This window comes from Mytilus californianus, unplaced genomic scaffold (genome assembly GCF_021869535.1).
Source record: "Mytilus californianus isolate M0D057914Y unplaced genomic scaffold, xbMytCali1.0.p SCAF_7, whole genome shotgun sequence".
Classification (NCBI taxonomy): Eukaryota; Metazoa; Mollusca; class Bivalvia; order Mytilida; family Mytilidae; genus Mytilus; species Mytilus californianus.
This window is the reverse complement of record NW_026262723.1, coordinates 22,574,820-22,718,998: the sequence shown is the minus strand read 5'-3', so window position 1 is coordinate 22,718,998 and position 144,179 is coordinate 22,574,820. Positions and strand designations below refer to the sequence as shown.

The following is a 144,179-nucleotide window of genomic DNA, read 5'->3' as shown; positions in this document are numbered from 1 at the left end:
TTAAACTGTGGCAGATAGTTGTCTCATTTGCAATCATACCACATCTCCTTATTTTCATATTATATTAACAAAACTGCAATTCATTTGCATTATATACAGGAACAAGTTATATAAAAAAATCCGATCTGTTTTTCTTTGCTAAAATTCATATGTGGGTTCTTCTTTTGACCTTATTACAGCCATAAAAATTCTCAAGATAATATGCAGATGCAGTTTTCTTATTTTTTGGGAGTCGTGCATGTGGATATTCAACAAATAATGGTACAAGAAATTATTTCGTTTTTTACTTAAAATCTCTTTGTCGTGTAGTTAAAGAAAGGGAAAGCGATCGAGACAGGAAATTTTTAAAATAAAATTGCAGAGTTGTGTCACATTCATGTGTGTGAACCTGACAAATAAAATGGGTTTTGTGCGCAAGAACTTGAATAGTGCCGGAAATGGTGAGGATGAAAAGCTGCAGCAAATTATATTCACTTTTTATTATGCCCCCTCCGTAGCGGTGGGGGCATTAAGTTTTACCTTTGTCCGTCTGTACGTACATACGTACGTACGTCTGTCCGTACGTCCCAAAATTGGTTTCCGTTCTCTAACTTGAGTTTGCCTCACCCAAATGTTATGAAACTTGTACACAATGCTTATTACCACAAAACACAGATCAAGTTTGAATTTTGGTGGCGTCACTTTAACCGTTCTAGAGTTATGCCCCTTTATAAATGGAAAAATTGCAAAATTTTTAGTTTCCGTTCTCTAACTTAAGTTTGTCTCAACCAAATGTTATGAAACTTATACACAAGGCTTATTACCACAAAACACAGATCAAGTTTGAATTTTGGTGGCGTCACTTTAACCTTTCTAGAGTTATGCCCCTTTATAAATGGAAAAATTGCAAAATTTTTAGTTTCCGTTCTCTAACTTAAGTTTGTCTCAACCAAATGTTATGAAACTTATACACAAGGCTTATTACCACAAAACACAGATCAAGTTTGAATTTTGGTGGCGTCACTTTAACCTTTCTAGAGTTATGCCCCTTTATAAATGGAAAAATTGCAAAATTTTTAGTTTCTGTCCTCTAACTTAAGTTTGCCTCAACCAAATGTTATGAAACTTATATACAATGCTTATTATCACAAAACACAGATCAAGTTTGAATTTTGGTGGCGTCACTTTAACCGTTTAAGAGTTATGCCCTTTAAAAATGGAAAAAATTGCAAAATTTTTATTTTCTTCTTATTTAATATCAAGTTATTTTTAAAATTGGAGTTATCTTCCTTTGTCCATGATTATAGTTGAATCAACTACAATCAATGCTTTATACAATGCAATGTTTAATTTTGACTTCCACTGATAAAACACAGATCAAGTTGAATTTGGGTAGTGTCACTTTAACCATTATTGAGTTATGCCCCTTTATAAATAGAAAAATTGCTGAATTTTTAGTTTCTGTTCTCTACTTAAGTTAGCCTCAACCAAATGTTATGAGACTTACACACACAAAACTCAGATCAAGTTCAAATTTGGGTAGCGTCACTTTTACTGTTCTTCAGTTATATCCCTTTATAACTATATGATATGCAAGCGGGGGCATCATCTGTGTCCACATGTGGACACTATCCACATTTATTTAAAATACAAACATGCAGAAATAAGATTTTAAAAAAGACGTGTATACGCGATCCCAATATTATAACCGATTATTTAAATACGCATAGAATCATTCTGTCAATGCTGTGTTAAGCGGGACAATTTCAAACTTGATATTTGATTCATAATTATTAGAACAATACAATATAAAAATAAGAAGATGTGGTATGATTGCCAATGAGACAACTCTCCACAAGAGTCTGCAAATGACACAGAAATTAACAACTATAGGTCACCGTACGGCCTTCAACAATGATCAAAGCCCATAGTCAGCTATAAATACAAGCATTTCAAAAAAGATGTGGAACCCTGTCCAATTAAGAAAAGATGGAGTTAAAGTCTATACAGTAACTTTCTTTCACTTGCAGTATATTTATTTGCCAATTTGCTTTTTTTTTGGCAGCAGAAATATCCTTAAAAAATACTCAGTTTATTTCCTTATCAATTGATTACGCTTGAGCATTTGCAATAATTAGGAAAATGGGTTATAAATCATTCGTAAATATAAATCAACATGTAGACATCTTATACGTTCAGGTATTTCACATCCAATATTTTATGGTAATATTCTTTACAAAGCACAAAAATGTCGGTATTCACCCCAAAAGCTAACCAAACCTTTAAACAGACTTATTCGGAAAGGATATAGTTACGATACTGTTGTCAGGTCATTAAGGATTACATATTTTGGTATTAATATTGATTCACTCATAGGGTCTTTGCATCGGAAATAAACACTATTATTCTAAAACCAGTTGTTGGCATGATACGGGTTATGTTCTTCTCATATATTTTATGATTGTATGATACTAAACCCCTAACGGGAGGGATTGTACTTGATTTTCATATGATGAAGACATAATCTTTCAATCAGTTTAATTGAGGTCTGGAGCTGGCATGTCAGTAACTGCTAGTAGTCCTTTGTTAATTTATGTATCATTGTCTTTTTGTTTAGTTTCTTTTGTCACCTATTCTGACATTGGACTCTGACTTCTTTTAAACTGAGTTTTACTGTGCGTATTACTATGTGTTTCTTTATTTTACATTGGCTAGAGGTATAGGTGGAGGGTTGAGATCTCACAAAACATGTTTAACCCCGCCGCATTTTTGCGCCTGTCCCAAGTCATGAGCCTCTGGCCTTTGTTAGTCTTGTATGTTTTTTATGCCCCCACCGTACCGGAGGGGGCATTAAGTTTTACCCTTGTCCGTCTGTACGTACGTACGTACGTACGTACGTCCCGAAATTGGTTTCCGTTCTCTAACTTGAGTTTGCCTCAACCAAATGTTATGAAACTTATACACAATGCTTATTACCACAAAACACAGATCAAGTTTGAATTTTGGTGGCGTCACTTTAACCGATCTAGAGTTATGCCCCTTTATAAAAGGAAATATTGCAAAATTTTTAGTTTCCGTTCTCTAACTTAAGTTTGCCTCAACCAAATGTTATGAAACTTATACACAATGCTTACTACCACAAAACACAGATCAAGTTTGAATTTTGGTGGCGTCACTTTAACAGATCTAGAGTTATGCCCCTTTATAAAAGGAAAAATTGCAAAATTTTTATTTTCTTCTAAATATCAAGTTTATATAATGTATTTTTAAAATTGGAGTTATCTTCCTTTGACCATGATTATAGTTGAATCAACTACAATCAATGCTTTATACAATGCAATGTTTAATTTTGACTACCACTGATAAAACACAGATCAAGTTGAATTTGGGTAGTGTCACTTTAACCATTATTGAGTTATGCTTTATAAATAGAAAGATTGCAAAATTTTTTAGTTTCCATTCTGTAACTGAAGTTTTCCCCAGCCAAACATTGTGAAACCTATACACAATATTCATTCCAACAAAACTCAGTAAAGATCAAGTACATTTTTTTTGTTTCAGTTCTCTAACTTGAGTTTGCCTCAACCAAATGTTATGAAACTTATACACAATGCTAATTACTACATAATACAGATTAAGTACGAAATTAGGTGGCAACACTTTTACCATTCTAGAGTTATGTCCCTTTATAACTATATGATATGCAAGTGGGGGCATCATCTGTGTCCACATGTGGACACTATCCACATTTATTTTAATTTTAGTTCATTTATATGTTTTGGAGTTTAGTGTGACGTCCATTTTCACTGAACTAGTACACAATTTTATTTAGGGGCCAGCTGAGGACCACCTCCGGGTGCGGGATTTTCTCGCTGCGTTGAAGACCCATTGGTGGCCTTCGGCTGTTGTCTGCTCTGTGGTCGGGTTGTTGTCTCTTTGACATATTCCCCATTTCCATTCTCAATTTTATACACACTCAGGATTTTGTTACGACACTGTACGGTATAATAGCGTTATATAGAGTAGAAATTGTGATGACGTTACAGTAGACATCAATAACGTCGCCGAATGTTTTTTTATTCTTTCCGCTAAAAGTCAAACTTCCACAGGATATAGCTTGAAAACTAGCTTGGTTGCTAAGGACTTTCTTTGCACCAATGGGTTCGTCGTTCATTTTTGAATGGCATATCGATTTTTAAAAAAATTCTGTGGACCAACGAATTAGAAAATCTGGATAAAGTAAAAATATCTGCCGATTTTTATGATTTTCCCTATATATCCTTTGTATTTTTGGCGTATCATGCTGTTAATTTCAACAGCTTGTATCTGAAAAACGAAAACGGTTACCCCCTTTTTTTATTTTATTGTCTGATGTATTTTTACAAGCAGAATCCACATGTAAAATTAAAAAAAATTCCGTGGAGTAGTTAATTACGTACACTTCGCCTTAAGTCAGATATGTAAAATGTTATAACAAACATTATATAATTTTAAAAAAAAACATTATATTAAAAGATTTTTTTTGTTGACGCATGCGCTCTATGGTTCCTGTTTAAAAAATCAATGGAAATTTGCCCGTTTTCACTGAATTTTCATGGAAAATCAAAATGAGTGCTGTTTGCATATTATTTCCTGCTTTTTTCTGGGGACCAGTATACCACTAGTTAAAGTGCTCCCAAATAGGATCCTTTTTGGTTTAAAGGAATACAGGAGAAGAAACCAAAAAGACTGAAAAATTATTTACAAATCAGGGGTTAAGAAATTTTGTTATAGCTCACTAGTGCAGGGCTAATTGGAAGCAGGATTTTACTAGCCCTGTTGGAAGAACTACTAACCCAACAAAAATGACCTACTAGCCCGAGTTTGCCTTACAAATTCAGTTTGCTGCAATATACAATGAATTCTATAAAAAAATATCCAATTAGCAGATATATTCAATAAATCGATAATTGAATATTCATTGAATATACTGTTATAATGAGTTGACCAAATTCCGAGATGGTACAAGTCTTGACCAGTGCTACATGTATACATGGTTATATAAAAGGATTGGAGTAATTTTTATCAGATATATCATCACATTTAATTTGTGTAAAAGAAATATCAGCTGGTTATATGTAATGCTTATATTTGTTTTCAGTTTTAAAATTCTATTTATTAAAATAAATCAAATGACCTCAAATATTTATGTGAATAAATATCACCATCCATAGTTTGTGTCTTTTATAACTGTTTTATAAACGAAGTACAGTAATATCCATATTTACATGATTTACATTTATCACAGGTAAGCTAATTGTGGGCTATAAATAGATTACAAACTGAGCACAGTCTCTAAATTGAAATTGTATTTGTTATTTATTTTATTTCTTTAAAAATCGAATTTATTTGAGTATCAATGAAGATAATCATGATTGATGAAATATTATTGCATCAAATTCTGGGAATCCCTGATGACGTAGTCGAATCTGATTGGCTAAGAGCCTAAGATAGAATAGTGATGAGGGGATTTTCAACTTTCTATTTTGGAAACGCCAAGAATTTTTTGTTACTTGTCCGTTGGGCATATTGGGTTACAAGTTTTGGTTGCCCAAGGTCTAAATGCTGTAGTCCCGGGCGTCAGGCTAGTGGATTTTTTAATCCCTGCAAATATAAGAATAAAAAGATGTTGTATGATTGCCAATGAGACATGTCCATTGAGAAAAGAAAAGTTTTAAATCACAAATTAATTTTTTTCACCTAAAGATACAAGGTTGGATGAATGGAATCTGGGTCTGTTCGCTCCCATTGGCTTTCATGTTTGCCCCCTTTCACGTTCACACCCTTTTAATTGGTTTTGTGTTGGAATACATTTGTAATCATGTTTAAGGTGGTATGGGAGTATCAATAAAAAATTTGTAAGGGTTCTGCGGAACCCAGTGTCTCGCCTACTTTTGCTGTTAATCGAAGGCTCAACAAAATGAGGAAAAAAATCAATAAAAATATTCCTTTAGATAAGTACTATCTTTTGATTGTAAGAAGCTTCTGTCAAAGTTTGGTATAAATCCAGGATAGTTTATGAATCTAATAAATGTTTTAAAAACTTTAACTGCAGACTGTATTTATATAATTAATGTTAACTGGAAGAAAAACTAAGTCATTTATAAGTTAAATACGGATAAACAGGTACAAAATTTTAACAAAATTTTCTTCTAGATACTAGCTTTTGATCATAAACAAGCTTCTGTCCAAGTTTGGTACAAATCCAGGATAGTTTGAGAAAGTTATTAAAATTTTAAAAACTTTAACCACAGAGTGAATGTAATGTTTCCCAGCAGAAAAACTAAGTCCATTTACAAGTAAAATACGGAAAAACAGGAATTTTATTTTTACAAAATTTACTTCTGGATACTATCTTATGATCATAAACAAGCTTCTGTCCAAGTTTGGTAGAAATCCAGGATAGTTTAAGAAAGTTATTAAAATTTCAAAAACTTTAACCACAGAGTGAATATTTGTGGACGACGACGACGCCGACAGAATGTAGGATCGCTATGTCTCGCTTTTTCAACTAAAGTCGAAAGGCTCGACAAAAAAGATAGAATATGTTTATACTTTGCCAAAATGTAGTATATATTGTGATATGTTCAAAAATATAATAAAAATGATAGGTCACCAAGCATTTTTTCAAGCTACAGGGTTGTGACAAAATGACACATTTTGTAATAATTATACAGGAAAAAAACATCATTATGTGATTAGAAGCTAAACTAAATGATAGAATTGTAAAATAAAATACGAGAAGATAGCTTTTAGAAAATGCTTTGAGAATATCAAAAGAAAAGATAGGGTCACCGAATGCTTTTTTCGGCTAAAATATAAAATAGCAAAATTTCATGTAGATTCCTTCAGAAAATACACTATATCAGAGTTACCTCCCCTTAAAATGCCAATTTAAAAACATTAAAGATCAAGCAAAAATAATCTTTAACTTGGGAAAATATTAATATTTATAAGTTAAAATCTTACAATATTGTTCTTTTAAATGAAAATTCACCTTAGTTATCTGCATTCCTCTTCAAATTTTGCTGACTTGATTGTAAATCTGGACCTTAGGTTCTCTGTTATTTACAATCCAAGATGGCAAAAACACCCATACTAACTTAAGTTAGTGTATTGCTATAAATGAGTTTTTTTTTATTGTTTCCTCAAAAACGTAAACAGGTTTGTTTTAGTGTTTTATTATTTATTATGATGAAATTAATCATGAATAAAAGATTGTCATGAAGATGAGGCAAAGTTCATTCATCTAAATTGTTCTAATACTTGTATTAAAAAGAAAGGCAGAAGATACCAAATCTTCATGGAGTTTACTCATACCTTGAGCTAACTACATGCAGTATTAACATTAAAGCTAGTTATAACAACAAGTATGACTTTCAAACACAGAACAATAATACCAAATTTGGCCTTGCAAAAACCAAGGATTTGTATAGTTATAAATACCAATAAACAGCTAGTATAAATCATACATAATTAACATTAATAACTAATCATCAAATCACCAAAGAAATATTTCGTTTAAAAATTCCCAAAATTTTAATAATGAAACTTAAATATTTTGATAAATTCATCTTAAACATCTAATAATTCAACTTTATTTGAATAAAAATAGGTGCGAACGAACACCAGGGGGCGAACATGTATTTGGAGCGAACGGACCTGATACCGGATGAATGTCCCCCATGAAACACCAAACGAAATTAAATGAACTCAGACTCTTTTGAAGTTTGTCTGGCCTTTATGTTTAATGAGTTTATTTTTCTTTTTCTTTGTGTGATATTATAAAATATATTCAATACTTTATTCTCATTGAAATTGATATCCCTATTAAAGATATTAATTATTTTGTCAGTATTATATTTTGCATTACGATTCCTTGACCATGTATTAGGTATTGTAACAGAGAGTTTGACGATGAGAAGATACTTATACAGCACCAGAAAGCCAAGCATTTCAAGTGTCATATTTGTCATAAAAAATTATACACAGGACCTGGTCTTTCAATTCATTGTATGCAGGTAAGTTACATCAAATATCTCTAGCAAACGATCTGTTGAAATCTGTGAAGAATTCAATTTGTCAGACCTTCTGGCTGATACAACATTTTTCTAAGTTAAGTTCATCATCAAATACTGCAGATATCCCCATCCTCATCAGATCCGATTATTATAGGTCTCTTGATTTGCTAAAAGTCTGCTAGGAATATGTACAGACCTTTTCTACATGTAGCTATTATGTATATTGGTCCATTTGGAATTTTGGAAATTTGTGTCAACAGACCCAGTGTTTTCCCCATAAATTTCATATAGATGATGATCCTGAGAAACAATGAATTTTGAAATACCATCTTGTTTCTAGAAATTATAGCATCACATCCATAACACAATCTATGGAAAAACCCTTTTCAGATGCATGTAGCATCACTGCATGAGTCAAAATGGTCAATTTTCAAAATTATTGATAATTTCAATATTTGATACCGACTAGACAGGGCGCATGTACACTTGGCTCCAAATTCAGAAAAAAGGAGCAGTAGTTGAAAGGCACTTTTCTCTCCTACTAACCACCCATAGTTCATTGTGATGCTTTATGTTTCAGTAACAAGATGACATTTAAAATTTCTGGGCCGGAAGAATGCTTTTTTTTAAATTAAAAAAAAATGCAGTTTTTGGTCCAGATCTCTAGTTTCAAAATATAGGCCTTATAAATACATAGTAAGCAAGCATTTTAAAAAAAGATGTAACTTGTTACTTTTACAAGATGACTACATGCACAGCTTTATTTAGGTACACAAAGAAAAAATAGATAAAGTTCCCAATGCATTACCAGGAAGACAGAATACAGAGATAGAAATATATGGTATGGAAGGAATACCTGAGGAAGATCTTCAACAACATGAAAAACAAAAACTAGGTAATGAAATAGCAAAATTAAGAGATATATTAATTATTTGATTTTGATATTGGATAACAAATTTTGGGAAATACAGGATAAATGTACCTTTAAAGTTTTTTTTGGTGTGTAAAATGTTCAATTTTGTTGGATGTTGTTTCATTGACATATTCAATAATTCCCAACCGTTTTTATTATGCCCCCGCCGTAGCGGTGGGGACATTAAGTTTTACCCATGTCTGTTGGTCCGTACGTCCCAAAATTGGTTTCCGTTTTCTAACAAGTTTGCCTCAACCAAATGTTATGAAACTTATACACAATGCTTATTACCACAAGACACAGATCAAGCTAGAATTTTGGTGGCGTCACTTTTGCCATTCTGAGTGATGCCCCTTTACAAATGGAAAAATTGCTGAATTTTTTGTTTCTGTTCTCTAACTTTAGTTTGCCTCAACCAAATGTTATGAAACTTATACACAATGCTTATTACCACAAAACTCAGATCAAATACAAATTTGGGTAGCGTCTCTTTTACTGTTCTTTATAACATTATATGCCAGCGGGGTATCATCTGTGTCTCATGGACACATTCCCCATTTATTTCAGTAGGAATATAGAAAAAAAATCACTATTTTCTGGAATATTTAGTTTGAAACTTTTTTTAGAACAATTGATATTGGGAACCCCATAGACAAGGCTTGTAACTTTTAAGGACCTACACAACTGATTATTGATAGCGACATTATCAATTCGATATGTTGGAAATGTCTGATATTTTTCCCACTGGAATTGATGCACACCAAATTTTTTAATCAACCCTTTTTGTTCAAGGTATCTGAGTTAGTCTTCATGGTTTATGATAATTTTATATAAAAGTAAGGAAATGTGATATGATTGCCAATGAGACAACTATCCACCAGAGTTTAAAGGAAGTGGATGTAAGCAATTATAGGCCATTATTATGCAGCCTTCAACAATGAGAAAACCCAATAGTGTATAGTAATCTATAAAAGATTCAGACATGAAAAATTTGAAACAATGCTTACAAGAAAACTCGCTGCTTGATCTATAACAAAACAATTTACAAAAGGCAAATTTGACAGATTTTAAACCAACTGCAACCTCGAAACTACAGGCTCCTGAATTGTGACAAGCACATAAAGAATGTAGAGGGGTTAAACATGTTTGTGAGAACTAATGTTTTTTTTTCTTCCTGCAGACCACCCAGCTAAAAGGTTAAAAGATGACAGTGATGACGATGACAGCAATAGTGGCTTTCCTACAACTAGCACTAGTAATAACATGCCACCGATGCCACCTGTACCAATGCCACCATTTGGTATGCCAGGGCCAGGAATGCCTCCTATGCCACCAGGGCCTATGGGTCCTGGGCCAATGATGGGGCATATGGGTCCAATGGGACACCACATGGGTGGACCAATGCCTCCTATGGGTAGGTTGAAACTAAGAAATTGTTAATACTATTTGTTTTAGAATCAAAGCTAAAAATATCAAAAAAAGATTTAGTCTAAGGAAGATTTGCATTGCCTGATGTCTCCAAAAGAAGAATCTATGCAAGACTGTGGAATACTGTCAACCCATTATCAAGAAAATGGGAATTAACAAACTGATTTAAGACAAAATGGCCATGTCCATGTTTTGGTATGGGAAACCGCAATGTTCTCTATGTCTAAATTTAGAAGTTCGGTTGAATTTTGTCAAGGTGTTTACAATGAGTTGTGGATAAACAATGTGAGACACAGATCATGATCCAAGACAACAGAAGTGATCCTGATGTGTTGCTACAGATTTGTTGTCAGGTGACACAAAAATATACAGTATATAGTCTTGAGTTTGACTTGCAAAGAAAAAATCCAGAGACTGACATGTACATATAAATGTAATATTAGCAATTGAAAATCAAAGAATCATATGTGAAGGAATGCAAAAATATTTTACAAATATGTCATACTTATATTGCAGAGAAATTAATAGGTTTTTTTTTTGAAAGGTTTGAAATATGCGAACTTTTAGGAGCTAAATAAATATGTTTTCGTACTTCATCTTTTTGTGATATAAATTATGTTTACACTATGATATCAAAGAACTTTCTGATAAGATTAACAAAATTTGCTGTCTGGCTCTGTTTATATATTTTTACATTGATATGTTACCATTTGCTCAATATTCCTCCCAAGTATAAAAGCTCAGAAGTATAAAGCTGAACTTTTTTGCGTTTCAATGAAGAATTTTTACACAATCTGACCTTTTCTTCTAGCTTAATAACAGCAAAAAAAATTCTGGTAAGAGCTACTCCAGTAAAAAAACAACACCTGAGGGGGCTTACTTTGGTGTATGACCACCTGCATTTAGAACTATCTTTTCATTAAACCTAATAATACAAATAAGGAAAATACCCCCCCGCAAGGTTTCCAACCCCTTTTGATTATTTCTTGGACAAGCTTGTAGCACTTGCCACTGTAGAGATGAGTGGCCAAGTCTTGAGAAAATGGAATCTTTTTATGCCCCCGCCGTAGCGGTGGGGGCATTAAGTTTTACCCTTGTTCGTCTGTACGTACGTTCGTCCGTACATCCCAAAATTGGTTTCTGTTCGCTAACTTGAGTTTGCCTCAACCAAATGTTATGAATCTTATACACAATGCTTATTACCACAATATACAGATCAAGTTTGAATTTTGGTGGTGTCACTTTAACCGTTCTAGAGTTATGCCCCTTTTGTAAATGGAAAAAATGCAAATTTTTTATTTATAGGTAATTTTACCAGTGTTTTTTAAATATTTTAATGAATACATATGTTTATTCATTGCAGGCATGGGGCCAATGGGGTAAGTAATTTTATAACTGATCAAATATCCTTGTTTTTTGCATAAATTGTTGCAATGCATTAAGTTTTACTAAGCAAGTGTATTGTCCACTTCCATTAAGTACCAAAATTATTCTGAAGAAGTATTGATATGAAAATAAGAAGATGTGGTAGTATTGCCAATGAGACAACTATCAACCAAAGAATGTAGATGTAATCAACTATATGTCAACCTACAATCTTCAATAATGAGCAAAACCTATGCCTTATAGTAAGCTATAAAAGGCCCAGAAATGACATAGAAATTGAGAAACCACCAACTTGAATTATATACAAACAATTAACAAAAACTAAATATTAACCAGTAACCAATGACAACCAATGAATTGAACACTCCTGACTTGAGACATGAAAACAAACTGTAAAGATCAGTTGAAAAAGGATTGACTCATCAGAAAAACACAAAGCACAAACAACAACAAAGTTGACTTATCAATCTCATTTTCAGTATGCCACCCAGACACCATCCAGGGATGCCAATGCCACCAAGGCCACCACCATTCATGCATGGAGGCCCACCACCAGGTCCCATGATGGGAGGACCAAGCATGCCAATGTCAGCTCCATCTAAGCCATTATTCCCATCAGCTGTTCAGGTATAAAATATGTTAGGAAAACAACTAGTATTTTAAGTTGGTGCTGATCATCTTGAAACTTTTGTGATTTGTTGATTAAGATAGGATCTATTTTTTTCAAGAATAAATGTATTGCAATGCTTGATGAATTGAAAATTTCATTTTAAAGATATCACAGTTAATTATGATTAGAAAAAAATGTCAAATAAATGCCCTTGAATCATACAGAAAATGGAAACTTGCATTGGTCATCCATGTTTTTGAGAGAGAACAAAACTGAATGTTTGATGCTAAAAATGGTTTCACATAATCAGTTAATTGAGAAGAAAAATAATAAACAAAAAAACTGTGTGCAGATCCCGATTTCAGTCAATATGAAAAGCACTGGTCTAGGTTTCTCACTAAGGAATTTTTGAAGTAGGGTCCTGGCACTCAGCAATTTTGGCTATGGCAGGTCCAAGCGTGTGAAAGATCAATTTAATTGCTATAGAATTTATTATTTTAGTCCCCATGGCAAAAAGAGCAAGGAAATGACAATATATTTAGATTATTTTTAAACTTTTGTTATACAATGATCTTTTGATATAAAATGATGATATATGCTCAGTTGATACAACATTTCATAATCTTTATGCTTCTTTGGACTCACCAGTTTTTGAAAAAATGAGTCCCGACTCAAGGATTCATGGACTCAAATTGGTGAGACAGTAATTCTGACTGGACAATGAGAAGCAAAATGACTGTTGTTCAGATGTTGAGAAGATGTTGGCCATTGGTTCAGTAATATTGATTATGCATTGTACAAACAAATTGTGACTTTTTTCAGTTTTAGCTGGTAAAATTGTATTCTATCTGGCTTTTCACTTTATATTAAGTTTCCAGCATCAGTATTGTTCTTTCTTTATTTACAGACATCAACTGCTCCATCATCAGTCTCATTATCACATTCATCCAACCCTGTAACATCATCTGGTCCCTTGTTCAAGACGGCACCAGCTACAAGCAGTGCACCACCCAAGCCTACATTCCCATCAGCAGCAGCAGTTTCAGCCTCTCCACCATCAAGTGCAACTATCACTGGAGCACCACAGATTAAAAAACCAGAATCTAGTTCAGGTTTGACCTCAAAACTAATGCATCCAGACGAGGATATATCTCTGGTAAGTAAATGATCTAAGGTTTTACCATACTGCAGGTAGGAGAAATCATTGAATTTTCACATATCTATTTTGTCCTTTTACTATAAATACATTAAATGTTAGTATGTTAAAAAAGTCTGTTTACCAAAATCAACTTTACAAATTAAGTTCTTTTAAAATAGTCAGTGCAAATCTAGAGAGGTACTTGAGTGAAAGAAAAAAGAAACAATCAGAAGGAGAATCCAAATTAGACAGATCCATTAATCTGTGTAGACAGTGACAACGTGTATGCAATTAGAACTCACATTTAAATCTGTAGCAATTAATGCATTATGAAAGATCTTTTTTTTTTACCTGGCTTGAGAAAGAAATGATATTTTACAAAGTAAGAATATTTTCCCCTTTAACCTCATAGTTACCTATATATGATTGGATGTTATACTAACACAATGCTTGTGAAAACCAATTTTAAACTTGCAACTAGTTAATTCAGTTTTAATTTCACCATTAGCAGGTTTAACTATTGGTAGATATTAAAATCAGTATTACTCAGGTGACTTTACTTTAGAACTTCAGATTTCAACAACTGATTTGTATAGAACAGCTTTTAAAAATTAAAAATCAGACATTTATAAACACATGTATGGTATATGCTCTTAATCAGTAGTTTGAAGTAGTTCAATTAGTTTAATAAAAAAGTAAGGATTTTGCAGTCTTTTAACAGTTAATTTGATTAACATAGACATTATTGTTTATTGTGTAAATAGTGATGATGCCAAACTCTAATGCTTAGTATACATAGTACATGCATGATAATGGCTTGTGTTAATTAAGGAATTTGAAAAATAATCTACAATGCACCCACAGTTTTTGCATTTGTCTTGTTCATAAATTTTCACAGTTTATGCAAGAGATCCTGGTTATGATTGACAATAAGATTTAAAATCTCACATTGTATAATAAAGTTTCATGACATAAGACATTAAAGGGGATAGGATTCTCCCTGTACATTTTTTTGTAGTATTATATTTTGGTTTGGATTCAAAACTTTATAACCCTCTTTTAGATTTGGTTTAGTGTTTCATTTTGTCAGTCAACCCTTCATTTTTGTCTCGCCTGCGGTGAATGTTTTGGAAAGCGAAACATAGGTGTTGCTTTCCTGCGGCAATGGCGGAGGATGCATCAACAAATCTTAAGTATTCTGCTTAAGTCAGTTTGATAGGAACTACTTGTGATAGATCAATGATATTTTTTATAAAGTTGCATTACTATCACAGTGATCTGGAAGGATTTATTCTCTATGGGCCCAGGGCCCCCCAAAAATAAATTCAATGGGCCATTTTTAGAATTAATGGGCCATGTTGTCAAATGAGTGGGCCATTCGTTTACAATTAAATAAAAAATAAAAAAAAGTGTATATTTCACTTTACTTACAAGTATGATTCTAATTAATATCATGGATATTGTTCCTGTGATTTTGTAATTTCAATTTCAATGAATATACAATAACTTCTTCCAAACCGGGTAATATTTACGATAACCTTTATTTACAATGTTAAAACTGGTACTGTTCCCTTGTTCATGTTCATGGTTTTTTTACATTGAATTTGGGTCTTCGTCGATACCATACTTATTCCAGACGTTCCGTATTAGAGGACATTTCTGGCATTTCCTCTGCACTTGTATTATTATTACTTTATCACGATGACAATAATAACAGTAGAGAGCAACGTTAATTGATAAGACATAACAACAATTCGCTGAAGGCATCATAGTTTACAAAATGTCAAAACGAGCAAAAAACCAAAAAAATTGACAAGGACAGTTAAGCCCCTTTTATGGAGACAAATACTATACTATTCATAAAAAGGATTTTGGGTTTTTCAATCGAAATAATAGCAAGCTTACTTAAAAGATTATAATTAGAGAAGAATTCTCGCCTGTACTAGCCAATTTTCACAAATTTAAAGTTGTTTATAAAAAATTATATCATGAATAATGGTTAATTACGTTTTTTGGGTAATCAGTCATACCGCATGTTGCTATTATTACCATAGGATAACACCCGAGACGTCCCAAAAATATATAGGTGCTCCTATCATTGGAGTAAACACTACACAGTTGTGTACTCGCACATGGCAGCACGAAATACGATCGGAAATCCATTTGCCGATATCTCAACGTTTCAAAACGAAGTGAAAATATCATGCGCCACGTGGGCGCTTACATTTGTCACTCTATGCGCCATTTCTGGTCGATAAGCGCAATTGGCGAAAGGCGCACGTCCTTCCCGATCACTGCTATCAGTACATATCAGTTTGATGACTATTTCAAGGCCCTGCCCCTAGGTCGTGGTCCAGTCAGTGGCGGATCCAGAAATTTTCATAAGGGGGGCCTGCACCAGTCATGCTTCAGTGATTCCCTAAATAATCACCAAATTTTTCCCACAAAAGGAGGGCCTGGACACCCTGGGCCCCCCTTAAATCCGCCTCTGGTCCAGTGATTGAATTGATCAGCAATGTTGCTGTTCATCAGATTGTCTTTTTTCCGAATTTTCTGACAACAGGCAAGACATATCTCGGTGTCAATAGTTTATTTTATTTATTTAAAGTATCTTTCTAGTTAGTCTTGAAAAATGTCTGCATGGTGAGTTTTTTCTATTTTAAAGACTTTGTTAATAATGACACCTTCAGCTTCACTAAATTCTATCCTATAGCCCTGTTTTCAATATTAGTTCATGGATGTATTCAGGTCCATTGTCTATGCATGTTTATCTACATTGTAAAAATTGAAGAAGAGTATCAAATCTAATCAAACCAAGGTGTGACTGAAGTTTTGAAAATAAACTGATGGCATCTCATATCAAATCATCACCAATCTCCCTATTTCACAGACATTCATTCAACACCAGCAACAGGAAATTTCAATCGATATATCTTGCATATCCTGTAGAAACATGGAGTTTATAAGAGCATCACTTACACGTAGTTACATTTTTTTCCATTTATATCCTTAAATTTGTTAATACACCAGTAATTAATTTGTGGGATGTGTTTTTTATCTTGTTATTTACAGGAAGAAAAAAGAGCAAGCATGCCCAGATATCAGAGTATGATGAACCCTGGAAAACAGCAACAGCCACAAGGTATGTGTCAACCTTCAGAACTAAGAGTGCCTGAGGACATTTCTTATTCTTCAATAATTTGCATTTTAATTTTCAAACGATATTGGTCCCATTGTCACAAACTTTTGTAAAAGTAGTCAGTTCTTCGTAAGTTGCTTCATAAGCTTTTTGGAGGACTGTGAGCTTTTGAAGTTTTCTATAAAAAGACTATAAAAACACTTACAGCAGAAGCTATTCATTGTTACAAACTTTTGTTAAAGTAGTCAGTTCTTGGAAGGTTGCTTTATAAGCTTTTTAGAGGATTGTCAACTGTTCCAATCTGAGTAAAATATTGTCAGATTTTCTGATAGATAAACATTAGAAATAAGACTGCTTTTTGAAATCAAAAATTGTAACAGGCAGAATTTGCATAAATCTTCAATGGTAAAAGAGGTGGGATTTGCATAGATCTATAATGGAAAAAGTGGTGGGAGAGAGTTCAGTATCACATTAATGAAATATATTCTAACTGGATAAGAGCTAAATTTTTGGATTCCTGATGAGAATTATTCAATAAATCGAACATTTAAGTTTATATGCTTTTAACCTTTTATTTTAAGTTAAGAATATACAATAATTATGGTTGATTTTGTTGTAGGAATGCTTTTAACCTTTTATTTTTCATTAAGAATATACAATTATTCAGGTTGATTGTGTTGTAGGTATGATGGGGATGTCTTCTAACAATATGTACAATCAAGGTGGATATGGACCTCCACCTGGTGGCAATAGACGATACTGAAATCATGGATTATCCACAGAAACTAGTGCATCATCTTTTTATCGGTTTTAAATGTTGTTCTTTTATTTATATTTTATAGAAATGTAATATTGTGTTGAATAATGGGACAAAAGCTGGAAATGTGATGCTATACATGCCTGTTTATAAACAGGTAAGCACAAAGTCACATGTTGTTATTAAACTCACATTGTTCCACAGACTCCCATGATAATTATAACTGGTAAGTGAAATCAAATAAAAGAGGTCAATTATCTCTACGGACATGTAAGGTTTGTAATTTTATTGTATTTGTACATTATGGAAAATTGTCAAATATTTCCTTTTAATAAAGATCTTACATTGTTATGACATTTATATAGAGATTTTAGTATTTATTGAACTACTGTGGTGTTTATACATTTGCAGTATAACTTAATATCCAATATTGATATAAACCTGTAACCAAAGCAGATAGATCATGCTTTTTATCAAACATGAGTGTTTAAGAATTGCTATTCTTGATTATTTATCCACCTTACAAATTATAAAAAAATATTGCTGAGGATAAGTAGAAAATTCACCTGGATTATGAATATCTCAAACTCTACAGGATGAAAGAAAAAATAGAATGTCAAATATTGCTATAAAAAGTGTATGGAAATTCTAATCTAAATGATCAATAATGCTTTAAGAACTTGTTAAATGGTTGAAAATAATTGATAAAATTTTGCTACTCAATAAATTTTTTAAAGAAGATCTGATATATTAATTAAAAGATTATGCAATTCCATGCCAACAAAGAATTCAATCTCTGTCCAATCAGGATAGAGGTGATAGCAAATTGTGATATTATATTAATTAGGTGTATTTGTTAAAAAATAAAATTCTTTAAACAGCTTTGTGACTATCTTGCTTTGAAATTTGAGGACAAAATCAAAAAATTTTAAATATTAAAATTAAATAAATTTTAAGAAAAATCAAAATGAAAATTTTTGTGTTAAAAACACTCCTAGAGCTAGGTAATAGAAACACCTGTGATCAGGATGGAACCACATTCAAAATGCTTGTTCAGGCTGTTTATTTACAAAATTTTTAATACCAAAAATGTTTTGATAGTATCCAGTTGTTGTAAAAAGTGAATGTAACTTCTAGTAAAAAAGAAAGACTACTCTTAAGATTATTTAAACGGCCTGAACAAGGCATGCACTAAAGGCAAGTGGTGTCACAGTATATTCTACTGTTGGGCTGTTCTTGCCCCCAACATTATGTTGGTGACTTTTTATATTTATTCTGAGGGTAACATGTAAGACAAGGCAGTATTTTTTACAAGGCAAGTGCTTGTCACAGTGATTCTTGTCACTGTTGGGCCATTTAAGGGTCCCCAACATTTGTTTGCTGATGTTGGTGACAATTTTTTTAAAAACAATTTTGGCTGTAAAGTTAGAAGATAACAAGAGAAGACAAATAAGGCAAGTAAATTACTTGTCACAGTAAAATTAGTTTACTGTTGGGTCAAAAGACCCCCAACAATATGTTGGCGACAAAATTATTGTTTCTGTTCAAATAATGCAATTTATTAATTTTTTTTTAAAGATAATTATGGTCACAGTGTATTTGCACTGTTGGGTATTTTTGCCCCTAACAAATTGTTGGTGATCAAAATTTTTTTTTCGTTCAAATTTTTGGTGAATTTTCAGGTCACAGTGTATTTCACTGTTGGGTTATTTTTGCCCCCAACTTTAAGTTGGTGACCATTTTGATTGAGTATTTTTGTGCATGAACTAATAGAATGGTTTGGATGATAAGATAGGATAGATTTTATGAATGGTCACAGTGACACTCACTGTTGGGTAATATTTTACCCCCAACCAATTGTTGGTGACTATTTTTTTGTGGATTTTATATCAGATCATTTTTAAGACTTTTTGCTTTTAAAAAAAATATTTGATTTGTTATAAAATTATAGCCAAGTAAAAACTGCTTTGTATTTTGATATAGTAGAATAGTCGTGTCTTTTCCAAAATCTCATTTAAAAGACTTTTCCAGGACTCACCAAATTATAAACAAATGTCATTGGCAATTTTCTAGCAGTACATTCCTTTCATAGATTGCTTAGGTATGTAAATAGTCATAAACCTTGGAATATGCAACATTTAACAACTACACCAAAATAAAAGTTCTTGCACAGAATTAATTTTCGATAAGATTATGGAAAATTTAAACGGTTTAAACTTTAAATGTATTAAAATAATCAGTTAACGGTATTGATTTGATTAAGAAAAACAAAAATCAATGTTGATTTCTGATGACATTGATATAATTTGGTGTGACCTTCTTTAATAAAGGAATAGGTATATAAGTGAATGAAAAATTCTTTTGAGCATTAGTGAAAATAGAGAGAAAACCTGCAAAATGTAGTAGTTATAATATAGAGTGATGGTATGCTTTTAAGTATCCTATTAATATATATTTGTATTGGTGCCATAACAGTTTTTCCTAATTTTTTTGTTTCGTTTTGACACCTTTGCAAAGGATGTTTTCCTCTCGGCTTTCTGATAGCAAAGGAAAGAAACATCAACATGTTGTAGTCCTTTTCTGATCTATAAAATATTACAGAAGTCGATTCAGTAATGTTTTTAATTACTATTAGTTGGACTAACAGGTTTACTGCTAATGCAACCAGTATACTGTATAGTGCTTGACCTATATTAAATAGATCTTTTTTACGTGATTGAATACTAAAGGTTTACCATGAGATTTATGAAATGGATTCTAACTATGAAGTCTACATTATATCCGCTAATTTGTGATGGAGAGAAGGATGCGACTTCATTAAGACCACACACTATCATTTATAACAATAAGCCAACAGGTTAAGTAAGGTATGAAGGTAAGTTTTTGACGAAAGAAAAAGTAATCTGTTTGGTGTTTATAGAGAAAATAATACCTATAAAACCATGCATTGATAAATGTTTCTCCACTTCTCTGTATGCTAAGGATTGTTGTCAGTGATAATGTTGTTACATTTTCCCTGTCACCCATTCATGTTCAGCCAGAAAATGCTTGTCATTTCTCACACAAATCTGTCAAATATGCAGTAGTCATCTTGATGTGTAACGGATATTTTTAAGTCTTTTCTGTTGAACCAGTTTAAAAATTCCAGTCAATATGTTTTTATAGAACAATTAACTTTGGAATAATTGTATAAACATCATGTTACAAGACTGGAAACCTTTAGATATATAAGGTCTATTCAAATGGAGATTATTAATAATTGGAGGTTTATGCAAATAGAGGATTTCTTCAAATATTTTTGAAATCTTATTCGACAGTCTAGATTATTTATCAACTTGTGCTTATACATTGAAAGCTGTGACAACAATTCCCTGGAAACTGGATATATTCCTATAAGGACGAACAATAAACGTCCTATAGTTATTCAAACAACTGATATGAGCAGATGATTCAGCCTCGAAGAGGTTGTAGAAACAGACCAATAGAACAATGAAAGATCATGTGAATATGCTGTTCACCCAGTTATGTTTATAATTGCTTATCATAAACTTGCTGTCTATTGTATTGGAGTTGAATGATTTATTTAAAACACTGATTCAGGATATTGAGTGAACATTAGGTAAAAGCATCAAGCACCACTGACAAGTTTTTAGGATAGAAATTTTTAGTTTAAATGGAGAGGAGGAGTAAAAATTGAGTAAGCTTCAAAGAGAGTGAAATAATAAATTCATTCAAATGACTGTTCAACTCCAATAAAGTCGTATGTACTTTCGTACCTGTCATTTACTAAGTACATGAAATCACACAGGTCTCACGGTTGTTTATAGTTGCTCTAATAAAATGACATGTGTTTTAAAGATAATGTTATTACATTGCTTCAATTGTGACATTTGTGAAAATTTAAAAATACCTATTGGCCATAACACTTTTTCAAGTTATCGTTTGTTTAATTTTTTCAACAGTTCAGGTTTAAGAAATATGTTTAAACTGTTAGATGTAAAAATGTGTTGCTTTTTGATCTACAGAAAGGAAAATGCCTCTTAAATAAGCCCAATGACTTGTGAAATAGAGGAATCTCACAAGTTATGTTTTAATAAACAAGTTTTGTTCAAAATACTATGTGGCTCTGATGGTGAACAAGCTACAATGTCTGACAATGACTAATATAACAGTGAACAATATAAAAAATTATTACGGAACACACGCATAAAAACATTTCTCCATCCACCAAACAAAGAACATATAAAAGAAAAGCTGTTCGAAAGTTTTTTTTTTTTAGTTCATGCCAAATGAATTTTGTAGCAACGTAAGCTTTTGCTTCACATCTGTCGTGCTGTCGGTTACTCTACATTGCTAATGACTTTTTAGCTCACCTGGACTAAAAGGATATGTGAGCTTTTGCCATCACATGGCATCCGTCCATCGTCGTCGGAAACTTTATAAAATTATTCTCCTCTGAAACTACTGGACAAAATTTAACCAAAGTTTACATGGATGTTCCTTACGGTATCTACTTCTAAAACTACCCGGTGATTTGACCCTACACCTCGCATAGCCGCTGCTGCTAAAAATAATATCACCTGCGGAATTACAGAAAAGTCGACAATCATTTAAGAGTTATTGTCCCGGAAATGTTAACTCGAATAATTCAGGGCCCTCTATCCACTACCGTTTCTCGAGGTTAATGGAGTGGTCGTAGTGATCGGAATATAAAGATTGAATTATTCGGGTTACAGAAATGTCAATTTTTAGTAAACTTCAAAGTTTTTGGCTAATATCTCAAATATACAAGCATGAAGATCAAATCTGACGTGCTTAGAATTAATCAGCAGGTGAAGGTCTATCAACTTCGGATACTAGAGATAAATTGTACAAGCAAAAATGTTCAAAAACCAGATGTACAAATAAGACAGCATGGCAAAATTGTCCTTGAAGAAGATTTTTACAGAAAAAGATTGGATAAACTATAAATAGCAAAAATGTTGAGAAAAAAAGGTTCTACAAATAAGTCAATTTGGACGTTACGCAAGCAACAGTTTATTACCCCTGGAAGAAGTTATTGCCATTGAAAGGTGGGTTTTACCAGTTCGTGCATTTTTATGCCCCGCCGTAGTCCAAATAATTATGACGTCTTGAAAGGCTATTATATTTTTTTTTCTTTGACGCCTTACATCGATGTAAGGCGTCAAAGAAAAAAATATAATAGCTTTTCAAGACGTCATAATTATTTGGACTAGCCCCGCCGTAGCGGAGGAGGCATTAAGTTTTACGCTTGTCCGTCCGTACTTCCCGAAAGGTTTCCGTTCTCTACTTTAGTTAGCCTCAACCAAATGTTATGGAACTTGTACACAATGCGTATTACCACAAAACCCAGATCAATTTTGAATTTGGATGGCGTCACTATTACCATTCTACAACTTGAGTTAAGCCCCTTTACAAATAAAAATTGCTGAATTTTTGGTTTCCGTTCTCTAACTTAAGCTAGCCTCAACCAAATGTTATGGAACTGTACACAATAGTATACTTATTACCACAAAACTCAGATCAAGTACAATTTTTGGTAACGTCACTTTTACCGTTCTGGAGTTATGTTCACTTGTAAGGTTAAAAGCTAGCGGGGCATCATCTGTGTCCCACCGACACATTCCCCATCTAATTTGAAGAAACCATAATATATAGAGAAATATTAAACATGAAAGATGATCAACACACTAAGATCTACAAATAAAAGACATCATTCATGGCCGAAATTGTCAACCGACTTGTAGGAGTTATTGCCCAGGATTTTATGTGTGCTCGTAGAATATTATAGAAGCTATAATATATCAAACGTGCTCAGCAAAATAAGTCCATATGCTCGAAATCATCACTGCCCTTTAACATTGATTTTACCCAATTTTTCGCATTTTTGTAAAAATAACTGTTAGAAGAAAGCGAGAAACTAAAATGCAGAATAGAATTGTGTCAATTATGAGGATGTGGATTGGGTTGCAGAATAGAGAATTGTGGATAAAAGTGCAGAATAAAGGGCAAACAAAATACAGAATAGAGAAAAAAACAGGACAAAAAAAATAAGGATTTATATAGAGAATAATGGCCAAACATAAACTTTCAATACAGAAATGAACAACCCGTCATCCAGCCCCTTAATTATCTCGAAAACTTAAAAATTAAAATGTAAACAGAGAAAAAGGTTATCAATGCAAGATCTGCAAAAAAATATCACTAATAAGCGAATATAACTGATTGCAGTACGGGTAAGAATCGCCCTTGGGAGTCTCTTGTTACCTGATTTTAGTGCACCATTATTTATTAACAATGATGTTAAACTGCTCAGAACAAACAAATAAATCGTACAAAATTCAAATTGAAAATATATTTTAAAGATTCACAGCCCTTAATCAAACTTGAAAAAGGAACCTAAGTATGAACGGACTTAATGTAATTGGGAGAGGTCTCAAACAGTCGAAACTTATAGCTAATTTCCTAAATTGTCATATCCCCCAAAATATGGATGAAATGGTTAGGAGCAATAAAACGACTGACTCTAGTTTATGGAGTATTAAGATAATAAATTATATTGGAAGAATTGCCTGAAAGGGTAGCGTCGGTATTCTGACCATCGATAGTTCTACATCCGAGTCCTGAGAAGGCAGATATCTGGTATTGAGGAATCTATCCTCGCACATTTGTAATATGCTTCAAAGAAAGCATTATAATTGAATGCAAGTTGTTACCTGGTAGATCAGTCTTCTGCTGAAGTAGCATTATAATTGAATGTTAGTTGTTACCTGGTAGATCAGTCTCCTGCTGAAGTGGCATCAGCATGCAGTTATACGAGTTGGACAAAACAATATAATATTTCGTTAATACGAATGCGGAGTCTGTGTCGTATGACAAATAGAGACACGATCAAAACCAAAACAAATACAAACTTGTGAATAAAAGTTTTTTTTTACCGAAATATACAATACACCTCCATAGCTTAAATAAATCAGTCTAAATCACAAAATATTGGGGGGAAAAAAACATAAGAAAGAGAAAGTACCGAGAAAGCCTCACTGTTGAATTTTTTTCGAAATTCTAAGGATAATAGATAACCTTTGCTGCATTTGGCAAAACCCTTTTTGGAATTTTGGGCCTCAACAGCTCAATGATTAACTTTGTGCTTCATCCGGCATTTTAATTTTTTTGATTCGAGGGTCACTGATGAGTCTTTTGAAGACGAAACGCACGTATGGCGTACACAATTTTCATCCTGGTATCTATGATGAGTGTTTTTGAGACGAAGAACAGCATTTAAATCTTGATTTTTTCCTTTGCTATGGGATTTGTTGAGTACGTGTGGGGAATTTGTGTCATAAATTCATTTTATTATGCACTTTTTGAAATGTTTTTCCTGTATGCTGTATTGGGGTAATAGAAAATATATCGGTGCTTGAAGTATGCAATAATTGTAACATGGATGGTAATTTTTCCTTCTTTACCCTCGATGGAGTTAACTTCTAAATAAAGGTGTGTATTATCATAATGCAAATACATACAGTCCAAATTTATCAAAGATTCGACAAAAGCATGTATATTGAAATACATACAATATTTTGCTGTCAAAATATGAAAGAAGTAAAACAAAAAGCTTACGTCTTGAGCTAAGAATATAGTAAGCAACTTTTATTCAGAATTACAGAATAAACAGTTTAATAAAGTAAAAGATTGCTTAGGATATATAATGCAATATTTCTAAATCGTTCGAATATTGATACTAGTCGTCCCGCTAAATCCTACAATTTTAAAGAAAAAAAGGGGGGGGGGGTGAATTGGTTACCTTTTTAAATACATTTAAGTCTTAAACGGTCATGTTGATCTTAACATCATCTGATAAGTCTGAAAATTCAAAACTTCAGACAATTCTCCACGGTGACACAAAAGCAAGGGTTCGAATTCCTCTTCGGTAAGAACAAAAATTACTTCTCAACAAAGAGGCACGTTTTTTTCCCATTTGAGTAGCTTTTATTTGGTTGCGAACAAATGGAACTCTTGAATGAAAGAAAAAAAAACTATTGTAGTCATTTCATACGCACGGCGATCTGTAAACAGACGACTTTCAATTATATGTATAATGTTTTTTACCCATTATTATCTTTCGGTTGGAATTCTGTCTAAAGTAAAGGATTAGATCGCATGATGGACACATTCAGACACTTGTCTTTCGTTGATACCTTAGTTTAACTCTTACGTGTATTTACCACAACTCTGAAACTACACGTATAGGCTGTGAAGGCATGGGTTTTTTGTATGTCTAAATGACGAATATCCCATATATTGTATATTCATCCATTTCGTTGAACGGCCCATACAATTTTATCGTTTTAGACGCACGTTCAGAGAATTACATTCATTTGGGTTTTATTTCTACTTTTTATCTCGCCAGAATGCGAGACATAGGGAATACAATCCGGCGGCGGTGATGACGTAAACTATTTGTATAAAGCTTTTATATTTCAGAAGATATGCGACCTGGATAATTATCTTGTATGCAGATACCTTATGTTATAATCATGTTACGAAGTTCCCATTTGTAATCATTGTCCTTGACCTCCTTTTCAAGGTTCAATGACTGCCTGATAAAAAGATAATGTTTTTTTCTGTCATGTAAACTTCTGACTTATTAAGTGTAATAGGATAACTATATTCGGTATATGGGTTCCTTGCAAGGTCTACATGTCTGTCAGGGTTCACCTAACTTCGACCTCGTTTCATGGATCTGTGATCAAGGTTGAGTTTAGTTTCGGTGGTTTGGTATATTTCGCAGATACTATATCGTGTGTATGGAATGCTTGTAAGGTGTTCATGTCTGTCTGACAGGTTTCGTATGACCTTGACCCCATTTTCATGGTTCATTAGTCAATGTTAATTTTTCATGGTTTTGTCAGTTTATCAGATACTATTAGCAATAGGTAAATCAAATTTGGTGTATGGAATGACTGTAAGGTGTACATGACTGTCTGGCAGAGTTCATATGACCTTGACCTCATTTTCATGGTTCATTGGTCAATGTTAAGTTTTTGTGGTTTGGTTTGTTTCTCGGGTACTTTAAGCAATAGGACCACTATATTTGATGTGTGGAATGATTGTAAGGTGGACATGTCTGTCTGGCATGTTCATCTGACCTTGACTTCATTTTCATGGACCACTGTCATTCATTGATAATGTTAAGTTTATGTGATACATGTAATAAAACCTTCATATTACAGACTTTTAACATAAATTCAATTATAAGTAAAGCAGGCGAGACATCTTAGCGGGGTGCTCTCTTGTTTTCATGTGCTATTCAATTCAAAGTTTTGTCATATCATTCCGCATGATATTTATGGGTGATTTTTTTACACTCAGTCTGAACGTGAAAAGTGCAATAGTTGTAACAGATCTATACGTAATATACTTATCTACTGCATGTGAAAAAAACCATCTGGAAATATTAGTCATTTTGGATAAGATTGATATAAGTCTAGCTGATAGTGATTTACTTTTATTCCTGCATTTAAAAATTTGCGATGCTACGTTTTGTTTGTATACTGGGTCTATTTTCTGCCATTTTTGCAGCAGCAGTTCCAAAACCATGTTGCTCAAAACGTCAAATGACAGCTGACCTTCATCAAATCACTGGATCTTACACCAATGGTACTCCTTCTACCGTAGAGGTAAGTCATTTGTGGAAACCATCATTGAAATAAATGTGCAAACACAGTCCTGACTACAGTTAAAGTGACAGCCTCGATTTGAACTTCTCGAAAAGGACGTGTGGTCCCTCAAATAAACAGAAACCATTTTTTTCTAAATATTGAGCCTGGGAATACTTGGTTTATTTATTAGTTTAATTTGGCTTTGAACTTACTAGTGCTCTTAGATCGGTACCTTGTGTTTTTTGTCATTTTGTTTGATTTAGTGTATGCTTAGTGTCGATCTAAGTGGTCAAGCCATTTCCAACTGATGTTTATAGTTTATCCTTTTGTTGTGCTGTTACACCACTGTCTTCGGTTAAGTGAAGGGGTGAGAGAACAAACATGTTTAACCCCGCCACATGCATCATATGCCTATCTCATGTCAGGAGGCTGTAATATAGTGGTATAGTTGGTTGCTACTTGTCTTATGTTTTTCATTAATTTTGTTGATAATAGCATAAATCATGCTTTCAATTTTCTGTTTTTTAATTGTTAGATTTTGCCATGACTGGACCTATTATAGTTTTACTTTTATAAAATATTGCTCATTGTTGAAGACCGTACCCTGTAGTTAACATCCTCGTTCTTTGTCTCTGCTGCATAGCTGTCTCATTGGCAATCATACCACATCTACTTATTATTTTCATAAACAAAATAGGATTGTATGACGCAAATAATGAATAGTATATCACGAAAACATTGTCTGAAAGAACATTTTCTCGACCTCTTCGACCAATTGCACTGAACTAGTCCCTTTTATGAAAAAAAATCACTATATTTTTATGTTTTGTTGTAAACTCCCTACAAATATTCAAAACTAGCTCAAATTTAGTCTATGTATACATAAACCTGACCAACTTTTAAACCGATGTTAAACCATGCGATAAAGACATGACAGGGTCCTCTTGCGAAATCATTTCTTAATTGTTATAATGCCTTTTTTTTCTTCAACAGACTTTAATGAAAATACAGTATGATTACGATACCTTGATGATAAAATTGGAGCTAGCTGATGGCACAACTATCATACAGGATTTTAATCAAGTAGGTATATAGTATGTAATGTAATAATGTACGTGCTGTGTACCGTGTGTACTTTAGGTAACAGAATACTGAGAATCAGTTTGACTAGACTGGAAATTATCATAGCACAAGGAGAGTAGCATTTTGTAACCACAAAACAGCATTCTTCTTTATTCTGTGAATGTTATAGAGCTTTAAGGGGGCAGGTTATTAAACTGTATTGTTATCTATAAGCGTCCATCTGTATCTGTATCTGTATAAATTCTGCCAATATAGGCACACCCTCAGTACGAAGTTATAATATCCAATCACTAATAGAATAATAATAAAGTCTGTTCACTATACAAGTATGTCAATATGTTCCGTCACCAGTATCACACATATAAAGTCCTACTTATGAAATTTAAAATATATTTTTCTTTTAAATAATAATAACTTACAGTCCACACACAACTACTACTTAGCTAAATTTGACTTTCTTAAGTTTTTCTGTCCTGTGTTTAAGAGCTTGTACCTTTGCATATGCAGGTTATATATATAAGTGTTCTACAAGCAGGTTCAACATGCAAGCTAATATAGCTACACAAATCACTAATTTGAGTGCAGGCACATAATTTCACAAGGTAGTATGGGTTAATTATCACACGGGTTAAGTTTACATCTAAACTAATGTTACATAGTTTTAACATTCTAAGACACTACTCATCGTCGTTCAAATTAGTTCAACTTCTCAGCACTGAAAATGTCAAAGATTCGCGTATTTTGTGTAAATTCTTATTTAATGCATTTAACATGTTTAATCATAGGAGGACTGGACTGTCAGAGGACAATTATTGATGTTTATATGCTTCTCTGATGTATTATGCCATTTTATGTTATAAACATGTTTTGTATTTATTCTTGTCCTGATAAGCATAATGTGCTTAAAATAACAAACGAATTGAATTGAATTATTTAAACAGCGGTAAATCATTGCTATAAAATGACCTTATTGTGACTTTGAGATGCAGAACAGCAATAAAAGCGCTGTTCCTTTGCTTTTGTGTGTGTGTGTGTGGTTTTTTTTTTCTTTGAATGTACTGATTTTGTGTCATGGATGGATAACCTATATCCTTTTTTTTCTATTATTCTTTGTAATCGTAGTTTATAAACGTTAAATATTTTCGGAAGTATTCATATAATCTAAGCCTGAGATCATAAATCTGAAACTCACGTAGTCACCAACTCTGATAAGCATAATAAAATAAGAACTTCAAGAGAACATAAGTCAAGCAAAAATCTTTTTTTCTGTTTATTCAATATAAATTAGTTGTTTATCGTCAACATTTTTCTTCAATATTTATAGATTATCGGTGGTCATCTCAACGAGATTGATTTTCTCGCTTGAGCCGGTACGTCGAAAGTGAGAAAAGCAATCGAGTTGAGAAGACCAATGATAATCTGTTTATCGCTATTTTACCTATGACGACGTTGTTAATTTCATTGACAACGGCACGTGCGCCCTTAGTTTAGTTTCTAGCGATAATTTTTCATATCACTCTACTGTGCTGAGATAAGAAATTATCAGTCAGTAAGATCAAAGGAAAATTTCGTAAAATAGCGATAAATTATTCTATTGCAGACAAAACAGTATACAACATCTGGAAAATCATGTCGTACAGATGACATACAAGGAGGCATACAACTACAACCACCATGTGTACCAAGTAATTATATGTACTTTTTTATATGACTTAGTGCTGATGATTGACCTAAATCTGCTTTTATAAATTAAGAATAATGCAAACTTTAATATGAATAAAAGGAGATGTTGGGAATATATCAATAAAACTTAACATTAAACTACATCTAGAGTTACGATAATTTATGTGGCGTGAAAAGGCTTGATGAAGATGAATCCTGGCATGCGCATTGGATATCGCAAAGACCTTTCTTAAAATATTACTACCCAGTCGACACCACTGCTGATTGGCTGTTTGTCATGACAGTTACCAGTAATGGCTGCTCGTCATGACAGTTACCAGTAATGGCTGCTCGTCATGACAGTTACCAGTATCATTCGCCCAATCATCAGAAGATAAATCTACGAAATTTGCAAACGTTCGACTAATTTTTGTATGCTTCTTGAGCACATGCTAATGTTTCGAATTTTCGTGCATACGAAATTGTTGGAATTTGTGGAAAAAAGTGTAAGACATTTCTTTAATCTTTAATTAACGAGTTTAACATTTTTGTTTTGTTTTAATTGGAGACACCTCTCAGCCACGTACAAATGGAAATAAGCGTCTCTATTATCCTCAGAGATATTGGAGGTCTACTTTTGCACAGAAAGTGATTAACGGGCACTGCAGACATAGCTGAACTATATACTGTTTAAGGAACCTTTAAGGATGTTCTTAGGTGAAATTTAAAAAATCAAGAATTTAAAATTGATACTTTAAGTCAAAAGAACATTAGTTAAGGAACAAAATAAGCTAAAAATATTGATAAATTATGGAGCTCCTGTTCGAGATATTTGAGTTTTAAAAATTGCGGGAAAAGGCTGACTCGGACTTTTACCTAATATTTGCATTGGTATTACTTGGGTCTCAAATTGAAAGAAAAGAAATCTACAGTCTGCTTAAATTTTGGTAAATGACCTTTTATGAGCTATTGAAGTCTTATATGAAAAGAAAAATGGGTGTTATGGGGCAAAATATTTTACCCTGTATCGTAGGTCAAAAACCAAGGAGTCCGAACATCTGACACAAATTCCAAAACCTCACCTAAGTACATCCTTAAGTGGTACTTTAAAGTTGGCGTTTTAACTGACAAAGACGGTAATCAGATCTGATACAAGCAGTAATCAGATATAACAGGTGGTAATCAGGCTTTACACACGCGGTAATCCGACTTTCAATAGGCGGTAATCAAATTTTACACACATAAAAACTTACTAAAACTCAACATTAGCGGTAATCAGACTTACAGACTTTACAAATGCTTTAATCAGACTTTACACAGGCGACAATAAGACTGTACGTAGGTGATAATCAGATTTAACACAGGCGGTTAGAAGACTTTACACACGCGTTAATCAGCCTTTTATTACATAGGCGGTAATCAAATTTTACACAGAGAGTACTCACTCTTAACACTGGTGGCAATCAGACTCTACACAGGCGGTAACCCTTTACACACTCGGTAATCAGACATAGAGAGTAATCAAATTTTACGCAGACGGTACTCAGACTTAACACTAGTGGTAATCAGACTTAATACAGCCGATAGTCAGGTTATACACAGGCGGTGATCATTCTTTACGCAGGCGATAATATAATTTTACACAGGAGATAATCAGACTTAACACAGGCGGTAATCAGACTTAACACAGGCGGTAATCAGATTTAACATAGGCGGTAATCAATTTTACACAGGCGATAACTAGACTTTACACAGGCGGTTATCAACTTTACACAGGCGATATTCAGATTTAACATATACGGTAGTAAGATTTAACACATGTGGTAATAAAAAAACATATTACGGCTTCATTAAGACAAAGATTATTATTTAAAATGCGAAAAAGGAAATGTGAGGTATACTTCAACGAGTCATTAACTCTATACCTAAAGGTCATTTAGAAGACAAGATACCGTCTTCAACAAAAGACAGGTATGCTACATAATTAACGCTCTAAATCTAAAACACGGTAGTGAATGAATCAAACAGAAACTGTCATAGATCAAGTTGTTAGAATACACCCCCTCAAGAATAAAAGATATACATGTTTTCAATCTAGATTAAAATATGTGTTATAAGTATCAACAACTTATCAAATAAATAAAATGAAAATTAGAAACAGTTATTACAACTGATGACTAGAAACAAATAGGTTATGTATGACATATACTGTTAGTTTAGTTACTTGCTTGTTTTTGTTTTAATGGTTTGATTGTTTTATTCATGTTTTATGATTGGCAATTACAGTTGAAACTGATTTTTTCTGAGTTTAGACTTGATTTCCAATCTATTTGTGATTCAGGCAATGCTATATACAGAGGAAGAAATACTATCGGTGACGATGTCACCTATGATGTTGACACGTGGTTTGTTGCGGGCACCGCATGGGGAAACATAACAGTTTCTGTGATGGCCCACGACTGCACACCAGTGATGCAAGGAACCAGCTCAAATTCAAACAATGGTTATTTTTTATTTACGCATTAGTTCATTTAAACTCTGTCCTATCTCCGCAAAGTGGATATACCGTCGCTAAGTCCGTTGAATGAGTAAATTGATTTCTGTAGAAAGTTTTTTTTTTATTTTTTGACATGGCAAAATGAAGTTTTTTACTGATTAAAAGTTTTTACAAAATTTGGAGCGGGCTAGCGAATTTTTTATTTTAATTTTTTTGTTTTCCGAAATGAATATTTTAGCATGTGATACCTAAAATCTGGTGAGGGAAAGCATGTTTTAAAATTAATTCCACAAAACATCTGTTTCCAGGTGCAAGGAGATTTGAGGGCCTTCAACAATAAGCGTATTTCCGTTTCCCATATATATACATAAATATATATATATATATATATATATATATATATATATATATAGAGAGAGAGAGAGAGAGAGGGGAATGAGAAGACATGACTTAAAACCAACAACATATCTTAACAATAACAACAATGCATGACACCTATCTAACTGAAACAAGTTTGACCATACAACGACCAAAAAAATTTTTTAAAGAACAGGCACCGCAGCGATAGTAAAATTGAAATACAAATTGATTCAAGATTGAGTCCATTTCCGATGGAATAAGACATTCGAACTAGATGAAAGTAATTGGATGTCAGGAATTACTTCATGTTCTTTTTTCAGCTGACAAGGCCGATTTTGAAAATAAACATAATAATCCAATATTTCTCGGTTTTCGTCTGGTGCTAGTTAGATAAACAAACTTATTGCTCAATAATCCGAATAAAAAGTATGTTATAATTCGACTTAAAGTGAAAGAGAGGTGAAAGATACCAAAGGGACATTCAAACTCATTAGTCGAAAATAAACTGACAACACCATGGCTGAAAAGAAAAAGACCAACAGACAAAAACTAGTAAAAAAACACAAAACTAAAGACTGAGCAACATGAACCCCATATAAAGTAGATATTCTGCAGACTAATATAGAATAAGTAATACAAATATAAATGTTTTACGCCTCGAAACGAGATTTTGTTGTCCATGATTGATGATTATCTCGATTTAAGCATTCAAGACTAAGAGTAACTAAAAAAAATGAAAATCTATTTATTGATTTGTATATATGTTGTGTACAAGTTATCATTTTGTACAAATTATAATTTGTATTTTGACTTTGTACAAATTGTAATTTGTACAAATAGTGCTTGTACAAATTATAATTTGTACAAAATTTGACTAAAATTCACTTATAACTTGTACAATAATTTATAGTATGGATTTTGTTATAATAAAGCATTAATGCACACTAAAGAATTGTTAATCAATGATCACGAAAAAAACCTTATTTACAAAATTCAAAAAAAGTTCTGTATCATTTGTTTGAGCATGTGAGTGAATTATGGCATCCGGAATTGCACAACATCTTTTGCTTTTTACATTTAGAAGCGCTGCACCCCCTTTGCAATTACATGAAAGAAACCCCTGACCACCAGTTTTTGAAAGTTTTTTGACTGCTTCACGTAGCGAAAGTTGAAGCTCATGTACCGTTGCTGCGAATAAAGATGTGTCTTTAACAGCTTTAATTTTGTTTCTCGACAAATTGCATGTTAAAATTTCTACAGCTGTTCCAAAGCGGTACCCAAATTCTCCAGATTCAATAATTACACCTGAGATATTTCAAGATTAGTTGGAGCAGGATCATACTGAGGAATTGGTATAATGACATTATCCCCACAGCAAGTTCTGATAATTTCCGTTTCGTTTTTTTGGTTAGTTATTCAGCTTGTAGCTGTTGGCCAGACAGCGCACGTATGATTGGTCATCCGAATTCAGTGTCATCCGAATTGTCACTGGGGCCAATTTCTATTATACTATCAGAATTGTCACTGGTGCCAATTACTATTGTACTATCAGAATTTTCACCGGAGCCAATTTCTATTGTACTATCAGAAGTAGTAGAGAGTCAGTCCCACTCTCTACTACTATCAGAATTAACTGGCATGCATGTATCAATTACATTTTGGGTATTTTTGTATTTTGTAAATAAGGTTTATTGTGTGGTCATTGATTAAAAACTCTTTCATGTAATTGCAAAGGGGGTGCAGCGCTTCTAAAATGTAAAAAGCAAAATATGTTGTGCAATTCCGGATGCCATAATTCACCCACATGCTCAAACAAATGATACAGAACTATTTTTGTATTTTGTAAATAAGGTTTATGTCGTGATCATTGAATAAAATTTCTATAGTGTGTAGCAATGCTTTTTTTTATTTCAAAATCCATACTATAAATTATTGTACAAGTTATAAGTGAATTTTAGTCAAATTTTGTACAAATTGTAATTTGTATAAGCACTTTTTGTACAAATTACAATTTGTACAAAGTCAAAATACAAATTATAATTTGTACAATTTTTTTGTACAATTATAATGTGTACAAAATGATAACTTGTACACAACATATATATGTAATAAATTTCAAGTTAATGTAATGGAAGACAAAATTATTTCCTTTCTATCTTTTTTTTTTTTATAAATCACCCCTGAACGCATGTCGTTAGAAATGCTAAGATACAGATTTTCAGTAAGGTTCTACAGAAATAAAAAAAAAATACATTGATCGAAAAGAAATTTCTACGTCTTCCATATTTTAAGAATGTAAAAATATGGAAGAAAAATATGACTACAAATGATGAATGTCCAGCAGCTACTATTAATGATGATAAATGCTAACGAGACTTGTATATATCAAGGAAATGGACAGCTTTAATCACAAAGGTTTACCATTACCTGCTTGATTTTTTGTTTGCCGATGCGTTGAAAATTTTGTTCCGATATATTGCTATACACATTGTTTTTAAACATTACATTTGTATTTTCAGTTGTGTCACAGACAACAATATTTTACCATAACGTACAATTTACAACTCTAGCGGCCACTGCATTCCAGGTGCCACAGCCATGTCCTCAGATATAGACATTACAAGACGGGCTATATTGATTTAGATAAATAAAACAATGTGATGTTTTCAACTTGTTAGTATGCCTTATATATCCTTGACTAACGCCGATGCCGGGTACAGTGCTTTTTTCACCCAGTCGTATATGTAAATACAATCATGATGTAACAGCAATCCCTTCCTCTTTTCCTTGGTCGTGACATTACCGAATGAGATTTCCCCGTATTTTACTTGCATTTTCAACACGACGGATTCCACACATGGAGACCGAGTGCTCAGCCTAGGCACATGCGCTCGTCCTCGGTTTTAAGTTACTCATTATTTTTTTTATTGTTTGTTTTTTCGTCTTTCTTCTTTTTGTTCATGGTGTTGTCTGTTTTCAATCTAATTAAAATATAGAACTCGGATTTCGTTAAACTCGTATGTAGTTTAACGAAATCCGAGTTCTATATTTTAATTAGATTGGTCTGTTTTCATTTGACTTATGATTATTGAATGACCTTTTGGTATCGTATCTCCTTTTTGACTTAAAATTCAATAACTGTAAAAAGATTTATTATCAGAATAATTTGACACATACTGGAAATAAATCATCATGACAGAAACTAAGACAAAGTTGTCTCATGCGAGTCTGAATCAGTGGCAGTTCTAGGATAGCGCGCCCTTTGATCGTAAAAAAAACCCAACAAATTTCATGTTTCTGACGATTTACATGATTGTTTTTTAGCATAAAATCGTCCCAAAAAATGTTCTATTATCTATAAAGTTATCTGCAATTACGCCGCCACTGTTAATTGCATGGGGTAGACGTTCTGTCAAGTTTAATAAACAATATCATAGATCAATAAAACTTTATTCATGAATATCATTATACCAATAACTTTGATAATCCTAACATATCTTATAATGGACGTTGTTGTCACGGAATCCGCTCTTGGAATTTAGAAGCAACAGTAGTTTACCGAGGTTTAAATCTAATATATCCATTCAATACATACAAATCAAGGTTAAAACAAAACCCGAGCGAATCTCAGAAAGGGATTTTTAATACTAGTAAGTCATGGGAACAAATGTACACGACTATTCAATGTAGTGTGTGTCATGGTAGTTTTAACTATTTGAATTTTATAGTATCATCTACAAATGATTACACTCGAAGCATAGAACGTATTAGACGTTGACAGAGATACGTAAACTATTTGTATAGACTATATATATAGGGCCTTCTATGGATTGATATCGTAACTTATTATAGCCACGAACCTATTTTAGTGAGTGAGGGTAACGGACGAGCTAAAATCCATCACATTGCATCGAGAGGGTGATTTTTTACAATATCTATACGACGAAAATCCGATAATCTGTTTATCGTACCATTTCTTGTCTTTGCCGTCTCTCACTGAGTGAGTTTTACGCTTGACGAAAGTAAGTTTGATAAGGTCTCTTCAAACAAGTGACCATCACATTTTTAGCAAGATGCGTGTACTTCATGTAAACGATTAATTGCCAAGAAGCTTCCGCGCTTCGAACAATATGTGATAGTCACTTGCTCTCATTTTGTATAAATTTTCAAAAACACATGCAGCATTCAACTTTTAAACTTACAGATTTTCGAAATAAAAAAAAATGTTATTCACATTTTAAATCTGAAAGTTGAACTTATAAACACAAAACTGCGACAGAATTGTCTAGTGAGATGAAGGCAGTATTATTCCACATGAAATCAATTATAATACGTCATATAGCTCAAATAGGCACATGAAAATGTCGATTTCAAAGTAGATAGCTCGTTAAATATTTAACAAACTGCAATCATCATTGTACATGCATATCATATTTCAAGATATATTTTCAGATGAATAAAATTTGAAATTTTGTTTAAAGCATATAACTGATGGGACGAAGAACACGAACAATTCGAAGGTATAGTGGTGATTAATTAGGTAGGCTGAAGTAATGATTCTATAATCTTGGGTTGCATTTTTTCGAAACTCCATGTTGTTTTAATTTGTTCATAATTTTCATTGGAAACACACTATTTTTTCACTTTAGTATTTTTTAATAAATCAAGAAATAAACACTTAATTCGATTAAAAAAATCAAAACATATCGCACCCCGCCCCCTTCACAATGAAATGATAAATGGTCGGTACTTGATGATGTAATATGAATAAAATCAAAGTTTTTTAATGGCTGTATTGGCAGCACGTCATCTCTACAATGACTACCTTAAAAAAAGAATCATTATGTTCTTATTCAATACTTCAAACGAACATAAAGCATTTACAAAGTAAAAACTCAACACAGTTTTTGGTTATCAGCTCGCCCCGACAGCACAGAAAGCTTATTTTTATTATAAACAATAAACAAATGTCCAATTTGCTGTCATCGACCGCTGCCATCACATATAAACACAATCTACAATAGAAAAATGTTCTATAAGTTGAAGAAAAAATCATTTCGATTTACATACATGTATTTTATCAACTATTTTCTACATAACATACTGATTCACATTCCTATGAAGTCTTAATAAAAGGGGTGGGTGGGTGGGAAAACGAACCTTTCTGTCGGATAGGCGAACCTCGAATGACAATTCTAGATATCTTATTATAATTTTAGCGCTAAAATTCTAGCATGAAGTTATCATGATTGATATAACTTAAACCGGTAATAACTTACTGATGGTCCAATCAAATTAAACATAAACATGTTTTGATTTAAACACACGTGTTAAAAGTAAACAAATACACGTGTTCCCGAGTAACCTTTATAAATACATATTCAATACGAATATTGCATGTGGATACAATTGGGACTTGTAGTATATTTGCCAAACGAATTACATGTAACACGTTTACCATGTTTGACGGATGCCGAGTATGCTTGTCTCCTCAAATATTTATATATACATTTTTTCTTTGTTTATAAACTATGCTTGCTATGTACATTGTAAATACTAAATTATAAGATTACTCGACCGTTATCATATTAGTTTTCAAGATAATAACCAAACCATGTGAAATTTGAAAAAGACATTTCAGGAGCAATAGCTCCATTTTTTTGCTAAAATTTCAGATGGGATATACTTTGACCTGCTGATCAAATTTATCCTGTCAGTTATGCTCTTCTTGCTTTATTATTTTTTTTTATAGATTTAAGGCAGAAATCTGCAGTTTTATATCAGTATCTTACTTTCATGTTTGTTTATAGATCAAATGGACAACTAAAATTTTAAAACAATATTCCCTAAGAAACATTCAGGGAAAGCCAAAAATGTGGAATTATATTTGATACTATATATAACTATGCAAGTGGCAAATAACTAAACTTGACCACAATGAATTCGAATAGCGTGCGTTTCTGAATCTATTGTAGAAAAAGATATGACAAGTTTTCGCAGAGTTTCTGGGGAAAAAAACGATTTAGGACAAGCATTAAGTTCATTATCTAGCAACATGTAGGATACACGAAATTCTTGGTACATATTTTGTCTTCACATTTGTATCCAAAACCTGGATTAACTTTTCTTTGTTTGTAACATGTTTATGTACAGTAATGTCAAATTACAAGTTCAATCTCCTTTTTGTGTTATAAGTTTAATAGCCTCCAATGCAAATGGAGCCGCATTGATGGCAAAGTTTCCTATTTCAGAAAAGACCTTTGTAACTCCATCTATTACTTTTCTACCAGTAGATTCCTCCTCTTTGTCCTCTATTTTTTTTCTGATAGATGTTCGAAGATCGTAACGTTGTTGCCCGTACATCATGTCCTCTTTCATTTTTTCTTTTTCGATCTCTAACTTTTTACGCTCTTCATCTAGCTTTTGTTTTATCTCGCAATCTTTTGCATCGGCTATTTCTCGTCTGATTTTCTGTTCCATTTCTTTGGATTGTTGTTCTAGCTGGCGTACCTTCTCTTCCATATCTTTAGTTAATTTTGATCGTTCTTCTTCTAACTCTTTTTCTTTTTCGGCCGATATTTCCTGTCGCAACTTTTCCTCTTCCACCAGAGCTTTCTGATTTTCTTTTCGTATTTCCTCTTCTATTTCCCTCTTTATTATGTTTTCTGCTGCTTCAAACATTTCACTTGTGTAGTAAATACCGTTATTCTTTGCCACTGTTTCCTGAATAAGGTGAAACAAAATTTTAAATCGTTTTTTTTCTTTTTCTGGGGGGTGCTGAATTGTCGAATGCAATATATCTATTTTCACAAAGCTGTAAAAGTGACTCTAATTCTGGTGGTACATCTTTCAAGTATTCGGCAAGCTTGTCGTTAAGCTTTGAAATTCCCTTCATCTTAATTGTATCAATTTTCGTGAATATAATAATAACATACTTGTGTACATCATTTCCGAATAATTCAAATATCATTTGTACAGCTTTTTGATCTTCATGGGTAAATCTGTCTCCCTTAAGGACGAGCAAAAAACAGTGTGGACCAGGCGATGTTATACCAATACATTTTGCCACTTCTTGCAATGTGACCTTCTGATCTGTTGATGTGTCACAAAGACCAGGCGTATCGACAACAACTAGTTTTTTATTTTCTCGAATAGCATTACCTTGTTTGCATTTTTTTGTTACAGACGTGCACACTTCCTTTCCTAGGATTGTATTGCCAGTTTCACTTTTACCTGCTCCTGTTTTTCCTATCAATACTATGCGAACCTCATTTTCCAAGTTTTCATTCGAAATACAGGGACTTTTTAAATCATCAGAATTATCTATAATAATAAAAAAGTAATTATAATGAAAAACAATATATTCACAAAATTTAATTTCTGAAAATGAAGGAGTAAAATAATATCGTTAAGTATGGAAACAAGCAAATACGAGAAAGGCTTTAATATACCTGTCGAGATTCCTGCCATAATGTTTTGATGAATAACCTATACATAAACAAACATGTTATTTAATAACTTTTCTTCTTAAATGTGTAGAAATTGCACGTAACGACATAATTGTAATTAGAATATAATCTTTCTGGAAACAATTGAATCAATGATCAGAAGCGACTCAAATTGGCTTCAAAGTCCAGTAAGTCTGAATGGAGACAAGGTCATGTTACATGCAATTGATTGTTACTTGACTTAATTTATTTTCGAACAGATTCTCCAGATAACATTATGAGCTCAAACTTGAATATAATTGTTCAATTTAAAAGATATTCAAATTTAAGGGAACATAATATTTCATATGTTTAAAGCGGAAATGTTTATAGCAATAAGATATCGTTTTTATTAAAAAAAAAACTCTGCGGACGGATTTTCTTAAAAAAAAATTAAAAGTGAAAAAGTGCATATATTTCGTAGCCATTTTCCGTACAATCTACACATTTATAGACCTATGCACAATATTTAACTGATTCTATCTAGTCTGGAATTTTATGAAGCAACAGCGAACAATTATATATATACAAATACTTAGTATAATACGATCCAACAGTCTGTCCTCCGTCACTATAAGACAGTGCGGGCTGGTATAATCTGTCACCCGAGTGGCACAGTCTGCCCTGTCAACTTTACTTATATCAGACCAACTTGTGCGTTTACTTTGTACCCAGTACAAAGTGTCCATACAATATTTTAGCTCGACTAGCATTTAATATAATCGTACGCCATGTTGCTCAGTTGATCTTCTGTATACGAACATCGTCGGCGCATAGATTTTTTTTTAATTTCATGTAATTAGATTTAATGTGTATTGTTATTCTCGAAGTGAAATAATTATATAAAATGGACAAATGAATGTAGTAACTGTATCATGGCATGGTCTTATTCGTGTTCACCTTTTTCCTGGTTGACCTGAATTAGAAGTGGTTTCTGTCTGTGTTAAGTTATCAATAAAAATCTGAATATCTAGTAACAACTTTAAAAGAATCGACAATATAATAACATATATTTGCACTGGCGTAAGAGAAATAGGGGTTGGCTCCACTTTTTTACCAAAAAAAATATTGAAAGAAGTCCTTGATTCCCTTCTTTCTTTTTTTTTTATACTTGTCACTTCAAGAAGTTTGCTTCCATCCCACACTTTCCAGTCTACTCCTACGCCACTCACTGTTTTGGCACATTCCTCAAGATTTTTTCTGCACGTCAAATTAAGGCACTCTTTTTTCCACTTTCAATAGTTAAATTTAAAATATTTAAAAAGCTCGGCAAGCCTCGCGTTTTAGATTTTAAAATTTTACTGTCTCGAGTGGAGATGCAGTGGTGGAATCTATATGTAAGCGTCACTTTCAAAATAAATATTTGGATGAATTTGATTTCAAAATAGACCGTATGAAAACTGGCATTATTTAAACGCTAATTATAAAAATAAGTAGATGTCATTGAGGTATGATTGCCAATGAGACAATTATCCACCAAAGTTCAAATAAAGTGGATGTAAGCAATTATAGGCAACCGTACGGCCTTAAAAATCCATACCGTATAGTCGGCTATAAAAGGCCCCGACATGAAAAATATGAAACAATTCAATTGAAAAAAAAACAACGGCCTAATTTATAACAAAACAATTTACGAAAAACAAATATGACAGACGTGAACCAACGACAACCACTGAACTACAGGCTCCTGACTTGGGACAGGTATCATAACTAATGTGGCGGGGTTAAACATGTTTGTGAGCATCACCTAACCCGGGACAGTAGCGTAACAGCACAACATAGGAATATGTATACATTTATAAATAAGCAATTTATCACCAAACAAATACGTTTACGAACAGGACTATCGTTTTCAGGGTTTCTAATTTTTTATTACGAATACAATTATACGAATACTAAAGCTTATTGAGATTCTGTATAGTCATAAACTACAAAACATAAGCTCTAGAGATTTTTTAACTGAACTTTACTTTTTTTTAAATATAGATGGAAATTGGCTGAGAATTTTTTTAGTGAGTAAATATGTCCGTTGTAAAGATGACGATTTGTAATTTACTGTTCTCACGAAAGAAAATCAGATTATAAACACTTTGGAAATGTGATAAGTAGCGTCAAAACTTAGTGTAATTATACACGTACTAGTATGATAGTTTACAATTATTTATTAAAATGCTTTTGGACATATATGTGGCAGGAATATATGGAAATATGAAAGAAGAAACTCAGTTGGGGAGAACAGCCAGAAATGAAAATATCTATTGTAACCCGAAGTCCGCCTGTTTTTACTAGTACCTTCTATGGCATGGCCAATATGACTTGACATGTACCTCTTTAACGACTCAAATTTCTAAGTTTGTGAACGTTTCTTCACTAGAAAGGAACCTAAAACTCACCACAAAAACAAAAATATGAGACCAAACCCTGATGTTATTATTGTAATTTGAAATCTTAAACCAAAAATCTGTTAATTGCACATCGCAGAGGAGCGCATAATGAGTTTGAATTAAAGTGTGACCAAGTTTTAGCTTCCTAAAAAGCTTTGATGTTTGTGCTTTGCTGTATCATACTTTTAAGCAAGATGTGGTTTATGCGGTTGTTTGTATGGGAAAGGTGTTATTGTTCTCACAACAATTATAATGCAACAATTCGGGGGTATCATGTGTTCTTAAAATAGCTAATAAAAATTAGATATACCATCAGTGGAACTACAAAAGGAACACTAAGGAACATATATAATAAAAGAAGTAATATTATATCGTATTGAAAAGGCATATTTCTTAAGAAAATAAAAAGTTGTTAGCCTAAATAAAAATTTGCTGGCATAATCTTCAAATTGATAATTAGCAGGAATGAATGTGATAAGCGACCATTAAAACTTGCAATACACGTTCGAAATTGTTAACCATAAAATGACATCAAAGTTCAGCCATGTACAACTTATGAGATGAACATTTAAAGTTTCGTTTATTATCATTACAACCGATGACAAGAAACAAAATGAATTGTAGGACATATACTCTCAGTTTAATTTTTGTTTTTGTTATTTTGTTTTGTTTTGTTTTCTTGGTTTGGTTTGTTCATGATTCAAGAATAACAATGAAAGTTGAAACTGAATAGTCAAATCTAAATACGGTAAATGACATTGTTTAACATACCTTTTTCTCTTCTCAACAAAAAATAAGCTGTCAGTGAAGACTTGATTTCCAATGCAAACAATGGTTAGTTTTTGGAAAGTTTGCTATAGCTTGCTATAGCAATAAACTTTCCTAAGGCATCGGCCTTAAACCGGAAGTTGGACAGACTATCTTACTATGTCTACTCCTAGATAATGTAGTACTAGTGTATGAATACAAATCACCAGTCACGTCTCAGTCATTACAGCTGAACGGACGTGCTGGGTCAGCTCTCCTTTACCCGCTATCTACGATGATGGTTTGCTGATAGATGGATCAACGACTTACTACTTTAGATGACAGAAACTAATTCAACGCTGTACAGACTACGATAGGCTATAATCCACGTAGGGCGAAATCCCGCGTCAGCATACACTCCAAAACCCCATTATGGATGGGGGAGTGTTATGCCGACTGACGTCCGAGGGCCGTATCCTAGGTGTTGGATAATGGACCGCCATTTCACTGTCTCGCGACTTTGGTCCTGATAATGCTTCCTGTCATCGTTATTACTATGTCCGAGACTCATCGGCCGGTACTCCATTATCGTGGTTAGCGGGCTGCCAAGCTGGCCAACCTGGCCCTGAAAGCAGCCGTTGTGAAGTACAGACTGAAATAAAACATCAAAATAGTCAACAAACCAAATCAACTCACCAAAACCAAGATGGCCGCCTACCAAAATGGCGCATTTCACCTGTTCCTGACCGACTGCAAAAAATATTTAAACGCTCACCAAAACGCCTTTGGGCACCGAGCCGACCGTGCGAGGGCTGAACAGCCAGTCAAGGTCGTTAAACACTTCCAGTAGTAAAAAACAAATCAAATGAAATGAAATAAAAGGCGAGTCCTCTGGGGTCACTCCCATCCCCTTCCTGTTTGAGAACTTGTAAACAGTCAAGATCTCCACCCCTAAACCATATATACTCTTGTATGGGACAAAAAAAAACCCAAATAAAATGAAATAAAGGGTGAGTCCCCTGAGAATCACCCCCGTTTTTTTAGAACTTGTAAACGGTAAATATCCCCACCCCTAAACCATATATATTCCTGTTCATGATTTCAAGATTTGAATGACATACAGGGTTAATCCCTAGGCGTCACTTATGCATATCGCTTTACTAGACCAAACCAATTTGTACTGGACTTTGCCCAGTGTCAGGCGACCATGGGAATGTCTAATTATGGGAACTTTTTTGGGGAGACTTAGTAACAGCATCCTGTTACAATTATTTCTTGTATTAAGTATTTTTTTTTGAAAGTCAGAAATAAACATCTACAACCTGTTTGAAATAATACACATCTACCGTTGCAAACTTTCCACAGGTGCTATCCAGCACTTTGATTTGTTTACACTTGAGTTCATTGAAACTTTGGTCTCTGTCTGCAAAGCGGAAACATCGGCGATAAGTCCGTTGAATGAGTAAAGTGATTTTTGTAAAATGTTTTTTATTTTGTTTACATGTCAAAATGCAGTTTTTTACTGTTTACAATATTTATTTAAAAGTGCTTTTGTTTGCCGTTTTTTCCAACTGCTATATTAAAACATCAGTAATAATCTGTGTTTTAAAGTTACCATGTACAATGTAAATATTGCTTAAATTCACGTCATTTGGTCACTGGTGGATAGTTGTCTTATTGGCAATCATACCCATCTCCCTATATTATATCGTTTGCTATCGTCTCTTTTTATCATTATGCCACTTCAAATTTAATTGTATGCAGAAAATGTGTTGGGCTAGCGATTTTTTTTTATATCTAATTTTTCCACTAAATGAATATTTTAGCAAGCAAAACCTAAGGAAGGTCTAAATTAAATTTCATTCTACAATTTTTCCGTTTGCAGGAACGATAAATATTTTTTTTAACACTAAAAAAAAAAAATAAGTGTTATTTTCTGTGAATTGTGGGGCGAGATTTTGTTGTCTGTTTTTGATGACTAATCCCGATATAGGCATTCAAGCCTACGTCTTCCATGTTATAAGCGTGTAAAAGTATGAAAGAAAAACATTACTTAAAGTGATGAAAGCCCAGAAGTCACTTTTAATGCTAACGGGACCGTTAGATATCAAGGAAAGAACAGTTTTAAAAATATAGACATACCTAATTGCGTATCCTCTTAAACTTTTTTCGATATGTAATAAATTTTGTTCATGTAATGCTATAAACATTACATTCTTATTTTTAGTTGTTTCACAGACAACAATATTTTACCACAACGTACAATTTACAACTCTAGCAGCCACTACATTCCAGGTGCCACAACCATGTCCTCAGATATAGACATTACAAGACGGGCTATATTAATTTAGATAAATAAAACAATGTAATGTTTTCTACTTATAAGTATGCCTTATATATCCATAGCTTACGCCGATATCGATGGAACAGTGTTTATTGCTTTTTGTTTCTTTTTATCATTCTCACGGTCGTACATGTAAATAAAATCATGATTTAACCACAACCACTTCCTCTTTTTCTCAATTGTGACATAGGATGTTTAATTGCATGAGCAACACAACGGGTACCATACGTGCAGCGGAGACCGAGTACCGTACGTTCCCGGACACCTACGCTCGTCCTCGGGTGTAAGTGAGGTTTGATTTGCTCAATCTTTGGTTTTCTGTGTACTGCTTTGTTATTGCCTTTTATTTCGTCATTTTTCTTTTTGTTCGTGGTGTTGTCTTTTTTCGTTTTCGTTCTCATATAACCTTCTTGGTATACTTATTTGTTCATTGTTTTTTTTTTTTTTCATTTTTGTTATGGTCATTGTATCGTCTGTTTTATTATGTTTATTATCTCCTTATATACTAGAATGCACAAACAAGTTCTATTACTGTAAAATGATTTCTCAACATAATTTGACACATATTTGAAATAAATCATCATGCCATAAACTTAAACAAAGCTGTCACATTTAAACTAATAATTATTAACTAAGATAAACCTAAAATATCTAATTTATGGAGCTATTAAACAGGGAGAAGGGAAGACCTACTTAGGCTCAGACTCCATATAATGCTTTTCATGCTATAAGTTTTATGATTTCAAGGAGCTTCCTTTCATGACAAATTTAGATTTTAATTTCAGTTGCCTAATGGAAGATTATGACTATACATGTATCCATGCTTGAGATATATAATTCTGAATTGAATTGTTTCATATTTTTCATGTCGGGTCCTTTTATAGCCGACTATACGGTATGGGTATTTCCCATTGTTGAATGCCGTATGGTTGCCTATAATTTCTAACATACACTTCATTTGAACTTTGGTGGATAGTTGTCCATTGGCAAGCATACCACATCTTATTTTTATATTAGTGCTTAAATAATAAAAAAAAATTAAATTCGGCCAAACATGCAATGTTAGTTCTGCAATTTTTTGTCTTCCGTGAGAGGGAATTGAATCTATGATTCTGTACATCTTTACAACACCGATTACACTGTGTTCTCCAACGTAGACCACTTGGTCAACTAAGCTATATCAAATATAGCTTTCGTTAGCTAAAGTTGAGCAATGCTTTTAATGTCGGCTTTGTCTAGGCTTGCAACACAGTACATACGCTGTACACACATATATATATAGGTAGCAAGTAAAGCAAAATATAGCCAAAATTCGAAAGAACACGATAAATGATGTTAAGTCTTTTTTTAATCTATTTTTAAACCAGATGTTTTACCTTCAAATAATCTCCTACCTATATTATACATGCTCATTTACTTTTTTTATCAAATGCGTTCGGACTCATAGAGATTTGTAAAACACGCACTGAAATGATAACAATATGCTTAAACTAATACAACTCTTCAATACTATCATTGAATCGCAAACATACGGTAGAAAAATCTTTAAAATAGATACTTTTTTTTTTTAAAGATACGCCATATTATATTGAAATAAGAAAACCTGGTCAAACCTCCTTTAGGCAAAGAACCGGTCGTAATTATATAGAAAACTATGGAAAGTTCCTAACTTGATAAAGCATGATCACAAAAACTAACACGGTAACCTATAGGTATTAACCTTCCATGTCAATTGGTCTCTGGTGGAGAGTTTGTCTCATCGGCAACCATACCACATCTTCTTATTTTTATATTTATTGTACATTTCTTAAGCATTCTGAATATAAAGCTGAAAGAACTTCTTTCGACAAAACTGATAGACAACTTTTCTCGACCATTTCTCTTTACTGCAAAACGAGGATTCACAGTCTGCTCAATGAAGCAGCTCACAGTTGATTACAAAAATTAAGAAACTCGCCACGAAAGAATATTACAACCATGTTTATAATACACTGTTAGATCTTTTTTTAGGTGAAAAAGTTTCAGTAGTGTATTTATACTGCGTTTAGATCATATTGTATGAATTCTGTCATATGTCAAAGATATTTATCATACGACGAACTCTTGGTGCGGTCCCTTCATTTTTTGTGCTTTTTATGTATGACCAAAGACTGAAGAACCCACACATAATTGTAAAAGATTGATAATTGATATTTCGGTATTTTCACAGGATCTGAAATCTAATTTGTTTATATATATTCCAAATGAATTTTTGAGTTTTCTTTTTAAATCAATCTGAATATGAAAAGTACAATATTTTTGCAATAGACCTATGTGTATTAAACTTATCTATTGAATGTGAAAAACGCATCTGGAAAATCTGAGATAGTCATTTTTGATAAGTTTAAGACATGATTATTGGTTATGATGACCTTTGAATTCCTCCTTTGAAAATGTGTTATGGAACGTTTCCTTTGGTTACTTGGTCTATTTGCTGTCACAAGGGCGGCAGTTACTCCGAAACTATGTTGCTCAAAACATCAACTGACAGCTGATCTTCATCAGGTCACTGGATCCTACTTCAATGGTACTCCTTCTACCCTGGAGGTAAGTATTTTGTAGAATCAATCACTCAAGAAAATGTGCAGGTACACAAAAATGTATCTGACTACCAGAAGTTAGCATTTTGTAGAAGCCATGACTCAAGAAAATTTGCAGTTATCCTACTACCTTTAAAATGAAATATTAAGAAAACTCCAAAGTAAAAAAGGGGAAAGTGCATAAAAACTGACAAAACCAAACGCTCGCCTATAACCATGATAGCAGCAAACGGAACGACTGGAAAACAACTATCATGAAGTAACATTATGATGTCATTACTGTTACATGAAGCTCCATTATGAGTGTATTCTTTCTTCCACAGGTTACATGAAGTTACATTATGATTTTTTTTTCTTCTACATGTTACATGGCGTTACATAAGATGCCACTCTTTCTTCCACATATTACACAAAGTTACATTATTATGACATGCTTTCTTCCACATGTTACGTAACGTAAAAATTATGGTGTTATTCTTCTTTCAACGTGTGACACGAAGTTAGATTATGGTGTCATTCATTCTTCCACTTGTTACATGACGTTACATTTTGATGTCATTCTTTCTTCAACGTGTTACATGAAGTAACATTATGGTGTTATTCTTTCTTCCATTTGTTACAGGACGTTAAATCATAATGACATTTTTTTCTCCCATATATTACATGAAGCTACATTATGATGCCATTCTTTCTTCCACAGATTGCAAGGAAGGTATAATATAATGACATTCTTTCTTCCACATCTTAAGTAATGTAACATTATGATGTAATGCTTTCTTTCTCCTGTTACATGAAGTTAGATTATCATGACATTCTTTCTTCCACGTGTAACGTTACGTAACATTATGGTGTCATTTATTCTTTCTCATGTTACATGAAGTTAGATTATCATGACATTCTTTCTTCCACGTGTAACGTTACGTAACATTATGATGTCATTCTTTCTTTCTCATGTTACATGAAGTTAGATTATCATGACATTCTTTCTTCCACGTGTAACGTTACGTAACATTATGGTGTCATTCATTCTCTCTCATGTTACATGAAGTTAGATTATCATGACATTCTTTCTTCCACGTGTAACGTTACGTAACATTATGATGTCATTCTTTCTCTCTCATGTTACATGAAGTTAGATTATCATGACATTCTTTCTTCCACGTGTAACGTTACCTAACATTATGATGTCATTCTTTCTTTCTTCTGTTACATGAAGTTAGATTATCATGACATTCTTTCTTCCACGTGTAACGTTACGTAACATTATGGTGTCATTATTTCTTTCTCCTGTTACATGAAGTTAGATTATCATGACATTCTTTCACATGTAACGTAACGTAACATTATGATGTCATTCTATTCTTCCGCTTGTTACATGCAATTCTATTTTGATGTAACTTTTTCTTCAACGTGTAACATGAAGTTACATTATGATGCAATTCTTGCTCAACGTGTTACAGGAAATTGCATAATAATGTCATGTTTTTTTCACATGTTACAGGAAGTTACCTTATAATGACATCATTTCTTGCACATGTTACATGACATTACATTGTGAAGACATCATTTCTTTTACGTGTTACATGACGTACCATCATAACGTCATTCTTTCTTCCACATGATACATGACGTTAGATTATGATGTTATTCTTTTTTCCATGTGTTACACGAAGTTACATCATAATATCATCCATTCTTCCACATGTTACATTAAGTTACGTAATGATGTCATTCTTTCTTCCAGGTGTTACACTTAGTTAATTGTAGTGACATCTTTTCTTCCACAGGTTACATGAAGGTAAATTAAAATGACATAATTTCTTCCTCAGTTTACATGATGTTACATTATATAATGACATCATTCATGACGTTACATTATCATATCATTCTTTCTTCCATAGGTTTCAATGAAGTTATATTATGACTACGATAAATTGATGATGAAAACGGTGCGATTAGATGGTACAACTACCGTTCAGGATTTTAATCCTGTGGGTATACGTATCAACAACACATGTCATGTGTGCAGTTTGTTTTCGCGCAATACTACTTTAAGTTTGAATACAGAATGCTAGTACTGTCAATTCTATATTAAATGGACTTTAATAGAAAACAAGGATTTGTCTCCAGGATTGAATGGTGTTGGTACTAAAACCACCAATTATTATGACGTCATTGACTACTTCATTATTTAACACTTTCTTGAAGAATTTGTGAAAATGAAATATATATATGGGGGATTTGGAATCACCTTTTTTTCGATTTATTTTGTGTTTTGTGTTAGTGTGATTTTTTTTAATCATGTGAACTTTTCATAGTGTTCCGTGGGTGGGAATCCCTCCCTTTAGCAAAATTGATGGATTCGCGCCTGATGTTATTGTTTACTTAATTTAGCATATCAATTTACATGAAAGTAACTTTTTCCGATTTAGAAATACATTTTGATCATTTTAAGACCAAATTTACTTGTGCATGAATTTGCATCACAATTTTAATGTAGATTTGTTAATAGTATGCTAGTTAAGAATTTCAGAAAACCAACGTGCTAATTTTAGTGGTATGGGACTCCATCATGTGTCGCTAAAAAATTTTAAACATTGGTTGATACATGTATAATTCAGGATATACATGGTTTTCACGAAGTTAAACTTAATGTAAAATATTTAGAGAGCTGTAAAAATTGAAGAAGAAAAAATGGTTGAATATATATAGAGATTTTGAATTAATTTTTGTTGTGTGACAATTTTACAGTTCCAATTTTACTTCACCTGATGCGCATTTCGACAATTATTATCTCTACACACATGCCCGAAGCTAAAATATTTGAAAAACTAAAGATCTAAAAAAAAAGCTGAAGTGCTGATAAAATTAGAAATAATACTAAAAGTAAACACAAACACAAACCCAGACAAGGAATCAGAGATATGTCAGTATGTGCACGAGGTAGAAACTACTCCATTTTTAATGATTTACACAATTGTATAACAGCAAAGAGGTATATGGTCAACTTTCTTAGCATTTATTTCACACCAGTGCCAATTTCAAAAAGTCTATAATAATAATAATAATAATAATAAATTCTTTATTTAAAGAGGGTAACTCAATTAGAAGTAGTCTAATTTTCATTGAGGCCCTCAAACAAAATACATGTAAACTATACAGTTAACATTCATACATTCATACATTAAAATACAATATATATTACTAGTATATACACAATTCAATCATTCAAACATACAAATGGCAATAATTGGTAAAGTTTTGATTAAATTTTCTTATTCTTACAATAAAAGAAAGAAAACAAATTATTCGACTTGCATAGAATTTTCGAGAAAATGATTATAACAATGTTTCTTAAATAATTCCACATTTCGACAATTTTTAGGAAGTTCAATTATTAAAGGAATTGATGCAAGCAAAATTGGAAAAGATGTTGACATACGAACAAATAGAGGAGCAACAGTCCCAATTTTAACAGAAAAAATTAGAAAGTCTAATATTCAACATTATACAAGTATAATCTTTTTACTTTATGTTTCTAACAATAGTACGATTCATACAAACAGATTAAACTGTAAACGCATAAAGAAAAGCTTAAAAACGAAAGTTTAGGAAATTTCCGCAAATTCTGTGTATTTATCCCAAAAAAATGTATAAAAGAACATCTTTAAGTTAACCAAATCGAAAATTTTGTTGGAAGTAAAGCTATATATTGCTCTATCATATGAATTCATTCATTTTGGTTATAGAACACATGCACCTGTCTCTGAAAAAAAATTTGTCATAATGTAAATTTACTTTTTTTTTTATCAAAACTCCGTTAACGACAACATGTATCGCTGAATAAAATTTTCTTTTTATGAAAATACATAAAATTTTTGAAAAGCGTTTAAAGTAATAAAAAAAGACAACAATAGTATACCGCTGTTCAAACTATATAATATATACTTTTACTAGTATTTCGTTTTAGAAAAAGCAGTATACACTATCTGGAAACTCGTGTAGTAAAATCGACTTACCAAATGGAATAAATATGCAGCCACCATGCATACAAAGTGAGTACTATATGCCTTGTTTTTATACGACCGTCAAAATTTTGACGGGACGAATTATGGTATACCCAAATGTCCGACGTCCGTCTGTCTGTCTGTCTGTCTGTCTGTCCGTCTGTTCGGCGTCCACATGTCGCACCGTAACTTGAGAACGACTTATCCAAATTTCATGAAACTTAACATAGTTGTTTCTTATGATGGTCAAACGATCTGTATACTTTTTGGTGAAAATAAGATTAACGCTTTTTGAGTTACGGGACTTTGTAACTAAAACATGGGGGTGTTTTTTTCACATGTCGCGCCGTATCTCAAAAACGATTTATGATTATTGCTTAAAACTTTACACACTTCTTAATTATATTAATCTAAAGATCTGTATACTTTTTGGTGATGATTCAAAATTTTATTTTAGAGTTATTGATTTTTTTATAAAAAAGGGGGGTTTTCACATGTCGCCGCGTATCTCAGAAACGATTTATGATTATTGCATAAAACCTCACACACAACGACGGGCGTATCATGCGCTCGTGGCGCAGATGTTTATTGCAAAATTTTATCATTTTAGGTATTTTCGATGGTTGCGCTAAATCTACATCGATGAATAAAAAAATACAAAACAGCAGACTTGATTTCCAGTCTATTTTAATTAGGTAATGCTATATACAGAGGAAGAAATACTATCGGTAGCTTATGACGTGGACACCTGGTTTATCGAGAGCTCCTCGTGGGGAAACCTTACAGTATCTGTGATGGCCCATGCTTGTACACTGGTCGTGCAAGGAATCAGTGCCAATGCAAACAATGGTTAGTTTCACTAAAATTTTAGTTTATCGAGAACCTGTTTAATGATTTCAACTTTCCAATTGCCAACTTCCCATTTGTCAACATGCAGTAACATACCCTCTGTTCCATCGTATGGCGTTTACATATATCTCAATTGAAACGGTACGCTCGTGCACGTTCTTGCTTTACGGATTTCGTGAGCATGGGGTAAAACTAACACAAAATTGATCAATACGAATTCTAAAGAAGAACGATTGAGATCGACAACACAATAGTTTTACGGTCATGATCACGATTTGATTGGCCGATACGATAAATATGTGTCTCAACTTCGTACGGCATATTTTCGCAGTCTTAAATCTTTATGATAGATACCAGAAGAGTCGTCGTATCTGTTATTTAACCAATCGTGTCCTATTCCCGATTGTGACATTTTGGCTGCAGGCATTGCAGGAGACGCTTACCCTGTCGACGCATTTGGTCTTGATCCTTTGAAGATCATGCAATTCCCTCAGCTTTTGTTTGCTACATTGATTTGTCTTTAAATTCACGGTTTGGAATGGAAACGGACTTTCGAGGTTTTTTCTGTGTTTCCGAAGTAAAAGTGATCAGCATAGGACTTTTCACGATACAGGAATTGGTTTATTAGATATTAACATCGGTAAGCTACTTATGCTTATATGTTACTAACACAGTCTGTCTGTACCAATATTCAGCCTATAGTACCTAGACCATGTGTTGTTTGTTGGTTTCTTGTTTGTTGTTCGTGTCTTTGATTATGCGATTTATTTTCTTGGAGGAGTCGGTTGTTGGGGATTAATGTGGTCTGTTTTACTGCGCAATATTTTTGACCAGTTAGACTTAAATATCAAAGTAGATGTATTTTAGTCTGATAAAGATAAAAACATACAAGTGGTTAAACTACACCATTGCAGTTAATAATATAATGACAGGTGACCACGTATAACTCAACTACACTGTAGCTTTCTTAGTACATTCTATTGTCTGTAAATACAAAAGTAGATGTTTAATTGAGTCTAATGAAACACGTGTTCCCATGACAAAAAGGTACAACACACGTGAGTAATTTACGGACCACTGATACTCGTTACGAAAGAGACTCTTGTTTTATGTGTTTTTTTCGATGGATCATCTTTTTGTATTTAAACAATCTGATTAAAATGTAGATCCTGTGTCAAAGTTTAAAGATGGCTTACAAGGATTTGAAAACACTTTTCACTTTCTGTTTTGATAATTATAACATCAGCCAATGAAATGTTAGCCTTCAAATTTAATTATGGTTAATCAGACAAAAACCAGAGGATCCCGAAAGTTCTTTAAAGCAGAAAGTGGAACGGAGCGTTTTCAGATCCTTGGAAGCAAATCTTTGAAACAGGATACGTATTTTAATCAGATTGGTATTTATACAGGCTAAGAATTAACCAGAATATTAAAACAAATACATATTTATATATTGTGTTAAAACGAACGTATACAACAAGTATAGTCACACATCATTGAAAATCAGTTGTATATTTCATTTCATTCTATTACTGTACCTCTATGCCCTTTATTTCCCCCATGCAGCGTAGCGGGGACGTAGAAACACCGGGCGTTCGTCCGTCCGTCTGGTCTTGTATCCGCTATCGCGCATAAAAATCTGTCATAGATTTTTTTTATGAAATTTGTATCGAAGGTTTATATCAGAAATGGAAACGTTCGAAAAGCTGTGCTGTCCAACTATTTCAAAAGAAGTTATCCCCCTTTAAAATATAAATTATATGGAATATTACATTGTTATAGCGCTCTCAAGCTACAATTGTATGAATTTTATGAAATTTACATTAGAAGTTTAAATCGACAATGTGTCTGACAAGTTCGCAAATCAGTGCTGTTTAGCTTTTTTTTTAAAGGACAATACGTACAGGTCCTGCTCCACATGTGGCACTCGTCTTGTTGTTCGTGTTAGTACAACCCAGTAATAGGTTTAATTCGGTAGGTCACATTCGGGGAAAAGGGGACTGGATTAAAGTTACGACATTTCGAACATATCCGCTATCATCTGTGAAACGGATATTCCATAACGGTCAACCAACTCGTGGTGGCGTCCGTAAAATTTACGCTAAGGGATGATTTCAACTTCACCAATTGGAGCTCTTCGTTTAATAGCTTTCTTGTGAGCAGCAACCCTATATCAAAGTAATCATGATAGGATATACAAGCCCTGGAATATACTCCGTATGCAGGCGCTGCTGGAATGCTGCTACATAGACATGGACAGTTCACAATTGGGAAACTGAAATCATCTCTTTTGTCGTAGAGTTTTGTTTTCAACCAACCCTCATTGTCAATTTCTAGATTTAAGTCAAGATATGAGGCAGCAGACTTGTTCATTTGTAACCATAAACAGTAAATTTGTTTTCTTTTTTCAGTTGTTTCACAGACAACAATATTTTACCACAACGTACAATATACATCTCTAGCACAGTCGCTTGGGTATATGATACACTAAGAAACTTTAGTGTGGATAGTAAAATGGGGGTTTGTCTCAAAGTTAGTAAAATCACTCGAAACTAGGTGAGACATGCGCAGTAGTGATAGATATGTAGTATAAATATAGAAAATTGAATATTTTAACCAACAACAAAAAAAAAAAAAAAAAAAAAAAATGTATCATATACCCAAGCGTCTGTGATCTCTAGCAGCCACTACATTCTAGGTACCACAGCATTATCAAGAGAGTTGAAACTTGTAACACAGCATATTGAAAATAAAAGCGTATTAACTTATCATGTTTTCTAGTAATGTATTATGCCTTAACATACCATTGACTAATGAAAGTTGTACATTTTGTTCTTTTCTAACAACACCACACTTATAATTGAAAGAGATGCTTAACATGTGCCTGTATTGCATAAGTCGAGAATCAATGAGTATTTATTTTACTTAATTTCCCATGGCTTTATTCAGAACTGGGTCGATACCTCTACTGGTGGACTATCAGTCCCCGAGGGTATTGTCAGCTCAGTAGTCATCAGTACTTCGGAACTGACATGATTTATAACAAACATTTCTAAAATTGTCCGTTAATATAAATTCATATTATAGAAAAAACAAGGTTTCAACTCCCTCAGGCAAAGTTGACCCTATGAACAGTATATCTAAAATATATATGTTCCTGGTTGACCTTGGATGGATTTGGCTATTTGTAGGTATTTTTGTCATATAGCTCTTCAACAGTTTCGGTTCTTATAAATACTTAGCATTCAAATATTCGCCTTTAAGCGTTCCTGATGAAGGTAAATCCAGAAAAGCGCTTCGGACGCATGACACTTATAACATGTTGTTTTCACATTTTTTGATAGCATCATAAGAACAAATAACTTAAAGAACCCACTGTAAACCCGATCTGCAGTATTTCTTCGAAGCCCAACGGATACGATCAGTCTCCGCTGTATGCTTGAAGAGCGTGACAAGAAGTAAGTTTGCAATTCATTCTATCCACGACCATTTCTCTTTCCAATATATATGACAACAAGAGTGCACACACACTTAATTGTCTAGCCTTGTTAAATGATCATGATTGAACATATGATTTTTTTTTCTTTTCATACACTTTTATTCAAATATGTACAATACAAAAATCATCAGACAATACCTGATGTCACAAATAAAACAGTTACATGTAGTCAATTATATCTTACCAGGAGCAATTCAACAAAAGTACATATGCAACAATTCTATAGCATTGTTCAGAGTCAATACATTATTTCTACATGGTTATCGGTACTCTTAAAACAACATTGTCCGATATAAAATACTTTTCTAATAATATAAAATAATGAGATGTAGTAGGATTGCCAATGAGAAAATTACCAAACAGAGTCCAGATTTTAGGAACTATGAGCAAAACACAAATGCATATAAAAATATGAAAATAGTATTTTTTAGAGTTAAACTTGAGGACTTTGACCACTCTGCCTCCGAATCCGCCTTATTTCAACAGAAAAGGACTAATTGCATGTCTCTTCTAAAATTTTGCTACTAGCTAATTTTGTTTTGCACTCTGGGTATATTCTTCTTCTTTTTACAATGACTAATGAATTAATTTTAACGATTTACACTATATTTTTCTTTAAGAACAAATCTATACATATATAATAACTAAGCCCTATATCAGTTTCTGAATATCATGTACGCATCTGAAAATAAATAAAGAAAACAGAAATGAAATATGTAATTAGATGGAATGTAAAAAAAAAAAAGAATTCAGATCTATCGTAACTTGCTTAGAAGTCTATATTCTAATTAGATTGCTGTATGTGTATAAGTACAAACCAAGCTATACAGTCAAAAAGGACCTCTGCAGACGAAACAGTCCGAGGTCATCCTAACACAGCAGGCAAACCCGAAAAAAAGTCTATGGATATCTGAACGCAAAGATCTATATGTCCAAAAGGGACATACCCGGCTTTTAAAAACCGCCGGAATTTATCTTTACTAACTAAACAATATCATCAAATAGAACTAAATCATTGGTGCCAAGTCAGTGACTGTTATTGGGGGTTGATAAGTTCACAAGCAATAGAGGTGTGCAGTATTATAATACATACCATGATGGTGGTTTTAATGTTCTTGCTACTTGTAAGTTATACTTCGAATGGATCAACAGTTTTAAAATAAAATCTAATTAAGTGCAATTGCGGTAATCTAACGTTATTTCAGCTATAATAGTCAAATTAAAATTTTTTGAAGGGAGACACCATTTTCCGAATCAAGCACACACTATGAGTAAAAGATAAGAGCAGAAATATTAGAGATGCGGATTTAATAAATGTATAATAGTGTTTTGAAATTCATACATTCCTCAAATACAGAATCAAGTCGTATAATACTGCGTGATCATGTTTAATTTTATCATATGATATATCTGTAAAAATTGTATCTTATAACTATGGCTGGCTTATATTACTACAAACTATTTACAAATGCGTAATTTCATGAAATTTGCTGATTCCGTATTATGTAGATGCATTTAATGCGAGGTTTTTGATTAAGTAAATGCGAATAATTCGACAGGGAGAGTATCGCAATAATTCATACTCATATATCTGTATTCAGATTTCCTGAAAACGCAATAAATAATCTCGCATTTTTGTCTTCAAAATTCGCAATAAAAAATGAACGCCACAATTTCTGAATTTACAGTACTTAAAGTTTAAAAAAAATATGTGAGATCTATTACTTACCAATGACAATGTTTTGGTATTGTCATTACTGACTCAGAGTATGGATGTACGCTGATGTCTGCTGTAGTATATGCCATAGCAGTATAACCTTTAAAACAATGAATAGGTCAAAGACCTTAGTTGGATACAATATCTCCTAAGAAATATGTCATATAAACATGAAACAATGAATAAGTTGTTGTTACTTCACTACGTCATATTAGCATTACAGACTAAAACCGACAAATGGAAATATTGAAACAGATACTACCAGTGGGAGAAATGTACATGATGTTTGTTGCAGTGTATGCTCAAAGGATTTATGATTGCTGATTCCGTCTGTATGGAAAAAGTTAGACGTTAACATAAAAGCAAATGAAATATTAAACCCACGCAAGAAGTATAGGAGCGTTTTCACTCTATATAATACTATATACACGAACATGTGAATCGGTATTAAATATCAAATAGGTAAATTTGAGCGTATTTATGAAACTCAAATTTAAAACAAAATGCCACCACTAGACAAAAATCAATAGAAGTTTTTATCTGTTTTGGATTTAGCTCATGTTCATGCCATCATGGTGCTCAATATCGAGTGTTCATTGTAGTGTTGCGTGGACTGTTGTTTGTCGGTTTTAGATTTAGCCCATGTACGTGTTGCTCAATCTTTAGTTTCATTGTAATGTTTTGTGGAGTGTTGTTTATCTGTTTTAGATTAAGTCCATGTACATGTTGCCCAATATTTAGTTCCATTGTCATGTTTTATGGACTGTTGTTTATGTTTTGTGTTTAGCTTATGTTCGTGTTCCTCAGTATCAAGTGTTCATTGTAATGTTTTGAGGACTGTTGTTTGTCTGTTTTAGATTTGGCTCATGTTTGCGTTACTCAATCTTAAGTGTTTATTGTAGTGTTTTGTGGACTGCTTTTTGTCTGTTTGTCTGTTTTGGATTTGGCTCATGTTCAAGGTGCTCAATCTTTAGCGTTCATTGTAATGTTTTGTGTATTGTTGATTGTCTGTTAGTCTCTTTCCTGCTGAACTTGGTCGTGGTTGTGATGTCTGTCGTTCTTCGATTTGTGGTTTTTATGGCAACCTTGGTATTTCCTCTTTCTGTTTTAAACGACATACTAGTAATTATATATGGGAAAATCGTAAGACAGTTATCTTCTGGACTTTTACAGCAGCTAGTAATCTGGAATGAATTTTAAAGAAAAAATTACCTCCTTCAAATGCTCCATACTCAATCTGAGAAACCGGCCAACAATCTGGTGTAGTGACAGAGCGTACAACTGTCACGTTGGTACTTGGTATTACATATTTCCATATCTGCACTTCTAAATTGTTATCCGGGGGGCCAATTGATCGTTGTGCAGTTAGTTGTGCATCTTCTGTTGAAAAATATTGTACACAAATCTCTATTTAGAGCAATCATTCGTGCGTTGTAATATACTGAGTAACATACGTAACGAAGTGTTTTATATTGGCTGTAATTTAATTGAGACAATAATCAAATAAAACTCAGCGATGAACTTGAAGCATGTCTTATAGATAGGTCAAGGCACTCCGTATACTACTACTACTACTACTTTTAAGTTTTTCGGTACATATCTGTAATAGTTTGTACTTACTTGGTATACATTGATCTTGTATTGGTACCGTCAGTTGCTCTACAGAACATCGTCCGAGATCTATTTTGTAACTTTTACCCTAAAATAGTTTCAATACTCTCGGTACTGTACATGCATATATTGGTATACAAAGTCAGCATTGGTTTTTTTTAATAGTGAAGATACTGATCAGTACTATACACAAAAGAGGATTGCAAGAGATGTGCTTTTTATCACGAAGATAATTGGTGTAGTTTAAGCATTGCATTTTGCTATTAAAAAAAAACCATATACCTGGTAATCGACGCAGTGTTGACTGTCTTTTGCTCCCACAGAGCTACAATGTAGCACTATTGAATATATCAGCATGCGACAAAACGTTTGTTTTGGTGTATTCATTCCATATAAGTTTTTAAATAAGATTCTATTGTCGTCATGAATATGCACGCAGTGTTTCCTGCACGAGACATTCACCAGACATCAATTTATCCATCAACATTCATATAGAAACAACACCAGTCAACTATGTTTCGACTACTATATATATATTGGTACTGTAATTACATTTTAATAGGTAAGTATTAAGAAGTTAGCTTTTTTGTTTTAATAAAATCACATAAATTATAAAAAATTAGAGATTTCTACATACACTATAAACAAAAGGAAGGGGTGCTTAAAGGGTCATTTTCGGCGTATGGAAAATAAAATATTACAAAAAATAGATGATTTTAGCTTAAGAGTAATCGTTAAGTATATGCAAAATTAAAAACTGTAATATCTTTGAAATATAATGGATATTCACGGATATTTAACAGTCAAAAGATATCAAAATCTACAACAATTGATAACATTTGCATATTTTCACTCAAGTTTGTTAGTGAGAAATATTGAACACATGCAAGTACCACTACACTATTAACTTGAAAGGTGTTTTTCAACAATGTTGTTAATTATTTAGTTGATACAAGTTGGAATGTGCACTATATTCGAGGATCCAAAACTATGTAAAAGTGACCAAAATCTACGTGTTTTTCACAAAAATGTGTTAAAGTTCCTTTTTGGTCTTAATTGACTAGGATTCAATTTGTCAGCTTTCCTACCGAAGGTCTGTGGTTCTTTCCGGACACTTCGGCTTCCTCCACCAATAAAACTAGCCTCCACGATATAACCAGTAGTGCTGAAAGTGGCGAAACCCCCCCCCCCCCCCAAAAAAAAAATAATCAATTCAATCATCCTTTTTTGTATTGTCACAACTGCAATTTATTATGACGTCAAAGATAAAAAAAATACTTGTTTTCAATTTTGCATTCATGAATCTTAAATTGATATAAACGGAAAGTTATTTCAGTAAAAATTTGACCAAATAAGGCCAAACAAATGGAAGTTTTTAACGACCTTGACTGGCTATACAGCCCTTGCACGGTCGGTGATAAGGCCTTTAACGCACCCTGCCCTTTAAGGATGTATTCTGCTGACGTTTCAGTCTCGTTGAAATCTCGTTCTAGAATTATTTCCAAAACATGTGATACAAGTGGAAAATATCAATGAATTCAAAAAAATTCATAACCAAACTTAACTCATTGAAAAAATTGTGTATTTACAATAAATAGTTTTTGAGTAATAAATTGTTCAAATTTTATTACCAATCAAGTCAGTCTTTTTAGCCAAAATTTTGAGAAAATGGGTGAGGGGTACAAGAAATGATTTTACCAGAAACATGTACAACCCATATCACTTTTTTCTTTTCAAATTTGTTAGATATGTATTTTTTCAATCATTTATAACAAAGAAATTGAAATAATATGCATTTTGCTCTTAAAATAGAGAAAAATCACAAATTTACAAAATTGACAGCATGGTAAATTTGACACAAAAAAGCATCAAACTATGATAAAACTTTCTTATATTAACACCTACCTATAGTTTTTTAAGTTAAATTTATTCAGATTTGTCCACTGCATCTTTATAAAAAGTATGAAAAAAAAGTTTAATTGTGGAACTGTGATTTTTTTCACGATAATAGCACAAAAATGGGTAAAAATTGATGAAAAATGGGAAAATCATCAAAATTGGGTACTTTCAAAGGGCCGTAGCAAAAAATGAAGTGCATCACCATATGCTTTTTTCTTCAATTATTTTTTTACAGTCATATAAATCCAAAAATCAGGTTAAGAAAAAAAGTTTAATTCTAGAAATTTTTGGCTCCTCAGAGGTGTACATCCTTAAATTAATTTTGTTTCAGAATTGGAAAACCTAATGAACTTCTGTCTTATCTTACAATTCCACATTTATTTCTCAGTGTATATAAAGGTCATGCTCTTACATGGTAATAATCCACAATCTCGGTGTGTGTGAAGGTCATGTTCTCACTCAAGGTTACCATCGTATCAGTTCTTGTCATTTTTCGGTTATAATCATAGTACAAATGTACTCTTCTCTGAAAAAAATAATAATGTAGAGTCTAGATGTAATCCTCACTACGGCATCAAATCAAGATAGAAAATAAATACGTATTGAAAATCCGAATTTTGTGCTAATTGGATTCTTAGAGAAAATAGTACAGTCTGTTAAATGCATTCACACCGCTACATGCACCAGGAACAAAATTGAATATTTTTCTTCGACTTATAGTTTTATGGTTTTGATTGATCCTATGGTATCTTCTAACTTTTTATAAACATCGGGCTATCCCAAGCTAGTTTAAATTATAATGTGAGTCCTAGTATACCGTCCTAATTATGAATGAAATGTTTTCAACCTGACGTTAAACAGTACAAATCAAATTTAAGTGCCATATAGTATTTACAACCATTCTAATAGTATTAATGCTAGAAGCCGTAATATATTAGGAATTGAATTTCAAATCAATAAAATTTTGGCAAGGTCGTGTGGTTATTTGTATGTTTGGGTTGTTGTTATCTGTTAATATCTGAGGGTGTGGATGGAGGTTTACAGAATAGAGAATAATGGGCAAAAAATATAAATAGAGAATACTTGACAAAAAGTATAAAGAATACAGAAATGAAGCCCCCCCCCCCATCAAGACCCTCATATCTCATTTTTTGTCATATCATATAGCTCTTAGTGCGAAATCGAATATCTACAAACAAAAAGATGTTATATAGAATGAAATTTCAATTAGGTAAAAGTAAAGGCTCTCAATGGCTCTTCAGATCAGTTCAGCTCAAAAGGTAAAAGTAAACGCTGTCAATTATGGCTCGTCAAATCAGTTCACCTCAAAAGATGAAGCAAAACATTATGCTTCATTGTCATACATGAATCGAAGTTTCTAATTTGTATCATTCTATTTTATTTTCGAGGAGCTTGCATTTTTAATACAAGTTAATAGAAAAGAAGGCATATTATCGCTCAACTGACAAGGCCAAGAGCAAAGAAACGACGACTTTTTTTACATTTTATATTAAATCAACTTCTCAATGTTCGTCAAATTATTTTAGTAAAGTACTACCGTATGCATACATCTGTATACATTTTCTAGAGAAAAGCTTTTGCAATATAGCCTTCGAACCAATAACCTAGATGTTTGAAGGTTTTGATTTGAAGATAAAAAAACTATAATAATTACGTCATAGAACTCTTGGTGTTTTGTCTGTAGGTTTATCAAGCCACCGGTTAAATCCATTTCAGTTTGGAAAACAGCAGGTACACAACATGTCGCTGATACTGAGGATTTACAGCACTCGAAAAAAATTACAACTAGTATAGGAAACATCATAACAATAAAGTTTTCTGTAGTAATACAAAATAGGTCACATTATCAACCAAACAAGGCCTGAGATTTTGGTGTATATGTATATGTTCTTCAGTACAAGGCCAATCATGACATGTTTATAAAGTACGTCATACATTTGTGCATGGTACCATTACTTCACCTTTGACGTCCAACCGCCTAGTGACCGATTTAATACATCACAAGAAAACAAAAATTCAACTAGTGCCAAATTTTTATTACCCAAAACACAAACCCCTGATATAACGAAAAGGTACTTTCAATTAAAAGATTTTCTGTCATTTATACCGAATGAATGTTACACACAGCTTTTGCAATAAGAATTAAAAATCTTGTTTTTCGTTTCAACCTTATTTTTTGTATGATGAGAAACTTTACACAAGATTAATAATTATTTACTATGCTTTTGGAAATATAAAACAGTTTTTTCTTCTTCCAGGTATTGCCGGTAAATCTAGCACAAGGCAATTTCACCGACAAAGTACAACTGACTTAATTAACCGAAAAAATCTTAAACCTGTTTCACCAGAGTTTAAACAAATATGTTAACAAAATTTGGTTATACATGTATTCATAACCAAGTGATTGATATGTTGGTGTTAAACTGAACTACAGGACTTTTATAGAAAGGGGGTGAAGCAAACTCTTACCTTGCAATTTTCCACTCCATAACTGATCATAACTTCAACTAACCATATTTTCCTTGTTTGAACTGGTCCTGGGTTCTTCTTTTTTTAATATGATCGTCAAATCAAAGATTGTCGAGCGAAATTTCAAGTATCTGCATTACATGACGATTGTTCAGTATGTAAATTATGAGAATTAACTCGGCAAAAATATTGGGAAAAGTTTTTCACCTAAAAGTGAATATATTTGATATCTATTTCTTGGCTATGATTTTATAGGTATATCGTTTAAAATGCAGACAATAAACTCTTCTTATCCCTTTCGTTTAATATTTTAAAATACTTATTTTAAAATAAGTGATAAACCCTATAATAATTTAAAGATGTTTCAAGACTAAAAACTAATTCAAGTTTCTGCTCAGATCATGCAGACCTGAACTATGAGATCCTGATCAATCAAAATTCTCCCATCTTTGCCCCAAAAATCACGCCGTTGTCAGTTCAGAATCCCGACACGGCCTTCAGAAATAATACACAGAAAAAAGCTGTATGTTGATTTTTAACGGAATTTGCTCCGTACTTGGACAGTTTTAATATTTTCCAAGTGGAGATAACTCTAGGTAAACATGGCTGGAAACCAACGAGACACGTCAACTATCTGTGTTTTTGATGTTGATGGGACTTTGACAGCACCAAGACAGGTTAACTGATAAGGCATATTATCATTCATTTCCCACAAGTCGGTTTACCATTTTTTTTTTCTATCAGTAATTCTCAGAGAGTGTATAACTTAATTTTTCTGTAGTTGCGTCAGCCGGCAAGCCGGATGTTTGGACTGATTATGTTGTGATTTATTGATCAAATTCATTCATAAAAGGATATACATTAACAATGCTAAAAAATTGACTTAATATATATAATTTATGTTGTCCATACATAAGATTTACAGTGGTAGTGTGCACAGGATGGACTAAATTTATTTTAGCTTGTCTCCTTTTTTTTTGTTTGGGGGGGGGGGGGGGGGGGAGGGAGGGTATATAGTATAGAATTTACATATCAAGATCTGCCTGTTTGTCCACATGGCTTGTTAGCACAATTAACAGAATGTATGGATATTGACGAAACTGTTTTGAGGATGTTCATACATGAATATCATGAATATCAATTATCATCCCAGTCCAACATAATATAAGGATAGATTATCAAATTTGCCAGACAGGTGCATTGCTTTGTTAGATCACCCACAGTTCTTGTTTCTAAGTGGTTAAGTTAGTCATAGATTGCTCTGAGATCTGATGGCCTTTTTTGGACTTGCTGGGGCTGTTGGATGTCAGAGCACAGTACATGTACATTGTAAATGAATAAGGAATTAAGCAGATATAATTTATCTGCTTGACCATGAATGATTTATGATTTAAGACAGAAACTTACAGCCACAATTTCTATTTGTTCTATAATTGTATGTAGTGAGTTAAATGGCACCAGTAAGTCTCAAAAGGCTGTCAAGATATCAGAGCAATCTTGAACTAGAGTCAAAGTTATATTTTTTTTTATTTGCTTTCTTCAGGGAATATCACAACATGTTTTATGAAGTTCTTGCTATTTTATGACATTCAACATGTTCAATTTTATTGTTAAATTTGATCTACTTGATATTAAAAACTTCTGTTAAAGGACTTTAAAATAAAAGTCTATTGAACTGATTATGTTGGTAATAATTTTCCTGAAATTAGACAATTACTTGAAGAAATGACTGAATGTTTACTATAAGAAACATCCAAGCTTAAGAGTATAGTTTATTTTTCTGTCTGAAAAGTATGAAAATAGTACATTTGAATTTGCTGTTGAAAAATGTTCATCTTTGGCCTGATCTTCAAAAATCTTCTCTATATTTCCAAGTCCTGGACATGAGAGAATCTTAAAATTAATGACAAAAATATCAATCTGGAGAAGTTATTAACATGGTTCAACCTATAGTGTAGAGACAAGAAAAAAATAAGTTACATGTATGTTTCTAGTTAGTTTCCTAGAAATAGTTACAATTTTATGTGAACACGTGGTAAACAAAAAATCCAATCTTTTTTATATGTCATTGTATGTAGTGAAGCCTAATATTCATGTTAACATTGAAATTATTTGAAATCTTTGGAATCAATTTTTAATTCATCTTTCCAAAAGGTGTTTTCCTTGTTAATGATTCATTTTGTTACATTTCCCCACTTTAAATTGATGTATAATGCACAGAAAAAAAACCTTCATATAGTGTGATTTGTTGTCAAATTTAATCTGGAAGTTTTGGACATTTAATATTATGTTACATCATTATATACATTACAAAAATGAACCAGTGGCTGGTAAATCTTCAATTATTATATAATAATATTTTTAATTACATTGTGTACATATATCTCCAAAAAGTTTATATCAGTACCAATAGATGTTCTCATTTTATGATGTTTTACTTTCAGGAAATATGCCCAGATATGCAGGAATTTCTGGTAAAGTTAAAACAAAAAGTACCAGTTGCCTTAGTAGGAGGTTCTGACCTTGTAAAGATATCTGAGCAGATGAGAGCTACTGCTGAAAACCATGGTAAAAAGAAAATGAAAAGACTTCAGGAACCTGATGTTCAGTAGTTGTCGTTTGTTGATGTGGTTCATAAGTGTTTCTCGTTTCTTGTTTTTTATATAGATTAGACCGTTGGTTTTCCTGTTTGAATGGTTTTACACTAGTAATTTTTGGGGTTCTGTATAGCTTGCTGTTCGGTGTGAGCCATGGCTCCATGTTGAAGGCCGTAATTTGACCTATAATGGTTTACTTTTACAAATTGTAACTTGGATGGAGAGTTGTCCCATTGGCACTCATACCACATCTTCTTATATCTATTTTTTGGGATTTGAAAAGGATATGTACCAGAAACTCCACCACAAAGTTATTCACATATGCAAAAATGTTTATAATGTTTTAATTATAAGTTAATATTAGAAAAAGGAGGTATGGCATCATTTGCATGATTACCATTGCATACTACTTTTCTTGTAAATCTACAATTCAAATAATTGATTTTTAAAAGAATCACCTTAATGATATTGCAAATATTAATACCCCAACTGAGTGTCCAAGGCAAATAGTGTAACCTTGTCTTGTCCTTCTGAAATCAGCAGTTTGTATAGATTTATAATTGGCTATAGATTATAAGTTATTTTTCAGTTCCTGAGTTTATTAAAATTTAATAGATCAAGTATACATGATGTGTTCTTGATGTCCTTCTTTTCATAAAGTAACAGCTTTTAGAATTTTGTAGTAGCTGGTAGATTCTTATTGTTTAAACACTTGTAGATTTTATTTGCTTTGCAAGTTTTCTAAAACCATTAAAGCAAGAAGAGGTTACCAATTAATCTTGTTTGAAAATATGTTTCCATAATTTTTCTGGCTGCTTTCAAGAAATTATCTTAGATGACCTGCATTACTCTGCTAAATTTGAGAATAGTTCAGTTTATGTGAAGTTTATCACCATGAATGTGAACATGCAAAGTTTTATCATTCAAGGGAAATAACTCTAATCTGAAGCTTTTGAAAAAATGTTATGCAGATTTATTAATCAAACAAGATAAAAACTTTGTTTCTGAATATTATAAAAGATTGCGATGCAACGGCTTTTATGACATTTGTTGGGCTTGGCAAAATGATTAGACTATTTATAGATGCTTCATTTAATGTACATAAAGTAGATATTTAATTTTGATTTTATCTTTCCAGTTTCACAGAATTTTGACTATTTATTTGCTGAAAATGGTCTGGTAGCCTATCATAATGGTAAAAAAGTTGGACAAGAGGTAATACATGTAATATTTAAGTTTGACTGACCTTTTTTTAGGCAAAGTATAAGAATGGGTATTATTTCATATTTTTATTAAAATTGGCATCTATTTAAAGCTCATTTATGCATCAGAATATGAAAAGTTATATATGTAGCCTTTTTGTTTCCATAGGTAAGTATATTGTTTAAAAAATTATGAAATATATGAATACACATCAAAAGTGCCAGAATATGCATGTTTTCCCCATGAAATCAGAGTTCAAAGATTTTGTTTTTGCTGCGAACTGTTCCCTTTTGAAGATATGAAGATTTTAGAGGATCTAAGGCTTCTTGTCTGCTGTCTTAATTATTCATGCCTGAGAAATAAATGAAAAGAAAACATGAAAAAAATGACATTATGCTTAGTTTGTCCTTTCAACATTATTTTCACACAACATATTGAAGCTAACTAACTTCTACCACAAGAAATAATACAATGACTCCATATAAATTTTATATACTTATAAAACACTATTACACTGAAATTGTCCATAGCCATTACATGTCATTTTTTAGATTAATTGAAAACATCTTTACATTGCATCAGCTTGAAATAGCTATAATTGACAAATTCTTCCTGACATAATCAAAATGCGATTCCTTATTGTTTTGTATCTTCAGAATTTACTTCATTGTAAAGGAGAAGAATGTCTACAGAAAGTGATCAATTTTGCTCTGAAATATATGTCAGAATTAACATTACCAGCCAAAAGGTTTGTTAAATGTTAAGTGAATTTAAGTTTAAAACATAACAAATGCCATTTTTTTATATAAGTGGTTATACCACTCTACAATGAACCTACATGAGAAAAACATACAAATTTTTAATTTTAGTTCATTTATATGTTTTGGAGTTTAGTGTGACATCCATTTTCACTGAACTAGTACACAATTTTATTTAGGGGCCAGCTGAGGACCACCTCCGGGTGCGGGATTTTCTCGCTGCGTTGAAGACCCATTGGTGGCTTTCAGCTGTTGTCTGCTCTTTGGTCGGGTTGTTATCTCTTTGACATATTCCCCATTTCCATTCTCAATTTTAAACTCAAAATGTCATTTATTCACAAATTGGAACCTGTAAAAGAAACTCCAGCATAATGATCCATACAAATACATATAACATATAGGATGATGTTGTTAAAAAATCACTCTTTGTGGAGATATCTCTAAATGAATTATATAGTATATGAAAGGATCTAAAATCAGACTGGTCATCAGCAATCACTTTTTTGTCCACACATTGAGGGGTATAGAATTACAGGGCATCCTTCTTATCTTGTTAGCGCTCTCACATGTACAATTCTTGTCAGATTTTTTATGAACCTTATAAATTCTAAAATAAACTCTAGATATGTGGGAGTGCTTTTGAAAAATGTAATCATTTAAAAAATTTCTGACAAGACAGGGAATTTAATGCATCTACCCCCGGTAGATGATATCTGTCTAAAAACATGTTGACATTTAAACTGTTTCTACTTAGCATTTAATTGATATTTGACATTTGGTTAAGAGAATAAACTTATATGTAAATACTTTTTTTGATATCTTTCAGGGGAACGTTTGTTGAATTTAGATCAAGCATGTTAAATATATGTCCTGTTGGTAGAAGTTGTTCACAGAAAGAAAGAGAAGAATTTGTAGCTTATGACCAGGTTTGTTTAACACTGTTTTGTTTCTAATTTTTTTATGCAGTTTTGTCAACTAGAATGCAGTCACTGGTTCATCAGCATTGCCAAACATCTTATGACCAGGTTTGTTTTACCCTGTTTTGTTTTTCATTTTTTTATGCAGTCTCGTCAACCAGATTACAGTCACTGGTTCATCAGCCTTGCCAAACATCTGTTAAAAGCATAACTAAGTACAGTTCCCAAGGTCATGATAGATGCACAGATTTTATAGAATGCACTGTATACATAAAGCAATTGGCTATACATCTCAATAATTTGCAGTTAAATGCTTTAGAATATATTAGATTTATGATTTTAGATACATTAAACCACTGATGTTATTATTTGAAACATTTCAAAACTGTCTTACTTTTGTCACTTCTGTGATATATTTCTTTTTTAACATAACACTATAAACTAGTTAAAAAATAAATATTTTATTATATTCCAGGAGCATAATATACGAAAAAAGTTTGTAGAGAGTTTATATAAGAATTTCCCAGATGCTGGATTGAAGTTTGCTATTGGAGGACAGATTAGTATTGATGTATTCCCTGTGGGTTGGGATAAAACATTCTGTTTACAGTTTATAGAAAAAGGAGGATATAAAACTATACATTTCTTTGGTGATAAGACTGATCCTGTAAGTAAAATAAAAACAAAAAAAAATATTTATTCTTAGCTTTTTATTTCTTATTTCAATGGGTTGTATAAGTTGTAAATTGCTGTCAATAACTTCGAGCATTCAATGATCTGATATACATTTTTATACGCAAGTTTACGGGATGTATTATGGTATACCGTTGTCCGTCCGTCATCAACATGTCCAACAATAACTCAAAAACGCTTTAATTTGCATGAAACTTTGGTGAATTGTTTATATCTATTGACGTGAGTTCCCTTTCGATTTTTGTAAGTTTTAGATATTACGTTTCTGAGTTATGGGGTTTTATTCATTAATAAAGGGGGATTTTCCAGTTTTCGGACAATAACTTAAAAATGCTTTGAGCAGTTTTCATGAAACTTTGGTGAATTGTTTATATCAATTGACCTGAGCTTCCTTTTGATTTTTATAAATTTTAGATTTTGCATTTCCGAGTTATGGAGTTTGATTCATTAATAAAGGGGGATTTTCCAGTTTTCGGACAATAACTTAAAAATGCTTTGAGCAGTTTTCATGAAACTTTGGTGAATTGTTTATATCAATTGACCTGAGCTCCCTTTTGATTTTTATAAATTTTAGATTTTGCATTTCTGAGTTATGGGGTTTTATTCATTAATAAAGGGGGATTTTCCAGTTTTCGGACAATAACTCAATAATGCGTTGAGCAATTTTCATGAAACTTTGGTGAATTGTTCATATCTATTGATGTGAGCTCCCTTTTGATTTTTATAAGTTTTAGATGTAACGTTTCCGAGTTATGGGGTTTTATTCATTAAAAAAGGGGGATTTTCCAGTTTTAAGACAATAACTCAAAAGTGCTTTGACCAGTTTTCATGAAATTATAGTGACTGGTTGATATATATTAAAACAACCTCCCTCTGGATCAGGATAATTTTTATGCAAAATGTAATAAAATTTGACAAAAAGAAAATTTTCCGACGAAAAGTGTTAATGTTTTGTATAGTTGAAGATATCAAATATGAAATGTACATGTCTTAACCTTGAAAGTCATCAATGACATAACAAACAGCCAATGGAAATGTTGCAATATTGTCTTATGATACTAGATAAGCCAATAGAATTAACAGAATTTTCATATTACTTTTTTCGTATAACATTCCTGGCAGTGTGATACGAGATATATCTCTTCATGCCACAGCAATAAGAGAATTAACCTCATCAATCTTTACCTGCTTATCCCTGGATATTGTCATGTATTTTGACAAGGTACTCTTATTAGAGACCTAATATCACCACTATAGTACATTGCTCTTCAACAATGCATAGATCACTATGGACTTATTTCACATTTGAGCTACCTTGGATAAAATTCACATTAAGGTCTATTTCTTTGAGTCCTCAGATAGCTATGATAATAGATAGTGCAACTCTTTTGAACATTCATATATCACAGTGGTAGTCATTTGGCAATATTTTATTGCTGTGGACAACATTTTTCTCATATTACCAATTTAAATGACGACAATATTATTACCTTTACAGTCAAGAAATGAAAATTTTAATATGGGAAAATGTTGGCACCAGAAATGTTACCAGTAGCTGTATTTTGTAGCCAGATGAAATTTGCGACATTGGTAAAATCCAGCACGGTCCCTGCTTAATCTTTTAAGGGCCTTAAAATTTTCTAAGTCTTACAGACATAACAAACAAATTTCTTTGATTAATTTTCTTAATTATTGATATTTTACATGTATCTTATTTTTTCAGGGTGGAAATGACCATGAAATATATGCAGATGAAAGAACAATAGGTCATAAGGTCACATCACCTGAAGATACAATGAAACAGTTGACAGAATTATTTTTTAAAGATTAAATTTTTTTTTATATACACACTTGATATTGGGACAATCTATGGCTTAACCTTTACAGAATGCATGTAGTGTTTTAAGATGTGTTCAGTAATCGAGGTTATAGGTTATTATACAGTTGTGAAATCCAACCCTTCTTCTATGGAATAATTTTTTTTCATGGATACCAATTTTTGTGGATTAAAGAAAAACTGTATTTTCTTGATTTATTTTTTTGGGGGTTTTGCGAAAGTTTGCCATACAAGCACATGGAAACTTTATACCTCCTTGAACATTTAAATTCATGGACATCCAAGAAAATTGGTATCACACGAATAATAATGAAACTACAGTAAATGGCAGGATCAAAATGTTGCCTAGTTGAAATAAAAGAAAATAGTTTACAATAGTTGTAAAAATAACTAAAATTCTATTAAATTTTAGTTTAAAACTCCAACTTTTTGGTTGGATATTCCATGTACCACGTACAAAAAAAATTTCTGTCAAATAATTGATACGCAAAATGTTTTGATCTGTTCTACAAAGAATTATTTTAACACCAAATGTAGTAAAGCATTTATATTGAATTATAGGAAAGTTTTATTCTGTCTTTTTACACTAGTTATAACTATTACAGCTTCTATTTCGATGTTGGTATCTTTCCATGCATATCAACAGTTGTATTGAACAAGTTTTATTTTACTGACATATACCCTTAACTTGAAAATGCAAGAGTTATCTCTCTTAGAAAAGTTACCTGGTATGCAATGAAATCAGGATAGATGGTATGAGACCAAGATTCCAAGAAATAAATAATACATTAGAGAAATGTTCAGATACTTTATTGCTATATTATCATCTTAATATATATATTGACCATTCTTAGGACATATAATATTCTTTATTAATAAAATTACTTTTCTGGATTAGTATAAATCAGACATACTAAAATTTAACCTTGTGATCATATGGTATGGTATGGTACTGGAGGCAATCTTAACCTAGTAATGCAATACAATTTTCTTCTAAATTACACATTGGAATCATTATAGCGGTTATTCTTTATGAATTTAGTAGAAATGTAATTTATTGTACACTTTTATAATATATTGTTTTTGTGGAATACTTTTTTTATTGAATTTATTGGGATGAATATTTATAATAAAATCTATTTTTTTAATTGTTAGTTTTTGTTTGTTTCACAACAGCTGTATTTAATTCTTACTTTATACATGCAAGACGAATTCATACATTTTTTTATCTAGTCTTAATAATAATTGCACACACATACAAAAATTGTAGGCAAGTTCTAAACTTTACTTTTTAATAATTCCTTAAAGAAGGAATGCTTATTTTGTTACTTATCTAAACACAACAGATAAAATTTAGATAATGTTTATTGGACAGAAAACCAATGGCCATGTTTTGACTTTGGATTACTGTTAGTGTTCAATGAAATAAACACCCTACACATTTCGTGCATACAAAGCACTTTTTTGGATCTTCCTTTATCTTGGATGCACAAACCTTAACATTGGAAAGCCAGGAATGTGTAAATACGCTGCATTGTAAGAAACTATATATCCAAAAATCACCCAAACAAATCAGCCAAATTCCTCCAAGGACAAGTTTGCTGGAGGTATCTGGAATCTTAGTTTCTGAATAATTTGTTAATTTATGAATGGGGAATTTTAAATAAGTATATGTTATAAATCATGTCAGTAGCAAAGAACTGACAACTGGTATTGATACCCATGGGGACTAACAGTCCACCAGGAGAGGTATCCACCCAGTGCTAGTAAATGAGATAAACACCCTTCAAATTTCCAGCGTCTTAATTGCTTTCCTGCATTTATCTTCATCAGGAACGCTCAAACCTAAACGTGAAATCCAAGGATGCTTAAAATACAATGCAAAATTAGGAGATATATAACCAAATAGGACCTTAACAGGATAGTCAAATTCCTCCAAGGTCAATTTTGCCTCAGGGAGCTGGAACCTTAGTTTCTTAATAATTTCTTAATTTATGAAAGGGGCATTTTAGATTAGTATGTTATACATGTCAGTTCGAAGCACTCTCTACTCAGCTGATGAAACCCTCAGGGACTAATAGTCCATCATCAGCAGTATCGACCCTCTATAAATTTTGTGGGTTTAAGTCTATTTCTGGATTAACCCTCGTCAGGAATGCTCAAACCTAAACATTTGAAAGTTAAAGATGCATAAATGTGCTGCAACATTAGGTGCAATATAACAAACAAGAGGCTCTCAAGAGCCTGAATCGCTCACCTGTAATTTTTGCTTAAATCTTTCATCAATGATTATTTTGCTTAAAAATGCTATTTAAATGTTCTTTGTATCTGTCATATTTTCTTCAAAAGCAAAAAATGCATTTTACCCCTATGTTCCATTTTAGCCATAGTGGCTATGTTTCTTGACGTACAAGTAAATAAAATACAAAATTTATACAAGATACTCTGAAACTCATTCAGCCCAAGTTTGGCTGAAATTGATTCAGCAGTTTCAAAGGAGAAGATTTTTTAAAGTAAGCAAACTAGATTTAGATGAACAAATTGTGAAAAAAAAATTGTCTTTAATGGACAATAACTCCTTAAGGGGTCAATTGACAATTTTGGTCATATAAAAACTTAATAGTAGATCTTACTTTGCAAAACATTTTTGCTGTTTACAGTTTATCTCTATCTATAATAATATTCAAGATAATAACCGAAAACTGCAAAATTTCCTTAAAATCATCAATTCAGGGGCAATTACCTAAAAATCAGATACCCGATTTGGCTGATAATTTCAGGGCAGGTAGACCTTGACCTAATGAATACTTAAACTTCTTGTCTGATTTGCTCTAAATGCTTAAGTTTTTGAGATATAAGTCAAAAACTGCATTTTACCCTATGTTCTATTTTTAGCCATGGCGGCCATGTTTTCTGAGGAAACAGGGAAAAAAAACACAAACTTTATTCTAGATAACCTAAGAATCATTCAGCTTAAGTTTGGTTTAATTTGGTTCAGTAGTTTCAGAGGAGAAGATTTTTTAAAGTTAGAAAACATGATAAACAAATTGTGTAAAATTGTCTTTAAAGGGCAATAACTCCTTTAGGGATCAATTGACAATTTTGGTCATATAAAAACTTATTTGTAGATCTTACTTTGCTGAACATTTTTGCTGTTTACAGTTTATCTTTATAATAATATTCAAGATAATAACCAAAAACTGGAAAATTTCATTAAAATTACCAATTTAGTGGCAGCAACCCAACAATGGGTTGTTAGATTCATCTGAAAATTTTAGGGCTGATAGAATTTGACCTAATGAACATTTTTACCCTGTCAGATTTGCTCTAAATGCTTTGGTTTTTGAGATATAAACCAAAAACTGCATTTTACCCCTATGTTCTATTTTTAGCTATGGTGGCCATGTTTTTTGACGAAATAGAAAATAAAACACAAACTTTATTCTAGATACCCTAAGGATCATTCAGCTTAAGTTTGGTTGGAATTGGTTAAGTAGTTTCAGAGGAGAATATGAATGAAATAGTTCACACCGTACGAACGACGACAACCGACTCTGGACGACACCGTACGACGACGGACGCCAAGTGATGGCAAAAGCTCACCGTTCCAAAGGAACGGGGAGATAAAAAGGAGCATCAAAAATGGAGTTGTACAGCACTTCTTGTCATGAGCAGTTTTTTCTTTGTTCTTTTAACAATTACTACCGGTATATGTAACTAGAGCTGTTCGCATAGCAAGACTTGTACACCCTGTACATGCATTTTAGTTGCTGCTGTGAATTTCAGTATTGAGACAATGACATTTGAGATGTTTGGCTTTCAGCATAGTGGTCAAGGTCAGAGTGACCTGATTTTGGTGTTTGTCCCATCCCCTTCCATGATACCAAGTTTGGTCCACCTCAGGTCTACGGTACAAAAGTTTGCACAGGACACAAATAGAACAAGGTTTTACTATCATAGGAGTAAAAGGTCAGAATGACCTGACTTTGGTATATAACACACACTAGTCTATGAGGCAACTGCATACAAAGTTTGGTTAACCTACATTTTATAGGAGAAAAGTTGGGAGCTGGACACAAATCAGACAATATTTAACTATCCTATGGGGTGAAAGGTCAAAGTCAAGGTCAGAGTTACCCGATTTTGATATGACACAACCATCCCATGATGCATTAGCATATGGAGTTTGGTCAGCCCACGTTCTTCAGTACAAAAGTTATTTGCTGGAAACAAAATGAACATTGTTTTACTTCATAGCGGTCAAAGACAAGGTCAGGATTACCCAACTTTGGTATATGACATACCCTTATCCCATGATGCATCTGCATACCAAATTTAATCAACCTAAGCTCAATGGTATAAAAGTAATGCACAGGACACGAAGCGGGGACAAAACGGACAGACGGACAAGGTGATTCTTATACTAGAATACCCCCCAAACTTTGTTATGGGTATACCGGTAATTAGTGAACACATTTGGGGTAACCTTTATGGTTCCCAAGATATAAATACCGGTAAACCAAATTGGGAGGTCAACAATTTTTTTTAATCGATTTCAATGATTTTATTGTTACTGGGATATCCATTCAGTATTTTTTGTCAAACAGATTTGTGGTCAGTCTTAGTTTCTTTCCTATTGTACAACTTTAAGTATGATTAAAAGGAGATATCTGAATACATCAATGAGACAGCAACCCAAGGACAAAGACATCTAGAGATCAACATATGGCCTAGAACAATAGAAGGTGTAAGATAAGATAAGATAAGATATTTTTTATTTCCAATTATGGGCCCCAAAGGGCATAAACATTACAACATCAATAATTTTTCATAATACAATACAAACAATGAGATAAAAAAAAAAAAAAAAAAGTTAAACGAGAACTATTTAAGTTCTTAAAGAATAAGTAGATAAAGAATCTATAGTATGTTTTTTTTTTTAATACTAATGCATTTTATTGCAAGTGTGGTTGATATAGATAACAAACAAGCAGCCCAAAAAGAAAAAAAAGAAAAATAGATATCCACATATGTATAGTACACAAAAAGTTGGATCAATTAAATATATAATAATTAGCCAAAAAGAAAGTAGAAATTAAGCATGTCCATGACTCGTCCTGTGTCAGCAGCAAATAGGAAAGCATTATGGTTTCCTAAAGGCAGCTGACACCAGGGGGTGATACCTTATGGGCCATAGGCATGTAAAATGTGTGTAAATGTCTCTTTCCTACCTGTATCAAAAGCAAACAAGGAAGCATCATAGGTAACTTGAATGCAGTTGATACCAGGGGACGATGCCTCAAGGATATAAGAGAACATTTGAATAAATAATATATCTTAACAATTATTTTTTTTTTTTTAATCGGCTAGTATGTTTGTGATATTCAGATGAATATAATTTTCTATGTCCAATCAAATGTATATACACACATAGATTTCCTTTAACTAATCTTCACTAAGGAAGATGTTTGTATATAAAATTACATATTATTTTAAGTAACTCAACATTTTCTACACTAAATAACCAGATAATTTTGCTTTGACTGCTCATATGATTAAAATAAGAATTATATTTTGCAATACTAGCTAACATACAATTTCTATCATCCTCAAATTTGTTACAATCAAATAGAAAATGAGCCTCATCTTCAACAGTATCGGAAGAACATTTATTACATATTCTGTTAATTCGGGGAATACCCTGATATCTACCTAATTCTATTTGTAATCTATGAGAAGATACACGTAATTTAGTAAAACTTCTTCTAAGTTCAAAATTCTTGATCAATGTTAGATATTTTTCAAAACCAAAATTTGTTTTATATAAAAGGTAGGTTTTCAGTTTACTGTCTGAAAATTTATCTATTTGTTTTTTCCAACAGCTAATAAACAATATTGATAGCTTGGTTTGTATATATTTCTTAAATTTGTATAAGGATTCATAAAATGGAGCATTTATGGCATTTGTATAGTCAATACCAAGTATTTTAAAAACAACATTTATTGAACCATACCATGATGTTATATTCATGTGATGTAGTGTCTTTGATTGTTTATATGCCTCTTTTAATAGAGGAAAATTATTACCTAAATTCTCTAATCTATACCAGTACAATAACATTCCTTTTATAATATTAAAATATATTGGAAATCTTCCAAGTTCAGATAACACTGCAGCATTTGTTGTTTTCTTGTGTACCCCAAGTATAAATTTACAAAATTTTATATGAAGTTTCTCACAGGGTAAACCTGAATATAATTTTTCAAAAGATATATCTTCCTTCTTACATTTAGAGGAAAGAGAATTAAACATCCCCCATATTTCGCTACCATATAATAAAATAGGTTTTACAGTGTGGTCAAAAACATGAATACTTGTTTTTACATCAGGATTAAGTGATAAAAGATCTTTCCTTAATTTGAAATGAGCTTTCAGGGATTTTTTGTATAGTTCATTTTGAGCATAACTGAATGAACCAGATGAGCTTAAATATAAACCTTGGTATTTGTATTTTGAAACACATTCCAGATTTATATTCTGAAATGTGAATATCTGTTTTACATGTCTGCCTGCCTTGTTGAAAATCAGCACCTTTGTCTTATTAGTATTCACATTAAGACACCAATCTTTGCAAAATTTATCAAGCATTCCCAGCTTTTCTCGTAGTCCTTCAGCAGATGTAGATAATAAAACAATATCATCAGCATACATTAAACAATGTAGATCTTTGTCATTGACATTAACTGGGTCTCTAGTATCTGACAAATATCTGGGCAAATCATTTATGAATATCTTGAATAAATCCGGACTGAGGTTGTCACCTTGTTTGACTCCAATATCTAATGGGAAAAAATCACTTACTTGATTTTGAATTTTGACACATGATTTGCTAATTTCATACACACTTTTAATAATGTTATAAAAATAAGACCCAACCCCAATATCTAGTAGTTTAATCTTGATCCCTGTATGTATAACAGTATCAAAAGCCTTCTGAAAATCAACAAAACAGGCAAACAGTCTACCTTCTTTTGAATTACAGTATTTGTTAATAAGACAGTTTAAAATAAACATATGATCTGCAGTTCTGGCTTTCCTTGTGAATCCAATTTGACTATCATGTATAATATTATGTTCCTGAAGAAATTTGTCCAGTCTTAGACTTAATATTCTATTAAAAAGCTTTCCAATTGCACTTGTTATTGTTATTCCTCTATAATTGTTAGGGTCACTTGTATCGTTGCTTTTAAAAATTGGTGTAATATAACCTTCAGCCCAAGATGTTGGGTATATACCTGAAGACAGACAAGTATTAAACATCTTTATCATATTATTACTAATGTTATCCAAGCCTGATGATTTATTGCATTTTAAGTGTGAAATGGCTTTGGATATTTCAGACTCAGTGATAACGGAGTCCAACTTGTTGAAACATTTTGAGTTTTCTAACTGTTTCAGTTTTTCACATAGCTCTGTATATCTACTTTGAAATTCACCTTTCAGTTGTGACAACTTTTGGAAATGTGATATCAAAGTTGATGGTTGTACTCCACATTTTTTTTGTGTTTCATTTTTTTCCTGTAGTTCATTAATTAAGTTCCAATACAGTTTTGGATTCTCTTCGTGCAAGGAGTCCAGCTGACTAATCAATGATTGTTTGTATTGTTTGTATTTATGGTGTATATACAATCTACCAAGCTTTAATTTGGGTCTATGAAAGTAAATATATTAAAGAATAAATTTTTCTTCAAATATCTGCAATCAATAACAATTTGCCCAAATGACAAAAATTGACCAAATCCCTATTTTCATAGGAAGTGGGTCGTCAGTCCTATCAGCTGTCAGTTCAAGCCAGTTAGGGAGCAACAATTTAACTTCAAAGGGGGGGGTAATGGTTTTTTGTATGAGTCAGAAATTTTTTTTCGCGCATAGCCCAAACATTTTTTTTAGTTTTTCGATGCTATCAATCAAATTTTTTTTTTCAAAATATAACACTATAAGGTATGGGGAAAATCTGGATTCAGAATATTTTTTTTGTCATCTGCTTGACCACAATATTTTTTTTAGAAAAAAGCCATAACCCCCCCCCCCCCCCCCCCCCCTTGAAGTTAAATGGTTGTTCCCTTATAGGTCTTCTTAGGAAAAAAGGACAATGGTAAAATATTTAGTTCCAACATTTTTGCTACATAGTAAGAATTAGTACCTAAATAGATATGGTTGCATGGTTAACATGTCTTGATCTAAATCCTTATTTAGAGTTTTGCATCATGAATTCCGTCTTCTACATACAGTAAAAAATATGCTCTGTTTTGCTTGACATTTTCTTGATCGCAGGTTTTTACTTTTACCATATATATAGTGTTAATGGAAATAAAGTTTTGTCTTAAATCTTTACAACCAAGAAATCAACTATCCACAAAAAAGCAAAATTTTCCTCAATCCACAATACTGTAAATTCAGAAATTATTGCGAGGTTTTTATTAATGCGAATAATGCGATTTGGTGAGTATCGCAATAATAAGGACTCGCATTCTGAAATCTGATGCATATATCTGTATGGAGATGTTTCTGAAATCGCAATAATTAATCTTGCATTTTTGTTGATTTCTCAAAAATCGCAATAATAAATGCACGCAATAATTTCTGAATTTACAGTAATTGGTATCATCAAAATAAATGAATCCACAGTAGTCTTTAGACATGTTATCCTATATACCGTTATGTTGTGGGCTGCCATGTTAAAATGCCAGCTCCACATAATTTCATAAAACAAAGAAGAGCACATTCCTATTCCATTATAAAGATATGGAGATGTGAAGAGTATGATTACCAATGATACAAATATCATCCAGAGACAAAATGACACAGACAACTACCGGCATAGGTTACCGTACATTTTTAAACAATGAGCACACATTTATTTTAACTAGAGAAGGAGCCAATGGATCAATACATCTGATCTAAAGATAAAAATAAGATGTGTTATTATTACCAATAAGACTCCATCAGAGACCAAATGATGTAAACGGTTAGCATCTATGGGTCACTGTAAGACCTTCAACAATGAGCATTTTTTTATCTTGACTTCTCTCAGGGCTTTGGTTCTAACCTGTCATTGACATTGTTTCACAGTGTAACTAATAATTCGACAAAACATGCAGAAAAAATCTATTCACTTTATTGTAACAAAAGTCAAAATTCTAACAAACTTTTTACAAATGTAATACATAAAGTCAGAAAACAGAGTAAAATATTAACAAGAACTATGTTTTTAAAACATTTATTTGGTTTGGTCCACCACTCCTTACGTATAAATGATGGCTTTGCTATGAACAAATCGGTACACCTTTAAAGTTTTTAGACTACATCCATCGAAATGACCTCTTAAGACTGCCAGCAGTCATATTACCAGATACAAACATAAATATAAATAGCTAGAGATAGACAAGCCACATGCAATCGTATAATGATGATTTTTCTATGTCGGTTGGAATTCAAGTTTTACGCTAAAAATATATGCATATCATCTTTTTACCGATATCTAATGATTTTTCGTAAGATGAATTAGTTAACAAAATGGTTATTCCTAAAGTGTCCACTTGTTATATGTTGCAATGTTGATATTCCTTTTTTTTTTTTTAATAAATGAACTACCTGCTGAACAAATGCGAAACCAATCTCCACTAAAGGTCAAACTAAAGTTTGTACAAATAAGGATTTTGATGAGGTTGAATTATAGACTTGCAAGCCAATACATGTAATACATGAATGACGTTTTTTGTATATTTTGATGAAAATGAACCAAACCGACTGCTAAATGTTTGAGATAAAAAGAATCATATTCTAAGTTTTTGTCTAATTCCTAGCTAATGCTCCTTTAACAAAAACAAAAACAAAATTATAAAAACTATGTAAATAGGACAAATGGTCCATATATATTGCACATTAAAAGATCAATGCTAAAAATGGAGAAAAATCTACAAAAAAGTTATAGAAAAATAAAAACAGAAAAGCATCTAAATACAAATATTCAAAAGGATCATCTTTTGTGTCTGCCAAAAACCACTGTATCATGTATGATGAATTACAGTTTTTGTTCAAAAGAATGGTAACTATTAAAAATATTATCAAAAATTTGAGGTTTCTGGTGAATCCCAATAGTGGGATTGAGTCCCCTGCTTGAAAAATGTATACACGAATGTCAGTTCCATGTTGTTCATTGTAGTAAAAAAACGGCACTTGACACTTGACAGTATAAGGGCATTACCAAGCTTATAACAGGTAACAGTACTATGCATATAATTTTTTAAAGATTCTAGTATGAATTTGATCAAAAGACCCACAAGGGAAACATTCCATATTTATTAAAATGTTTAAGTACTTTTGGGGATGCTGATTAGAAGTATCTGATAGGATCTATCAGGCAAAGCTTGATTTAAATTAGATAAATGTGAGTAGATTTTAACAAGAATGTGTCCATAGTACACGGATGCCCCACTTGCACTATCATTTTCTATGTTCAGTGGACCGTGAAATTGGGGTCAAAACTCTAATTTTGCATTAAAACTAGAAAGATCATATCATAGGGAACATGTGTACTAAGTTTCAAGTTGATTGGACTTCAACTTCATCAAAAACTACCTCGACCAAAATCTTTAACCTGAATATGCTGAAGCGGGACAGACAGACGGACGAACGGGCGCACAGACCGAAAAACATAATGCCCCTAGGTGGGGCATAAAAATGTACTTTCATAGGGCTATTTATTGAAAGGGTTACTGGATGTGAACAATAAAATCTAAGCCCTAATCTCCAAATTTCACAAAATGTTTAACAGATAATTAAAGTTACTATAGTCATCCATGTTAATTGCCTGTTTAGGATAGAATGAACATAGGTCTGAAAAATACAAATGAAGAAGAACTTTTTCAAAAACATGTGGTTACAACAGGTATAATTTTAGAAAATAAATGAATTATTAATGTTTAACCTCCATCATTATTCTGACCTACACAAATGTAATAATAGCTAATGTGGTCCATAGTCATTCAGACTAATTTTGATAAAATTTGGTTTGGTAGATGAGAAGAATTTTAGATAGCATTTAAATTGAAATAATTACATTACATGTATGTTTCATTATAATATGTTATTTTGATTGGCTAACAGCAATCTCGCGTCATTCTGAAATTAACCTTCATTTCAAAATGAAATGTAACATTCATGATGACACAAGCTTCCACAATAAAGTGCACAGGTAAATAAAAGAAAAACTTGATAGAAATCGTGTTTTCATGATCCTAGGAAAAAATGTAATTATAAGTATTGAATGCTTCTTTTAGTAATTTTATAGGGTTGTAAAAGTGTTGACCGTGCACACATTTTTAGAATGAAGCCCTTCTGCACTTCATACAAAATTTACTTCGGTCAACGCTTTTACACCCCAATAAATTTACAAAAAGAAGCATTCAATTCTTAAATGAAGAAGAACAACATATGACAGACAAAAGGAAGTACCGTAGTCGTCTGTTTAATAACATGATATACAAATAAACTGTAACATGGAAAGTTGTATTTTTAAAACAATTATAATCTGACAAAAATAAATAAAATGTTGTGTAAAAAGATATTCTAAAATGTAAAACAATAAAACCTGTTTAAACATATACCCTGGAATGCATACCACAAAATAGTTTTTTAATTCTAGATAAACAATATTTAAGTTTTGTAAATATATTCTTTTGGCATTATACAAAAGAGTATTCAATAAAATAATGATAAACTATTGGTTATGCCTAAAGAAAATAGTGATGGACAAACAGACAAAGGGACAACAAGAGGGCATCCAAATCTTTGATGTGGGGCCCAGATTAAGTAAAAACTTAATCTGAACCATTGCAATAACATTTACCAAAGATGTAGAGCCAAGAATAAGTAAAAAACCAAATCTGAACTACTGCAATAAATTTCATCGGAGTAAATTACTTAAATAATAAAACATCTTTGTATTCAAGTACTGATTTTTAAAAGCTTTGGTTGAATAATATAAATTGGAATTTCTATTTTTTTCTCTTTAATCATCATCTACTTGTCCAGTTTTGGGATGTAATAGAGATCTTTCATCTGCAGATATCGTTCCATTTACTTTATGTAAATCTTCTCTTGAGATCTTAAGTGCAGGATTTATTTGTCCACGACTCTCTATTGTTGGTGTAATGGCTGTTAATTCTGATGGTCCTTTATCAGCTAATGATAATGTTTCTTCAGGAGTGTTTACAATACACATAAATACATCAAAGCGGCGATGAATCATTCCACTCTCAAATAAGTACTTAAGTGGATAAGATACTCCTATAATAGACACAAATGACATGATCATGCTTAAAGTTTTGAAGGGAAATAATTGCGCCTTTTCTACTTCATCGTACCAAGGGTATTTAATTATTGGAGAAATATTCATACTTTCTTCACCCCCAGCAATGCGGAAAAATAATCCTAAGATAAATCCAGCAAGAGATCCATATGTGTTAGTTCCTTTCAGATAGACCACAGACACTAACTGTGGAAAAAGTATAACATAGACTAAGTCTGAACACAGGAACCATAGGTCGTAGATGGAATCTACTTCGATTGCCATAGCTGTGGCCAAAGCTCCAACACCAAATATACCAAATCTCATTACCCATATTATCTCTTTCTCTGATGCCTAAAAAAAAGTAAAAATACCTGTTAGTCAAAAATGAAACTCATAAAGAGCTATATGAGGCATATTTTATTTAGTGTAAGCAATTGTAACAAAAGGCTCTCAAGAGTTTGAATCGCTCACCTGTAATTTTTTGCTTAAATCTTTCATCAATGAGTATTTTTGCTTTTCAATATAAACTAATGAGTGGCTTAAAAATTCCATTTAAATGTTCTTTGTATCTGTCATATTTTCTTCAAAAGCAAAAAATGCATTTTACCCCTATGTTCCATTATAGCCATAGTGGCTATGTTTCTTGACGTACAAGGAAATAAAAATACAAAATTTATACTAGATACTCTGAAACTCATTCAGCCCAAGTTTGGCTGAAATAGATACAGCAGTTTCAAAGGAGAAGATTTTTTAAAGTAAGGCAAGCAAACTAGATGAACAAATTGTGAAAAATTGTCTTTAAAGGGCAATAACTACTTAAGGGGTCAATTGACAATTTTGGTTGTATAAACTTTTTTTTGTAGATCTTACTTCGCTGAACATGTTACAGTTTATCTTTATCTTCAATAATAATCAAGAAAATAACCAAAAACTGCAAAATTTCCTTAAAATTATCAATTTAGTGGTAGCAACCCAACAATGTGTTGTTTGGTTCGTCTGAAAATTTCAGGGCTGATAGATCTTGACCTATTAAACATTTTTACCCCTGTCAGATTTGCTCTAAATGCTTTAGTTTTTGAGATATAAGCCATTTGACCCCTATGTTCTATTTTTAGAAATGGTGGCCATGTTTGTTGATGGATCAAAACTTCAGATACAATTCATAAACTAGATACCCTAAGGAACATTCAGTTAAAGTTTGAAGGTATTTGGCCTAGTAGTTTCAGAGGAGAAGATTCTTGAAATAGTTTAACACATGACGGACGCCAAGTGATGGCATAAGCTCACATGGGGCCCTGTGGGCCCCGGTGAGCTAAAAACTGATCTTATATTCAATTCTTCTTTTCTATATCAATTTCATTTCAGCCAGCAGAAACTCTTCAAATTGACTTTATTTATTCTGATTAAAACCTTATAAAATGCATTTTTCTGACAGATAAAAAAAACAAAGCTATAATATCCAAAAATATAACCTAAAACAATTTGTAAAAAAACAGATCATGCAACTTTTTAAAAATGTGACGAAAATGATCAAGCAATAACTGAAAATAGTATTGACATGTTAACAACTGTTTGGTTAAATGGTTAATTATTGATTACAATTTTTTGCTTTTAATATAATTTTTGGTGGTCTATAAGATCTGAACTACTTTGCATCGGCACTAAACACATTTATTTAAAAACCAGTTGTTGGCATGACACGGGTTATGTTCTTCTCATATATGTTATGATGGTATGATACTAAACCCCTAACGGGAAGGATTGTGCCTGATATTCATATGTTGAAGACATAATCTTTCAATCAGTTTAATTGAAGTCTGGAGCTGGCATGTCAGTTAACTGCTAGTAGTCTGTTGTTATTTATGTATTATTGTCATTTTGTTTATTTTCTTTGGTTACATCTTCTGACATCAGACTCGGACTTCTCTTGAACTGAATTTTAATGTGCGTATTGTTATGCGTTTACTTTTCTACATTGGCTAGAGGTATAGGGGGAGGGTTGAGATCTCATAAACATGTTTAACCCCGCCACATTTTTGCGCCTGTCCCAAGTCAGGAGCCTCTAGCCTTTGTTAGTCTTGTATTATTTTTAATTTTAGTTTCTTGTGTACAATTTGGAGTTTAGTATGGCGTTCATTATCACTGAACTAGTATATATATTTGTTTAGGGGCTAGCTGAAGGACGCCTCCGGGTGCGGGAATTTCTCGCTGCATTGAAGACCTGTTGGTGACCTTCTGCTGTTGTCTGTTCTATGGTCCGGTTGTTGTCTCTTTGACACATTCCCCATTTCCATTCTCAATTTTATTATAAGAACAAAGGTGTAGTTTAGTAAATTAAAACTATTCTTACCTTTTGTCTGAATACACATTTGTAAATGTTCCTGGCAAACATGGCACTGGCAGACAGAATGGAAGAATCAGCAGACGACATAACTGCAGCAGACACAGCTCCCAAACCAAAGAATGATACCCACACTGGACACAAATATTGTAATACTAATGGTAGAATTAACTTAACCTCATCCTTTTCAAACACTGGACTATGTCCTTCAACCTGTACATAATCTGTCATATTCCAGTCTACAATTAAACATAATAGTGGTCAAAATTATTTATAGTTATGGTTATGACAATGACAAATATTTTTTTTTTAAACAAGTAAAAAGATGCTATTCAATCAGCACATTGAAAAAAAAATAATAAACTTTATCTGCATTTTATGGTTAATAGTAATGCTTTAATTTCTAATCTTCAAACATAGTAAAGCTCTCATGCAAAATTCATCATTTTGAAGTGATTTAGCTCTGACGTCATATAAGTATCTATTTAGAGCAATCTTGTATTATCATCTGAAAACATTAATTTTACCATTTTTACATCAATAAGGGGACAAAACTCTCAAAATAGTAAATGCAATACATGTACCAATAAAAGTTTAATTTTTTGTTTTAGTTAAAAAAGATATTCACCAATAGTGTCATAAGTGACATATTTGTGACGTCATAAATGAAGGTGACATTCATTAAAACTGGATTCTGGCATAATTTGAATAAATTTATGACAGTTTCTGAAAAAAAATAACAGTGGCGCCACCCCTCCCCTACAAATATTTTTGCTGAAATATTCTCTATATACCATATTCTTTACTTTTCAATCAAAATTTCAATAGACAAGGGGTGGCGCCTCATGAAATCACATAAAAAGGTCAAAAGGGTGACAAATTTCTAAAAAATTGGACTAAAATGAAATCTAATCCTATTTCTGGCTAATGTATTTATGAATATGAAGTAGATATACAACTATTCTTATTATACTTTCAGAATTAATACACTTAGAAATACATAGACAAACAATTTACTCAATCAATTGAATTTTTAAAAATACACCTTTACAGGGCTGTTCATGTTAACTGGTTTAGTGGCTTTACTCCCTCTATAGTAGATAGTAATGTTGCACAGTTGTGAGCTAGGTTGTGCTTCAATGCAAACTTAAACAAGCTCAGTAAATTAATTTTTTTTTTCTCCAAAAAAAGGTTGAATAATGAATGAATATGAAAAAAGTGTACCTGTTTCTGTTGCTATAGCACCAATCAGTACTGCTGGTAATGCCATGACAATACATCCTACAGCAGCAACAAAAGATAAAATCTGGGCATTTGCAGCAGTCTTTGCTGATAAAACTCTCTGGAAGTATACCTATTAAAACACAGATAACTTAATGTCAAATAAACCCTGCAAATGTTACGTATAGGACATACATTGTATCATGAATCATAAAATTTACATTTATCAATGAAAAATCATGGGACAAACATTCTATAAAATAGTTCCATTTCTTCAAATAAATGTGTAACTGACTTGTTACAAAAACTTAGTAATCAATAAACCATAAAAATGACGTCAAGGTCAGATGAATTCTGTCAAGACAGATATTCAAACCTTAAAATATTTCTATACACCAAATATAATTTACTTATCGATTTATACTGAATAAGAATCTGACCTTATCATCAAAACATAAAGTTAATTAAAGAACCAAGAAAATTAGGCCATGCTTTGATGAAGAATCCTGCCAGAAGGACATGTATTAAAAACATTCTACAGACCAAATGTTGTTGAACTTTTATTTACGGATTCATAGAAGAGGGGATGGAGCTTTTTCAGGATATGGGATTGATCCATTTAATTCACGGGAATTTGGGACTAGCCATCTAAATTGTCAGGAATTGGGAATTCAGGATTAAATTTTATTGAGATGCGAGAAGGGACACCCTTTTTTCAAAGGAATTCAAATTTATGCATTTATTTTCTCAGGAATTCAGGTAGAGACCCCCTCTTCATAACATTGACTAGTATATATATACCATAAGCGTATGGTCAAATTCAGATAAAACCTATTGGACAAGCAATCAATCACTCTATACATCAAATATATTTGTTTTAAAGCTTCTTATAAATGTGTAATCAACCTAATCACAACAGCTTAGTTTATCAATCAACATCAAAATGGGGTCAAAGTTAGATTAACATTGTCGAGACAAACACATACACCTTACAATCATTCTATGCTCTAAATATAGTTAAACTTTTACTTTAATATTGTATCTGAGAAACTGATCATGGAAACTTACTGCTTATTACTGAAACATGAAATAAGGTCAAGGCTGGGTGAACCCTGACTGACAGACATGTATACATTGCAATGACTCTATGTACCAAATATGACTGACCTTTTACTCATATTAATTGAAAAGATCACTTATTTGATATTTTAGTCTTAGATACATGAATTTTTTTATTAGTTGTTATTGGCTTTAAACTAACTTTCAGAAACTGTGAGTACTCTCAGATCTGTACTTTGCGTCTTTTGTGTTATTGTTAGTTTTTTTTTATGCCTTGTATTGATCTGATAAGTTCAGCCCTTTTCAACTGATTTTTATACTTTGTTCTTATGTTGTGCTGTTACACCACTGTTTCATGTAAGTGGGAGGGTTTGGCGTCAGCAAACATTTTTAACCCTGCCACATTCTGTATGTGTCTGTCCCAAGTCAGGAGCCTGTGGTTTAATGGTTGTCTTTTGTTGCTGTATATCGTATTTGTTTTTCATTTATTGTTTTGAACACAAATCTAGTTTTCTCGTTTGAATTTTTTTACATTTGTCATTTCAGGGACTTTTATAGCTTACTTTGCTGTATGGGTTTTCCTCATTGCTGAAGGCCGTGCAGTGACCTATATTTGTTAACTTCTATGACATTTGGACTCTGGTCAGAAGAGTTGTCTCATTGGCAATCATACCACATCTTATTATGTTTATAAAACATATGAAGGAGGATATAACTTTTAAGTTTATATTACTGACTAACATCACTAGGTACAACGGTCATGCTGCACCTAATCATTAAGAAGTCCCCACCCTAATGGACAACAGGATTCAGAACAAAACAAACCTTTCACAAAATACAAATAATATGTCCAATTCAAATTTAATCACATATTTGTCTATTTATCCTACTTTTTGGTTTGGGTAATGTGTAACTCGGGAACAATTTTAAATCAACATACGAGAAATGAGCCAAATTTCAAACTTGACTTGTGTTTACAGATTTTTAACTGCAATTGGTTGAAAAATCTACTGATTTCATTGCACTAAAGAATAGTTTGTCTTTTTTCTAAATCAATATGATGCATCAAATTAAATTTGGTATCATGAAATCCTATATAGGAACAAATCACCAAATCTTGATAAAAGCAAGTGAAACTGCGAGCTACTACTCACTGATGATACCCCCGCCCAAATATTTTGGAAAACAGGAAGTTGTTGAGTGATGAATCTGAAAACGCATCACACATTATAGCTGACTCATATAAACCCTGAAACAAAATTTCAGAAATCATTGAGATGTAGTTCCTGAGATAAATGTGATGAAAATTTTCAACTACTTGGATGTCATGTGTAAAATGATGTAAGTGTTCGGTAAACAGGAAGTTGTTGAGTGATGAATCTGAAAACACATCACACGGTATAGCTGACTTATATAAACCCTGAAGCCAAATTTCAGAAATCCTTATGATGTAGTTCCTGAGAAAAATGCGACGAAATATATTCATGGGACGGATGGAAAGACGGACAGACAGACTGAGGTAAAACAGTATACCCCCACTTTTTAAAGCGGGGGTATAATAATTTGTTTTGTACATAAATCAAGATAAAACATCAGTCTACAATAATAGTTACCATACCTGCCAAGGAATACCACCAAATATCAACAACAAATAGCTGTCCATATAACTACCAGTATACTTAGGATCCAAATCTTTCACCCACTTTGTTGTTGCGTTGAAACCAATATTAGTAGTAGCCTCATTTGCCATAGCAAATGGAATAGTTAACCACTGAAAATATAAAATATTGTCACTATATAAACAGAAAAGTTTCTCCACTGGTATAGAGCAAATAGTAATGTGTTTTCATATAGAAGACATGATCATTTTCTTTTTTTCTCTTACGCATTGATTTACCTTTTGTAGTTATTAAAGATATGTTGTAAATTTTGGAAATTAATTAACGCAAGAATATATGCAAAAAAGATCTTAAACTCATAAATATACATTTTCTTATATCTAGAAACACACCAAAAAACAAGTTCAAAATTAGACTTGAGGCAATTGTTTATTGTTGAAGATTGTATGTTGACCTCTGCTCATTTCATTTGGTTATTTTGGGTTATCAGGATGTTGTCTAATTAAGGTGTACCCCTATCTCCTTGTATTCATCAGTTTCTGCATTATATTTTCTTATATCAAAGATGTCAAAAGGATGCTATATTATATACAGAAAAATATTTAATAACATATTAATAGAACCAACTTAATTAATTGGTACTGATACTGTTTACTGTTAAAATATTTTGCCAGGAAATCAGAATGTCAAATACTAAACGGCATCCATCATATTATAAGCCAAGTTTAGACCACTTTGAAACTTGTTTAAAGTGTTGGGCTTCATCTGTATAGGCCAGAGTACAGGTCTCTTAATACAGTCCAATAGATATACAGAAAAGTTGAAATACATCTGTATAGATCATAGTAAAGGGCTCTGAATACAGTATACTTACTAGTCCAATAACTATAAAAATAGTTGGACTACATCTGTAGAGGCCACAGAGTAAAGGCCTCTAAATACAGTATACTTACTAGTCCAATAAATATACAGAAAAGTAGAGTAAAGGCCTCTAAATACAATATACTTACTAGTCCAATAAATATACAGAAAAGTTGGACTACATCTGTAAAGGTCAGAGTACAGGTTTCTTAATTCAGTATACTTACTAGTCCAATAAATATACAGAAAAGTTGGACTACATCTGTATAGGCCACAGAGTAAAGGCCTCCAAACAAAGTATAAAAAACAGCTATACATGAAGATATCACAATGGAAGATTTTGTGTCCAGATCTATGATCACAGATAATGTGGCTCCTTAAATGACATAAAACAAATATTAATATACATGCATATTGATTTTCAAAATGTTGACTTTCTTATTATTCTTACAACTGAGAATGTTTACTTATAAGAAGTAATAACAGAAACACTGAACAGATAGAATTTGTCTCTAGTATGAACAGGAAATATGTTTGAGGTTTTAAAAAGTTTCACTTAACAACTGTTTTCAATCTCATTTTTTGTGATGTTTTTTGCCATTTTGACAGCCTTTATTTCTTGGAATATTCAAAATATGATTTATCAGTAAATTCCTCTCAAGTTGTCATATCAGGGTTTCTGCTGGCTGTCCCCATTTTCACATTTTGCGAAAATATAAAAATTGTGGGAATAAAAATAAATTATTGGCAAAAGTTTTTGGTGAAAGAAATATAACCGTTCAACTACTTCCACTTTGTCTATATTTTTTCGGGTTTCTCAAGACTTTTTCCCTGATCAGACAATACTGGGATTTCACCTTGAAATCGTCAAGCGTTACGATTTTTACAGAAAATCAATAATCAGCTGATTGTATATTTAAGCCATCAGCAACAATGGACTAATTAATAAAGGTGTTGATTATATTGTTTCATGAAATTTTGTGGTTAAATGGCTTCCCATATCACCTTAAAAGATTTTTTTTATAACTTTGATAAATAAAAAATATTATTTTGAAATGGGTACTTCACAATCTATTTAGGGACAGACATGTTTAAAGCATAGATTTACGTCTCAGCTTTTTCTTTAAAAGATGGTCCGGAAAAGAAAACTTATGAAAAAAAATATGTTTAAAAGTAAGAAAAATCTCTAACTTTATAGTACTGCAACCGGAGTTCATTTTTTAAAACTTTAATGTTCCGGAAGAACACACACCTAAATTATATATCGATGGAAAGAGGAAAACGTGTACAATAAGAAAAGTTTGGTCGTAAAAATCCAGAGTGGTCACATTTTTGTGAAATTTGGGTCAAAGGTTAGGCCTAAAAATATCAATATTTCAACCACAAGGACAAAAATGAGAAATTTTCTTATATTTATTCATTAGAATGCTACAAAAACGGTTCAATCATAAGCATTTGTTGCGAAGTATGTTAAAACAACAAATTTGACTATTTATTTGAAGAGCCGCCATTACAAAATGGCGTTGATTTGGATCCTTCTGATTTTTTTCCATTTCTGACATAGCAAAAGTAGAAGTGGCCTTGAACTTTTCACATCCATTAACTTTCATATTGCTTATAATTTTTAACTACAGTATATTACAGAATTATTTTCTGAACTATAAAACAACAGTTTATCAAATTATTTCAATATTTTTTCTATCTTTGAAAAAAACAAAATTCAAGAGCTGAAACAGTGTTTTTAATTTTGCATCTAAAGGTTGTGTAAATTTGGAAAAATTAGTATCTATTTATACATAAATAATTATTGTGTATTTGCAAAGTCCTGACATATTAGTTATAACACCAAAAATATCATAGTCAACCGAGGCGAATGCGAGGTTTAAAAAAAATCATAAGTGTGACTTGCATTAATTTAGCGGTTTATTCAGTGTAAAACAAACTCAGTTTGGTGCATGAACATCTTAATGGGATTATCCTGGTAAAAAAAGTGTAGACACATCAATTTTTTATAGACGTAATGGAAAATACAATGTAATGCCAATTTACTAATGTTGTAATTTAAAATCGGTCAAGACCCTTATATAACTTGTCTTTTTAAAGCTACATGCAATAGCTTTAGTCTTCATTAAATAGGGATATGAATCAATCTCTTCGTCATCGTATGCGGATTCAGTACGCGTATTAGCATTACGACATACTTCCCTTTCTTAACACAAACAAGTTCGGTGCAGGACAGAGTTTGTTCAAAGCAAACACAGCTTTTGAGCACAAAGATTTACCTCTGCAAGTACAAAGATAATCTTGTTAGTAATCTGTTGTCATGTGTCCCTTGAAAAATGTTGGGGTTTATCTTTTTTTGTTTTCCAGGCCAAAAATCTAACCGTGAAGTCAGAAAGAGTTGCTATATCCGGTCTAAAATGGAATAACTTGATGGTCAAACGTTTCCGACTAAACATGAAAATTTCCGATATATTTTGACATGGACCACAAAATTTCCAAAGGAATCTCTGATGTGTTTTAAATTTTTTCAGCACAATTTGAAATGTTTTTGAAAGCATTCGGAACGCGAACAGGACCTCTCTTACCTTTGGTATAATGAACAGTCGCCAACGATGATGCACTGTCAGTCAGTTGAAAAGTGTTATCTTGAACTCTCTTCACTTTCATCTGACGCAAACTGGAATCAATTATGGAATGACAAACATGAAAGTCTGCTCGTGCCATGGAATGAAACGTTCCTTAATATCAATTGTCTCCGTGTTGAGGCCTATATTGTCGGCACCTTTTTGTATCAAACACTCCCCTTGGTGTTTTGAAACAATGCCATTTAGAGCGTAAATACCGTCTTGATTCGGTCAAACTCATGCATGGCAATGCTTGTCAGGTATAGTCTTACCTCTGCATAGGAAACACAAAAGCCATACGAGGACAAAGTTTCTATCAATGTTCGTGACCCATATTCCCATATTTCATATATAGGTGCACGGCCAATCCCAAATGTAATTAGGCAAATGTTGATTTTGCTACAAAAACGATTGATTTTGTAATAGCCATACATCCGGGCATCTTTTCCACGGAAGGACCCGACTAGGACAGAGCTCCTAAGAGCGCTAGCGGCAGAGTGAAGTAATTGTTCCTCTTTTTATTAACCCTTGATATCTTCAGACACACCTTGGTGTAATTCTGGAAGTCTAAACATGAACTTCATTTTTTTCTGCAGTAGATATGGCATCCCCTATAGTGAGCTCAGAGCTAAACTATATATTTGAAATCCCTTGTCCCCGCTGTGTCTGAATTGTAAGGTGTCATAATAACTAGTTACTTAGTAGTTTGTTCTGGAGTTTGCCAGTTGGGTAAGCATCAGAGACATTCTTGGGTAAAAGTAATCGGTATATGTCAAGGATGTGCTACATGAGAAAGGCCTTTTTCTGGATGAACATAATATCATCATTAACAATCGTTATCAATGAATTGAAAGCAAGTTCATATTCTAATTCTTCAGTAACTGTTTTACCTGATTGCACAGGTGTTGACTTCAATATGTACTTGGTAATGCATGCTGAAAGGTAGACTGCATTTGAAAATAAATATGTACTCGAGATTATCTTTACCATGGATAAATGATTACTCACATTAGCACACCTCAAAAGACTGTCAACACGTTCAGGTGACTCAATTTTGTGTTGTTTTCTGTCCTTTTTTAAAGTTTAGCTTTTACACACAAAAAAACATGTTTTCATATCCAAACTACAAGGAGGGAAACTGAGCGCGAAATCGTATAAAAGTGTCAGGTTGTGAGGATACATGTGGATTAGATTGATCACATATTTGGCTTTCAGTTGTTATAATTTGAAGACGCTACCATTTTGCCTTCTGGTGTCAGTCTTATAACATCACTAATGATTCACAACTCTTTCGTCCAAAGAAAGCAGAAGATCAAGAGAAGTTAGTTGTAACATCACCTTGTCACACACCAAATCTCTGCGAAACTTCAATAGTACTATTTTCTTCCAGACCGCTTGCATGCATATTAGTTGCTCTGATGTTGAACATTGACATACAATGTATTTTTTCCACACACTATCAAGCCTTCTCCTTTTGGGACTTGTATGAGTAAACTTTTTAGGACTTCCACAACAGTCATTATCCGGAAAAGCATCTTATCCGAAGGATTTTGTTAACTTTTATAAAAAGTCAAAATTCTTTTAACAAAAATATAACGTATTTACAGAAAGTACTCGAAAGAACTACTATATATAAGCAAATCACACTTCAAAAACTCCAAATTAATATGTACATAATCACATCGAAACTATCAAATTCATTGTGAAGAAAAAAATAAATGATGGAGCTGATTGACGGATATGAAATTTCCGTAAAAAAAAAAGGTATAAATGATGGTTTTATTTTTGAGTTTTTGACAAAATTAATTGGAGTTTGCCCAACAAAATTTGCATGCAGTATCGCAATAATATATTTTGTCCTCTCAAATGTCAAATACTGTTTTTGAATCATATGTTTTCTCGTTTTCAAAGAAAAATGCGTTAAATTTCCATCTAAAAAACTGCTAACTTTTAGTTTGAAACTTTTACTCGAGGATGGTATTATATTTATGTCTCTATCATTCCGATGATCCTTGATGATATGTGCATCGAAAATATTTACGAAAAGAGCCGGAAATTTAACAAAACAATTTTGTTTTTGGATTTTAAGGTGACTACCCAAAACCGTAAAATGAGTGGTGCCCCATTAAAGGGCTAAAATACAAAAATGTGACCGAAGAAACTTTTTACGACCAGACAGAAATTAAAATATAGATATAATTCTATCATTTAAAACAATTTTCAGCCGTGTGTTATCCCGGAACATTAAACTCGTCAACTAAGCGTTTTTTTCGAGGTCAGTTGCAGTACTATTAGTCTTTATCTGTCAACAAGACGGAAAGTTTCTGATAATATTATAGAAGATGAATCCAGTGTTTCCATATACACCTCATAAGAAACATTTATGCCATGTTTTGGTTTCATTCCATTCAGTGCACCTCTAGAAGAAGCATTTGTATGTATTTCCCATAGGGTCTAATGTTAAAGGAAGTCCCCCCATTGGCAGCCATCATGGATGAAGGATCAGCTTCAAAGTAACAAAACTTAGTCAGCACTTCATAAGGAACATTCATGCCATGTTTGGTTTCAATCCATTCAGTATGTGGTTCTCTAAAAGAAGACATTTGTATGTATTGTCCATAGGGTCCTTTGTTAAACATTGTCCCCATCTGGCGGCCATCATGGATGAAGGATCAGCTTCAAAGAAACAACACTTGGTCAGCACCTCAAAAGGAACATGCATGCCATGTTTGGTTTCATTCCATTCAATGGTTCTCTAAAAGAAATAAAATGCTCCGCAGGGCGCAGCTTGATACGACCGCAGAGGTCGAACCCTGAACAGTTGGGGCAAGTATGGACACAACATTCAAGCTTGATACAGCTCTGAATTTGGATTGTGATTAAATATTTGACACAGCATAGGTTTCTGACACAGAATGAATGTGGTCTAAGAACTTAAAAATTTTAAATTGGACATTCACCTTTTATGGTCCAATATCCAAAATCTAAATACATGGTTAGATTCAGCATATCAAAGAACCCCAAGAATTCAATTTTTGATGAAATCAAACAAAGTTTAATTTTGGACCCTTTTGATCTCAATGTGGACAAAAATGATAACAGGGCCCAAAAATCAAAAATCTAAATACATGGTTAGATTCAGCATATCAAAGAACCCCATATATTCAATTTTTGTTGAAATCAAACAAAGTTTAATTTTGGACCCTGATTTGGACCAACTTGAAAACTGGGCCCATAATCAAAAATCTAAATACATGTTTAGATTCAGCATATCAAAGAACCCTAAAAATTCAATTTTTGTTAAAATCAAACTAAGTTTAATTTTGGACCCTTTGGACCTTAATGTAGACCAATTTGAAAACGGAACCAAAAATTAAGAATCTAAATACACGGTTAGATTCGGCATATCAAAGAACCCCAATAATTCAATTTTTGATGAAATCAAACAAAGTTAAATTTTGGACCCTTTGGACTTCAATGTGGACCAATTTAAAAACGGGGCCCAAAATCCAAAAACTTAATACACGGTTAGATTCAGCATATTACAGAACCCCATATATTCAATTTTTGTTGAAATCGAACAAAGTTTAATTTTGGACCCCGATTTGGACCAACTTGAAAACTGGGCCCATAATCAAAAATCTAAATACATGGTTAGATTCAGCATATCAAAGAACCCCATATATTCAATTTTTGATGAAATCAAACAAAGTTCAATTTTGGACCCTTTTGATCTCAATGTGGACAAAGTTGATAACGGGGCCCAAAAATCAAAAATCTAAATACATGGTTAGATTCAGCATATCAAAGAACCCCATATATTCAATTTTTGTTGAAATCAAACAAAGTTTAATTTTGGACCCCGATTTGGACCAACTTGAAAACTGGGCCCATAATCAAAAATCTAAATACATGGTTAGATTCAGCATATCAAAGAACCCCATATATTCAATTTTTGTTGAAATCAAACAAAGTTTAATTTTGGACCCCGATTTGGACCAACTTGAAAACTGGGCCCATAATCAAAAATCTAAATACATGGTTAGATTCAGCATATCAAAGAACCCCATATATTCAATTTTTGATGAAATCAAACAAAGTTTAATTTTGGACCCTTTTGATCTCAATGTGGACAAAGTTGATAACGGGGCCCAAAAATCAAAAATCTAAATACATGGTTAGATTCAGCATATCAAAGAACCCCATATATTCAATTTTTGTTGAAATCAAACAAAGTTTAATTTTGGACCCCGATTTGGACCAACTTGAAAACTGGGCCCATAATCAAAAATCTAAATACATGGTTAGATTCAGCATATCAAAGAACCCCATATATTAAATTTTTGCTGAAATCAAACAAAGTTTAATTTTGGACCCCGATTTGGACCAACTTGAAAACTGGGCCCATAATCAAAAATCTAAATACATGGTTAGATTCAGCATATCAAAGAACCCCATATATTCAATTTTTGTTGAAATCAAACAAAGTTTAATTTTGGACCCCGATTTGGACCAACTTGAAAACTGGGCCCATAATCAAAAATCTAAATACATGGTTAGATTCAGCATATCAAAGAACCCCATATATTCAATTTTTGATGAAATCAAACAAAGTTTAATTTTGGACCCTTTTGATCTCAATGTGGACAAAGTTGATAACGGGGCCCAAAAATCAAAAATCTAAATACATGGTTAGATTCAGCATATCAAAGAACCCCATATATTCAATTTTTGTTGAAATCAAACAAAGTTTAATTTTGGACCCCGATTTGGACCAACTTGAAAACTGGGCCCATAATCAAAAATCTAAATACATGGTTAGATTCAGCATATCAAAGAACCCCATATATTCAATTTTTGTTGAAATCAAACAAAGTTTAATTTTGGACCCCGATTTGGACCAACTTGAAAACTGGGCCCATAATCAAAAATCTAAATACATGGTTAGATTCAGCATATCAAAGAACCCCATATATTCAATTTTTGTTGAAATCAAACAAAGTTTAATTTTGGACCCTTTTGATCTCAATGTGGACAAAGTTGATAACGGGGCCCAAAAATCAAAAATCTAAATACATGGTTAGATTCAGCATATCAAAGAACCCCATATATTCAATTTTTGTTGAAATCAAACAAAGTTTAATTTTAGACCCCGATTTGGACCAACTTGAAAACTGGGCCCATAATCAAAAATCTAAATACATGGTTAGATTCAGCATATCAAAGAACCCCATATATTCAATTTTTGTTGAAATCGAACAAAGTTTAATTTTGGACCCCGATTTGGACCAACTTGAAAGCTGGGCCCATAATCAAAAATCTAAATACATGGTTAGATTCAGCATATCAAAGAACCCCATATATTCAATTTTTGTTGAAATCAAACTAAGTTTAATTTTGGACCCTTTGGACCTTTATGTAGACCAATTTGAAAACAGAACCAAAAATTAAGAATCTAAATACACGGTTAGATTCGGCATATCAAATAACCCCAATAATTCAATTTTTGATGAAATCAAACAAAGTTAAATTTTGGACCCTTTGGACCTCAATGTGGACCAATTTAAAAACGGGGCCCAAAATCCAAAAACTTAATACACGGTTAGATTCAGCATATTAAAGAACCCCAAGAATTCAAGAATAAAACCCCATTGAAATTGATCAAGAAATAAGCAATTTATACGAAGTATCTTCTTTTGCACAATACTGTGCAATTGATTATTTCTTGCTATTGTGCAATACTGTACAATTGACAATTTCTTGCTATTGCGCAATATTGTGCTATTGGATATTTCTTGCTATTGCGCAATACTGTGCAATTGAAGATTTCTTGCTATTGCACAATACTGTGCAATTGAAGATTTCTTGCTATTGTGCAATACTGTGCAATTGAAAATTTCTTGCTATTGCACAATACTTATTATATAATAATTTACACATCCTGTTTGGTTTGTATCTCCTACCATATCATTATTATTTGCTTTTAAATATAAATCAGAAATAACCAACTTAAAATGGAAAATTTTAAAAGAAAAAAAAAAGGAAAAAAAGAAAAAAAAAGAAAAAAAAAAATCCCCCCCCAAAATTTTTGAACCCCCTTATGATTCATCACCCCCAAACTCAATCTCAGCCTTCCCTTTGTGGTATGGTACCTTGCAGTACAATTTCAGAGAGATCCATACACTTGAACACAAGTTATTGTCATGAAACTAGAAAAATGCTTGTTTTTTGCCCCTTTTTTGGCCCCTAATTCCTAACATTTTGAGGCAATTACCCCCAAAATCAATTACAGCCTTCCCTTTGTGATATGGAACCTTGTGGTACAATGTCAAAGAGATCCATACACTTACACACAAGTTATTGTCTGGAAGTTACAAAAATGCTTATTTTTGGCCCCTTTTTGGCCCCTAATTCCTTAACTGTTGGTACCATAACCCCCAAAATCAATCCCAACCTTCCTTTCGTGGTATTGAACCTTATGGTAAAATTTCATGGAGATCCATTCACTTAAACTAAAGTTAGAGTGCGAAAACCAATGTGTCTTCGGACGACGCCAGACGACGCCGGACGACGACGACGACGACGACGACGACAACGACGACGACGACGACGACGACGACGCCAACGTCATACCAATATACGACCAAAAAATTTTTAATTTTTGCGGTCGTATAAAAACATTTGTATGTATTTCTCATTGGGTCCTATGTTAAACTAAGTCCTCCACTGGCGGCCATCTTAGATAATGGATCTGCTTCATAGTAACAACACTTGGTCAGCACCTCATAAGGAATGTTAACATTCATGCCATGTTTGGTTTCATTGCATTCAGTGGTTCTCTAAAAGAAGACATTTGTATGTATTTCCCATAGGCTCCTATGTTAAACTAAGTCTCCCGCTGGCAGCCATCTTGGATGATGGATCAGCTTCAAAGTAACAACACTTGGTCAACACCTCATAAGGAACATTCATGCCATGTTTTGGTTTCATTCCATTCAGTGGGTCTCTAAAAGAAGACGTTTGTATGTATTTCCCATAGGGTCCTATGTTAAACTAAGTCCCCCGCTGGCGGCCATCTTGGATGATGTATCCGCTACAAAGTAACTATACTTGGTCAGTACCTCATAAGGAACATTCATGCCATGTTTGGTTTCATTCCATTCCGTGGTTCTCTAGAAGAAGTTCAAAATGTAAAAAGTTAACGACGACGGACAACGACGTCGGACGACGACGGACGACAGACGCCAAGTGATGAGAAAAGCTCTCTTGGCCCTTTGGGCCAGGTGAGCTAAAAAGGTAAATGTTTGTTATTACTGAATGTTTATTTATTACAATGAAGAATTAATTTCACATGTTTTATCTTGAGATTCCATACATCACTTTGAAATTTACAAATATTAGAATGAAGATCCTTAAAGTTTAAAATTAAAATATACCCTTGTCTTTATCCATACTAAAACTTGAAGACCAATTATTTGAAAGATTATGCATCAAGTTTTTGCATGGCTTATCTCACACAAGGTTTATAATAGCTTTTTTTTAACAAGTATCACTCTAAATGCTGGCTTGCCAGGGAACCTCCACTCCCCCTTTTTCAAAATCCTGGATCCGCACCCGTTTACCTCATAACATACCTAATGCTCCTAATATAGCAGCTGACCAGAAGACCTCTCCTAACAATGCTGGTAAGTACAATAATCCTCCCATCCTCTCACCATATTTCTGTTGGAATGGATCTAACATGGTTACATATCCTTCATTTCTCATCTTTTTGGCAAAGAATAAACCACCTGTTAGAATGTAATTGAAAAACAAGATAAATAACAAATCAATCTTATGCTGTATCATTTGTAGCTTTGATATTGACTGAGTTTTTAAAAATCATCTCAATATGTGAAGGTGTTTAGAAAAAAAGTCTGTATAACTGTTCGTTGCGGAATGACGGAATGACAGATAAGGGTAAATTTATATTGCCCCAACCGCTTTTTTAGTCAGGCCATAAAAATATCGTCAAACAGGAAGTGGCTGCAGGGCAGATGTTAATAAATTGGTTACTCCAACAGTCTTCAGCGACACAGGTATAAACAAAAGTACACACAGTGAAATGTCTCACCTGCTTTACTGATCATGATTGAATTATTCTTGTTTAAAGTCTAACTGCAACAAGTATAACAGACAACTGACATGAAAATGAGATCAAGGTCAGATAAAGCCTGTTAGACAGACGTGTATGCCTTACCATTATTCCATACACCAAATATACTTAATCTATTTGTTATCTTAGAGTATATGAGAATCAGACTTAACCAGGAAAACATAACACAGAAGTTTGAACCATGAAAATGAGGTCAGGGTCAAACAAGACAGATACTTTAGTCTAGATACATGTTATTGGCTTTGAACTAGCTGTCAGTAACTGCGAGAACTCTCAGATCTGTACCTAGTGTCTTTTTTTGTTGTAGGGATGTATAAATACCCTGCCAGTCGTCCTGTCTGTGTTTTTGTGATTTGATTAGTTAAGCCCTTATCAACTGATTTTTATAGTTTGTTCATATGTTGTACTGTTACACCACTGTCCCAGATTAGGGGGAGGGTTGGGAGCCCACTAACATGTTTAACAATGCCACATTCTGTATGTGCCTGTTCCAAGTCAGAAGCCTGTATTATTCAGTGGTTGTCGTTTGATGCTATATATCATATTTGTATTTCGTTCATTGTTTTTTTACATAAATCAGGCTGTTAGTTTTCTCATTTGAATCGTTTTACATTTGTCACTTCAGGGCCTTTTATAGCTGACTATGCAGTATGGGTTTTGCTCATTGTTGAAGGCTGTACAGTGACTTATAATTTTTAACTACTATGTCATTTGGTCTCTGGTGGAGAGTTGTCTCATTGGCAATTATACCACATCTTCTTATTTTTATATGTACATCATACAATTACTTCATACATCAAATACAATTAAGGTCAAGTTACATGTAGTAAATGCATGGCTATGTCACAGATTTTAGTAAAAATTTGCATACAACTCTGGCTCGTTGAACTACAACTGAAAATGGAAAAAATAATGCATTTATCTCTTTTATCATCTGAAATATTACTGATTGAATTCTTTCAAAATGGGTGAAGATTTGTATATAAGCTATATAAAATCAGTGAAAAACCTTCTTAAATTTGTCTTAAAATCATCAAATCTCTAATTTCAAATACATAGATTTTTCTTAAAAACTATATGAGTCAATGAGAAACTGAAAACGCCATGGCAAAAAAAGAAAGACAAAACTTCACAATTTCACAAAACACTACATAGGAAAACTAAAGACTGACCAACACAAACATTACCATAAACCAGGGGGTGATCACAGGTGCTCTGGAAGGGTAAGCAGATCCTTCTTCACTAGTGGCATCCAATGCATACCTGTCAACTGACCCGTATTCTGCGGGTGACACCAGTAAATTTCACCTCTCACCTGGGATTTTTAAATACCTGCCAGGTCGTTAAATAACCCAGGAATTTGGAAAATGACCCTTTTACACCCATATTCTTGAGCCTTAAGACTTTTTAGTATGACATGAAAGATTACATAAGTAATTTTCCTTTGAAATATCAGCAAATTCGTAATTCTTCCTGGACAGGAAGCTCAACTAGCTGTTTCAACTGTCAAATTAAGTGACCCATTAAGTGCATGGCTTCACTTGACAGCTTTGGTGTCAAACACACTGTTAATTAACACCAATTACCTTTGCTTAAAGTGATAAATAATTTGTGTATTTCCAAGTTGTTTGACAAAAAATCTGAGTTACTTCCCCTTAAATTTTATATTCTAATATCCACCTTCCAAAGAAATATTAAGTTAAGCTGTATATTGATGCTGTATAGCCTTAAAATACTGTGAATCTTGCGTGTTGAACTAAATCTATGAAGGAAACAAAAAGAAGGAATATTGGCTTGGCTTGAATTAATATAATTCATTAATATTTCAATGGTTTATAAATGCAATGAAAAAATAATTTAAATTTTTAAATTACTTTCAGTTAATGCTTAACCATGTGGCCATGTTTTGGAAACTGTTCGATTTAAAATATAAAAAAAATGTCCCAGAAATACTTAAATTTAGTTGAAAAAGTTTGTTTGATCAAAGGTAAGTTCAAATTAGGTGATAAATCTCATTCTGTGATGTCCCAATCAAGGAAAAGAAGATGGGATTGTTGTTACAACAATTGGAACATATCCATGGTAATCTATTACACAGATATTCCATTACTGTCAACCAACATGTGATCCATCTGTAAAACTCTCTAAGGGATTTATATAAAGCATATGATCACAAATTTGTCTTAAAAAAACTTACCAAATACAAGACTGAGAGCATATCCAAATGGAGCCTGACACCAGACAAATCCATCCTGATAAATCACTTCTGCTGTTCCATTTATAAATCCTCCTCCTACCCATGTAGCTGAAAATAAAAAAAGTATGATCATTGATTTACAACTCAAAACACTTGCTATCTAAAATACCCCTAATACATGACAAAATTCATACAAAAATTAATGATATATGGAACAACTTTTCCTTTCTTATTCTTAATTTTCCTTAACAAGTTTAGGAATTGTACTTAAAATTATGTTGTTTGTCACAACAGACTCATTGACAAAGGTTATAATTTCATTGTCATAGTATAATTAAATAACTGGGTCCAGTGTTTTGGGGGATAAATATCTATTTGGTAGGTTATATATAGTTTATGGAAATACTGTTTCTTTTATTTTCAGTAAAGTGTGCATGGGACATTGCAAGCAGAATCATGTCTTCCTGTACTGTTCGTAAAACTGCTGTATGAAAGTTTTATATGATTTAGCAGAGTAACAGATATTAAATGTAGGATATGGCAAGATATCATATTGGCATGTTGAGTACTTTTAGCTTGCAAGCATCCTATATTGTGATATAATTTGTCAATTTAAGAATTAAGCATTTTTTTCTGTACTAGATTTTATTGTATGCTTTTTAATGAAAATTTTGTTGATATACAACCTTCTTCTGCATACTGAAATTTTTACCAGAATAAAATGTTAGTTCTTGATTTCAAGGTAAACAAATATAAATACACACAAATTAATACAGATTTCAAATTGATTTGTTCTATGTCAGGTTTCATGAACCATGAATTTGACTCCACAAATTAACAACATGTCTGCATTTCAGGAAAAGTGATATCAATCTTAAATGACATGATTTCCAAAGTCAATCATAAGTATCACTCTAATACATGTTTTACTGATACTTCTAACATTACGCCACATCAAAGGGAAATAATCCTGTAAAGTGTCAGTATCCTTTTAGATTGCACTAAGGGTTATTTATATAGGTTCACTTAAATAAATTGTTTTTATACACACAAAACTATTTTTCCACGTGCACCTTAGGGTGCCTCATGCATGAAGAGTGAAGTCATGTAGCACGTGACCTATGCCATTATTAATTTGCAATGGAGTAGTGTTGTCGATTCTATATAGACTAAACTTAATATCATTTCTTATTCATTCATGATTAACTTTATACATAATATTCATATTAACTGGATTATCAAATTTGTTTCATAATGAGTAGCCGAAAACGGCCAGCGCGGCATGATCCAAATGATCCAATGCATTGGAACAAGGAACAATATGTTACCCATTTGAAAAGTATGGGAATTACAGTCAAATCTACTTGGAGATTAGACATGATTCGACAACTGTATTTTGTCAATCAAAAAGACATTGCAAATTCAACACAAAGTGGTCCGGTTGTTTCTCCGGAACCAAATAGTAGCAATACTGATGAAATGACAGTCGCTGCCGATGAGCAACCTTCCGTGGACACTGATCAACACACAAATGAAAACAGTACAATTTCACGTACAGAAGAAATGCTGAAGGACTCGACTTCCGCGCTAAAGTCGGCAAATGAAGCTATGTCGGCGATGTCATCTATGGTGGTAGGACTTCTAGCCAATAAAGATTCTTCATCAAGCAGTAGCAATAGTCTGTCGAATCCAAAGTCAAACTTCGACTTTGCCTCAGCATATCAGGCTACCTATGGAAACAATACCCAGATCTCTTCTGCTAATGCTGAACAAACCTTCCATAGACAAGTAGACACTTCAAAAGGGATTGTATTTGCGGAGGATTTGCCAAAATTGGACTACGTGTCTACTTCCTTGCGCAAGCAAATTTTAGAAGGTAAGGACATAAACCTTTCTTTATTACTTTATCCAAAGAACGAGGTTCCCCAAACACGCTCTGTCTTTTCTGAAGGGCTAACTGTAGAGTTATCAGCTCCTAAGGATCCTCGTCTAGAGAAAAGTTTGACCCTTGATGAGTTCAACAAGGCCTTCAGGAAATTAAGGAACATCATTTGTAAAGTATATCCTCAACGGCGAGATGAACTTGATCAATACGAGGCCGATATAAATGATATAGCCTATAACTACGGGCAAAGATTTTATAAATATCACAAATTGTTTTCTACTAAGGCCGCCAATGCTATCATAGAACATAATATCGCAATTAACTGGGGAAAGGTAGACGACCGTCTATTGCATTTGGTGATGAATGGTTTACAAAGTAGAGAATGCGAACTCTGTGGAGATTACGACCACACAACGAAGTTCTGCCAAAAACAAGTTTATCAAGAAACTCCTCCATGCGCCCCACTAAACACGACGAACGGTCGTTTTGTAGATAGATCAAAAGATAGGCATGGGAGAAATATCATTCAAGCAGAGGGTTATGATCTTTGTAACAATTTCAATTATGGAACATGCAAGTGGAAAGAATGCAAATTTACACATGCGTGTCTTAAGTGTAAAAGTAGAGGTCATGGCTTTAAGACCTGTGGTAACAACAAGGATACCAGTACTAGTAATCAAAACAAAACTGCTGATAAGCAGAAAGTAAAAACATCTAGGTGACTCGAAATGAATGATGATTATCAACTTTCTCACATCAACGTAAACAACCTTGAAAAAGAATTAACAAAACATCCGGATAGGCATTTTGTAAAATATTTATTAGACGGTATAAAAAACGGTTTTGATACCATGGTGTCGAAAACAGAATTACCAACAGTTGAATGTAAAAATCTACAATCAGCTTTCCGAAATCCAGAAAGCGTTGATATTATAATTAAACAAGAGGTCGATAAAGGTTATCTAATTGGGCCATTTAAAAAGCTCCCTTTTGATAGGTATCGTGTGAGCCCAATAGGTATAGTGGAAGGCAAATATTCAGGGAAAAAGAGGCTAATAGTTGATCTGTCGTCTCCACACGAAAGTCAAGATCATTCTAGTATTAACGATTTAATCGACAAAGATCAATGCTCGCTGTCATACGTTAAAATAGATGATGCAATCAACGCAATTAAAGAATTCGGACGATTATCAATATTAAATAAGGCGGACATTGCCGATGCATTCAAACAATTAGGGATCAAAAGGGAGCAGCATCATTTATACTGTATTAAATGGAGAAATTTATATTACTATTATGTGCCTCTTTGTTTTGGCTCACGATCATCACCTAAAATATTTGACAATTTGTCAGTGGCAATTTGTTGGATAGCCAAGAACAATTACAATATTCCAGTTATACTTCATCTGCTTGATGATTTTTTAACTGTTCAAGCATCTGACACTTCAGGAGACAGAACTATGGCAATTATCACCTTAATTTTTAATAGATTGAATATACCATTATCTAAGAAAAAGACTGTAGGTCCACATACCACACTAGAGTATCTAGGAATTATATTAGACACAGATAAGATGGAAGCTAGACTTCCACAAGATAAAGTTGAACGTATTATTTATTTCATTGGAACATTTCTACGTCGACACTCTATTAAAAAACGAGAACTTTTACAACTCTTGGGACATTTCAATTTTGCTGCGAGAGTCATTATACCTGGACGGACTTTTGTTACATATCTCATAAACCTATCGACTAAAGTTAATAATCTCAATTACTATGTTTCACTGTCAGCCGAATGTCGAGATGATTTAAAGATGTGGTATATTTTTCTGAAACAGTGGAATTGCGTCTCTTTTTTCTACGATACTTTCACTACCAGTGCAGCGGACTTGGAATTGTATACAGATGCTGCTTCAACACTTGGCTTCGGGGGGTACTTCAAGGGACATTGGTTTTGTAGTTCTTGGCCGTCAGAGTTACAAAATATACTTGATTCTGATATGTCTATGGCTTTCCGAGAATTGTACCCAATTGCAGTGGCGGCAGTACTTTGGGGCAAAGAATGGACGAGGAAACGGATAGTTTTTCATTGTGATAATGAATCTACTGTTAACATTATAAACAAGGGGCGATCAAAGGTGCAAGATATTATGAAACTAATGCGTAAACTCACTTGGTTAGCTGCAATAAACAATTTTACATTTTCAAGTAAGCATATCCCTGGTGTTAAAAATGTGATTGCCGATTCACTTTCTCGATTTGATTTTCAGACGTTCCGGAAAGAAGCTCCGGAAGCAGATGCACAAGCCATGACTTGTCCGCACTTCTCACTCGTAATGTGGAATTGACTAATAGTGTGAGTTGTTTACTCAAAACTTCAATAGCGCCAAGAACACGTACACAGTATGAGTGTGGGTATTCCGCCTATACCACCTTCTTACGAATGACTGGGGTGATTTGGAGAATTTCAGACATGCCTCCGTTAACTGAAGAATCTCTCATTCATTTCGCTACGCATTGTTTCAAAAACTTGCATTTGAAATGTTCTACTATTAAAATGTATATATGTGGAATACGATATAAATATTTAGAGTTTGGGAAGCCTTCGATATTTAGCGACGGTTCTGATAAACTTTATCGACTCGATGCTTTATATAGAGGAATAAAGAAAAATGAGAAAAAATCAACAAAACCTAGACTGCCAATTACATTCACGATACTAAAGGATATTTGTCAGTTTTTGAGGAAAGGGTATTATACGCCGTATGTAGACATTCTTCTGGAAGCAGCGTGTGTCACGGCATATTTTGGATTTCTTCGATGTGGAGAATTTACAGTATTACATTCGTTTGATTCAGAATGCAATGTGAGTATCGAGGATATCCGGTTTCTAAAGGATAAAGTGACCTTTCATTTGAAAGCTTCCAAAACAGACCCATTTCGTGAAGGTGTTGATATTCATTTATTTGCGTCGGGAGCTTCTGTTTGTCCAGTCTTATCTCTGGAACGTTACATGGAATTTCGTAATAGAAAATTCAAAGATAGTAAAACACAAGACGCTTTCTTTGTGATGGAAAATAGGAAAGCTTTAACACGAAACTATTTCATTTCTTCTCTTAAAAAGATACTTGCCGTACTTGGATACAATTCAGACTTATATAATGGTCACAGCTTTCGCATTGGAGCAAGTACCACAGCAGGTTCAAAAATTGAAGATCACCTTATTCAGACACTCGGACGGTGGAGTTCACAGTGTTATACTCGATATATAAGAACATCTTTATCAACGATACAGCAAGCTCAACAAGCATTAGTCGAGTGAAGATTTAGTGTTTACATATTGTACATAGGAATATTTAAATCGCATACGCTTTCATCTTGATTTAATATTGTTAGTGCGTTAGATTATATATAGTCTGTTCATTACCACATGTCAGTTCATCGTCTTTACGAGGTCAACACAACACCATCAATTGCGTTTTTACTAAGTGTTTCAGGGGCATAATAATCCCCATTGTTTGAATCTGATATTGGTTTAAAGTGTATTTAGATAGTGTTGGGGCATAATAATCCCCATATTATGTAAATAAATATTGACGTATCATTGTCCTCATTGTGTCTACATTGGTTATGTGTATATTAATTGCTAAACATATACGAATTGTTAATAACCGCAATCAGTGACGTAACATTTTCATTGAATGAGACAATGGTTAAACATTTGAGACCAAGTTATACAGTATGACAGTTCCCGATTTTGTTTTGATATTTGTACTTACTGATTAATTATGTACATTATAGAACATTATAGTATAGCCGATGCAGAGAACATTATTATCAAGAGTTCATTGACATGTTTCTGAAAGTCATGTTAAGGTCAAGTAGAACATTTCAATTTCATCAAGACGTAACATTTCTTCTCACGACCCGCTGAGATAAACAGTAGTTAATCAGAACACTTGCGCTTATCACTAAATGTTACAACGTTTTCCAGCACGCCTAAGTTACATACTGATAAACGATTAGTAATGGACGTTTTAATTGCTATTTATCTATTCGCATTTGATATAACGTTTATTTGTTTATTATTCACATATTGAGATATATTAATTTTTTTACAAATCTTAGTTCAAGAGATACTGTAAATTCAGAAATTAATGCGTGCATTTATCATTGCGATTTCAGAAAATCTATTAAATGCAAAATTTTATCATTGCCATACTCACTCAGTCGCATTAATGAATTCATATTAATTTGAATTTACAGTAACCATCTTCATTTGGGGTTCAGTTGTCTCCTTTAAATACCAGTCATCAACTGTATTTGGCATATTTTCGTTATTATTAACTCAATTTCCCCAAATTTGATGCAGAGTTATTGATGTATAAGTTGCTTGTCACAGTTAATGGGACTTATAGCAGTAGTTTGGTTAACATTTAAATAGACCAGACACATGCTAGAAGTTTCCGGACACTAACTACCAACAGATTCCTGTTCTAAGTCAGTCCTGACGTCAGTCCATGCATGGACTTCTATCACTGACGTTTTTGATCTACATGCTTGTAGTCATAAACAAGAACAGGTCCAGCAGTAAGTTCAAGCATGAACTTAAAGTTAGTGTCCTATCATTATTCAGAAGTTCAAGCATGAACTCAGATCTTCCGATTGATATGATTCTCAAGCTTGGGAATTAATCAATCACGACTAATCAATAACTGTGACAACAACCGAGACGGCTAAACGCCAAATGATGTTTATTTTATTGTGTGTATATCATGTAGTATGTATCTTAGTTTAATCATATCTAATAAATATATATTCTATGTTTTGTTGTGTATAAAGGGTTATTTATATAGGTTCACTTAAATAAATTGTTTTTATACACACAAAACTATTTTTCCACGTGCACCTTAGGGTGCCTCATGCATGAAGAGTGAAGTCATGTAGCACGTGACCTATGCCATTATTAATTTGCAATGGAGTAGTGTTGTCGATTCTATATAGACTAACCACCACCTTCCCCACCGCCACCATTGTTTCATTATATTTAGAGATTTATAATGTAATATTTAAGTGCTGTCTCGGTATATAATATCTTTTAGGTCAGCATATTTTCGTTATTATTAACTCAATTTCCCCAAATTTGATGCAGAGTTATTGATGTATAAGTTGCTTGTCACAGTTAATGGGACTTATAGCAGTAGTTTGGTTAACATTTAAATAGACCAGACACATGCTAGAAGTTTCCGGACACTAACTACCAACAGATTCCTGTTCTAAGTCAGTCCTGACGTCAGTCCATGCATGGACTTCTATCACTGACGTTTTTGATCTACATGCTTGTAGTCATAAACAAGAACAGGTCCAGCAGTAAGTTCAAGCATGAACTTAAAGTTAGTGTCCTATCATTATTCAGAAGTTCAAGCATGAACTCAGATCTTCCGATTGATATGATTCTCAAGCTTGGGAATTAATCAATCACGACTAATCAATAACTGTGACAACAACCGAGACGGCTAAACGCCAAATGATGTTTATTTTATTGTGTGTATATCATGTAGTATGTATCTTAGTTTAATCATATCTAATAAATATATATTCTATGTTTTGTTGTGTATAAACTATAAGATACTCTAACTAAATATTCTTGCCATGTTTTCCACAATCAATGTTTAAAGTATCATTTACTGTTGTATAGCACTTACCATGTGACAGACAGATTTAGTGATGTCTTAATGGGCCTGTCAATACACTTCTGGACCATTAGATACTGCAGAGTCCATTAACCAAAATACCAACATGATAGTTTGAGCAATAACTAACTCACTTATGTGTTTAAGGTCAGAATTGTGCTTCTGAATGTAAAATTTAAAAGACTGTGGCAAGATGTTCAACACCCTATGCATCAAAATGTTATGCTACCTTTATTTATCTTCTTATTAGTCCTTAATTGCTTTAGTTATAAATTCTATCCAAAGTATATGGACAAAAGTTTGCTGGATTAAATTGAAAAGGCAATGAATGAATTTGCTGATCTACTATACTGCAATACTCAGTTTGAATATTTTCACAACTTCTGACAAGGTTCCTGAGGACACATGTGTGAATGTGTGATAGGTTCCTGGGGACAGGTGTGTGAAGGTATGATAGGTTCCTGGGGCAGGTGTGTGAATGTATGATAGATTCCTAGGGACATGTGTGTGAATGTATGATAGGTTCCTGGGGCAGGTGTGTGGATTGTTTGATAGGTTCCTGGGGACAGGTGTGTGAATGTATGATAGGTTCCTGGGGCAGGTGTGTGGATTGTTTGATAGGTTCCTGGGGGCAGGTGTGTGAATGTATGATAGGTTCCTTGGGGCAGGTGTGTGAATGTGTGATAGGTTCCTGGGGACAGGTGTGTGAATGTATGATAGGTTCCTGGGGACAGGTGTGTGAATGTATGATAGGTTCCTGGGGCAGGTGAGTGAATGTATGATAGGTTCCTGGGGACAGGTGTGTGAATGTATGATAGGTTCCTGTGGCAGGTGTGTGAATGTATGATAGGTTCCTGGGGACAGGTGTGTGAATGTATGATAGGTTCCTTGGGACAGGTGTGTGAATGTATGATAGGTTCCTGGGGACAGGTGTGTGAATGTATGATAGATTCCTGGGGATGGGTGTGTTAATGTATGATAGGTTCCTGGGGACAGGTGTGTGAATGTGAGTGTGCTAGTGTGTATTTATTGATGATTGAATAAATATTGATTTAATTTTGTAATTGGTATTTAATTTCTTATTTGAATTTACTTTAAAATAAAGATGATTTTATTCCTTATTCCTCATTGTGGTTTCATTTTCAAATTGATTAATTACAGATTGTAATTTTAAATTATGAGTTGTACCATTTGTATTTTATATTGACATACTTTGGTGATTGACTATTTTCGTCTTGATCATTACTCACTTCTTCTATTTTGATGATCATTGTTTTTACATTTGATTTAGCCACACACTTTCTATTATTTCTTCAGTCTTTTTTTGCTGTATTTGCTGTTTCATATTTCTTATATTTGTGTTTTGCTTTGGCTGATTGTTTATAGTTTTTACAGCTTATTTTTATATTATAATGGTATTGCTAAATGAGGAACTATATTTCTATTTTTGCTCTTTTGACAAGTTAAATTCTGTTTCGAACGTCACAGGAAGTAATATTTTGATTAGATAAGGTTGAATTGAACATTTTGTTAATTTCCCAAACTGTGACGTATTCTACTGACAGTTATATGGTTAATTTTTGTAAGTTAGTGACACACATTACGTAAATCTATCAGATTGATATAATACATGTTTTAAAAGAATTAGTTTATATATGTTGTTATTAAATGTGATATTATATTACAAGTTTTTGCTTTGATGATTCATAATAAAACTATCCATAACCCTACATGGTCAACTATTTATTTATGCCCTAGATAAGTGTGACTACAATAGGTTCCTGGGGACAGGTGAGTGAATGTATGATAGGTTCCTGGGGACAGGTATGTGAATGTATGATAGGTTCCTGGGGACAGGTGTGTGAATGTATGATAGGTTCCTGAGGACAGGTGTGTGAATGTATGATAGGTTCCTGGGGACAGGTATGTGAATGTATGATAGGTTCCTGGGGACAGGTGTGTGAATGTATGATAGGTTCCTGGGAACAGGTATATAAATGTATGATAGGTTCCTGGGGACAGGTGTGTGAATGTATGATAGGTTCCTGGGGACAGGTATATAAATGTAGGATAGGTTTCTGGGGACAGGCATGTGCATGTATGACAGGTTCCTGGGGACGAGTGTGTGAATGAATGATAGGTTCTTGCAGACATGTATGTGACTGTATGATAGATTCCTGTGGACAGGTGTGTGAATGTGTGATAGGTTCTGGAGGACAGGTGTGTGAATGTGTGATAGGTTCTGGAGGACAGGTGTGTGAATGTGTAATAGGTTCCTGGTACAGGTGTGTGAATTTATGACAGGTTCCTTGGGACAGGCATTTGAATGTGTTCTAGGTTTCCGGGGACAGGCATGTGAATGTATGATAGGTTCCTGCAGACAGGTATGTGAATGTATGATAGGTTCCTGCAGACAATCATATGAATGTGTGATAGGTTTCTAGGAACAGGTGTGTGAACATATGATAGGTTCCTGGGGACAGGTGTGTGAATGTATGATAGGTTCCTGGGGACAGGTGTGTGCATGTATGATAGGTTCCTGGGGACAGGTGTGTGAATGTATGATAGGTTCCTGGGGACAGGTGTGTGAATGTATGATAGGTTCCTGGGGACAGGTGTGTGAATGTATGATAGGTTCTTGGGGACAGGTGTGTGCATGTATGATAGGTTCCTGGGGACAGGTGTGTGAATGTATGATAGATTCCTGGGGACAGGTGTGTGAATGTATGATAGGTTCCTGGGGACAGGTGTGTGAATGTATGATAGGTTCCTGGGAACAGGTGTGTGAATGAATGATAGGTTCCTGGGAAAAGGTATATAAATGTATGATAGGTTCCTGGGGACAGGTGTGTGAATGTATGATAGGTTACTCAGGTCAGGTGTGTGAATGTGTGATAGGTTCCTGAGGACAGGTGTGTGAATGTGTGATAGGTTCCTGGTGCAGGTGTGTGAATGTATGACAGGTTCCAGGGGACAGGCATTTGAATGTGTGCTAGGTTCCTGGAGACAGGCATGTGAGTTTATGATAGGTTCCTGCGGACAATCATATGAATGTGTGATAGGTTTCTAGGAACAGGTGCGTGAACGTATGATAGGTTCCTGGGGACAGGTGTGTGAATGTATGATAGGTTCCTCAGGTCAGGTGTGTGAATGTGTGATAGGTTCCTGAGGACAGGTGTGTGAATGTGTGATAGGTTCCTGGTGCAGGTGTGTGAATGTATGATAGGTTCCTGGGGACAGGTGTGTGAATGTATGATAGGTTCCTGAGGACAGGTGTGTGAATGTGTGATAGGTTCCTGGTGCAGGTGTGTGAATGTATGACAGGTTCCAGGGAACAGGTATTTGAATGTGTGCTAGGTTCCTGGAGACAGGCATGTGAATGTATGATAGGTTCCTGCAGACAATCATATGAATGTGTGATAGGTTTCTAGGAACAGGTGTGTGAACATATGATAGGTTCCTGGGGACAGGTGTGTGAATGTATGATAGGTTACTCAGGTCAGGTGTGTGAATGTGTGATAGGTTCCTGAGGACAGGTGTGTGAATGTGTGATAGGTTCCTGGTGCAGGTGTGTGAATGTATGACAGGTTCCAGGGGACAGGGATTTGAATGTGTGCTAGGTTCCTGGAGACAGGCATGTGAATGTATGATAGGTTCCTGCGGACAATCATATGAATGTGTGATAGGTTTCTAGGAACAGGTGTGTGAACGTATGATAGGTTCCTGGGGACAGGTGTGTGAATGTATGATAGGTTCCTCAGGTCAGGTGTGTGAATGTGTGATAGGTTCCTGAGGACAGGTGTGTGAATGTGTGATAGGTTCCTGGTGCAGGTGTGTGAATGTATGATAGGTTCCTGGGGACAGGTGTGTGAATGTATGATAGGTTCCTGAGGACAGGTGTGTGAATGTGTGATAGGTTCCTGGTGCAGGTGTGTGAATATATGACAGGTTCCAGGGGACAGGCATTTGAATGTGTGCTAGGTTCCTGGAGACAGGCATGTGAATGTATGATAGGTTCCTGCGGACAATCATATGAATGTGTGATAGGTTTCTAGGAACAGGTGTGTGAACGTATCAAAGGTTCCTGGGGACAAGTGTGTGAATGTGTAATAGGTTCATGAGGCAGGTGTGTGAATGTGTGCTAGATTTCTGGGGACAGGTGTGTGAATGTATGATAGGTGCCTGGGGACAGGTTTGTGAATGTATGATAGGTGCCTGGGGACAGGTGTGTGAATGTATGATAGGTGCCTGGGGACAGGTGTGTGAATGTTTGATAGGTCCCTGGAGCAGTTATGTGAATGTATGATAGGTTCCTGGGGACAGGTGTGTGAATGTATGATAGGTTTCTGGGGACAGGTATATGAATGTATGATAGGTTTCTGGGGACAGGTGTGTGAATGTATGATAGGTGCCTGGGGACAGGTGTGTGAATGTATGATAGGTTCCTGAGGACAGGTGTGTGAATGTATGATAGGTTCCTGAGGACAGGTGTGTGAATGTATGATAGGTGCCTGGGGACAGGTGTGTGAATGTATGATAGGTTCCTGAGGACAGGTGTGTGAATGTATGATAGGTTCCTGGGGACAGGTGTGTGAATGTATGATAGGTTCCTGAGGACAGGTGTGTGAATGTATGATTGGTGCCTGGGGACAGGTGTGTGAATGTATGATAGGTTCCTGAGGACAGGTGTGTGAATGTATGATAGGTGCCTGGGGACAGGTGTGTGAATGTATGATAGGTTCCTGAGGACAGGTGTGTGAATGTATGATAGATTTCTGGGGACAGGTGTGTGAATGTATGATAGGTGCCTGGGGACAGGTGTGTGAATGTATGATAGGTGCCTGGGGACAGGTGTGTGAATGTATGATAGGTGCCTGGGGACAGGTGTGTGAATGTTTGATAGGTCCCTGGAGCAGTTATGTGAATGTATGATAGGTTCCTGGGGACAGGTGTGTGAATGTATGATAGGTTTCTGGGGACAGGTATATGAATGTATGATAGGTTTCTGGGGACAGGTGTGTGAATGTATGATAGGTGCCTGGGGACAGGTGTGTGAATGTATGATAGGTTCCTGAGGACAGGTGTGTGAATGTATGATAGATTTCTGGGGACAGGTGTGTGAATGTATGATAGGTGCCTGGGGACAGGTGTGTGAATGTATGATAGGTTCCTGAGGACAGGTGTGTGAATGTATGATAGGTTCCTGGGGACAGGTGTGTGAATGTATGATAGGTTTCTGGGGACAGGTGTGTGAATGTATGATAGGTTTCTGGGGACAGGTGTGTGAATGTATGATAGGTTTCTGGGGACAGGTATATGAATGTATGATAGGTTTCTGGGGACAGGTGTGTGAATGTATGATAGGTTCCTGAGGACAGGCATATAAATGTGATAGGTTCCTAGAAACAATCAAGTGATGAATTATGCAAGCCTTAAACAAATTTGATTTAAGTAGGTATGTTTGCATGTTGCCCCCAACATGGTTGCAAAGGGAAATAACTCTCACTCAAACTACATCAATGAAAAGCAATCTATAGTAAGATCAGTTAAGAAAAACCATGTAACTCAATAATAATATAAAAAAACACAGTGAATAGAATCCTCTAAACATATAGCTATAGACTATACAGCAAATTGATAAGATTTACATATCTAACTTGTCAAAATCAATCTCCACTGTATACAGAATAGTATCAAATAAAATCTGATTTTATTACAGACCTAATCTAATAAGATTCCCAGCTGACTTCACAAGTTACTTGATTAGCCTATTCTGTACATGGTATATACGTCTGCTAACAGTTTATATTTCTGACACCAATTCATTGTTGTCTCAGGGTTAAAGAGGCTGTACAATTTTTCAATTACTATATTGCCCAGGACAATTGGAAAATTGTCAAAGGCTCAACCTCTATAGTGAAAAAATGTATTCTGAATAATGTTTATAACTAAACTGGAGTTCAGGAAATAATTTCTTCTCTTTAAACATAAGAAATGTTTCAGCTACTAATTGACTACAACAGTCTTAACAATGACTTTCAAATAATTGGCTGAAACCAATGAAATGATTTTTGGTCATTTTCCTTGAACAATTCTATAGTCTAAATATTTAAATTCTTTAAATTTCCTTCTCTAGAAAAAAAAGGGATATACGAATATTTCCAAAAACAGAAAGCTTTTATAAAAGAGCGTACTGCCATGATTTTCAAGGTCAAAATGAACAAAACATCATCATCTGGTGTATGGTGTACTAATACTAGAAGTAAACTATAAATCTGGTTTTTGAGACTTTACTTTGATGCCATTTCTGAAATATGCTACACCCTTGATGCTTATATTAGGAATAAAAAAAATTGCATCCAGAAATAGCAATGTCTCAAATTATGTATATATATGAATTCATATTTATCTGATTACTCATATCTTAAATCAAAGGAAGGACAAGGTGTGATCATTTTTGGGGTATTTACGGTAAAAATTGGTAAAACTATTAAATAGTGAAAATCATTATTATTTTTTCCAAAGGATCCATGAAATTTGTTCAGATGATCCTGGATTCATCAATTTCATCTGGGTCCATTAAATTTTCAAAGTTAAGACCTTAATTATGGGAGCCAAAAGAACTTGTCAAAATTTTTTGCATGAAACTTTTTTTATAGTACTTATTGTTCAAGAACAAATGTGCCTTTTCAATTTTACCCGCTATTTAAATTAAAATTTGCATTTCTCTTTATAAGAAAGTCAAAGCTCTGCACAGATCATGATCAGAATACAAAATCCAATACAATCTTCAAATATTTTGTGTCACAAACTCTTTAACATAGAATGGAGAATTTCATAAGAATAGGGAATACATACAATGAACTTAACTCCAAAGTATTCAAAAATCAATGTCCATTTACACTGCAGCTTTGGAGAAGAGATCTTTAAGGGCATATATATATACAGTTACAAGGGAGGTAATGACATTGCGAATGTAAAATTAAATTTATTTTCGCAACATCAAACTGTGAAATATCCGCAAAAGATGCATGTTTCAACTGATTTTAATCATTACCTCAAAAACGAGAATGTGAACTCCACACAGATCTATATACAAATCACTTTGAAAGATTCTCAAGCAAGTTGTACAGTCATACCTACTCACCTGTCATTGTAATAATCCAAAAACTAAGCTGTAGTCACACCCACCCACCTGTCATTGTGAGCACCAACCAGGATGCCACACAGTTACATCTCCTCACCTGTCATTGTGAGAACCCGCATGTATGACATATAGTTACACTAACTCATCTAACATTGTGAAAGACCTAACAAGTAAACCACACAGTCACACCTGCTCACCTGTCATTGTAAAAGCTTACACAAGTAAATCACACAGTCACAACCACTCCCCTGATAATGTAAAAGATCCCACAAGTAAGCCAAACAGTCACATCCACTAACCTGTCATTGTGGAAGAGCACACAAGTAAGTCACACAGTCACACCCACTCCCCTGTCATTGTGGAAGAGCCCACAGGTAAGTCACACATTCACAACCATGGCACCCACCAGGCATTGTGAAAGAGCCCATTAGTAAGTCACACCCACTTACCTGTCATTGTAAAAGATCCCACAAGTGAAGCCACACAGTCACATCCACTCACCTGTCATTGTAAAAGATCCTACAAGTGAAGCCACACAGTCACATCCACTCACCTGTCATTGTAAAAGATCCCACAAGTGAAGCCACACAGTCACATCCACTCACCTGTCATTGTAAAAGATCCCACAAGTAAGCCACACAGTCACATCCACTCACCTGTCATTGTAAAAGATCCCACAAGTAAGCCACACAGTCACATCTACACACCTGTCATTGTAAAAGATCCCACAAGTAAGCCACACTGTCACATCCACTCACCTGTCATTGTAAATGATCCCACAAGTAAGCCACAGTCACATCCACCCATCTGTCATTGTAAAAGATCCCACAAGAAAGCCACACTGTCACATCCACTCACCTGTCATTGTAAATGATCCCACAAGTAAGCCACACAGTCACATCCACTCACCTGTCATTGTGAATGATCTTGTAAGTGAACCACACAGTCACACCTAGTCATCTGTCATTGTAAATGATCTTATAAGTAAACCACACAGTCACACCCAGTCATCTGGCATTGTAAATGATCCTATTGGTAGACCACACATTCACACCTACTCACCTGTCACCTCACCTGTCACTGTAAAAGATCCCACAAGTATGCCACACAGTTAAATCCACTAACCTGTCATTGTAAAAGATTCCACAAGTAAAACACACAGTCACATCCACTCACCTGTCATTGTAAAAGATCCCACAAGTAAGCCACACAGTCACATCCACTCACCTGTCATTGTAAATGATCCCACAAGTAAGCCACATAGTCACATCCACTCACCTGTCATTGTAAATGATCTTGTAAGTGAACCACACAGTCGCACCCAGTCATCTGTCATTGTAAATGATCTTATTAGTAAACCACACAGTCACACCCAGTCATCTGGCATTGTAAATGATCCTATTGGTAGACCACACATTCACACCTACTCACCTGTCACCTCACCTGTCACTGTAAAAGATCCCACAAGTATGCCACACAGTCAAATCCACTAACCTGTCATTGTAAAAGATTCCACAAGTAAGGCATACAGTCACATCCACTCACCTGTCATTGCAAAAGATCCCACAAGTAAAACACACAGTCACATCCACTCACCTGTCATTGTAAAAGATCCCACAAGTAAGCCACACAGTCACATCCACTCACCTGTCATTGTAAATGATCCCACAAGTAAGCCACACAGTCACATCCACTCACCTGTCATTGTAAATGATCTTGTAAGTGAACCACACAGTCGCACCCAGTCATCTGTCATTGTAAATGATCTTATAAATAAACCACACAGTCACACCCAGTCATCTGGCATTGTAAATGATCCTATTGGTAGACCACACATTCACACCTACTCATCTGTCACCTCACCTGTCACTGTAAAAGATTCCCACAAGTATGCCAAACAGTCAAATCCACTAACCTGTCATTGTAAAAGATTCCACAAGTGAAGCCACACAGTCACATCCACTCACCTGTCATTGTAAAAGATCCCACAAGTAAGCCACACAGTCACATCCACTCACCTGTCATTGTAAAAGATCCCACAAGTAAGCCACATAGTCACATCCACTCACCTGTCATTGTAAAAAATCCCACAAGTAAGCCACACTGTCACATCCACTCACCTGTCATTGTAAATGATCCCACAAGTAAGCCACACAGTCACATCCACTCATTTGTCATTGTAAAAGATCCCACAAGTAAGCCACACAGTCACATCCACTCACCTGTCATTGTAAATGATCCCACAAGTAAGCCACACAGTCACATCCACTCATCTGTCATTGTAAATGATCTTGTAAGTGAACCACACAGTCGCACCCAGTCATCTGTCATTGTAAATGATCTTCTAAGTAAACCACACAGTCACACCCAGTCATCTGGCATTGTAAATGATCCTATTGGTAGACCACACATTCACACCTACTCACCTGTCACCTCACCTGTCACTGTAAAAGATCCCACAAGTATGCCACACAGTTAAATCCACGAGTATGTCACACAGTCAAATCCACTAACCTGTCATTGTAAAAGATTCCACAAGTACGGCATACAGTCACATCCACTCACCTGTCATTGTAAAAGATCCCACAAGTAAAACACACAGTCACATCCACTCACCTGTCATTGTAAAAGATCCCACAAGTAAGCCACACAGTCACATCCACTCACCTGTCATTGTAAATGATCCCACAAGTAAACCACATAGTCACATCCACTCACCTGTCATTGTAAATGATCTTGTAAGTGAACCACACAGTTGCACCCAGTCATCTGTCATTGTAAATGATCTTATAAGTAAACCACACAGTCACACCCAGTCATCTGGCATTGTAAATGATCCTATTGGTAGACCACACATTCACACCTACTCACCTGTCACCTCACCTGTCACTGTAAAAGATCCCACAAGTATGCCACACAGTTAAATCCACTAACCTGTCATTGTAAAAGATTCCACAAGTAAAACACACAGTCACATCCACTCACCTGTCATTGTAAAAGATCCCACAAGTAAGCCACACAGTCACATCCACTCACCTGTCATTGTAAATGATCCCACAAGTAAGCCACATAGTCACATCCACTCACCTGTCATTGTAAATGATCTTGTAAGTGAACCACACAGTCGCACCCAGTCATCTGTCATTGTAAATGATCTTATTAGTAAACCACACAGTCACACCCAGTCATCTGGCATTGTAAATGATCCTATTGGTAGACCACACATTCACACCTACTCACCTGTCACCTCACCTGTCACTGTAAAAGATCCCACAAGTATGCCACACAGTCAAATCCACTAACCTGTCATTGTAAAAGATTCCACAAGTAAGGCATACAGTCACATCCACTCACCTGTCATTGTAAAAGATCCCACAAGTAAAACACACAGTCACATTCACTCACCTGTCATTGTAAAAGATCCCACAAGTAAGCCACACAGTCACATCCACTCACCTGTCATTGTAAAAGATCCCACAAGTAAGCCACACAGTCACATCCACTCACCTGTCATTGTAAATGATCTTGTAAGTGAACCACACAGTCGCACCCAGTCATCTGTCATTGTAAATGATCTTATAAGTAAACCACACAGTCACACCCAGTCATCTGGCATTGTAAATGATCCTATTGGTAAACCACACATTCACACCTACTCTTCTGTCACTGTAAAAGATCCCACAAGTATGCCACACAGTCAAATCCACTAACCTGTCATTGTAAAAGATTCCACAAGTAAGGCATACAGTCACATCCACTCACCTGTCATTGTAAAAGATCCCACAAGTAAAACACACAGTCACATCCACTCACCTGTCATTGTAAAAGATCCTATAAGTAAAGCACAAAGTCACACCTAGTCATCTGTCATTGTAAATGATCCCACAAGTAAGCCACATAGTCACATCCACTCACCTGTCATTGTAAATGATCTTGTAAGTGAACCACACAGTCGCACCCAGTCATCTGTCATTGTAAATGATCTTATTAGTAAACCACACAGTCACACCCAGTCATCTGGCATTGTAAATGATCCTATTGGTAGACCACACATTCACACCTACTCACCTGTCACCTCACCTGTCACTGTAAAAGATCCCACAAGTATGCCACACAGTCAAATTCACTAACCCGTCATTGTAAAAGATCCCACAGGTAAGCCACACAGTCACACTCACTCACCTGTCATTGTAAATGATCCCACTAGTAAACCAATATTTCTGCCAGCCAACATGACATCTTCACTCTCCAGAGTGTTTTCCCCAGAAGTTTTCTTCTTTTTCCTTGCAGCCCATAATCCCACAAGTAGAATTAGGACATAGAAAAGAATGACTGAGATCAATCCAGAAATATTTACAGCCATTCTTTTTTATTTAGTAATCTGAAAAAGGTAATTATTAAAATGAAGGATATATTTCAAGTTAATTGTATGATGAAATATTTCACAAAAATAATAGTTTAGCCTCGCTGTACATGCTGTATGAGTCTAGCTTAATGCAATAAAAATTGGTTCATTTGAAGATGGATTGTACTATTTGAGCACGAACTTCGTTCACTTCAAGAGCACCAGAGTTCACCACTGAGATTTTGCAGAGTTTTCTCTTGACCTTTGTTTTTTTTTTATCGCCACCTTGGTATTTCTATTTCCAAAGAATAAATTCAGAAACATATATAACAAGATAAAATAAATAAATTTGGTGTATTTACTGTCTTCTGATTGGTTAAAAATATTACCTTTATTTTCAGTGTTGTCAATTTTTATAGCGACACGCCCACTCTAACGTGTGTATTCATACGCCAACATGTGTGTACGTTGTTATTGTTAATATAAATAATATAAAAAGCTCTTTGAGCCTTATTTTTGATAGAAATTTATTTATAATGAATGACAATAATTTATTTTGAATTTATTGAACCATAAAATTAATTTTTGACTCTTCACATTTTACATAATCCGCTTCGCGGATTATTCAATGTGAAGAGTCAAAAATTAATTTTATGGTTCAATAAATTCACGGATTATTCAATGTGAAGAGTCAAAAATTAATTTTATGGTTCAATAAATTCAAAATAAATAATAGTCATTAATTAAATGGAGGAATCCATCAAAGGTAAATAAAATTCTTCTTTATCATTTAATGTAGGTATACTAATTATAATGGGTATGTTCATGTATGATGACAAGAAATAACAAATAGTGTCAGAGTTTTATCAAATCTACCTATTTGTAGAAAATTTGTCTATCAATTAATTGTATAATGTGAGGCAAATTGTAATTAATGACTTGTTTTTCTAGTGCATACTTATTTATATAGAATAACTTGCCCCTAATGTGTAGATATAGAATAAAAATACCAATTGTTCTCGTCATTTTGCAACCCAGTTTTTTAAACTTTCATGGTCAAATAGGTTAGTTTTTTTAAATACAAATAATTTTAGTGAATATAAAATAAGAAGATGTAGTATGATTGCTAACGAGACAACTATCCACCAAATTTAAAATCACATGGTTTTCTTGTATTGACTGCTCACATCAGCACTCCTACCAAAGGCAAATATACTACCATTACATTAATAACAAAACATTTTAAACATTGTAATAACAATTCCAAAAAATATTCAATAACTTCAAATAATATATTTGGTTTGTATTTGTTAAGCTAGACATTATAAAAGAAAGCAATTTTGATGCTTCTTTAGCAAGTTTGTAATCTGAGTAAATCTTCTCCCGTGTAATTACTAAAAGAAGCAAACATCCCAAGCAGAAGAAGTCGATAATACTACAGACTATTTACATGGTTTTATTAAAACATAAATTTGTCTATCCCCAAAAAGTAAATATATCGACAATTCAACGATGAATGATGTTTAAGGAACGCTTCCCTCACACTGAGACAAATAGTTTTACTCTTCAGATAATTGCCTAGAAGGACATCATGAACAAACAACAATCACTTTCTATGGAGATCGGAAATCATTTTTATTTGTGGACACAGGGTGCTTATCTTGTACATGTTTGTTCAGATCAATACAGCGGTTTATAGTAGCTAAACCAACTCATTATCCAGCTTATAATGGTGCAATCAATTTACCCATTTAACATGATGTAAAGCCAGCTATTTTCTGAAGTAATTTTCTATTAAAGGATATATCTTGCTGTGATTAACTGGTTTTATACAGAGTCTGATACAAGATTCTTAAAACCAAATTCTTCCACTGTTAAAGATTTTCTTGGGACTGAAATTGATTTTTGAAAGGAAATTTAAATGAAGCAAAGTAATAATGGATTTAGATTCTGGTCTGGTATTGACTTTTAAATCTATAATTAAAAGAAGCCCTAGACAAAAACTTAGTAAATATTCATTAATAAAAAAAAATATCCAAGAAAAGCCTATAAAGACAGACAGACACTAAGCTTAAATTAAGATACAGTTGATTTCATAGTATTTAAAAAAGAAGATTAAAAGCTAATAGGACTATATGCAAGAGGAGTAAAATCAATTAAAATACATGTGAGAACAAACAAGAGAAAATTGCTGCAGCTCACACAGGAACTCTAAAGACATGTGAGCTATACAAACTCTAAAACCATGTGAGCTATACCAACTCTAAAACCATGTGAGCTATACCAACTCTAAAACCATGTGAGCTATACGAACTCTAAATCCATGTGAGCTATACGAACTCTAAAACCATGTGAGCTATACGAAATCTGAAACCATGTGAGCTATACGAACTCTAAAACCATGTGAGCTATACGAACTCTAAAACCATGTGAGCTATACGAACTCTAAAACCATGTGAGCTATACGAACTCTAAAACCATGTGAGCTATACACATTAACTAAGTGTTTCTTAAAATTCTAGTTTTATAAACCTGAAGTACAAAATGATTTATGCAAGATAATTGTTCACAATGAATCAAGTATGCTCATTGAGATTCACCCTGAATTGTTATATTGCCATGAAATAAGTTAAACTACCCCCATGTGATATTTAAGGAATTAAGTGTAACAACAATGCTTCGTGAGAAATGTAAAGAAAACATATAAATAGAGTATCTTGGGAAATTCCTACAGATTTATTACAACAGTTTTAGTAAAATGTATTGAAAAGATGTCTGGGAACACTTTATCTGTCATATCATATTAGATTTATAGTTTCCTATCTGTAAAGGCAACTTCTTCACACGTAAGTAAGTGGCCTTATGAAAGGAATTGTGCTAGTTGGGATAGTAAAGCATTTCCACTTTACAAATTTGTACAAGGAGGGGTTGTGGGCACCACCTGTCTCTAGTTGGGGACCAGGTCAACTTGACTTTTAGAAATCGATGAGCCATGTCGTTTAAATTCTTGTTCATTTCATGTCTCCATATTAATTTTGTTTATGATGTTATTATTATGTATTTTACTTTGTTCGGTTATTTATTATTTGTATGTAATGGAGAAGACGTTCTAAGTTGTAAAACTTGTGTCTAATCCTATTGTCAATGTTTTGGACAATAAAAATATGTTTAGTAGGGGACCAGTATATGCCTATCTTGTTAAATGTGTGTTGTGTCACTGTCGCAATGAAGTTTCCAACAAATCTGGATTTTTGACGAGGATGATATAAATTTTATGGTCCTCATTTCTAAACTTTAATGAGACCTAATGAAATGGTTTGATTCTTAAATAGTTACAAAGGATTATCCTTCACATAGTAAGGAGGGCTATCATTTATCAAAATTGCCATCTATTCTAATCATTATGTGAATAAATATAACAGAGACTAAGTCAATAAAAAGGTTATCAACACTATATTTCTTAATGGCTAAACATATCTACAAAAATACAAGAATATAAGGACCCCATGAGTCAGGCATATTGACATTTGACAGGGTTGTTACTCATTCCTTCCCTTGTTATCAACATCAGTGTAACAACATAATAAACAATCAAAATCATTCCCGAAAAAGAAGTTGACTGCATCTGTGGGGTTTTTAGTAAAAACAGGATATCATATCCTAGTTTTTATGGCGATGTTGTTTATAAAGCCCATAAATTTAGATATTATCCATGTTCACTATTTGATCTATTTAAAAAAAATTATTCTTAAAGGTTATAAACTTACAACAGTAGAGATGATCCAATGATCACAGATGCCCCCACCCGCAGCAACTAATTCAAAAAGCAGCTCTCTATTTATCATCTGGAAACCAAATCATTATGAATTTTTTCAACAATAAATTACCATTAACTCTGGAATGGTAATAGTGAAATCAATGAAAATCAAATTTAACGGGTCTGTAGTGGTCCAAAACATTCCATTAAAATTTCAATTAATTTCAAAAATAGATTCTCTATTTATCAACTTTAAGTTTTCCAACAATCAAGTACTAAGATTATTTCTGGAACAGTTAAAATGAAATCAACAAAAAACGAAACTACTGGGTCTTAAAAAATTCCAAGGAAAGTATATTGTATTCTTATATTTTATATAAAATGATTCCATAGATTTTAATGATATTGGACAGATAAAAGTTCTGTTATCTAATGTCTAGAGATAACTAATCAATTATAGGACAAGAATTCTGACGTTTCCAAATAATTATATTTCAAAAGCTATTTATATTTTCAAAAAACATCAAACAAACCCTTCAATACAGTATAACTAGAAATTAATAACCATGTTAACCTAAATCAACTTAGAACAACCAACAACCAACCAATCAAGACTGTATAACAGATGACTAACAACCAATAAATTATTTCAAGATACATATCGTGTATCAAAAAAGGATATGAATTTGAACTGACATGATTTCCAATCCTATTAACTCAGGAATACCAACTTTTCCAGAGAAACATCTTCGAAAATTCCTTATCATATATATCATTTAACTAAGCCAATGTTTTTTAATGATGTTGGACAGAGAAATCTCTGCTCCCTAATGTCTAGAGAAAACTAATCAATTATAGGACAAGAAGTCTCACATTTACAATATAGTTATCTTTAATCAAGCTACTTGTTTCTTCAATAAACGTCAATCGGTGCGACTTAATGTCATTTACTGCTTCAATCTTATACAATGAAACAACCAATGACTCGTCACGATTTCTAATTTAAAGAGTGTTGTTTTTCTAAACAACAAATATTTCATGTTATATTGGTTCACTTACAGAAAGAAAAATGTTTTCTTTCCATTATTTTCCAATTCTAAGGAAGAACTTGGTGTCAATTTCCGGTATAAAAGAGAACTTGAAGCTTATAGAGCTCATGCATGGATATATGTGCGATCAATGTCAGAAAAGATTTTATATTTGAACCACTTTCAAATGAACAATACACTCACAAGGAACTATATTATTCCTACTCCATTCTATGCTAGCAATTGGACATAAACCTAATGTCACGAAAAATATTATAGATTTTTATACCAGTCCACACAAACATATTTCACCAGCCAATACTTTTTTTTCATATTTCTGCCAGTTAAAAAAGATGTTTATTTTATTCTTGGAACAATTCAATTCTTCACAAGAAAAAAAGCAGAAAATAAAAGTAATAAATCAACCTAAAAAAATCAATTTAAAAACATGTTGATGGAAAGAAAAAGACTCTTGTCATTTGTATTCTATTGCAGTATTTATAATTGAAAAATAAATACACGCATAATCATAATTTCGTATCATACTGTAGATGTACTTACACAAATTTTACTTGCTTTATGTCAATGGCAAATATTTCATGCATATTCAGGACAAGAGTGCACACGCTGAAATGTCTCGCCTTCTTTACTAACCATTGATATTATGTTGATAGTCCTAAATATAAAGCTTTACTACAACTATCACATAAACTTAACATGATCCAAAATATTGAGGTCAAGGTCATATAAACCAAACGAGAAATACATGTACACCTTACAATCATTCAATACACTGAATATAGTTGACCTATTGCTTATAGTTTTAAAGAAACAGACTTAACCAAGAAAACTGAACATTGACCAATGAACCATGAAAATGAGGTCAAAGTCAGATGAACCATGCCAGGCAGACATGTACAGCTTACAATCCTTCCATACAACAAATATAGTTGACCTATTGCTTATAGTTTAAGAAAAACAGACCAAAACATAAAAACTTAACACTGAGCAATGAACCGTGAAAATGAGGTCAAGGTCAAATAAAACCTGCGAGACTGACATGTACATCATAAAATATTTCCATACACCAAATATAGTTGACCTATTGCATATAGAATTAGAAAAAAAAGACCAAAACTCAAAAACTTAACTTGGACCACTGAACCATGAAAATGAGGTCAAGGTCAGATGACACCTGCCAGTTGGACATGTACACCTTACAATCATTCCATACACCAAATATAGTAGACCTATTGCATACAGTATAAGAAAAACAGACCAAAACACAAAAACTTAACTATAACCACTAAACCATGAAAATGAGGTCAAGGTCAGATGACACCTGCCAGTTGGACATGTACACCTTGCAATCCTTCCATACACCAAATATACTAGACCTACTGCTTATAGTATCTGAGTTATGGACTTGACAAACCAAAACTTAACCTTGTTCACTGATCCATGAAATGAGGTCAAGGTCAAGTGAAAACTGTCCGACGGGCATGAGGACCTTGCAAGGTACGCACATGCCGCCAGATCACTTTCCCTATGTCGAGCTTTCTGCGACAAAAGTGAGATATTAGGACTGACACAAGAAAATTGGGGGATGTTGGATAAGATCAGAAATTTGTATCCCAACAGTTAGCCTGCATAAAAAGAGGGACCCACTGTCCTTTTTCAAAGCATAAAATTCAATGTCCTTATTTCGACCAGACCAGGCTGTGTATTTAAACATCACAAACAGCTAAAAAGCATGGGTTTTTGCAACTTTAACTGCTAGATGGCTGAATCCTGGATGACCCTATTCCTTTACCCAAATCAATAATTTGGCAAATGATCTCAGGAGAGATATAAACATGTTGTGGTTATTAAACCAAACTATCTTTTACACGACAATGACATCTGAAAATACAAATTCTTTCTGGACATTTGCTTACACCCACCTGTACTTTTTGTCAAAAAAGTTGAGGTGCCTAGTCCTTCACTGTAAGTTCTTTATTCTTTGTCCAATAACTGTGCAGTTTGTATAATGATCCTTCAATATATTATTTTAAATATATTATCCCATTCAATTTCTTCTATCTGACTGAAATCTTTGGGTTCCAAATTTTCTGAAAAAAAAATAAAATTTGTTAATCAATCTGTATTCTGTATTCATCTACATATTCAAAATGCAATGCAATTTAATAGGATTCAATCTTTTTGCTTACCTTGTACATAGTCAAGAAGTATTCTGCTGACTAGTCAGGCAGACAATCAAAATGGTAGGAAACTAACATTTTATGTTATTTATGACAATTAGGAGATGTGGTATGATTGCCAATGAGACAACTATCTACCATATACCAAAGGAAAAGCATGAAAACAACAGACTCAAATATAAGGTATATTTAGTTTCCAAATTTTCAATGCTTAACATCTCATTCTGTGAAATAATTTTACCATTTTTCAAATGGTGCCCAATAGCGAATTATAAACTTTTAAATTGGAGATCATGAATTGGATAACAATCCTAAAATAAACAAATAGAACTATAAGATGTAGAATTTATCTTTAGAAGAAAATTAGCTATTTAGCAATAAAAATCTCAAATTTTAATTTAAATATACCACAAAGTGATTACAATTTATAAACAAAAAGCATTTGGTCTTTGAGATGAGATGAAATTTTTTTTTCAAAATCCCACTAAATATTACTTTATAGGAAACTGGTAATGAACTAAAATAAAAACACTTGTCATGGCCGAAAAGCTTGGGTCAAGGATATATATATTTTTTTTTTCTCAATTCCAGTCAAACTTTTCCCAGTTTTACGTAATACAGCTTATTAATCTGAGGATCATTCTAGAATTGGTGTGTCAGCATTTATAATATGAAGCAATCTAATTGCGTAACTTTCTATCATGACGAATTATCAGGTTCCAATTTTTGCTGAAAAATGATTTGCTGATTAGGCGTCAATAGGCAGTGAAATTAAATCTGATATTCTGCTGTATCTCAAGAGAGCCTTACTCGCTAACTAAGTGAAGACATTTTCAGATCTAGTATTACTGACAGATTTATAACTTAAAACACATCAATATTTGTGGGGAATAACTGAAAAGTCATATCAGTCTGAAACTAGTAGAAAATAACAACAATCTTGAATATAAGGATAAAGTACAATGCATTTGAAATACCATTGAAAGCCCATTATATGTTTACAGATCTTCTTACTACCATTATTCTAAAGGTTAGAGGGAAAATGTTTCTATAGTGTTTACTATTATTGGAACACTTGTCTACATAATTTCTGATAATAAAAACTTGTTCAATCTTAATGTGAGAAAAGAGACAAAGAGTGCAATCTATGTTGATCTTTAATAAGATTAATCAACATTCAATGGTGTTTTTATATAGTTTGTATATTTTGTAGTCTATGTTGTGTAAATTCTAAGAAAATGTATATACTTTACAGCATAAAAGCCTTTTGAATAAAAGCGTTTTAAAGTATAAAGTCACATTCTTTATGTGCCTGTCCCAAGTCAGGAGCCTGTAGTTCAGTGGTTGTCATTGGTTCATGTCTGTCATATTTGTTTTTCGTTAATTGTTTTGTTATAAATTAGGCCGTTAGTTTTCTCAATTGAATTGTTTCATATTTTTCATGAAGGGCCTTTTACAGCTGACTATACGGTTTGGGTTTTTCTCATTGTTGAAGGCTGTACAGTTGCCTATAATTACTTACATCCACTTTATTTGAACTTTGGTGGATAGTTGTCTCATTGGCAATCATACCACATCTCCTTATGTTTATATCAACCTGCAAGAACTGTATGATGTACTAAGATTGTTAACTAATCAAACCTATATAACTAAATTAGGGATAACAAGTGAAACTGGGAGCTACTGCTCACTGATGATACCCCAAGCCAAAATACTTGACGGTAAACAGGAAGTTGATGAGTGATGAATCTGAAAACGCATCACACAGTATAGCTGACTTATATAAACACTGAAACCAAATTTCAGAAATCCTTGTAATGTAGTTCCTGAGAAAAATGTGACGAAAATTTTCAACTTGGATGTGTTGTGTAAAATGATGTAAGTGTTCGGTAAACAGGAAGTTGTTGAGTGATCAATCTGAAAACATATCCCACGGTAAAGCTGACTTATATAAACCCTGAAACCAAATTTCAGAAATCCTTGTATTGTAGTTCCTGAGAAAGATGTGACGAAAAATTTTCATGGGACGGATTGACGGATTGACGGACTGACGGATGAACGGATGGATGGACAGACAGAGGTAAAACACAGTATACCCCCACTTTTCTAAAGCGGGGGTATGATAATTAAATTACTTACTTACTGATTATATACCCATCAATTAATGAAAGTTTTAACAGTGAGTTTCAAATGAACCCAACAAAAATATTTCATAATTCTAATTCTTCCAAAATGCATTCAATAGACAAATCAAAGCAATTCAAAAATCCTAACCAAAAAATTTCATGATATCTAACAACAAAAGTAAATTTATGTTATTCTAGCATTATATAGTCAAAGACAATAATAATTATGTTTATGAAAAATGAAAAAAAAATGATGAACTATCAACTTTTTTTTCACTTAAAATAAACTAGACTAAACACTTTCATGTGACATTATATGCAATATAAAAAAATCACAAAAAATAATAACAGTACATATTAAATCACATACCTTATAACCAATAAACTTGACCAATTACCCAAAATAATTTCAATTTTTAGAAACTATATCTTCTTTTGAATTGGAACATGCAAGCAAACCATCTAATCCCTAACCGTATAATTTCTTATAAAATTTTCTTTCCATGTCAATGAAGAAATTTTCCAGTGTATTGATTCCCCTTCATTTTAGGGTAATGATAAAAGTGTTATTTATTGATTAGTGTACCTCATTAAGGGATAGCTACCTTGTCTAGCAAGGACCATCATTAACAAAAGGTCAGACTCTTTGATCAACTTTTAATCTTCATGTTTCCGACGTTTTTATAGTTAATACCTTTATATCTGATAACAGTAGTTCAGGAAAAAACTAAATGTGTATGGTTTTTTATCGATAATTTCTCTGTTTATTTAAAGTAATTTCATATCATTACAGATTACTCTCCATGTCCAATAGATTTTCCATAAAACTATACAGAAATGGAACTATTGCCAATAATTCTTTATCGAAAAGTTTTCTTAAAATATCTGGTTTTCAACTGATAGGCAAATATTACTTTTCCTATGATAATTTATAACCATACTTTTAAGCTATTTCTTCAGCAAACAAGCTATTATTCAACTGAAACTTTCGTCATCACTCTTCGAGTAAAACTCCATATAAGGCTTGTGGTGTTGAACATGTAATACAAATCAATTTTAAAATATGTCATATATACAGTAATGACCATTAAAATGTAGAAGAAAATCCAAGCAAAGACAGTGTAAATACACGACGCTTTGAAGTTACCATTCAAACTTTGATCTGAGTTAGATCATTTAATATGATGGATCTTGCTCTTTTATTTCCAACAATATTATTACAGCAACAAAGATTCAACTTTTAAGCAACAAAACATCAAATGACTTCATCATGTTACATTAACTTTGATCCTCCATTTGCAATTGTCAGCTTGTAATAGAGATGCAAAGTAAAGCTCGCCAACTAAAGCATAGCAGATGATATTTTCAAACATACAAAGCTATATTAATTGTTTCAAGCTAAACTTTTTAAAGAATGTGCTACACGTAAAAGACTATTATACAGAGAAAACACCATAAATCATTATAGCAATACAAAGTCTATAATCTTTCACAAACTGACAACAAAAGCACCAGAAAAATAATCAATTTAATTTTTTCTCTCTCAGAAAAAAGAAATATAGCAGCATTAATGCAAATCTCAAGATTGTGTTGCTGAAAGTGGACTATATGTCTTAGATGAGCATTTTATGATTGTATCTAAACATAGATAGACATTAAAATTGATATATGATAGAATTTTCATAAATTTTCCTGAAAGAATCAAACGTATAAACATTCAAAAATTTATATCCCTGCAATCAACCTTAAAATATGACTCAAGTTTCAAAAAATTCCATCATAATTTGACAAAGTTAATGATGTCAGATGAAATTTAACCCCCACACCCACCCTGACTGTATTTAAATATTAACTGCATAAAATCTGGGTCCATGTATCATTAAAATAAATTGAAAAAAATATTTACAAAATTTTGTTCCAGATATCTTATCAATAAGCTTCTTTCCATGTTCTAAAACTTTTATGAAGGAATAAGCTTCTTTCCAAGTTCTAAAACTTTTATGAAGATAATTGACAGAATTGCTGATGTTTACAAAACTTTAACCCAATAATTGTATCTAAGTGTTAACTGCAAAAAATACTATCAGTCAAATAAGGAAAAATTGAGAAAAAAATATACTTTTAACTGCAAAAACTACAACCACAGATAAAACCTAAATGTTGATGATACAATGATGCCAACAAAAGAATGAAGGATGGCTATGTCTTGCCTTCCTGACTTTTCTCATAGGCCAGAAAAAAATCTTTCAAATAAAACAATAATCAAAGATATTGAAGCTTCCCTAAGGAAATGACCAGCAATATGACCCTTTTGTTCCATCATTATAATAACCAAAGAATATTGACAACGGTTTGGTTGATGGCATTCATTAGTTAGAATCTATGAAATGATGCATTATGAAAAATCCAAAATAGAAATCTATTTAGCAGAACTTAAAATTATAATAATAATGTTTGGAGAATCACTCTCATCCCTATCATAAGCATATATACATGTATTATCGCTATTTTATGAAATTTTCCTTTGATCTTACAGACTGATAATTTCCTTTCTCAGCAAAGTAGAGTGATATGAAAAATTATCGCTAGAAACTAAGGGCACACGTGCCGTTGTCAATGAAATTAACAACGTCGTCATAGGTAAAATAGCGATAAACAGATGATCATTGGTCATCTCAACTGGATTGCTTTTCTCACTTTCGCCGTGCCGGCTCAAGCGAGAAAATCAATCTCGTTGAGATGACCAACGATAATCTATAAGTATCGTCAGTGAAAAGTTTTATATTTGTACAATTAACATTTGGCTGTAAAAATTGGTAAAATCTAAGAATGAATAGAAAATTTTGAAATTAAAGAAGGCCTATAATGGCAAAAACATCGATCTTATCTGTAAATGTTAAGTAAGAATACAAAAGTGAATATTCCCTGTGGGAACTTTTTATCAAGGACAAAAAATGTTTTCACAACCAATCATTTTATGAATGCTTTAATGTTTCAATCTATGGATAATCTAAAAATAATTCTACTTTCATTGAAAACAAGAGTCTCATTTCATGTCAAATACCATTAATAAGCAATTTTATCAGATTTGCAAAGAACTTAGACATGCTGTTCTGAAAATCATAAATGCATTTATTTCTGTTCTTTTTGAAATTTCATTGAAACAATCTTAAGACACGAGGCAGATTTATATAGAATGCACATAAAATAAGTGAAAAAGTATTGTAAGCATTTTCCAGTAAATATTTCTCTAACACTAATCCAAACATCTGATTGTTTCTCCAACACTTATTTTTATTTTCCTTATAAAAAGTAAAATCACAAAAAAACTGAACTCCAAGGAAAATTCAAAACGGAAAGTCCCTAATCGAATGGCAAAATCAAATGATAAAACACATCAAACAAATGGACAACAACTGTCATATTCCTGACTTGGTACAGGCATTTTCAAATGTATAAAACGGTGGATTGAACCTGGTTTTATAGCGCTAAACCTCTCACTTGTATGACAGTCGCATCAAATAGTATAGTTTTGAGATGGCAGATTGTTTGGATGTTTGCCTATCTATATGACTACTAAATTTAAATTTTGGAGCTAATTCATATGTTTGGGTTGTTGTCTCATAAATTTTTATCTCCAGAATTTAAAATTTCAATGTTTCTTTTGGAACTCATCCAATTATCATGATTATAATATATTTGGCACACTGTGATTGGTAGAGGACTCTTAAATCTTTTCAGAATGGGTTTGTACAGAGGAAGTCAGTTCTAGGACTTTTCATGCCTTTTTACCCTTGTCAATGCATCTTTTCTGTCTGATGAACAGGCATATATGTGGAAGCTAATAGATATAAAAATAAATGTGGATAGTGTCCACATGTGGACACAGATGATGCCCCCGCTTGCATATAATATAGTTATAAAGGGACATAACTCAAGAATGGTAAAAGTGACGCTACCCAAATTTGAACTTGATCTGAGTTTTGTGGTAATAAGCATTGTGTGTAAGTCTCATAACATTTGGTTGCGGCTAACTTAAGTAGAGAACAGAAACTAAAAATTCAGCAATTTTTCTATTTGTAAACACGCATAACTCTAGAACGGTTGTGTATAAGTTTTATAACATTTGGTTGAGACAAACTAAAGTTAGAGAAAGAAAACGAAAAATTCAGCAATTTTTGTGTTTATAATGGGACATAACTCAAGAATGGTAAAAGTGTCGCCACCAAATTTCGTACTCAATCTGTATTATGTAGTAATAAGCATTGTGTATAAGTTTCATAACATTTAGCTGAGGCAAACTAAAGTTAGAAAACAGAAACAAAAAATTTGTACTTGATCTTAGTTTTGTGGTAATGAATATTGTGTATAGGTTTCATAATGTTTGGTTGGGGCAAACTTCAGTAACCGAATGGAAACTAAAAATTTTGCAATCTTTTGATTTATAAAGGGGCATAACTCAATAATGGTTAAAGTGACACTACCCAAATTCAACTTGATCTGTGTTTTATCAGTGGAAGTCAAAATTAAACATTGCATTGTATAAAGCATTGATTGTAGTTGATTGAACTATAATCATGGACAAAGGAAGATAACTCCAATTTAAAAATTACTTAATATTTAGAAGAAAATAAAAATTTTGCAATTTTTCAATTATAAAGGGGCATAACTCTAGAACGGTTATAGTGACGCCACCAAAACTCAAACTTGATCTGTGTTTTGCGGTAATAAGCACTGTGTATAAGTTTCATAACATTTGGTTATGGCAAACTAAAATTAGAGAACGGAAACAAAAAATTCAGCAATTTTTCCATTTGTTAAGGGGCATAACTCTAGAACGGTATAAGTGACGCCACCAAAATTAAAAGTTGATCTGTGTTTTGTGGTAATTAGCATTCTGTATAAGTTTCATAACATTTGGTTGTGGCAAACTAAAGTAAGGAAACGGAAACGAAAAATTCAGCAATTTTTCCATTTGTAAAGGGGCATAACTCTAGAACGGTTAAAGTGACGCCACCAAAATTCAAACTCAATCTGTGTTTTGTGGTAATAAACGTTGTGTATCAGTTTCATAACATTTGGTTGAGGCAAACTGAAGTTATAGAACGGAAACCAATTTTGGGACGTACGTACGTACGGACAAGGGTAAAACCGCTACAGGGGGGGCATAAAAAGTCTGTTCATTATAAGGTTATATTAGAGGAAGCTCCTTCTGCCCAGCTTGCTTGAAATTGCTGTCATGGTTACACATCATTTTATTGTCAGCATGTGTTGAATCTAAGTTAAATTGGTCTTCCCTATATATCGTTTATGGTCATTTTGTCTGGATCTAAAGAAACTTCTAACTGATTTTTTACTTCATATGATAAAAACTACTTCTCTTCTCTTAGTAAATTCCTTGGGGCACCTGTGTCTCATGGTAAAATAAAGATGGATTTTGTTTCTTCTATATATGGCACTCTAAATCAATTACAGGCAAGTACCTGGCTCGCGCAGTACACATTTTCTGTCCCTGGGTCTGATAAATTAAAAAAAAAAAACACAATATTCACACTTGATACAGGTCTGAATTTGGATTGTAATTAAATATTTGACACATAATAGGTTTCTGTAGTCAAAGAACTTAGAATTGGTTATATGATTTGAATTTATATTTAATTTTTTGCTTTTGTGCAATACACTATGCTGTTGCGAATTGACCCCCCCCCCCAAAATAAAAATATTTGAAGAAATTTTTTTTCTAATTTCTGATTTCTGTAATCTGAAATGCCCCCCTCACAATTTCTTTTTTACCCCCCCCCCCCCCCCCCCCCCCCCCCTTCAATTTTTTTTCACCTCCCCTCCTTTATCCAAAAAAAATTCTTTCCCTCAAGGTCATAATCTCAATTCAACATTTCTAATGGAGTTTGAAACCATAATTACCCATTTAAATACATCATAAAAGTCTTAAAATAGAAAATGACATACATAATCATGGCTCAAATTAATATTCCTTAATCAGCATTTTTAAATAGTAACTTCTAAAATTAAATTGACAGCTAATCACCTCAAAACAATACAACATTTCTTTATACATAATTTAAAAGCAGTGTAAGGGAGGTAATCCAAACATAACATTGTACTTTTTTTTAATTGTCCATTAGCCAGCAAACCCTTGTTTTTCCCCCTTTTTTGCCCCTAATTCCTAAACGGTTTGAGCCATAACCCCCATAGCCAATCCTAACCATCCCTTTGTGGTATGGAAACTTGTGGTATAATTTTAGAGAGATTCATACAATGTTCCACAAGTTATTGTCTGGAAACTAGAAAAATGCTTATTTGGGCCCCTTTTTGGTCCCTAATTCCTAAACTGTTAGGACTATAACCTCAAAAATCAATCCCAACCTTCCTTTTGTGGTTATAAACCTTGTGTTTAAATTTCATAGATTTCTATTCACATTTACTAAAGTTATTGTCCGGAAACCAAATGTCTTCGGACGACGACAACGTGATACCAATATACGCCCACAAAATTTTTTGCTGTCGTATAAAAACTTTTAAAATTTAAAATTTCCAATCCATCCAAAACAACACTGAACTATGAATACCTTTATCCAAGAGAAATATTTCCTGTTTAACAACAAAATCCTATAGAATAGAATCATAATCCATTTACATATCACCACTCGAGTAAAAGTCAAGATGGAGCTTCAGGCTTTTTTAACTCCCAAATCATCCTTTGTATTGACAGGCTTACTCTTGTTTCTGTCTTAATTGCAATAAAACCCCCTTAAATATAACAATAATTGAGGATAAGACATCTTCCAATCCAAAAATCAATGAAAATTCCTGTTTTAATAACTACTTCAGACTCTTTGCTGACTTCCTTTAATCAGTTATCTTTTACAAATTAAATGCATAATATAGATGGAGTGAAATTCTTATAATGTGTAAAATGAATAGTAGTGGTATCGCAATAAACATTATGTCCATTGATATTCCTACTACATAAACAAGAGGCTCCAAAGAGCTTGAATCACTCACCAGGTATAACATGTGCAATTTTTATAATACTTTTTTCCTTTCTTGCAATCAGAATGTTTGCTAATTTGTATATCTCATCTAGTGATTTTTTTTAAGGTCTTGTATTGATGATCATTTTTACTGATCACAGTTTATACCTATCTATTTAAGTTTTTGAGATAAAAAAAAACTACATTTAAGTGCCAGTCTTTGTAAGAATCAGGCAATTTAGAAAAATTTAAAAACATGGCTAGAAAAAGCCTGTGGGCCTAACCATCCTATTCTGAAGTAACCCTCATACTGAGTTAGAAATGGTCTTTTGGTTCTGCCAGTCAGGTAATTGGAGAAATCTGTAGATAACTTCTGGTTAGAATGATAGCAAATTACAGAGTTAGCTCCCCTTAATCTTATCTTAAAATACAGGAAACAGGAAATGGAAACGACTGTTATATTTGTGCACCATTATACATTTTGAACTTAAATAAAGTTAAATTTGAGCGGGTTTTTGTTTGTCATGTTTTAACCACTGCTTGATTCTTAGGCAGATTGGCACTTAATTGCCATAAATCCAATAACTAGTGTGAGAATTTGGCCATGTTGACTTACCTCAGGATCTTATTTTGCTGATGCTTTTTTCTTTTTAAAGTTTCTCTCTAACTCCTATTGTTTTGACAAAAATTCGTAAGGGTTCTGCAGAACCCAGTGTTTCGCATACTTTTTCTGTTAATTGCAGGCTCAACAAAAATGAGGAAGTAAATCAATAAAAATATTCCACTTGATAATATCTTTTGATTGTAAGAAGCTTCTGTCCAAGTTTGGTAAAAATCAAGGATAGTTTATGAATCTAATAAATGTTTAAAAACTTTAACTGCAGACTGAATGTAATGTTAACTGGAAGAAAACAAAATTTCCTTCTAGATACTAGCATTTGATCATAAACAAGCTTCTGTCCAAGTTTGGTACAAATCCAAAATAGTATAAGAAAGTTATTAAAATTTTAAAAACTTTAACCACAGAGTGAATGTGTTGTTTCCTGGCAGAAAATCTAAGTCCATTTAAAAGTAAAATACAGAAAAAATGTATTTATTTTTTTACAAAATTTCCTTCTAGATACTAGCTTTTGATCATAAACAAGCTTCTGTCCAAGTTTGGTACAAATCCAAAATAGTATAAGAAAGTTAAATTTTAAAAACTTTAACCACAGAGTGAATGTAATATTTCCCGGCAGAAAAACTAAGTCCATTTATAAGTAAAATAAGGAAAAAATGGGCAAAAACTCCTCTCAATTGACTATCTTGTATTGCTGAATGTTTTGCTATATATTGTTGCTTTCTACATATCTTTGATGCTGCAAAAAAAAATCCATAAACTGGGTAAAAATAGTCATTCAAGGGCAATAACCCCTTAAAGAGTCAATAGACAATTTGGGCCATGTTGACTTAATTGTAGATCTTATTGCGCTAATCATCTTAGCTATTTACAATTTCTCCCTATCCATAATGGTTTCTGCAAAAAATTAAAAAAAATGAATATAAACCATCTTTCAAGGGCAATATTCCCTTTAAAAGAGACAATAGATACCAAAGGGTTATTCAAACCACAAAAGAATCCAATTTCACCTTGACCTGTTGATCATTTGTACCCAGTTAGATTTGCTCTTCGAAGTGCTATAGTTTTTAAAATATAAGCAAAAATTGCATTTTACCCTTGTTCTATTTTTAGCATCAGTAGTCATGATGAAGCAAATCCCCGAATAAAATTTTCATACTAGATACCCTATGGAATATTCAGATAAAGGTTGGTTATTTTTGGCTCAAAATAGAAGATTTTTCTAAAGTTTTTTATGACAGACAGCGGACGCAACAAAGGAAGCCAAGTGATGGCAAAAGCTCACATGGCCTTTTAGGCCAAGTGAGTTAAAAATCAGGGACAAATCTTGAATTCTTCCTGATAGTTGAAATTAAAAGAGTGATTATAATCAAAAAGTATATTAAAAGAGTGATTATAATCAAAAAGTATCTTAAAAATATAAAAAGGGCCAATGTATGGTTTCAGTTATTTTTTTTGCCTTTTTGTAGAATTTGCATATGCTGATCATAAAATTGCTGACCTGTTCATGATTTTTTGGCAAAAATGCTCCAATTTAAAAAAAAAAAAAATGTCATTTAAGGGCAATAACATAACTTCTAAAAGGAGTCAATTGACGGTTTCAGTCACATGACATTTTAGTAGATCTTGTATTGTTAATCCCTTATGCTGTTTTTATTTATTGTATTCTTTTTCAAGTTTATAATATGCAAATCAATTAAGTACATCAAACCATCATTTCAGGGCAATACAACTCTTATAAAAAGTTTTATAGTAATTTCTTTTTAGAAATAGAAATGTCAAATTTAACCCATGTCAGATTTTCTCTATCAATAATGGTTTTAAAGACTTATTTTAACCATTGCTTATAACAGTTTACTAATGATAATAGCAAGTCTTGCATTTATCTATTTGGAGAATGTTTTATTTTGGTGTAATTCATTTTGTCATTTTCATCTTAAATAAACTTAATCATGATTACAGCCAAAAATCCAGAATAAATATGAACGTATTTAATTTTTTATATGTATTACTGAATTTTAACTTTGTGGCGAGAAAATTTGAAATCTCTCTGCATTATTTCCTCGTTTCTAATGTCTGAGAGTCAGAAATGAATACTGCAGTAATATTTTTACATTTTTATTACGTAATATTTTTGTTAATTTTCCTTTTTTCAACCAATGTAATTTATCATAGAAAATAATTTTATAAATTATATCTAAATATAATCTGAAAATTGCTGATACATACAATAAATAAAGAGTTAAATAGTAAAATCAAGAAAATGTTTTTCCAAAGTAAAATTTCTTACCTTTTGTTAAAGCTCTTTTTAGATAGGATAACTTATTCAAAACTCCAATTTACATACTTCTTAACCAGTTAGATCCATAATTAGCCATCTACCCACCATCTACAAATACATCATAGAAATCGTTACATAAAGTTCTCACAGTAATAATCCATACAGGACGACAAAAATCTATATCCTCACTCCTACCAAAAATATTTTACAATTAACACCAGAATAAAAGTATCGGGTTGAGAAGTTTTCCTTTTAGACTAATCAATACAAATGACTCCTCCTTCTCTGAAATTGATCACTTTGTGATTAATCATTACACTTATGAAATTGACAATTACGGTATATATGTTTCTAAACTGATTTCTTGACAATTACGGTATATGTTTCCAAACTGATTTCTTGACAAGTCTTATACTGATTATCTACTAAAAACTGCAAGATCTTAGTTAATTAAAAACATTACTATGTTTGAATAGAGATGTCAACCTGAAATGCGTTTTCTGCTACAATACATTTTTAAGCATATAGGATATTCATTGACAAAACTTTACAAATCTGGAAGCAATATTCATACAGAATTGTTCAGTCTAGATTATTGCCACAGGAAACAGTTTCATTTAAAAGATTTTTCTTAACAGTGTTGTCTTATTGTACCTGTGACTTTAACGGTGAATGATTTAAAGTTTTCCTTTTTTCAACATCTTTTTGCAACTAACTTTTGGGATGTACAGACGGACATGCTCCCTCCACCCAAAATGTAAAATTTAAAAAAAGAACTTTGAATGAGAAATTACTATGATGTTTTAACTATTCAAACAAGAGTTCCTTGTGCTGAATTTTCAGAAATTTTTCAATACAAAGGAAAGGGTATGGTAATTAAAGGCCAAATTTTTAGCCAGTTCAATTTGAATTTCAAAAAGTGTTATAAATCTAAATCTTTTCAAAGGCTGGTCCCTCAATAGCTAATCAAAATTCACCAATCAGACAACACAAGTCTGTATCCACACTTGTACAGAAATAAAATATAAATTTTGGAATGCCTCTGCCAATCAAAATTATGCAATAGTATGAAATTCTATGTAATGTAATTATATTGAAACAAACCATGTAAGTAAATTCATAAGTTGTCTTTACTCATTACCTGTTTACTTGATTAACCTTCTAATTAAACTGCAGTTATTTGCTCATTTTCTCTTAGTACATAAACTACTGTAAATTCAGAAATTATTGTGTGCATTTATTATTACAAATTTTGAAGAATGGACTAAAATGCAAGATTAATTATTGCGATTTCAGAAAAATCTACATACAGTTATATGTATCAGATATAAGAATGCGAGTTTTTATTATTGCCAT

At 33.1% G+C, this 144,179-nt stretch overlaps 5 protein-coding genes and 1 long non-coding RNA gene across 7 annotated transcripts in view; 4 read left to right on the top strand and 2 right to left on the bottom strand.

Moving 5' to 3' along the window:
- Nucleotides 1-17,770, top strand: part of LOC127710213 (BUB3-interacting and GLEBS motif-containing protein ZNF207-like) — a 22,191-nt gene extending 4,421 nt beyond the window's left edge. The window contains exons 2-9 of the mRNA XM_052215973.1: nucleotides 7,913-8,039; nucleotides 8,808-8,934; nucleotides 10,133-10,366; nucleotides 11,744-11,759; nucleotides 12,246-12,393; nucleotides 13,284-13,532; nucleotides 16,587-16,656; nucleotides 17,337-17,770. Coding sequence (XP_052071933.1) covers nucleotides 7,913-8,039; nucleotides 8,808-8,934; nucleotides 10,133-10,366; nucleotides 11,744-11,759; nucleotides 12,246-12,393; nucleotides 13,284-13,532; nucleotides 16,587-16,656; nucleotides 17,337-17,416 — 1,051 coding nt within the window. The 3' untranslated portion in view covers nucleotides 17,417-17,770. The remainder of the gene's footprint in view (nucleotides 1-7,912; nucleotides 8,040-8,807; nucleotides 8,935-10,132; nucleotides 10,367-11,743; nucleotides 11,760-12,245; nucleotides 12,394-13,283; nucleotides 13,533-16,586; nucleotides 16,657-17,336) is intronic.
- An 8,486-nt stretch (nucleotides 17,771-26,256) lies between these two features.
- On the top strand, nucleotides 26,257-45,680 carry LOC127708408 (uncharacterized). Of its 2 annotated transcripts, none has more exons than XM_052213282.1 (5): nucleotides 26,257-27,111; nucleotides 28,087-28,176; nucleotides 29,777-29,861; nucleotides 32,180-32,341; nucleotides 35,215-35,355. In XM_052213282.1, exons 1-5 carry the CDS (start codon nucleotides 26,965-26,967, stop codon nucleotides 35,307-35,309), a joined length of 579 nt encoding a protein of 192 aa, XP_052069242.1. In that variant the 5' UTR covers nucleotides 26,257-26,964; the 3' UTR covers nucleotides 35,310-35,355. The 2 variants fall into 2 exon arrangements, with proteins under 2 accessions (XP_052069242.1, XP_052069241.1); XM_052213281.1 differs by lacking the exon at nucleotides 35,215-35,355 and adding an exon at nucleotides 45,541-45,680 and having other exon boundaries at nucleotides 26,260-27,111.
- A 2,429-nt stretch (nucleotides 45,681-48,109) lies between these two features.
- Nucleotides 48,110-50,225, top strand: LOC127708409 (uncharacterized). The gene is made up of 2 exons (XR_007985269.1): nucleotides 48,110-48,243; nucleotides 50,138-50,225. It is a non-coding gene; the product is annotated as an uncharacterized LOC127708409 (long non-coding RNA).
- Nucleotides 50,226-58,436: 8,211 nt separating this feature from the next.
- On the bottom strand, nucleotides 58,437-62,308 carry LOC127708288 (uncharacterized). The gene is made up of 4 exons (XM_052213135.1): nucleotides 62,231-62,308; nucleotides 59,929-60,007; nucleotides 59,521-59,688; nucleotides 58,437-58,456 (listed from the first exon to the last, which is right to left on the bottom strand). Exons 1-4 carry the CDS (start codon nucleotides 62,306-62,308, stop codon nucleotides 58,437-58,439), a joined length of 345 nt encoding a protein of 114 aa, XP_052069095.1.
- A 2,590-nt stretch (nucleotides 62,309-64,898) lies between these two features.
- On the top strand, nucleotides 64,899-73,461 carry LOC127708058 (uncharacterized). Its single transcript, XM_052212851.1, has 7 exons — nucleotides 64,899-64,985; nucleotides 66,753-66,876; nucleotides 68,044-68,120; nucleotides 68,765-68,856; nucleotides 69,693-69,792; nucleotides 70,259-70,450; nucleotides 72,200-73,461. The coding sequence occupies exons 1-7, from the start codon at nucleotides 64,911-64,913 to the stop codon at nucleotides 72,305-72,307; spliced, it is 768 nt and encodes a 255-aa protein (XP_052068811.1). The 5' UTR covers nucleotides 64,899-64,910; the 3' UTR covers nucleotides 72,308-73,461.
- A 10,041-nt stretch (nucleotides 73,462-83,502) lies between these two features.
- On the bottom strand, nucleotides 83,503-119,943 carry LOC127709269 (high-affinity choline transporter 1-like). The gene is made up of 8 exons (XM_052214697.1): nucleotides 119,924-119,943; nucleotides 104,750-104,857; nucleotides 102,032-102,187; nucleotides 91,998-92,146; nucleotides 90,909-91,061; nucleotides 88,235-88,364; nucleotides 87,020-87,249; nucleotides 83,503-85,020 (listed from the first exon to the last, which is right to left on the bottom strand). The coding sequence occupies exons 1-8, from the start codon at nucleotides 119,928-119,930 to the stop codon at nucleotides 84,388-84,390; spliced, it is 1,566 nt and encodes a 521-aa protein (XP_052070657.1). The 5' UTR covers nucleotides 119,931-119,943; the 3' UTR covers nucleotides 83,503-84,387.
- Between the last annotated feature and the right edge of the window lie 24,236 nt (nucleotides 119,944-144,179).

What these genes read in the sequence shown, in the direction of transcription:
- LOC127709269 (XM_052214697.1), bottom strand. An exon ending in TCTGTATATTTATTGGACTA is followed by an intron (nt 91,062 to 91,997) that starts GTAAGTATACTG and finishes TTATATTTTCAG; the next exon opens with TGGTTAACTATTCCATTTGC. An exon ending in TTGGTGGTATTCCTTGGCAG is followed by an intron (nt 88,365 to 90,908) that starts GTATGGTAACTA and finishes GTGTTTTAATAG; the next exon opens with GTATACTTCCAGAGAGTTTT.
- LOC127708288 (XM_052213135.1), bottom strand. Translation starts at nt 62,308, where the DNA reads ATGACAAGAACTGATACGATGGTAACCTTGAGTGAGAACATGACCTTC. An exon ending in AGATTGTGGATTATTACCAT is followed by an intron (nt 60,008 to 62,230) that starts GTAAGAGCATGA and finishes AAACTATTTTAG; the next exon opens with GGTAAAAGTTACAAAATAGA. An exon ending in GTATGGAGCATTTGAAGGAG is followed by an intron (nt 58,457 to 59,520) that starts GTAATTTTTTCT and finishes CATATTTCTTAG; the next exon opens with GAGATATTGTATCCAACTAA.
- LOC127708058 (XM_052212851.1), top strand. Translation starts at nt 64,911, where the DNA reads ATGGCTGGAAACCAACGAGACACGTCAACTATCTGTGTTTTTGATGTT. An exon ending in AATTTGTAGCTTATGACCAG is followed by an intron (nt 69,793 to 70,258) that starts GTTTGTTTAACA and finishes ATTATATTCCAG; the next exon opens with GAGCATAATATACGAAAAAA. An exon ending in TTGGTGATAAGACTGATCCT is followed by an intron (nt 70,451 to 72,199) that starts GTAAGTAAAATA and finishes TTATTTTTTCAG; the next exon opens with GGTGGAAATGACCATGAAAT.
- LOC127708408 (XM_052213281.1), top strand. Translation starts at nt 26,965, where the DNA reads ATGCTACGTTTTGTTTGTATACTGGGTCTATTTTCTGCCATTTTTGCA. An exon ending in GTACTCCTTCTACCGTAGAG is followed by an intron (nt 27,112 to 28,086) that starts GTAAGTCATTTG and finishes TTTCTTCAACAG; the next exon opens with ACTTTAATGAAAATACAGTA. An exon ending in CAGCTCAAATTCAAACAATG is followed by an intron (nt 32,342 to 45,540) that starts GTTATTTTTTAT and finishes TCTTATTTTTAG; the next exon opens with TTGTTTCACAGACAACAATA.